Below are 103,641 nucleotides of genomic sequence, written 5' to 3'. Positions count from 1 at the left end.
TCTGATCCTCCTAGACCAATTCAAACTTTAACTCCTCACACCTCATTACCCCTAGAAAATCTCATTTCCGCAACTGGTCACATTCGAATGTGGGATCATCAAAAACTATCCTCTTTCATCCCGGAAACAGAGCATGCCACAGTCCAAAACATACATTTATCTCAAATTAAAAACAAAGATGAACTTATTTGGAATTATTCTCAATCAGGTGAATACACTGTTAAAACAGGCTACTAGTTTCTCACACATTATCCGTTTGATCCTGGTGAAATAATACTACGACCTCATGGATCGATGGAGCTTAAAAACAAAATCTGGAAGTTGAATATTTTACCAAAGATCAAACATTTCCTCTGGCGCATTGTTACGAGAACTTTGCCTGTAACTACACGCTTACGCACAAAGCGTATGAATATCAGTCCTATATGCCCAAGATGCAACCAAACAGATGAAATAGATTACCATGCGTTATTCTCATGTACTTTTGCTATTATGGCATGGCGTTTGTCCAACACATCTCTACTAAATATCAATCAATTACCAGCTACTATAGAGGAGATCATCTCTGGAATCATAACTCTATCATCTCAAACAACAAATAATTTTGATTCTCTACTACCTTTTTCACTTTTATGGCGCATTTGGAAGGCAAGAAACAATGTCTTTTTCAATAACTACCGCGAAAGTGCAAGCAAGACAGTTCTAATGGCAAAATCAGAAACAAATGAATGGATTAAAACTGTACAACCGAAAGAGCCACAACATAACAATATCACAACTGCAAACACATGGACACCACCGATACAGCCGTTTATTAAATGCAACTTTGACGCAGGATACAATGATGCGACAAAACAAGGAACATGCAGTTGGATATTCAGGAATCATCAAGGAGAACCGTTGGTTTGGGGTGCATCAAGACTATCTTATGTAGGATCAGCTCTAGAAGCAAAGACAAAAAGCTTACTTATATCCCTACAACAAGCTTGGATCAGAGGTTATCAATCAATAGTCTTTGAAGGAGATTGTGCAGTGTTAATAAATCTTGTAAATGATCAAAAGTCCAATGCTTCAATACAAAATCTTTTGAAAGATATTACTGTGTGGTCTTTACGATTACGACAAACTGCTTTTCAATTTGCAAAACGAGAATGTAATAGTGTAGCAAATGCATTAGCTAAGCATGGATGTATTGATAAAGTGTATTATGTTAATTCGATAGTAAAGCCAATTTGGTTATTGGAAGCTTTATGTAAAGACATTTGCTAAATTAATAAAATTTACTTTTGAGGTAAAAAAAAAACCTCAAATAAGTCTGATTTAAAAATGTATAGGAATACCTTTTAAAAATTTAATTTGACATTAGTCTTTTTTTTTTGGACAAAGTCATGACATTAGTCTTTTTTTTTTTTTTTTGGACAAAGACATGACATTAGTCTAAGATCTAGATATTGAATGATTAAGTTCAGTTAATCATTATTTTAAATTAATCTATCTTAACATAATATCCAAATTAGAAATAGAAGGTTATGTATGTTTATAGACAAAACAGTGCACTAAACAGAGATGAAATGAACTATACTTTTAAGTAAACGATTAAGGAAATAGGCTTTCCCTTGACTGATCATTCGCAATGAAACTTGTTTGAGAAGAGTGGATTGGCCGATTACAAAGGTGAAGAGTGGATGTTGTATTGAAACTTTAATTTCACCTTTTATATTGAGTATGGCGGATGCATGCCCATTTGAGATCAAAGGCAAATATCTAATAAGAACCAACTCTCATTGCAAAAAAAACGGTGAGCTAGCTCTGCCACGCCGAGAAACACAACCACTATGTACAAGAGTAACTCTCATATATAAAGGAAAAAACACCCCTATAATTATTTTTTTAATCTTCAAATTCGATATTTCGACCGGATTAAGAAACACAGAATAACATGAAAACATTAACGAAAAAATAACCAAACAATATGATACATAAAATACAGAAACAAAGACAAAGTAATGAAAATGATATATGACACATTTCAAACGATAATGTATCTTACAAAAAAAAGAAGCAACATAATAAAATAGATGAGAAACTCATCCACTATGTTTTTATCTTGTTTAATCCATTACTTGTGACATAGGGATGACGTCATAGCATCTTTCTGATGATGAACGCTTGTCTCGCTCATAGATAGAAATATGACCGAACGGAAGACCAATAAAAGAAAGACGCCTGAGAGAGTGGGTCCAACCCGATACTATATCGTGTATGAATTTGCAAGATGGAGTAGGCGTTCACATTTCTTAAATAGAGACACAATGTAAATGTAGCAAATGGACAAGGTTGTAGAAGATGATTTCTTTCTTCGCATAATGGGACACGTCTTTTGGAAACAAGTGTACGCCTTCATCACTGAAACCATGTAAGCTATCCTCTTGAGAAATCCATCAATAGAGCCATGAATTTATGTAGATTATTGAATGCCTTGTCATTTTTGGTTTGTTAAGTAGATGTTTTAAGTGATTTTTTTGGGAAATCTCTTTTTTCTGGACACTCATAAGAGAGTGCCTAATTTAGTAGCATCCGCCCTGAGTAAATGAATATGTTTTCGATGATTGGAGTGGGTTCGAGATGACAATACCGCGTTTACTGTTTTGTTTGTAGGCATATAATCAAGGAATATCGCCGGTCTAGCACACTTTTATTAAAAACTATATATTTATCATTTAACACACTTTCTACTATTTAGATACTTTTTATATGTTTATTAACTATGATATTCTCTAACTATAACTTTATTAACAACAATGCCATCAAACAAGAAATCTCTCTCTCTAATTTTATTGATTTTATTGATTTTCTTTTTTAATTGGGTCGTCACTATATTCCAACCTGTACTTATCCCGTTCTCAGCATTCCAACCCAAACTTTCCAACTCTGCATAAAACAACACAAACTTTATATATTATTTACATAACGACATGTACTTTTAAAATTAGTAATAATCATACATCTCCAATCAAGACAAAGATTTACGATTAGTAAACCTGATTAAACTACTAAATCGCGTTTATTGTTCCACGTTTGACTTCACCGCGGCTTGATTCGATTAAAGCTAGCTACACGACGTCATTTAGTTAACACAAACAAAGATGACGATGACAACTTTAATTGTGTATGAGAGTAAAAATTAGGGTTCTACGAATTTTGAAGAATAGAGATGTCGATGACAACATTGATTGTATATGAGAGTGATCCAGATGATCTTGATTACAATGTAAGTGATAATCATGATGGTCTCGAAGAAGTCTCTGTCGAAGAGAATGAATGTGATGGAGATATGAGCCGGGATGATGGAGACAATGAGGATAATGACGTCGAGAGCGGAGATGGTGAAGCCATGAATGGTAGTGTTGAGTCTAGAGACGACAAAGATAATGACAGCGATGAGGCGGGAGATGACGACAAAGATGGTGAAGCCATGGATGTGGTAAAGCAAAGAAAGGTAAAACGAAAGAGAGACGAGTCTAAAGATGAAGAAGACAACGAGGAAAAAAGGGAGAAGAAGGCGAAGAAGAAGAAGAAAACAAAGGATGAAGATGAAGAAGACATAGTTGAAAGGTTTGATTTTGAAATAAAGGAATCTGTAGCAAATTGGTTTGATGAATTTAGGATTAATCGGAATACCATCCCTGAGAGTTCAGATGAAGAGGAAGATCTTGTAATTATTAGAGATAGGAAAATTAGGATGGAAACTAATGATAAGTTAGCTATTGGAAGAACATTATTTACTGGATTTGAGTTCAAAGAGGCTATGTTAGATCATGCTTTGAGGTCGAGAGAAAACATTAAACAAGAAAGATGGGGGAAGGACAAAATCAGGTTTAGTTGTGCTCAAGATAAGGAGTGTGAGTGGAAAGTCTACTGCACATTTGATAAGACTCGACAATTGTGGGTTTTGAAGAGTCCTATGATTGGAAAGCTTTTCATGGATAAACTGAGGATGCAACCTAAGTACATGCCTCTTGATATTCAAAGGCACATTAAGGAGCAATGGAACATACTGAGTTATATAGGACAAGTGTAGAGAGGAAGACTTTTAGCTCTAAAGTGGCTGCAAGAAGAATATGCTCACCTTAGAGGATATGCGGCTGAGATCATAGATTCAAATCCAGGATCCACTGCCATAGTTGATACAATCCCTAATGCTGATGGTGAAGTCATTAAAGATGTTTTTAACCGTTTTTATGTGTGTCTTGGAGAAATGAAAAAAGGTTTCTACTATTGTCGGCCTATCATTGGGATTGATGGAACTTTCTTGAAACAAGCCGTGAAAGGTTGCCTATTAACTGCTATTGCTCATGATGCTAACAATCAGATATATCCAATTGCATGGGCAGCTGTACAAACTGAAAATGCTGATAAATGGATGTGGTTTCTGAAACTACTCAAGGCTGATTTGGATCTAAAGGATGGGAAGGATTATGTCATCATATTAGATCGTTCTAAAGTAAGTGTTTTTTTTAGTTTAATTGTTTAAGCTGTCTTGTATCATTGTTGTTTGCTTATGTTTATTTTCTGTAATTATGTAGGGAATCATAAGTTCTGTTAAGAGTGAGTTGCCAAATGCTGAGCACAGAATGTGTGTGAAACATATGGTGGATAACTTGAAGACTAGGTATGGTAATAAGGACTTGCTTAAAGAACGTGTGTGGCACTTAGCTTGGAGTTACAGCCATGCACAGTTTCAAGTGAACAAGCTTAGAGTTTATGATTTGTCGTTGGATGATGATGTGATGAAGGAGGATCCAAAGAGTTGGTCAAGAGATTATTATAGGACTGGTAGTAGTTGTGAGGATGTCGACAACAATGCAACATAGTCTTTTAACTCCACAATTGTTAAGGCAAGAGCAAATGCATTAGTTCCAATGTTGGAAACTATAAGAAGGCAAGCAATGAGAAGGATTACAAAGAGAAATCTGAAAATAACAAAACCTCCATATCCAAACAACTACATTTTGATAACCAAAACTCCATATCCAAATCTTCCTGGGAGAAAGAAGGGACAGAAAAATAATTATGATAGGATTAAAGGGAAGAATGAGTCACCCAAAAAGAAGAAGAAGAAGGAACCAAAAAAGCAGAACGGAAACAGGGATGGAAAAGAAGATGGGATAGTTAAACTGGGAAGGCAAGGAAGAATCATGCATTGTAGTAAGTGTGGTGAAGCTGGACACAATTCAGCTGGATGTGTTAAATTTCAAAGAAAAAAAGAGTAAGAAGAGTGTGACAAGTAAGAACCGTGTGACAAGTAAGAACAGTGTGACAAGTAAGAAGAGTCAGACAAGTACCAAGAGTAAGATAAATAAGAAGAGTAAGAAGAGTAAAAAACTTGATGAGGCTGGTCCTTCTACATTTCAAGCACCAAAGACAGTCACACTCTCACAAGGACCAGAAACACTAACACAAGGAAGCATTATCTAGGCTGTCATGGGGCAGATTTAGGAATTAAGAATAAATGGTTATGAGATGTAGTTTCAGGTTTTTGTTTGGTTTTGGAGTTGTGTTGCAGGTTTTTTGTTTGGTTTTGGGGGTCGTGTTGCAGGTTTTTGTTTGGTTTTAGGGGTTGTGTTGCATGTTTCTGTTTGGTTTTGGAAGTTGTTGCAGGTTTTTGTTTGGTTTTGGGCGTTGTGTTGCACTTTTTTGTTTTTTTTTTGGAGTTGTTGCAGGTTTTTGTTTGGCTTTGGGGATTTTGTTGCAGGTTTTTTTTTTTCAATTGATAACAGTTTCAGATTTATGTTGCAGTTTTGGATTTACGTTTAGTTGGATGGATGTTATTTTGCAGTTTTATGGTTAATTACAGTTTTAGATTTATGTTCACAGTTTTATGCCAATTAACACACACTTCTCTCTTATAAACTACTCAAGTTGATTACATACGTACAAAACAAAATCACATAATCCAAACACCAAAAAACATAACACCACATGGTGATAGCACAAATTATTTGGCAACACGATAGAGATGTTTGAAAAAACATAACACTCTTTCATGCAACAAGGAAGAATGCTCAGCTTCCCTCAACATCTCTTTAAAGAAATTCAAGCAATACCAGAAGGAGCTTCTCGATTAGCTGAACCGCATAACACTGAAGAGTAGCTCATGATTTCAGAATTTGAGATGTCGATTCTGGGAGAACCCTAAATCCCCAAATCGTTTTTTTTTTATGTTTAGAGTCTCTAAATGACGTTTTATTGCTAGCTTTTATCGAGTCAAACCACGATGAAGTCAAACGTGGAACAGTAAACACAATTATATGGTTTAATCGGGTTTATTAATCGTAAATCTTTGTTTCCAGTAGAGGTGTATGATTATTAATGTTTCAAAAAATACATGTTGTTATGTAAGAATATATAAAGTTTGTGTTGTTTTATGAAGAGTTGGAAAGTTTGGGTAGGAATGCTGAGAATGGGATAAGTACGGGTTGGAATATAGCGTTTGAAAACAAAAAAAGAAACTCTCTTGGTAATTTAGAGGGTTTGATACTGTGGAGACAAGAAGAAGAACATGACTCTTTTCGGTAATTTAGAGGGTTTGATATTATTTATCTTACCTCATTTCTTTGATATATGTTTTAATAAAACTTGAGTGGTGGATCTGATTTAATAATATAGATTTCTTAGCCACATTTATATCTTTTTAACTTTGCATTTTTAAATATTTATCATCCATAAAATCAAATTCATATGCTTATATGTTTATGGTTATTTAGTTTTATGTTCAATATATATAATGTCATCCATGAAATGATATCATACAAATCATGAACATGTGGACAGGTTTAGGTGGACATTTCTAGTTAACACTTGCTTAGAGAGTTTCTTGAATAAAATCTTTCTCTTAAGCTCAAAAGATTGAGGTGCCATATTCCAAGTGTTTCTAGCACAAAAACCAACGATTCAATCTCCAAATCTTTCTTTAACAGTTAAGAACAATATCAATGAATTTGAAGATTTATAAAAAATGTGATACAAGACGTAAAAATTTGGCTAATTTAGAGTTCAAGGTTTACAGTTTTAGGGACTATGGTCTACTTTGTCATCTAAAAGTTTGAGGTTATTTCATGTGTTCTAGTAAAAGATCTTCAAATTATAGTTTAGGATTTAAGGTTTAAGTGTAATGCTTAGGGCTTAGAAGTTTAAGATTATGATATAATGAACGGTTTCATGCTTTGGTTTTTATTGGCTATGATGAGGTTAAAAATGTTTGATAATTAACCATGAATTCTTCACCAAACCAGAAATAGTTTTTAGTGGACGTGTATAACTCATCGTCCATGTGGACTTCATTTAATGAACATTAAGGATTAAAATTGTTTGATAGTAAATTATGACTATTATATCCACAAGTTTTGATTAACTAGGTAGGCCATGTTGCCTGTCGCTAGATCCAGTGACAGTGACCAGCGACTAGCGATAGTATATGTTGTTCGTTTGTTTGTCGCTAGCGACTGTCGCTGAGTTGTTCGTTTGTCTGTCACTGCGACTAATTACAATAAATATATTTTTAAAATTAATAAAACTTAATTTTTGATAATTTATATTTTTATTTTTGAAAATAAATTACATATATGAATGAAAATAAATTAAAAACATATTTACATATTTTTAAATAATTAATCTGATTTTTTTAATTTATTCATTTAATATTGTTAAATTTAATTTGTTTATAAATGATTTTTTAGAATTATTTAAATATATGCAAATTAATTTGTTATTTTATTTAGTAAAATTTAGTTTTATTTTAATAACTATATGTAGTTATATTTTTATTTAATTAACTTTAATTTTGATTATATTTAATTTATCAATTTTTATTTTTATTTTTATATTTTTGGTCGCTATGTTGTTCGTTTGCCTATCGTTGGATCAAGCGACTAGTTTCAGTGACGAATCGCTGATGATCGCTGAAAATTTTAACGACTGAAAATTACGGTTGTTTATCGCTGACGAAATTCGCTGAACTAGCGACAGACAAACGAACAAGTTTCTGACGCTGGTTTTTGTCGTTGGCGACAGACAAACGAATAGGCCCGTATTCATATATTTTTCTATGATCATCCAAAAGTAAGTATTCATCTATGCATGTTAAACATCCACATAATAGCGAAAAATTATTTAAACCTAGTTTTTGATAGATATGAACGAGTAGTTTTGTTATGTGTTTATGGTTTTATGAATAAACGTGGATTGGTTATGTATGCATGGTAGTATGAATGAACAGACTAGCTAGTATATATTAATGTCATGCTAGTTATATGAACAAGTGGATTTATCCGCTTAAGGCAGTTGACCACATAGATTCAACTATTTAGATAATTGACCACATGAATGAGTATTTCTAAGATGTTACATTAGACACACAATAAAAACTTGGATGAGATCTCATGCAGCATTAGAATATAGACTACATGATGTTTGATTAATTAGACATTCATTTTTTAAAATGATCATCAAGAAGTATCCATCTACCCAGTTTGAATATCTACGTAGTAGTGAACAAATATGCAATGATAAATAGAATTTTGTGGTATAATTATTCATCTTAAATATAGTAAAATGGATTTTAAACTGTAGAATAATTATAATGCATTATATATAAAAAGTTGACAATATATGTATGAATAAATAAATAAAGTGATTACAAATATCAAAAGAGAGAAAAATAAAAAGAGTTAGAAAAAAAGGAGAGAGAGATGTAAAAAATTAAACTAAAAAAAAAAAAAAAGAGAATTGAGTAACCTGAAACGTGGGGAGGAGGAGATGAGACTATTAAGTATGTTATTGGTGGCAAAAAGAGTTAAAAAATAAGTGAACAGTGGAAATAGAGGTAAAAAATGTGCTATGGTCAAGAAGTGTGCCAAAATGAATAAAGTTTTATAAAAGTTGTGTCTTCATATAATCAACCCCAACATTTATGATATCATTGATAATTATGAGTAATTTATGATTTGTTCAAACCTAAAAAATATTAGGACATAGTAATTATTAATTATTGTTTGATAAAATTAATAAAAATACATATTGGAATAGGGGTCTTTGACTGAAACAAAACATTGTTTTAAAATTGTTTCTAAAAAGTAAATATATTTTTCTATAAATTGTTTCACCTACCTTTCCTTTCATAATTCATACGTCAATATGTCTTTTGTGGTTAGTGTCAACACTGCAAACCCACCACCAAAATTTTAAAAAATAACTGATGTAAAATCAGCTCCGCATTTAACGTCTCGTCGGACGCCATTTAAAATTACTGTGAAGTGTGTTAATGTTGGATCTGGAAATAGAGATCCAAACACTCTCAAGTGTTATCCAATTCAGGTAAATGGGGATCACATGTCGTTTATGCCACTCAAAAATCAGGTGATTCAACTTGGAGGAAAACAAGAGCTCGAGACTTCCCCGCGATCTGAATTGGACCAAGAAAAAAAATCTCAGACTCGGATGTCCATTTCTCAAATCAGCCCATTCAAGCGCAAAAAGAATTCAAACCAGACATTACAAGTATTTGAGACTAAACCGTTGAATTAATGGAAAATTAATGTAATAATTATCAATTAATTAAGAAATATTTTGGATAAGTATGAAAAGAGTAGAAATGTAAAAGTGAAAGTAAATCATTTATTGGAACTATTAAAATAAACATTCTTAGATTTTAGAGCAATAATCTTTTTTTTTTAAATTGTTTTCTTGATTTGAGGGTATTTGAATCAAGCCATGATGTTTCTCTAAGGATTTCCGTAGGTATACGGGAGGTTTTCTCCAAAATTTCCAATACATTTTGCTTATGTTGGGTGTTAATGGACATGTTTATCAATTTTGGAGGTTGATTGATGTTACAAGGATGAAAGGGTGTAACATCCGCGAACCAATTCATGGTTTTGGGATGGGTGTCCATCGACACCAAGTTGGGTGTCAGTTGACACCATAAATTTCTAGTTCAGTCAGTTTGTTTTCAATCGTTGAATTAGAGCGGTTTGGTTTAGGAAAAATCCTAAACCATGATATTTAAGGTTGGAAGTCGATTTAGGGCTTTGGTCAGTCACTTTTGTTGTTTCCAGAGAAAAGGAGATAAGGATAAAATTCCCCAATGAGTTCTTGTGAGTTTTGGAGTGTGGTCTATGTGCTGGGACTTTTAGCCAATGTTGCCTGTTTAGGCGGTCCTTCGGGATGTGTGGTCTTCGTCACGGTCTTTCGGGATGTGTGGTCTTAGAAACGGTCCATCAGGATGTCTGGGCTTGGTGACGATCCTTGTTTGGACAAGTATTTGGCCTTCGTGGCAGTCCTGTTTAGGAAATTTGTTTGGCCTTGGTGGCATTCTTGTTTAGGAAATTTATTTGGCCTTGGTGGCGGTCTGTTTAGACATTTGTTTGAGGTTGTAGCTGTCTTGTTTAAGACATTTGTTGGCCTTAGTGGCGGCCCTTGTGGTATTTTGATGACCATTTTGTGGTCATGAGGTATTCTAATGAAGGGATATTTTGGTTGATATGACATTTTGATGTTATGCGAGCAACATGAGGGAGATCTGGTTAGGAGATATGACTCAGATGTGTTCAGAATTGTTTGCTCTAAGGACAGTTGGTCCTGGACGACTCTTTGGAGAGCTTTAGTTCTCTTAGTACCGTCATATTTTGAGACTTTGTGGCTAGAGTGTATGATTGGTATATCGACTTTGGATAATGATCCGGGAGCGCGTTGTAGGGTGGCAACCCGAGAGACGAATATTAGACCTCCCTTTTATATATTATGGCATGCGGGCTTAGGCCTGATAATGAGCCAATATTATGGCATGCATGCTAAGGCCTGATGAAGAGGTACTAAAAACTCAAGGTTGCGACTATGAGTAAGGAATGTCCAAAAATTGAGAACAAATAATGTCTAAAGCGTGATTATATCGCCTAAAGGTGACCTTTGTAGATCGGTCGGAAGAAGTGAAGGCCATAAATACGGTTGCACGGGAGTCCTTGGCTGATGGTTGCTAGAGATTCGAGGATAAATCTATGTTGGTAGGGGAGAATTATAACGCCCGCGAACCAAATTTTTTGGTTCGTGCATCGGTCAGCGCCAGGGCAGAACATCAATCGGTGCAATTGTACAGTTTGTACTCGAGTTAGTTCTATTTTTTACCAGTTTAGTTTGGTATGGTTGATGGAAACCTAGGGCTCGTGTATATAAGGAGAATTCAACGCAGCTACGGTTTGTTTAGCCGTTATCGTTCCCGAGAGAGAGGACAAAGAGAATTCCTGGAGAAAATGTTTTGTGAGCTTTCTGTAGCAATTTCTTGTGATTTTTGTCCGTGAGAGTGGAGATATGTGGCTAAGGACGCGGTGGGAAACTTGTTGTGGTGGGAAGCTTGATGTCATATATTTCTCGTCATTCAGAGTCAGATCCGCTTGTTTAAGAGGTGAGTGTGTGAACATGTCTATCTAGGTGATTAGATGTATGTTTTGTGTGATTTTGGTTATTAATTTCTTTTGTGCTTTTTTGTGAGTGTTTGGCGTTGTGCTTGTGGCCTTTAGAAGGCGGTTTTGGCATCACGGACCAGAGAGCAGTCAGAGGAGATTTGACTTGGAGACGCGCGACTACATTGGTCGATGCACGGTGTGCATCGATCGATGCAGCTAGGGATTTCACTGGAGACGTGCGAATATATCGGTCGATGCAGCTAGGGATTTCATGAAGATGTGAGATTTCATTGCAAATATGCACAGCGGAAACATACAAACAACATAACTATCTCCAACATATCATCAATACAAAAACATTACTAACCATTCTATCCAACAACCTAGTATATATATGAGCAAGGTTCCAACAACAAAACAAAAAATAACCATCAACACATTCGAGACCCTAGATCATCCTCCTCCTCATTGCCTTGATTCCGTGTCACAAACCTGCACCACAAAAAAACAATTGAGATGCGTTAGTATCATCGAAAATATCAGTAAGGCAATCCTCCCATCTACACGGCTATACACACAAGAGAAAAGACAAACACAAGCAATGCACAAAATCAAGCAATGCTGCGAATGACACTCCTCGTCGTCACGATTGTTTCTGAACCCTTGCATCGATCGATGCACTCCTTGCATAGATCGATGCAATGCCTTTGCATCGACCGATGCAACGCCTTTTCATCGACCGATGCAACGCCTTTTCATCGACCGATGCAACGCCTTTTCATCGACCGATGCAACGCCTTTTCATCGACCGATGCAACGCCTTTTCATCGACCGATGCACTCCTTTCATCGATTGACATAACCTCGCGTCTCTACCAAAATCATCCCCGAACGCGATCTCTCTCGACTTCTCTCGGCTTCAATCATCCCCGTAGCATTTGTGATGTCAAATCTGACCTCAACATGTCACAATCACCACGACAACCCAACAAAAACAAGCACACAAGCAATCAATCACTCAAATCACCCAAATTCACACAAAATACAGATCTAATCGCTTAGATAAGCCATGGTCCCACACTCACCTCTTAAACAAGAAGATTCTGGCACAACCACAACGAAAACACGTCGCAACATGCTTCTCTTAAGCCCCTTATTTCAGATCTCCACTCCCACGGATAGGTCCCTCTAGAAAGAGGCCGAGAAGGCTCACATAATGATTTTTTTAGAGATTTCTCTTTCTCTCAACTTTCAGAAACGACAAATAGCTAAAATCACACTCTATAGCGTCAAACCCCCTTTTAAAGGTGGGACCTAGGTTTTCCTCATTAAACTAGATCAAACCGGAGACATTAGAAATAACTAGCACGTGAACCAACTAAAAGCATCGATCGATGCCCTTCCTTGGCATCAATCGATGCTCGAACCAGAAATCCGGTTTGCGGGTGTTACACTCATAAACGTTGTTGGTGCGTTAATCACTCGAACTCATAATGTTTATACCTCTTCCTGAGAGATGTCTTCCTCACATTTGCTCATCTATCGTAATCTGATGATGACCCGACACCATATCAATCTTGGAGAACCAACTAAAACCTCTCAACTGATCCAAAAACTCATCAATCCTGAGAAGAGGGTACTTGTTCTTCATAGTAACCCAGTTTAGACACTGGTAATCAATGTACAAGCAGAAACTCTCGTAATTCTTCTTAATGTACAACACTAGCGCTTCCCACGGTTAGACGCTAGAACGAATGAATTCCTTGCTCAATAAATCTTCCAGCTTTGTCTTTAGCTCTACCATCTCTGCTGGTGCATCTTGTAGGGTGCCTTAGAAAAAGGTGGCTTCCCTGGTTCTAACTTAAACGTGAAGGGATCATACCGAGATGGTGGTAACCCATGTAACGATTGAAATACATCCTCAAACTCCCGAACCACAGGGATCTCAGCTGACCTACATACTCCAGCATAGAAATATTAGCCGGATAAGCCTCACGGTCCTTCTTGATCATCTTGTCTGCCTGCACAACCGAGATAACCAGACTCCCTGAAGTCGGTCTCCCTCCCTGATAAACCAACCGCTTCCCCCTGGGGCGCTCAAACACAAATTTACCCCGTTGACAATCTAGATGTACTCTACACAGATGCAACCAATTCGTACCTAGTATAACATCATACAACTGCATTGGAATGATAATTAGATCTGCCGACATCAACTCCCCAGCCACCTGAATATCCACACCTCTCGCTTGTCCATGGACCATGATCAACCTGCCTCCAACAACCTTGATGGCCTTGAACCGCTCATTGGGATCTCCACTAATGTTGTTGCTCTTAGTACATTTCGGGGTAATGAAGCAATGAATTGCTTCAAAATCAAACAACACGTGGGACAAAATTCCTCCCACCAATAAGGTCCATACACAAACATTATGCGGTAAGAATCCTAACGTTCATCACCAGCAACCATAATATCCAAAATTGACATAAACCACAAAGCCAAAGTTAGAAATTATACATGTGATCGCGTTGGCACTAGTTCCTCATGTTTCCATGATCAAGTACACACGCGGTGCCGCTAATAATGGAACACCGTTTGAACAACCTACTGCACTCCTAACTGCACCACCATCACAATCATCGCGTGTCTTGCCTCTCTACAGTGGTAACACACCCAAGTTATCTACAGAGATGTACTCTATATTGATGCAACCAATTCATACTTTGTGCTCCAAGCTACCACACCCAAAGCATTCCGCACCGCTGGAACCTGTCCTCTCCATGGTATCAAACTTCCGCCTTAACATGCGATGAACAATAAAACCAAAAATTGACTGAGACCTTAATCAATCAACATTAAAGCTAAGAACGGTTTTAAAGATAATCAACCGTACAAAGACCGTAATCTAAACTAAAAGCTCTAAATTCTAATGTTAATCAATGAGTATATTTCCAACTAGAGTGAACAATGAAGATATAAGAAGATTCAAGAAAACGAAGAAGGTACATGTGATTATCTCCTTAATGATTTAGATGAAGGAGACGATGCCAAATCGATATAGGGTTTATACCATGAGCAATTGGGGTTAAACTAAATCAATTTTGTAAACAGGAAGTGGAACTGGCAAAGCATGTCGATACTAGAGTGTGAAGAAAGATAATTTCGAGCTAATGACTACACATGTGCTTATATATGATGGGATATTTTCGGATTTTTTTGGGTATCAAATAATACCCTAACCTAACTGATCCTCAAGCTAACTTGGCAGTTGTTTGTTGTGAGGGACTCCTTGTGGGAACTTTGGCTGCAAAAGAACAAGAAGCAGAGCTCCGGGACATTGATATCCATGCTCAAGTTGCGCCATATCACAGGTAACTTTAAAGGAAAACTTGCGAAATGGTCAACAAATTAGTTTCTGGTTTGATCAGTGGACTCCGTTTGGACAGGTAACTGACTTCATGGGCGCATCTGGTCCAACTCAAACTGGTATTCCTCTCCATGGGCAATTTGTCTTACCAGCCTCTAACTCAGGGTGAGCCCTCATACCAATAAAATCGCCCCAAGCAGAGTTTCTTCAAATATACCTCACATATGTTCTCTCCCCTTCATTATCCGCGACCCCAGACACTTACTCCTGGCGGATTGGTACAGAGGACCTAGAGAAATTCTCCACCACCAAGATTTGGGAAGTATTAAGGCCTCCGGCAACCTCGCCCATATGGACAGCTCAGGTTTGGCTCAAAGGAGGAATACCTCAGCATGCCTTCCTGTTTTGGCTAATGCATCAGAATAGACTCTCCACAAGATCAAGATTTGTCTGATGGGGATTTCATATTTACCCCAGTTGCTGTATATGTCGTCTCGTCTAGGAAACTCGTGAACATTTATTTCTGAGATGCGATATCAGTCAAGTGCTATGGACAAAACTCACTCACCGCCTCGGGTATAGACTATTCACTTTCTACACCAGGGAAGCTTTCTCGGCTTGGTTGGATCTCAAGGACAACACTGCACCAAAATGCCTTAGAAGACTGGCTGCCCAAGCCACTCACTATGCCATTTGGTTGGAGCGGATCAACATATATCACAACAATGTCTCCATCGATGCCCCTTGCCTTTTCAAGAGACTAGACAGATAAATTTGAGACGCCATCTTGGCAAACCAGAAGAGACGAAAGTTCAGGGATCTTCTACTTGTTTGGTTGAAATATGATTAGGCTACCTACTCATGTACTATCAACGATCCCTCCTTTCCTGTTTTTATTTTTTTGAGCAGGGAACGAGAACTGTATTACGCATCTGTAACTTCAACAAACATTATGTTTAATGAGATTCACATATTTTGAAGAAAAAAAAACTGACTATCCGATCTACATAGAACCTAACCATTTGAGTATTATAGAGTATCTGTATCCGAACTGAACCGCTTATTTCTGGATGGATTCGGTTTTCTTCTTCCCAAAAGATATAGAATACCCGAACGGATTTTATACCCAAACCCGAAGATATATCTACTATATGATGTTATAACATTTGAGACCTAGGATCATGACCTTGGTCCTTGGAAAAACATTTTTTATATGTATTGATTCTGCTTATTTTATTAACTAATCTTGATATGTGAATAGAAAACGAAATAAGTGCACATCTCATATCTCTGCTCACAAATACCTCTTGTTCAGATCCAGCTTCAAATTGTTTGCGTGATTTCATCTACCAGGAGAGACAGTTCCCAAAGGCCAATAGACTGATAAAGCTCACCATAAACCTGTCAATGAGAAGACATGTAAACCTTTTATTTTTCACACTCACATGCAGAAATAGAGAGCCTTAATAATTTTTAACTGACTTGAGGAGCAAGAGAAGCATCAAAGCATCATATAAACGACACAAAGCATCAAATCTGTTAATGATTTCAAAAGGATCCTTCGATCAAATTATTAGCTACACCTTTTAAGAATATAATAAGTTTAATAGGTCCATGCCAAGATTAGTGGAATTTTTTTTTTTTAAGATACACTCTTCACCTAATCTCTCATCATTATTCATCGGTCAACACTTTCTCAAATTTTAATCGAAAAAAATGGAAGCAGTAAGGGCGATAAAGCCATTGATAAGAGTAGCTGCTCTGTCGGGTTCTCTCCGGAAGTACTCTTTTTCAACTGGTCTCCTCCGCGCCGGTATATATATATTTTCGTTAATTGTTCATCAATTTTTAAGGTTTTTGTTTTGCTAAACTTTGTACTGTTCTTTTTTTGCAGCAATCGATCTGACAAAAGAATCGGTTCCGGGAATAGAAATTGAGTATATAGACATATCTTTGTTACCGTTGCTTAACACCGATCTTGAAATCGATGGTACTTATCCTCCGGTTATTGAATCCTTCCGACAGAAGATTCTTGAAGCTGATAGTATCTTGTTTGCTTGTCCTGAGTACAACTACTCTGTCTCAGGTACTTTAAAAAAGATTCTTCTTATGCAAAGTTCTTTAATGAGTTTTACTTTAAGGTTTGGTCTTAGAGGTTTCTTGATTTGTTACAAAAAAATATATTCTTGATTAGGATTTGATTTATATACTCAACTGGAGTTTAAGATATATATGTTACTGTAACTATGCTTCATTTTTGTCATAGTCATATATGCAATTTATGTTCAAGTTGAAAGATCTTATGGTATAAATCCAAACTTAATAGATTTGGTTCTTATAGTCAAACTTTAAGTCAAACTCTTTCTATATGTTGACTCGATCGTTAGTCGTTTATTTACCTGTCTTGTGTTTATGTACCAGCTCCACTTAAGAACGCTCTTGACTGGGCTTCAAGAGCACCTAATGTTTGGGCTAACAAACCCGCTGCCGTTATAAGCACTGGTGGAGACTGTGGTGGAGGAAGATCCCAATACCATCTTCGACAAATCGGAGTATTCCTTGATCTTCATTTCATCAACAAACCTGAGTTTACTCTCAATGCGTTTCAGCCGCCTCAGAAGTTCGACGAAGAAGGAAACCTGGTCGATGAGGCGGCTAAGGAGAGGTTGAAACAAGTCCTTGTCTCATTACAAGCATTTACACTTCGACTTCAAGGCAAGTAAAAGTTCAGTGGGCCAAAAATTTTATCATGTGTGAGATTGGTCGTGTGATGAAATGATAATGCCAATTGTTGTAATAATTAACCGTGTGTTGAAGTTTTCGTATAACACTTTTCCAATTCTCATTAATAAGTGTACTATATGTATATGTTTCTGAGTTACTCCAACAAGTTATATTGTGAGTTATGTGGAATAATAGTAAATACTAATATTCTATACCACTAGGTTATCATGCAAAAATATAGTTTTATGTAATTACATCTATGAGAATATTTGAGATTATATGTCAAATTCTCATATTTGAATTATAAAGCATATTTTAAGTTGTAACTATAATTATATCAAATAAGCTATATGATATCCCATCAACATATTAAATAAGCTATAATTAATAATGATACAATAATTTATTAGATACTAACGTAAAATCATACTTTCGGGAATTTAGTTCATTTATTCATCAGAACGAAGTTAATTTTAACATGTTCATTATACGGGATCCGAACATATCCCACCAAGTAATCCATCACATAATTTTTTTATAGGTTTAGATATTTATAACATTTTAAGTTTTTCAAACTTTAAAAATTATTATATTTGATATAATCAAACGGTTCAATTAAAAAATAAATTAAACCGAATGTAAATTTTAAAAATTTGAAGCTTATTAAACTAAACTACAGCTCATTCTGTTTGGGATTTATTTGGTTTTATTTATAATATGATTATGAACCATTGTCTAAAATTATATTCGATGAGGGACTTTAAACACATTTTTTCAATTAATTGAGTACTCTATCCATTTTTAAAAAAATGGAATCACCACGTATAGAGAAAAACTCTCAAACTTTATTAAGTTTATGTATTATATGACGACTCAAAGCAATTAAGATTATATTCAAATAAAAATAATAGAAAAATAATAATTGTATATCTTGGTTAACAAAATCTTCTAGATATCCATACTATTAATTGTAGAATATTCAAAGAATATTTTGATTTCTAACTAAAATTTAAATATTTTAATTGTTTTTGGTTATATGGATGATATGGAATAAATAGTAAGCGTTGTTTGGATACATGAATATAAGTATTTCTATATTCCATAATTATCTTTAATGAGATTCATAATTTGTTATTTAAAAAATGACATTTCATATAATTATTTACAAAACAAAGGTTACTCTTTGACTTGTACTTCAAAAATACTACTAGTATAGATTAAAACTGAAATTTTTTGAGATATATGAAGATGGAGAATGAGAAATGATTATTTATAGAATGAAAGTGAGGAGAGAATATATATATATGACTAAGTGAATAGAAATTAATTAAAAGATTAGGCTTCGACTAAGTCATTGTATTTAAAAACATTTTAGATTGTGTAATACAAGTAAATATAATTAATTTTAAAAATTATTTAAAAAAAAAATCGAATAGAAAGAGTTGGAATTATGTGTTTCAAAAAGAGGAATGCCTCAAAATTCCACTAATTTTTTTTTTTTTTTTTGCAAAAATACCACTCTTTAGTTTTCCAAAAATATCACAAAAGTTTTTTTTTCAAAAATTCCTTAAACACAAAAAAATATATATTTTTAAGGGTGTAGAATTTTTTGAGGTTTGGGTTGATAAATTTAGTTTTAGGGTATCAGTTTTTAGGAGGTAGAGTTTAGTATTTAGGATTTAGAAATTACTCCCTCCGTTTCATAATACATGATGTTTTAGAGGTTTTTGCTTGTTTCATAATATAAGATGTTTTCAATTTTCGAGGCAACTTTTAGACTACTTTTATATTTTCTTATTATTTATTTTATGTAGTTTTGTTTTTGATTGGATAAATTTTTTAAAAGTAAACATTTCTTATTATGCGTGTTTTGGCTAAAACATCTTATATTTTGAAACGGATGGAGTAACTTTTAGTATTAAAACTTTAAATCAGTTTTGTAGTAATTTTGGAAAAACATGTATTTTAGTGGTATTTTTGGAACAAAAAAAACTTTAAGTGTGTGTTTTTAGTGGTATTTACGAGAATGAACTTTTCCAAAATGTTATTTTAGATTTTTTATTTATTTCTACATTCAAATCTTAAATAGTGTTTTTGTGCAAAAGTTTTCAGAACAAAAAGATTTGTTTTTTAAATTTTAATATTTGCAATGTCATTACTCATTAATCATGCCAGTTACACTTGTTTTTTTGTGTGTGCCTTCCTCCACCTAGTTTCTCTTATCCTTCTGCTTCACCGGTCAACTTTTCAAACTCTCTAATCGGAGAAAATGGAGGCAACAACATCGATTAAGCCAAGAATCAGAGTCGCTGCTCTCTCCGGTTCTCTCCGTAAAACCTCTTTCCACACTGGTCTCCTCCGCGCCGGTACATTCCCTTTTTTCCTAACTTTTGCAAATTTTTGTGGTTCCGTTTGTTACTTATTGCTAACTCTTCTTTGGATTTCTTGCAGCGATTGATTTGACGAAAGAATCAGTTCCGGGAATGGAGATTGAGTGTATAGACATATCTCCGTTACCGTTGATTAACACCGATCTTGAAATCAACGGTACTTATCCTCCGGTTGTTGAAGCTTTCCGGCAAAAGATTCTTGAAGCTGATAGTATCTTGTTTGCTTCTCCTGAATACAATTTCTCTGTTTCAGGTACTCGAAAAAAGGTTCTTTTTATGCAACTTTCTTTAGTGTTTTTGTCTTTAAGAGGTTTCTTTAGTGGTTTGGTCTTAATCTTCTTTCGTGATGAGATGTCTGAAGGATTAGAATTGTGTTTTATCAAGTAGTATCACTTTGGATAAGATATCCTAGTCATATGCAACGAATGCTCCACTCGAAAGACCCTTGCCAGTTCTGTTTCTTGGATTTTTACACTCTTTGACTGTTGTTGGCTTGTGAAATATTGCTTTTTGTGGAGAGTTATGACGATTTTTGTTTTTATAATAATCCCTATATATTTTTCGATATGATGCGATTTGTGCTTGTATAACTGATGGTACCATACCAGCGTTGGCTCAAATTGAAATACCCTTTTAACGTTTTGATTTTGTGGCATGTTGTAACATTTCTTACGTAGAAGTTCCGAATTTATCGATTTTATGCAACCTATGTTTCTGTGAACCATGTCTACTTTTTCTTGGTGTTGAGTAATGTGACATTACTCTTTGCATGTTCTTGTGGACTTGTGAATTTTGGGTTTTCTGGGAAGTTGTGATATATATATTGATTTGATATAAGCTCTGTTTCTGTGAACCTTGTAGAATTTTGCTTAATGTTGAGGAATGTGACAGGACTTATATCAGTTGTATGATTCAAAAACTCTTTCGACATGCTGACTCAACCTTTTTTTTTCTTTTTTGTTGGTTTACCTTACTTGTTGTTAATATACCAGCTCCACTTAAGAATGCACTTGACTGGGCTTCAAGAGCACCTAATGTTTGGGCTGACAAACCCGCAGCCATTATAAGCACCGGTGGAAGTTCTGGTGGAGGAAGAGCGCAATATCATCTTCGACAAATCGGAGTATTCCTTGATCTTCATTTCATCAACAAACCCGAGTTTACTCTCAATGCGTTTCAGCCACCTCAGAAATTCGACGGAGAAGGAAACCTGGTCGATGAAGCGGCTAAGGAGAAGTTGAAACAAGTCCTTGTCTCGTTACAAGCATTCACATTTCGACTTCAAGGTAAAATAAGTTAAGTGGGTCAAATATTTGACATTTGTGAGTTCGGTCGTGTCATGAAAATTACCCCAATTGTTGTGATAATAATTAGTGTGCTTCACTTATCGTATAACCCTTTCCATCTCTCATCAATAATTATACATGATACATATGTATGTTTATGAGTTTATCCAACAAAATCAACCAGATAGTGTGTGATTATTATAACTAAATGTAATTAAATTAACTTGTAAAAATTGATATTCTATAAGATTAGATTCTCATGATTTATATATTTTTTTTTATTGTAAATACATCTTCTATATAGTATTTGAGATTATATGGATCATTTGAATTGATGAAAAGCATACATTACGATGTAATTTATTAAAATTGCACATCAACAATTTAAGTAAGCTATAAGATATAATAATTTGTTAATAAGAAAGGAAAATCGTATTTTGTTAGAAATTCCAACTTTTTAATATTATAGATCCAAAATCCATGTTTTGAATATTAATTTCAGAAAAAATGTCCAATGAAATTTTAGTTTTGTGGTAAATTTTGAGTGTTTCTTACCTTCTTCCATAATTTTAATTAGCTTTGTTTTTTGTTTTGAAGATTTCTTTGAATATGTAATTTATACATATTTAGTCTTTGAAATTATTTTTGGCTGATATATAATTTATGCGTATTTGGTCTTTGAAATTATATTTGGTCGATAGGTAATTTATATGTATTTGAATTTGATATTTAAAATTCTGGTCGGTATGTAATTATACGAATGTGGTACTTAAAATTATAGTTTTACACAAAAATAAATTAAACAAAAATTATAAACAATAGTTTGAATCCGATAAAAGAAGAATATAACAAAGAAAAAGTAATTAATGTTTGGGAAAAATCTCGAGCAAAGTACGATATTTTTTATTTTCAATAGTTTGGTCGAATTTTCATAATTCCAGAAATTAGTACTTCCTTTTTTTTAAAAAAAAAAAAAAGTGTCCAACGTGAGAGTCCCCCGGAATAATAATGCTTGGGATTGTCATTAATCATGTCATTTGAGAATATAATAAAGTTTTAAAGGTCCAAACCAAAATTAGTGGGATCTCGTCCTTCACCTAACCCTCTCTCATTCTTGTTCATCGGTCAAAACACTTTCTCAAACTCTCTCTAATCGGAGAAAATAAATGGAAGCAGTAACGGCGATAAAGCCACTAATCAGAGTCGCTGCTCTCTCCGGTTCTCTCCGTAAAACCTCTTTCAACACTGGTCTCCTCCGCGCTGGTATATTTTCGTAACTTTTGCAGTTTTTGAATATGACAACACTGGTTTCGTTTTTGAATATAACTTTTGTTTTTCTTTATGTGTGTTTCTTGCAGCGATTGATTTGACGAAAGAATCGGTTCCGGGGATGCAAATTGAGTATGTAGACATATCTCCGTTACCGTTGATTAACACCGATCTTGAAGTCAACGGTACTTATCCTCCGGTGGTTGAAGCTTTCCGGCAGAAGATTCTTGAAGCTGATAGTATCTTGTTTGCTTCTCCTGAATACAATTTCTCTGTTTCAGGTACTCTAAAAAAGGTTCCTTTAATTCAGATATTGGTCTTAGAGAGTTCTTGATTTGTTTCAAGAAGATATGTTCTTTGTCTTGTTTTGTTGTGAGATGTCGTAAGGATTAGGATTTTGGTTTATCATATTATCATCGATTTGGATTTGATTACGATGTGTTACTGTTACTATGGTCCATCTTTGTCTTAGTCATATGCAACAACACTCTTTGACTGTTGTTGTTGCCTTGTGAAATTTTTATTTTGTGAGAAGTTGTAACATTTCTGTGAACTGTGTAGACGACTTTTACTTAGTCTTCAGGAATGTGACACGACTCATAATTTGCCTGTTGTTGACTTGTGAATTTTTTTCGAATTATTAGGAAATTGTAACATTACTTTAAGTCAATTCCAAATTTAACCGATGCAAGCTCTGCTATTGTGATAGTTGTATGCTTTTGCTTAGTGTTGAGGATTGTGACATTACTCTTTGACTGTTATTGGCTTGTAAAGTTTCAAATCTTGTGGGAAGTTGTGACATTTCTTATGTTAATATAACAGCTCCACTTAAGAATGCTCTTGACTGGGCTTCGAGAGCACCTAATGTTTGGGCTGACAAACCCGCTGCCATTATAAGCACCGGTGGAGGTTTTGGTGGAGGAAGATCGCAGTATCATCTACGACAAATCGGAGTATTCCTTGACCTTCATTTCATCAACAAACCTGAGTTTACTCTCAATGCGTTTCAGCCGCCTCAGAAGTTCGACGAAGAAGGAAACCTGGTCGATGAAGCGGCTAAGGAGAGGTTGAAACTAGTCCTTGTCTCGTTACAAGCATTTACACTTCGACTTCAAGGTAAGTAAGTCAAGTGGGTCAAATCTCTGATCATTTGTGTTGAATGGAAAATAAATGACAATTGTTGTGATATTAAACAGTGTGTTTCACTTACCGTATAGTACTTCTCAATAATATTTGTATACAAAAACGAGTGATGATATTTTAACATCGACCATCATTGTCTTTTTTTTTTTTTTTTTTTACTTTGAGCCGCCTGCTGTCTGCATATGCAAGAAGTTTTTGAAATTTAGCGATTTCGAACGACTTGGAGTGATATAAAACGACTTTTTGGTTGGTTTGAAACGCTAAGCTCTAAACATCAAGGACCATTGTATTGAAATTTTGTCAAGAGATCTTTTATTTATTAGAAATGACACGGGTTACCTTCTAGTTCGCTTTCGCTTTCCCTTTCAGGAGGGTGTCCTTGATCAAATATCGATCCTGACCAATGAGGATCATCTGTCGGAACATGCACAGTCGGCTCTACTATATGTAAACACTGTAGCCAAAAAAAATTGAACATGCAACATGGTGGATCAGAATGGTTTACATGAGAGTCCATTTTCCAAAAAGCAATGTCATTAAGCATTCTCTTAGTGGGTCTATCCCCTGCTGGAAAATATATATATATATATATATATATATATATATATATATATCAATGGAACTAATCAGATACCGATTAAAGAGTGTTTGGCTTGAACGGCTTTATTTTTTTTTTATTTTTTTTTTTTAAAAAGACTTCACCTATGGGATGGGAATGAAGTAGATTCTCGATTTCCACGTCTTGTTACGCAAAAATTCACCCCAGCCCCCAGGTGGACTTGTGAATGGAAAAAACTCACAACTTCAAAGTACATTTGGGTACGGAAAATTATTTCATGGAAATAGAGATTCACAAATTCAAAATTTTAGTGGACAAGAAAACATAATAATAAGGTTGAGGATCGCTTATCAAAAGAACCGTTGATGCCTCCCTCTTACAAGCTTTGTAACTTATTTCTATGCTCCTTCTTTCATTGTAAATATATCCTCTCTATGAAGATAGCTTATCCAATTAATCAATGCTGTTTAAAAGAAAACGAATAAACCAATTATAAGAATATGTATTTCCATAGCTACGGAATAGTTTCTAATCTATAAACAACCCTACTCTATAACACAATTATTTTTTGACAAAGAAATTAATATTCACAGTAAAGTAGTAGCTATCTATCATTTACCAAAACAAAATAAAGAATGAGTACGTGTCAATTTATAAATAATGATGTCCATCCATAAAAATCAAAATTTTGTCTTCTTTTGCATTACATGTCTTAAAATTAAATCCATTATTTTCGTAAACAAACAACCATCAAGTGCACACTAAAAAAAAAAACACTAAAACCTGTCAATTCTTAATTCAAATAAATTATCTCCAACTATATATATTTTACATCAAAACCTCCGCCCAAATTATAAAGGAACAAAAATATATACACGACACAGCATTTGCGTTATGAACATGATCAAAACATAATAATATAAGATGTGTTTATTAAAAAATTACCCATCTACATCTTTTGTATATATAAACTATGAGATATTTCTTTTATTTTTATTAGATACGAATATGTAAAAGACAAAAAAAAAAAAAAAACACTAGTTTGATCTCCGGAAAGATCCAAAAGTAAAAAAAGATCAGAACGGTGGGAAAGCTTTGCCGTAACGATGATTAATGTTAGAGAAAAGTCCAACAAGATCTTGCTTGTACGGCAAATATGATTTTCTCTTGTCTTCTTCTTTCATCGCTTTATTCCTCAGATAAAACTTCTCATGTGCTGATGATACCGTAACTACCTTCTCCTTCTTCCTCTTCGTAGATTCGTCCTCTACTGGATTCAAGAATTTAAGCGACTGTTTACCATCGCTTTTACTTCTCTTGAGAAGGTCTCTCAAACGCCACCGTTTCGTTGACCATGACGATGTAGAAGACGAGCCTGTAGATTTGCTTTTTCTGCATCCTCCGCTTGGTGACATCTCCGCGGTGGATCTCGCTGGTGTCCACGGACAATAGATCTCTCTTGGGATCTCGTCGAACTCGTCTTCATCTTCTTCGACGTCGGAGGAAGAGGATGAATACGTTTCTTGCTGCGGTGGTTGCTCGTTGCTGCGTTCACGGAGGAAGAGATCCTTCAACGGAACTATAACGGCCGCTTTCTCCTCCGGGGATGTTTCGCCGGAGATTAGATTCTGGTTGAAAACAGGGAAAACGAGTCCTCCGCCGTCGGGAGAAGACGTCCCCGCCGCCATGGAAAACTCGAATTCTTCGTCTGATTTCTCTCTGTAACAAACTCGTTCGGCGATCTCCGCGAGTCGATCGCCGGAATAAGTACTGAAGCTAGGTGAAAACGACGCCGTGTAAGGACTAGAATCATCGTATGTCTCCATTGGAATCGGATTGTACAGTTGACAAATGAAAAGAGCGTGAGAAAGAAGAGGAAAGAGAGAGAGGTTTTTGAGTTTGCTTTAATGGAGTTTTGTTTTTTTTTTTTTTTTTGTAAATTGTGTAAATTAGCCGTATATATAGGAGGAAGTGGTTGGGGGCACATGGAAATGGCAATTTCAGTAAATAATTGACTGGAAGTGTTTTTTTTTTTTTTTAATGTTGTGACTCATTTGTGTTAAAGAAGAAGAGAGATGATGGAAGAAGAAGCATAACGTGGAGTTTCTAGAAGCGAATCCCGCTACTTGATCCAGAAGTTTTGGTGTATATGAGATTTTTTTTTTTTTTATGTTTCTTTAATGTATTTTCAAATCAGTTTTGACAATGATATATTTCAGCCAACTAATGTTGGTTACATACAATTTATTATAATATCTGGACCCATATTTAGTACTTAAAATAATGAGCGAAAGTTTTACATAAAAGCAATAGATTATTGTGTACAGGGCCTAGGTTTAAAACCGAAAAAACTAGGCATGCACGTTCAGATATCGGATCAGATTCTGTTTGGATTTTTCGGATTTCTGATTTTTTGAATATTGACTCTAACATCTATTCGGGTATTTATAAAATTTGGTTCGGTTTCGGTTCGGATAATTCAGATTTCGGATCGGTTCGGATATGATTGTAGATAACCAAAATTAAACCAAAAGTTATTGGACAATATTTTATTCGAATACTTTTTAATCTTGTTGCACCCAAATAACCATACAAATGGAGTATTAAAACAAACAAAAAATATAAATTAAGTAAATGACAAGGTTCTCATAGAACCATATAAATACATAAAAGATATGAGGCATATTTATCGGAATATCATACTATTTCTTATATGTTTGGTTATATTTGGATATCTATTGGATATTGGTTTGGATTGCATAATATTCGATATCCAAAATAATGAAAACCAAGAATCGATGGGTTATTTCTTTAATATCGGTTCGGTTTTAATCCGCTTACTTCGGTTTGAATACGGTTCGGATTTTCGAATTTGGATTTTATGCCCAGGCCTAGAAAAAACTGATTCCAATCTATTTTGTCTGAACCTAACCGAAAACCAAAATTTATTAAATTTGACAAAATTTTAGTTTTCCAGAAAGCTAAACCGTATCCAATTCAAATTCAATAATACCTATCTGAACCAGATGGTCATAAAACCTGAACATATATTAAACTTTCATACCAAATTACCAAAATACGACAAATTTTGTATAGAAATTGATCCGTTAACCGAATGCCCATATGTGTAAAAGAGTGCTCGAAACATGCTAATCAATCTATTTTCCGTTTTATTTAATGATATGTTTGTTCTATTTCATTTAATGATTTCAGGTTTCATTTGGTGTTTATTAAATTAGTATCTTATCATTTATTATTGGCTAAATTATGTAAAATACAAAATAAATAATTGGCAGAATCCATTTGGTAATTTAATTTTGTAAAATGACAGAATCCATTTGGTAATTTAATTTTGTAAAATGACAGAATCCGTTGATTAGTTGGCAGAAAATGATATGTGTTTCATTCAGATAAAACTGTAATATAAAGTAAAAATTGGGGTAATTTTTAATTACAGCATGTGCATATATGAGAAAGAAAAATAAGTACGTGTCAAAAATCCTTTGCAAGTAAAAGATGCAGACTTTTTAGCTAAAAGACTATTTTCAAAAAGACCGTCACCGTTGTACATATATAGATATAGATATTAATCATAATGTTTTATGGAATATTTCGTTTTCATAATAAACAGAGGACAAATATATATAAGATGCATACATCATCGATCACGTCTCATTAATTCAACAGCCATTTTTAAGTAACATTTTCAATGTTTTATATGATTAATTTGTTGAAATCTTCATATTCTTGTGTGATGCAAAGTTGAATTGTAGTCCAAGCACTCTAAATATAAAGGAAAAATGCATACGCAATTGCTGACAAATGCAATAGAACGAACTCATGGCTGATGCGTTGATTCTAATATTTTTGTTTCATTTTTGTTATAATAATGTATTGTAATCTTAGCTTCTCGAAAACGAACGTTCGAATTCTAATCATTTCATTTTTCTAACCCACCACAATAATATATCATTGATAGAGCAATAAATACGATAATGTTATAAGAATTTTTTTTTCTCACATGGGCACATGTATACGTACAATCTGTTTATACGTACAATAATACTTCTAGAAGTCGTAATCACATTTCTTGACGAAGTCTTGTGAGCGAAGTAAAAGAGACTTGCAAATCGCTATCAAAATCAAATCAACAATTTTTTTAACATTATTTCCTTCCACCTTTAAAACCAAATCGTCACATTATCCGGATTCAGTGTTATACAATTCTATATTGTTTGATTAAATATTGTTTTGCGTAGTTGTATAAAAACTAAAATGTTATTAAACATACCACGCATTAAGAAAACGTTGACCGAGGAAACAGTATCTCTAGAACTTGTGAGTTGTCATAGTATATATGAAAAATAATAACCAAATTGATCATTGAAAACTAGATTCACACCATGATATGATTTAACAAGTTGAACAAAAATACTTGGTTCACAAACCAATTATATTGCCTTCATGCACAATTAACAAACTCGTGCTTGAGCATGCATTAAGTATTTTAATTAACTGATCAAAACATTTATTTGCATTGCCTTTATTATACAGCCTCTGATATGTATCATACTAATTAAGGTGTTGCAAGATTAACTCATTAATTAACACATTACATGCGAATAACACACTTCTTCAAATCAAGCACCTACACCTTATAGCTCTTAATTTATTTTCTGGAAACCAAAAAATACATGAACAAATTTTAAATTGTCGAACTTTTTTTATATACTAAGCAAAAATAATTAGATTGATAGCATCGGAACAACCATAATTTCATTGTGAAAGTATCCAACCATAATAGATTGTTAAAATAAATTATTTCTGAATTAACATGTATTAATTTACAATAAATAAGAATATATAAAATGGAACCTATTGAATAGTCCAACTTTATCCAAAAAAGTATAACTAGAACCTTTTCTTTTTTTGTTAAATAACTATACTTATATAAAACAGTTATATTCTAGATAAATCGCATTGAACTTCTTAAAAATAGCTAACAAATTAAACACACTCTCAAATAAAGTAGTCACACTACGATCTATATTTACAAAATCAGGAATAACAACGAACCTAAGTTGCGTAAAATATGAATCAATTCCAAGAATCTCTTCTCGACAAATTTGCCCTAAGATGATGCAAGGTAAACTCAACTTGCACCGGAAGCTCGTCAGGAACCGCACTTGGAGCAGTCTCTGTCCGTTCTGTTCTCCTCTGTTCAACTATAATATCGTGGTACATTGGTCTGAACTTAATCTGAAACGCCCTGTAAGTGAAATACGGCAAGAGAGCAGAGCCAGCAGATCGGACTCGGTGCTGAAGTCTCGACGAAGACCTTATACGCGGTTGTGGAAAACGTTGGAGGAAGAGAACCGTAGATGACAAGAAACAGATACCAAACCCCAATGCTACCCCATATGAAGCAATGTTGGATCCAAGTGAAGTAGTTTATCGAAATCGCCATTTGGCAATTCACAGTCCAAACCACGGAAGAGTACATTGTGACTCCAAGAACCGAGTAATCAACAACTTGGCCATCCTTCCGAAAAGCTTGAGCTGCCATTGTGTTGATTGTGAGGAAGAAAATGATCATTGAGCTTTTGATCCCATTCAACATCCAACCAAGGATCCGTTCCCAGTTGAATAATATATTTTGTACTCCTTCTTGATACAACAACGGATACTGCGGCAAAAATAGAAACGTAATGTGACTGTTTCTACAATCGCTATCGAGAGAGAAAGAGAACTTTTACCTTGAGACAAAGACGAGCAGAGACATCTTGATCAAAGACTCCAAGGGCGATGACGGGAAGTGAAGTGAAGAAGACGTTGAAGCAAGACATGTACCAATCATTATAAGCTGGTTTGCCAGAGAAAGAAGCATAAGCTTCGTACCAAAACAGCGTGAACCCGAATGTGAGATTCTTGTAGAAGAAGTAACATATCTGAATATCACAAGAAAAAACAACAAGAAATAAGAACAAAGATTCTTTATAATTCTTTGCAACGAGTTGAGTTTTTAAAGCTTGTAACCATCAATGCGATTCGTCTATAACACCAATGGCCGTGAACAAGCAACAAACGTTCAAGAAACCGAAACTGAGCAATCGCAAAATCACTAGCCATCACTGCCTGTAACAAGAAAACTTCATGGCTTTAATAACCATTACATAGTAAAAAGAAGAAGCTAAGTAAATTAGTAGTACCTGCATTCCTTCAGCACCACTTATACCAACACCAATATCAGCTTCTTGAAGCATTCCAACATCATTAGCACCATCTCCAATGGCAAGTGTTGTTCTACCTGTCCCGTTCTTTACCAATCTTGTAACCTAACATTCATATATTTTCTATGCCTCTCAATCAGATTACTTCAATATGTGAAAAAAAACAGAACGAGAAGTGGTAAAGCGAATCTTACGAGAGCCTTTTGTTTAGGTGAAGACCGACAACATATAACAGAGTTACATCGAATCGCAAGTTCTAAGAACTCTTTCTCAAGCTTTGTGTCTAATGCAAAAGTTAATGACTTTCCATCAATCACTAAACCAAATATTTCCGAGTTTTCTTTAGCTGAATCATCGGTTGCTGCAGCAGTTTGTAACATTCCTTCTCGTAACTGTTTCTTAATACTTTGAAATGAAGCCTAGTAACAAACAAAAGTAACAATACACATACCATTAACATATAACTTCAACTAAACAGTAGATGCAAGAAAAACAAACTACCTTTGCAACAGCCTCTTTGTCTCCTTGTTTTTCCAAGGCTTCAATGTCAGATGAATCTAGAGTTATCGAAATCTTTTTCATGCCTTCTCTTAAGAGACTACAAGCATATCTGTCAATAACAACACAACTTAGTACATTGAATTTTCACAAGAGAATACAATATTAGAAGTCTGTAAATACCCAATATTTATTGCGGTCTCTGTCTTATCGCCGGTTAAAACCCATATCTTGACTCCAGCCTGAGATAACTTTGCAATACAATCTGGAACCTGTTAACAAGAATGCCAAAAAAACAAATGATATGCTATAGTAGCAGAAACTGAAACAATTAATCAATGTCATTTTCTTATACTAACCCCTTTCTGCAGTTTGTCTTCAACTGCGGTAGAGCCAAGAAGAATCAAATCCTTCTCAATCTTATCAGCAGCTGCATCAATCAAAGCATCTCTATCTTCAGTAACCAAAGTTTTGGCATTCACAAACTCCTCTTCCCAGATATTATACTCTTCTTCATCGATTTCTCTGTATGTAATCACCAATGTTCTTAGACCTGCTTCTGCATACTTCTTGATGTGTTCCTTTGTCTCTCTCTCATTTTTCCGTCCGTGTTTTGCAAGTCTTTCAAACATTACACTGAACACATGACAAATCAAAATAAAAGTACACATCTAGTGACTCATATAATATTTTCAAGACTAGCTTTGTCCAAATTAATAAGTTCTGACAAAAGGGAGAAACTAGTAAACCTGTCTGCGCCTTTTGAAAGCAACAACAACCGGTCTTCCGGATTCCGAACGATTACAGACATTCTTTTCCTTGAACTGCTGAACTCTAGAACATGAAGAAGCTCATATACTCTGTGAACATTTAACAAAAAAATGTGATAAATTCATTGACAACAGAGATGTTGTATTCTCATGTTAGAGAGATCAAGAACTGTGATATACCTGTCAACTTTTTCACCAGTCATATGGTCTATTTCATGCAAGGAGATATTAGTTTGAGACCTTGAAAAGAACTCAAATCCAAGCTCTCGAGAAGCTATCACAAAAGCCGCTTCATCAGGAGACTCAGCTTCATATGTAATCTCTCCAGTATCACTGTTCACATCAGGAATAGCAGTGTGGCAAATCGCCAAAACCCTAAAAAACTTCTGGATGAGTTCTGCATGCGGTTGAGTAATCCATTCCCCATCAACTATTCTCTCATCCCAGAAGTTAAAACCTTTAACAGACTTTTTCGAACTCGTTTTCTTCTCCTTAATGGATAAAGAATCATCATCACCAACTTCTTCTTGAGGCATAAGACCTTTTTGCTTTCTCAAGGCCATTTCTACTTCCGTCATACCACGTCCATAAGCAGTTCCAGCAATCGAACATTTCACAAACTCCATTGAATTACAAGTCAGAGTACCTGTTTTGTCCGAGAGAATTGTATCGACTTGACCAAGTTCTTCATTTAGATTAGACGTTCTTGCACGAGCAGGCCTGTCTGTTTCCTCATGGTACATTTCTTGATCTTGGTTTATAAAAATACTTTGTAACACCTTCACAACCTCTATTGACACATACAAAGATATCGGTATTAAGTAACCATACAGCATCAGAGCAGTCAAGAAATGAAAGAAAGCAGCAGCAACAGCTTTCTTGGGATCATAGAAAACAGTAGTCTGATCAGGTCTTAGATACCATCTTCTTAGCTTCCCATTATCACTCACACCTCTTCTCGTTGCTATCCCAAAGAACACAGATCCAGTAAACGCTATCACAATCAAGATACTGAAGAGGATGTAAATGATCTTGTCCATTTTTTTCTCAATCTTACTCCTCTTGGAAGGAGGATCAGTAGCATTCTGCATCACTTTAGTATCATGACCCGTGAAAACAACCACGCCGTGGACGTAATCTGTATTCTTCAGCTTTGAATCCCTCAAGAGTATCTGCTGAGGTGATAAAGGATATTGCTTTCCTTCAAAGTCAAGTGTTCCTACAAAGGAATAAAGATGCTCATTAGGATCTTCACATTTGATCACAGCTCTGAAGTTCTTGATTGAGTCTTCATCTGATGTGACCTCCAACGCGTGCCTTAGCTTCAGATTAGTCTCTCCATCAAGATTCATGGTTTCAACATAACAAATCCCATCTTCATAGCTAGATGAAAGAAGAAGAAGATCAGCTGGAAAGTATTCATCTTTATGAACCTTCACAAGATCGCCAACTCTGAGATTTTTCCACTTCGTTTCGCTAAATGTTCTGTTTTTACCGTAAACTTCAACCTTTCTATTGTTAGCTTCAACATCCTAATAAACAAGAACACATTTAAAAAAAAAAAAAAAAACTTCAAAACACAGAGGGATCATAATCTCAAGAACATCAAAGAAAAAAAAAAGACATACTTGTTTCTTTCTCCTCAAATCTTCAACACCTTCTTTAACCATAGTCGCACCGATCACAAACAAGAGGGGTGCAAGAACGCTAGGAGCGGTAAAAGGAGCCAAAGGGCTAAAAGAAACGAAAGCAACAACGAGGAAATATATATTCGCAACTCTTCTAAACTGCTCAAACAGAGACTTTGGGATGAAATTAGCAGCGGTGTACTTTGTGGTTGATACATAATTGCCTTTGTAATTAAGCTGAAGAGCCTCAGGGTGATCAGGATCATTACAGAACACAACTCTTGAGTAACCTCTTGAACCAATCTGAGAATGATCTTCTCTAGAGGAAGGCTTAAAACACTTGAAAGAATACAATTTACTCAGTTCCATCCCTTTTCTCCTCTCTCCAGCCATAGATCAAGAAACTTTTGCACAAAACTTCAAGAACAATCAAGAAGATCACAAAGCCATAAATGTAGTAGCTGAAGAGTGAAGAGAGCCAGCTAGAATCAAAATAGTGTGGATAAGGAAATCTAGAAGCTACACTTAACAGTAACTAATAATTCCAGAAAACCAAGAAAAAAAACAATTTATTAGTATATTTAAAAGATCCCTTACTTGGTCCAATTGTGTTCCCAAGATCTATTTCTTGCAGAGAAGACAGAGGAAAAAAAGAGTAAAATAAAGCAAAGAATGTGTTCTTGCTGTGAGCACTACTCAACTTTGCCTCTTTTGTAAGTAAATGACGAGAAGCAATGTCAAAAAAAATATTTTTTTTAATTTCACTTTTTAAAGTTTTCAACATTTTCTCATCCGTATTTATCTTTTTTTTTTTTTTTTTTTACCTTGTGTAACTTTTTTCTCCTCTGTTGTGTTTTGTCTTAACCGTACGGAGTTTAGTGAAGAGCTTATGACAGTTGTCGGTCTTACACGAGTCCAACGTGAACATTGCGACACGTGCAGTAGTAGCGTATTAATTATTGTGAAGAAAATGTAACTGTTATTGGATGTTGATTAGAGTCGCACCGTTTCCTAGCTATTTTATTTACATTTTTTTTTTTTTTGGACAAACAAGACTTTCATTCTCTTAAAACTTTATAAGAGGGAAATTCATACAATTGAAAGCTAAGAAAATACAAAGCAAATAAAGATAGTGTTGAAGTATCTATTAAAAAGTATACATAAAATTTGTGTATTTTATACTTCAACACTATTTGTATGAATTAAAGAAGGTACAATTAAATTTGTGGAACTAAGAGCATTTTTGCTGATTGATTTATTTAATTTGTAAAACATGTCCTTATCACAAATTCGGTTTGGTCCATCCTTTACGAGAAAAGCACAAAAATACAAATAGTATAGATGAAATGTAATATTGCTCACGTAAGTTACAATTAGAGTAACAAAAGTAATTCTCAAATAAATAAAAGTAAAAATGTTTGATTCATGGAATGTGTTTATGTAACACGGATTCTCAGATCCGGGGGATACGTCTCAGATATGATTTGGGATCACTGGTTTCCATGTTTGGATTCGGGTGGGGGTTGTGATATTCAGATCTTTTGGTTTTTTTTGCCTTCGTGTGGATTTTTGGAAAGTTTGGGATTGGATGGAGGGTACGGAGGATCAGGATCCGATGGGATTGCGATTGTCTGTTTTTGGAAGCTTGAGGTATGGTTTTTTATTCGGAAGGATCGGATCGCAATTGAGTGATTTGGGTTTTTTTTCGGTGTCTCTTTTGTTTTCTCGGCAAAGTTCACTGTTGTCACCATGTCTCAAAGTAGCTTTTTGGGGAAAGTTAAGTTTTGGATTAGGGTGACTGATGTGCCTATCCAGTTCTGGGCAGTGCCTACGTTCAGAGACATTGGGTCAGCGTTGGGAGTTGTTGAGGAAGTGGATATTGATAGAGGGAGAGTCCAAGTCACCATTGATGGTCTTAAACCACACTGCTTCGAGACAGATATTGAGTTCTTCAATGGTGAGATCACAATCGTTAAGTTGCATTATGAGCGGTTGTATGGCTGGTGCACCTTCTGTTTTAGTTTGTGCCATGAGGAGGCCGTTTGTCCAATGGTGAAACGTGAACCGGTTCATGGTGGTAGAGTGGGTTCTACGGCGGAACAAGATCAGGGACAGGCGCTAAGTTACAAAGGAGCGGTCCTGGCTGACTCAAAGAGGGGTGTTGGTTATAGTAGAGGGGGTCACAAGGGAGCAAGTTATGGTGGTTCTAAGGCTCGTGTGGAGGCTTCTTCTGGATCTTTCTCACGAAACAAGGGAGTCACAGGCTCAGGGTCCTCTCAGGAAATGCGTCAGGAAGGGCGTGGGGGTCACGGTTCTGCGAGGGGTAAAGGGCGACAACGTGGTGACATTGCTGTAGTCCCACCTCCGGAGGCTGTAAGTCATCCTGCTGTACAACATACACAACAGAAGGTGGTCAAGAAAGCTCTCTTTCAAGAAGGGGGAGTTGCTGTGGGTCTTATGGAGTCTTCTGTAGAGGAGGATAATGTTGCTGAGGAGGGGCAAATACTGCCTTCTCCACTTGTGGAAGGCGGGGTGAGTCCAAAGATATCGAACTCATGTCCTGATGTTCAGGTTCCTGTGGATGTCTCGGTCATTCATGTATCGGAGACCAGCATGCAGGAAAAGGATCGGGTTGCAGTTTTGGCGGCTCAACACATTGGGGAGCAAGAGTCTGGGCTTGCGAAGCAAGGTGAGGGTTCTTCTGTTCCTGCAGTCGACTTTGTTGAGCGAACTCTTGCTAGGGAGCAGGGGATTTTGCCATCGGCTTTGCTGGGAGCGAAGGATCCTCCGAGTGGGGAGGTTTGTTCATTGGATTTGGTCGGGAGTGTCATGGGTTCTGAGAAGACCATGGAGATAGATGCGTCTGCGGACCAGGCTGTCACCGGTGAAGGTGCAGATAGGGAGGGGGATATGGACCAGGATATGAGCGATGCATCAGGGGAGGACATGGGTGGTGTGGAGGTTGAGGGTCATTCGGAGGATACCAACAAGGCTGTCACCGGCGACAAAGGACGAAAGGGCAAAGGTATGATGCTGAGAGGCGTATGTGCCAAAAAAAGGAACGCCCAGATGCTGCTATCTCCGCGGAAAAGGCCTCCACAAGGGTCTGCTTCAGGAGCGAGTGGTCAGGCCTCAAAAGCCCAGGAAGGGGGGAAGGGAGGCCCAGGTGGGGGAAAGCCACCCAAAGCAAATATGCTAAATGAATATTCTAAGTTGGAATTGCCAAGGTCTGGGTAATAAAGCTACCATAGGACATCTCAGGGATCTTTGGTATCAACATAAACCAGATTTTTTATTTCTCATGAAGGCAAAACAGTCTTTTTCTTTTTTAGAATAATTTGTAGGCTATTTTGACTATAATAATTTAAAAACAGTGGAACCAATTAGTTGTAGTGGAGGGTTGGCTCTTTTTTATAATAAAGATATTTTTAATGTTTGAGATTTTAATGGAGTTTAATCGGTTGATCGATGTGGCAGCGGTTTATAAGGGTCGGATAATTAACATAATCTTTGTATATGGTGATCCGGTTCCTAAGAATCGGGATTTGGTATGGGAAAGGTTGCTAAGGATTAATTCTACTCGGTCCTCTCCTTGGCTCATTATTGGTGATCTCAACGAAATAACAGAGAACCACGAAAAACGAGGGGGTCGGATGCGTCCCGCCTCCTCATTTCTCTCCTTTAATGGTATGATTCGGGATTGTGGATTCTTAGAGTTTCCCTATTTGGGAGATTGCCTCTCTTGGTGTGGTTGGCGGGATAAGAAACCTATACGGTGCCAGTTAGACAGGGCTTTAGGCAAAGAGGATTGGCATGATTTATTTCCCGATACAGTTACGGAATACTTGCCTAGGATCGCCTCTGATCATATGCTTTTGGTGGGAAGTTTTGGGGTCAAAAGACCGAGACGACGTCAGAATTTTACTTTCGACAGACGTTGGGTTGGTAAGGAGGGTTAAATGGAGGCAATCTCCTCAGGGTGGAGTGGTGTACATGGTCAGGTCACATCTGGTTTTGTGGGTAAGGTGGTTAACTGCCGGAGGGCGATCTCTCGCTGGCGCAAATTACAAGCTCCGAACGGTAGGGTTCTAATTGAGGATCTTAAGAGGCAAATAGAGGTGGCTCAGAATGATGATGCTATCCCTCCGGAGGTTATCTCAGATCTTCATGCTCGTATGAGGGAGGCGTATAGGGATGAAGAGATACATTGGTACTCGAAAAGTAGTAATCGGTGGATGCGGGTGGGGGATAGGAATACTAAGTACTTTCACGCCCAAACCAAACAGAGACGGGCACGCAATCGGATTGTTGGTCTATTTGACAAGCATGATATTTGGTGTACGGAAGAGGCTGCTGTTCGAGATACGGTTGTGGTATATTTTGAAGAGCTATTCTTGTCGATAAACCCAGCTGGTTTTGAAGAGGCTTTACGTGAGGTTAACACGGTTATCACGGAGGCAGATAATACAAGGTTAACGGCCCCTGCTAGGGTTGGGCATTCGGATAACCCGTTCGTGTTCGGGTATTACCCATTCGGGTTCGGGTAAACGGGTTTAGAAAAATAGAACCCATTGGGTATTTTTAGATATATGGATTCGGTTCGGTTTGGGTACTATCGGGTTCAGGGCGGTTTGGGTTACAAATTTTAGAACCCGATTAGTATCCGAACTACCGGGTACCCGAAAAAATAGAATTAAATTTAAATAAATTTAGTTAAATTTTGACTTACATAACAAAATATTTTAGATATTTTGATTATTTTTGATATTTAGGTATAAAACTAAATGAAATATTCAAAATTATAATCATAATTTTGGGGTAATTGCATTATATTAATAATAAATATTATAAATATGTTTATATGTTCGGGTTTAATGGGTACCCAAACGGGTACCAGGTATTACCCGACCCTAACCGAACCCACGGGTATTAGAAAATAGAATCCAATAGGGTTTTATAGGCAAACCCGTACCCAACCCGAACCCGATTTTTCGGGTCGGGTTCCGGATTGGGTATTCGGGTACGGTTTTTATGCTCAGGCCTAGCCCCTGCTACTGAGGCGGAGGAAAGGAAGGCTTTATTTATGATGCACCCGGATAAAGCTCCAGGTCCGGATGGGATGTCTGCTCTGTTTTTCCAGAAGGCATGGAGTGTGGTTAAGGATGACTTGGTGTCTTTGGTGAATCAGTTTTTTGAGGATAATAGTTTCGATAAAAATTTAAATCAGACACATATTTGTCTTATCCCCAAGGTGGCTAAACCGACCAGGATGGCGGAATTGCGTCCTATAAGTCTGTGTAATGTGGGATATAAGGTTTTGTCCAAAGTCTTGTGTAACCGGCTAAAGACAATTTTACCTGGTCTGATCTCGGAGACTCAGTCTGCCTTTGTTCCGGGTCGCTTGATCTCGCACAATATTCGGATTGTCCAGGAGATGTTTCATGGTCTGCGGACCAATTAGTCTTGCAAAGGGAAGTTTATGGCAATTAAGACAAACATGAGTAAAGCATATGGTAGGGTTGAGTAGGGTTTTGTTGCGGCATTGCTCCGACAGATGGGCTTTGCGGAGAAATGGATATCGTGGGTAATGTTTTGCATCTCTTCGGTAGAGTATATGGTTCTTATTGATGGTCAAACCAATGGTCAGATAGTCCCAGAGAGGTCTACGCCAGGGTGATCCGCTTTCTCCTTATTTGTTTATTCTATGTACGGAAGTTCTGATTGCAAATATTCGGAAGGCGGAGGCGGATAAGCGGTTAACGGGTATCAAAGTGGCTAATAAATGTCCTCATATCACACACTTGTTGTTTGCAGATGATAGTCTATTCTTCTGTAAAGTGGATAAGGATCAGTGTGGTGTTGTTTTAGATATTCTAAAGCAGTATGAGGCTGTTTCGGATCAGCAAATCAATTTTTCTAAATCATCTATTCAGTTTGGTCATACGGTGGAAGAATCGGCTAAGAGGGAGATGCAGGGGGTCCTAGGGATAACCTCATTAGGCGGGATGGGATCGTATTTAGGGATCCCTGAGAGTTTGGGGGGGGGGGGTCTAAGACGAAGGTTTTCTCTTTTGTCCGAGATCGACTACAGAGTCGGACTACTGGTTGGGCGGCAAAGTTGCTGTCCAGAGGGGGAAAGGAGGTGATGGTTAAATCTGTTGCAACTGTTGTGCCTAGTTTTGTGATGGCTTGTTTTTGGTTACCAAAAACAATCACTTCAAAACTTACCAGTGCGGTGGCCAACTTTTGGTGGAACTCTAATGGTCAGAATGGGGGTATGCATTGGTTGGCTTGGGATAAGCTTTGCAGCAGCAAGAAATTGGGAGGGCTGGGTTTCAGAAATGTGGATGATTTTAATACGGCTTTATTGGCTAAACAATTATGGCGGCTGATTGAGTTTCCGGATTCATTGTTTGCCAGGATGTTTGAAAGTAGGTATTACCGGAATTCCAATCCTATGGAACCAATACGTTCCTACTCCCCTTCATATGGGTGGAGGAGTATTACATCTGCTCGATCTTTGGTAAATAAACGGCTTATTAAAAGGGTTGGCTCGAGTGACTCCATATCTATATGGACAGATCCCTGGGTCCCAGCTCAATCCCCAAGACCAGCTTTATCAAAAGGGTCTTTTATGGACCCGAATCTTTGGTTGACTCATTTTATAGATCCTCAGACGCGTACTTGGTGTCGGGATCGGCTATTGGAAAATTTTGATCTGGAGGATGTTGCGTTGATAGAGGCTATCCCGTTGAGTACCTGCCCGCGGGCAGATTACTTTGGGTGGCATTTTACAAAGTCTGGTAAATACACGGTCAAATCCGGATATGATACAGTGCGTATTGGTGCTCCTAACGCCTTCCAGGCTTTCGGGTCTGATCCAGATATTACTTCCCTGCTTGTAGGGGTTTGGCAAATTCGGTGTCCGCCAAAGCTTAAACACTTTATGTGGCAAGTTTTGACAGGCTGTATTTCGGTTTCGGAAATTTGAAAAGGCGGGGAATTGTTTGTGATCTTGGTTGTCCGAGATGTGGGGCTGAGGAGGAAACTATTAATCACGCAATCTTTGTATGTCCACCAGCACATCAGGTTTGGGCTTTAGCCCATGTCCCTGTTGGGCCTCAACTTTTCCCGACGGATTCTGTATTCACTAATGTAGATCATTTACTAGGGCCTACGAATCCGGGTTCACAGGTTGTGAATTTTCCGTGACTCATGTGGTATATTTGGAAAGCACGGAATGCTAAGGTATTTGAGAACCAAGTGGAACGACCGGATGTGGTTGTGCGTCTGGCGGAAGGGGAAGCGACCTCCTGGCTACATGCACAGGAGGAAGTGTTGGAGGAGGAGTTTTATCCCTCTCCGCTGGTCCAATCTTCTAAACCCCAGGGCCGTAGTTCTCCTCTTCCTTCGATTTATTCCGGTTATAGATGTTTTGTTGATGGCTCTTGGAAAGAGACTGATAGGTTTGCAGGTGCAGGATGGTGTTGTACTTCTCTGCAGAGCGCGTCCCCGTTACTAGGAGCTACCAACTATCGCCGTAGTCTGTCTCTGCTACACGCTGAAGTTGAAGCTTTTCTTTGGGCCATGCTATGTATGATTGGCCATGGCTTCCGGGATGTAGTTTTCTTTACGGACTGTTCTGATTTGGTGAACATGGTGTCTTCTCCCCACGAATGGCCGGCCTTCGCGATGTACTTAGATGATATCAAGCTTGACAGGGAGGAGTTTTCTTCTTTTTCTTTAGCTTATGTTTCTCGTAATTAAAATGTTAAGGCGGACTCCTTGGCACGCCAAGCGCGCACAAGTCCGCATCATGTTCTGTTTGTAAACGATTTTCCACAAAATTGGCTCGTTTGAACTGATTTTCTTTTGTTGACAAAAAAAAAAAAAAAACTTGTGCATCTATAGTTACAAACCTATCCTAATCTATAGTTACAAACCTATCATAATAAACCTATCCTAATCTATAGTTACAAACGTTGCATCGTTTGTAAAATTCTAACACATGCTTTGTATATTCTGAAAGAACAAAAAAAATACTAGATGAAACAAATTATAATGAAAGAATTAAAGGATACTTACCAACTAATTACGGTGCACATAGGCAGTATAGCATTAGTGTGAAAATTTATTTGTGTTGGATAATTCCAAGACTTGGAGACTAAGTGATCTCTTCCTAGAAGATGTTAGAAGAGATAGAAAATAGGAAATATAAATAAGGTCTAAATATTAGAAGTTTTGTAATTTTTCCTTTTCCATATAGATTTAGGGGTTGCTAAGATCTATATAAATAAGAGGTCATGGAGAGATGTTCCATAAGACCTAAGAGAGAAAGAGATTTAGTTTTGAGAAGTTTCTAAATCAATAAAGAAGAGTTGTTCTTTAATCTTTCAAGTTCATAGTTCTTTTGATTTGAATTGGTATCAGAGCTTGTGCAGAAGACTGTGGTTAAAGAAGCCTTGTTCTCAAGCATGGGAGACAGCAATCCACCACAACGATTCAAAGACCTTGGGTCACCTTCGATCCAGTGTCCGATGTTAACATCGACAAACTACACAGTTTGGTCGATGCGTATGAAGATCACGCTACGGGTCAGCGAAGTATGGGACACAATAGAACCAGGCTCCGCCGATGTGAAGATGAACGATGTGGCGATTGCTCTGTTGTTCCAGTCGATTCCAGAGACGTTGATTTTGCAGATTAGAGAGCAAAATTTAGCGAAGAACCTATGGGAAGCTATCAAGTCTCGTCACCAGGGAGCAAACCGGGTGAAAGAAGCAAGACTTCAAACTCTAAAAGCAGAGTTAGATCGGGTAACGATGGGATATTCAGAGTTGGTAGATGAGTATGCAGGGAAGATGTCAGGACTCGCTGCTCAATCAGCCTCCCTAGGAGAAGCAATCAATGAAAAAAACTTGTGAAAAAGTTTTTATCGGGACTTCCAAGAGAAAATTTTATTTATATCGTAGCATCTCTTGAACAAGTCCTCAACTTAAACACAACAACCTTCGAAGATATAGTAGGAAGGATAAAAGCTTATGAAGAACGAGTTGGGAAGGAGACCTTGAGTGAAGATCAAGGTAAACTCATGTTCTCAAACACCAATTACCGTGGAGAGTACGGTGGATTTCGAGGGGGAGCAAGAGGCAAAGGCGGGTACCGGAAGAGGAAGTTTTGGTAGAGGCAGAGGACGAGGCCGAGGACGAGGCCGAGGTACATTTAACGGTCAAAATCAAGGAGGAGAAATCTCAGAGAAGGATCAAAAGAAGAAAGATCTTACAAAAGTCGTATGTTGGAGGTGTAACAAGTCGGGTCACTATGCTTCAAGATGCCCCGATAAGCCTCTGCAACACCATGAAATAAACCTAAACGAGACTCAAGAAGTTGAAGCCCTGTACGTTCATGAAGTGGTGTTCTTGAACGAAGATAAAGTGTTTCCTGATAACTACGATACTAACACCGCAAGTGTTTGGTATCTCGACAACGGCGCAAGCAACCATATGACGGGAAACAAAGAGTTTTCCTCAAGTTTAGATGAAAACATCAAGGGGCGAGTAAAGTTTGGTGATGGGTCGTATGTAAACATTATCGGGAAAGGTTCAATTGTCTTTGTGACCAAGTCGGGTGAAAGAAGAGCTCTCAAAGAAATATATTACATACCGGATTTAAAACATAACATCATCAGCCTTGGACAAGCAACAAAGAATGGTTGTGAAGTAAAGATGAAGGGAAATACGTTGACCTTAAGTGATTCGTACGGACGACTACTAGTTCAAGTTATAAGGTCGCCAAACCGCCTCTACAAAACGCCATTGGAGATCAGCTTTCAGAAGTGTCTCTCAATTCAAGAAGAAGAAGCTACATGGACATGGCATGCGAGGCTAGGTCACATCAGTGTTGGAGTCATGAACAATATGGTGAGAAAAGATATGGTCGTAGGAATGCCACAAGTATTACGTGAGATGAACGTATGTGATGCATGTCTAGCCGGGAAGCAAACCCGACACACGTTCCCAATCAAAGCAACTTACCGTGCAACACAAGTGTTAGAGTTGGTTCAAGGAGATCTGTGCGGACCAATATCACCACCAACACTAGCAAACAACCGGTACGTGTTTGTTTTAATAGATGACTTCTCGAGATATATGTGGACAATGTTGTTAAAGGAGAAGAGTGAAGCGTTCGATCGGTTCAAAAGGTTTAAAGAATTTGTGGAGAAACAGACCGACAAGGACATTAAAACCTTTCGCACCGATAGAGGAGGAGAGTTCACTTCTACTGACTTCAATCGATTTTGCGAAGAGAATGGAGTTTCTAGGCACTTAACCGCACCATATACGCCACAACAAAATTGTGTGGTTGAGAGAAGGAATCGCACATTAATGGAGATGACCAGAAGCTTACTTAAAGCAATGAAGGTTTCGAATGATATGTGGGGAGAAGCCGTACGTTGTTCAACGTATCTTATCAACCGAGTTCCAACAAAGGCATTACAAGGTCAAACACCGTATGAGAGCTTATGGTCCAAGAAATCCAATATCGAGCACTTAAGGGTTTTTGGATGTGTAGCTCACGTCAAGATCACCGGACCACATTTAAAGAAGCTAGATGATCGGTCAAGAAGTGTGATCAATCTCGGAATAGAACCGGGTTCTAAGGCATATCGTCTATATGATCCACTCACAAGGAAGATAACGGTTAGTAGAGATGTAGTATTTGACGAGAAAAAAGCTTGGGACTGGTCTCCTCAAAATGAAACTGATGAAGCACCAGGAATGTTCAAGCTTTCTCATGGCGGATTCATAGAAAATGGAGATGGACAGGGGAATGATGAAAACAATGACTATCATGATCCAGATCAAGATCCTATGAACCAAGAGGAGGAGAAGCAGAGCAGGGTGACAATGGCGTGAATCATGGAGCTGAAAATCAACAAGTAACAATGAGATAAGGTCGTGTCATACGACGACCAGCTTATCTTAATGACTATGTGTTACTTGCAGATCAAGAAAGTGGAAGACTGCTTCTTACGATTGACGGAGAACCAGAAAACTTTCTTGAAGCAGAATATCAAAAGGAGTGGATTGACGCAATGAAAGCTGAGCTAGATTCGATTGTAAGAAACGAGACATGGGAGCTCGTAGATAAACCGATTGGTGTTAAACCCATAGGACTGACGCGATGCGACGGGGAAGGACGATTGTTTACAGAGATTTGGAGTGTTTCTCAGGGAAGAACTTGTGATTGACCTCATCACAAGGTAAAAAGTCTCTATCTTTTACGGGGATTAAATCTAAAGACTTGTAAATGATAAAAATCCAAACAAAATTTTTAAAATTGTTTAGAAATCCTCAAATAAAAACACATTAATCTACCATATCTCTATATATTATTCTACAAAACAAAACAAAAATCTAATATTTATTATCTGATAACAAATGCAAAAAATAAACACATTTTTAAGTTAGAAACTATATATAAAACATAAGAACAAATGCAAAAAATAAACACATTTTTAAGTTAGAAACTATATATAAAACATAAGAAGAAGAAAAAAACATTGTTTCGTGTTATAGCATACGTCCAAATAAAATGATTAATTAATACACAATATTGAGTAATTGGAAATTTAGAAACCAAATAAAAATTATTATTCAAAATGCAAAAACTAAAAAATTCTCCCGCGGTACAAACGTCGTTAGAACTAGAGAAAACCATGTTTGACCCACAAACGACATTGACATCAACTCCAATACCCAATAAACATTCCTTGTTCCAAAGAAATCACAATCATGACTTGTTCAAAGAAAACCAAACTGGGACAACGATGTAATAATTCGCAAAATTTTCAAAGCCAACGTCCAGAGTCAATACATTTTTGGAGTCTATCAATCCTCCGTATAGGTCCTTGATCTTTCTCTCCACGACACTAATGGATTCTTCCTTTTTACTAACAATTGTTGTTGCTGCAATAGGCTTCCTCGTGCTTTATGGAAATTTCATATTCTATCAAGATAACAAAGATCTTGATTTGTCTTCTCCGTTAAGTCTTTCATCACCTCCATCTTCTTTGTCTCGCAATTGGATCCATGATGTTTTCCCGAGCTTCCATGGAGAAGATGTCCGCAAAGAATTTCTAAGTCACAATTTCTGGTTACCATTCAAGCAACTGGTTAGTCTTTTTCTTCAATTTAAGGGCATACAAATGTTATAAGAAAAGGTCAATATGTGGATTCTATGTGGAATCATGATCACCCCAACTAAAGCCTAATTGGGAATGAGTGGACTGACCATATGTTTCTTATAAACTATTGTTGGTCCATTATGATCCTGATACTTTTCCAAATTAAATGATTCTTTGGTTTATATATTCTGGACTGATTGTTTTGTTTTCTGCCTCAGTTAGATCGACTTGTTCGGGTTTACTTAGCTCTAGTACAATGTGAGGAAGCATGAGTATATTAATTTGTTTACCCAACTCAAAACCAATTCATAATGAATAAAGTGGTTAATGGCTCTTATATTCCAAACTTTCTAAATCATTATAACGACCAAACTTTTTCAACATTTACGTTGAGATTATATACATTCATATTAATTATAAGATGGTATTATTCTTGATTAATGCGACACTGTTCCTACATAAATTTCTAACATTTTGTATGTTTAAGAAAACTAGGCCTGGGCATTCGGTTAACCATTCGGTTTCGGTTCGGTTGTATTCGGTTTCGGTTATTTTGGATATAGTAATATAGTAACCATTTGGATATTTTTGAAATTTCGGTTCGGTTCGGTTCGGTTTCTTTCGGTTCGGTTTCGGTTTGGTTATTTAAATAAATAACCATAACTAACATAAATTATATTAACATTAACCAAATAAACCAAATATAACCAAAACTAACCGAATATAACCAAAATTAACCAAATATACAATAACAAAAATACAAAAAAGGGAAAAATATGGATTCAATTTTACAAAATAGTATTTAACTTTGTAAATTCAAAATAATAACATTTACATATATTGATTATTTAAAATATTTAATTGTTTTAAATCTAGAAATAATTTATATTTTAAGTTTATTTTATAGTTTTGCATAATATTAAGTATATAATATTTGATATCTTCTAGGTTTTCGGATATTTCGGTTAACCATTTAATTGTCGGTTCGGTTCGGTTCGGTTTCGGTTAGTTTGGATATAGATTTTTACTAACCATTCGGGTATTTGAAAAATTTCGGTTCGGTTCGGTTTGGTTTTTTTCGGTTCGGTTTCGGTCGGTTATTTGGTTATCGGTTATTTTGCCCAGCCCTAAAGAAAACAGTATTAAGGCAAAGAAAAACACTTTTTGCATGTCAAACATGTTATTTTTGACCATTGCTTGATGCGCTGCATGCATTGATATATCCAGGAATACAGAAGCAGCCATGATCGAGAATATAGCCACTGATGTTTCAAGGAAACTGACTCTTTCCATGAGATCAATTGGTGTCAACGACTTAGTTGGGATGAGAGCTCATATGGAAAAGACGAGTCAGTTGTTAAGCCTAGATTTGGATGAAGTGAGGATAATAGGGATTTGGGGTCTTCCCGGGATTGGTAAAAGCACAATTACAAGATTTCTGTTTGACCACCAACTCTCTAACGAATTCCAGGTGAGTGTCTATGTCAAGAATATCAAACCGCTTTATACAAGACCCAGTGCGGAGTTTATGTCTCTACTAACATATCATAATGATAACGAAGTTCTAAATATAGAAGCTGAACGAGAGGTTGAAACTCAAGAAAGTGCTTGTCGTTATTGATAGCATTGACAGGTTGGTAGACTTGGATGATATACTGAAGGAAACTGAGTGATTTGGTCCTGGAAGCCGGGTTATCCTGGCAGTGCAAGATAGAAAACTTTTGGACGAACATAGGATCAGTTATACTTATAAGTGGCTTTGCCATCAGATCATGAAGACTAAAGATTATGGGTTCCCACTTCCGGGGAATGACCAAGGAGGAGTGTGGATTTGATAATATTGAATTATTTTGAAAATGAAGTCAAATCACTTAACAAAAGGTGTGCTAGTGGGTGGTATACTTGAATATTTTACCACTGACGCAATGAACTGAGCAATGATGGATATATACACATCCATCATTGCATTATTGCTAGTACGTTACATTTTTTTTTCCACTAGTGTCATGAACGAGAACATTCAGATAAAGTTACAGCAACCGCCCACTTCCTCAAAAGTAGTTATCAGTTATCACCCCAAATAAATTGATTCAACATTGACCAAACAGTGAGGTACTCCTCTAGGAACCTCCATTCATCAAAAGTAGATGTTCCAACAAGGATGACACTTTCTTAGGCTCTATATGGTCCGCCAACTCTACCAATTCCATCATTGTAAATACCTAATTTGATTGAGCTGGTAGAGGGAACACCGTATTTGTTATACATTCAAAGATTAAGTGTAATACTACTTCCTACAGTAACATCCTTTCTCACCAGAAAACATAATTGTAAAAATGGATTTACGATACAAACTTTAGAAAACCAAACAAAGAAAGAAAGAAAAACTAGAAGAGGGTGGTGGGTACTCATATTCTATGGGTGTAATGTGAGTCTATCAGGCCATTATGGCTTTCAGTACGAGGAATTACTTTTACAATCATCGCAACCAACCCCAATTTAGATCCAACTTGTCTTCTACAAAACCAAACGTATCAAAGAAAATCAAATAACTTGTAACGGACGGCTCAGAGTATTGCATAATGTGCTCAAAGAAGAGGAACTCTTCTCATACAAGAGGTGTCAGAAATTAAGCATTAATCATCCTCGCCACAACCATTACCACCAAATCCAGTAACAACTACCGCAAACAAGTTACAACAAGTCTAAACATCATTGCATTATTGCTCTAATGAATATAAATCTTGAAGAACAAAACACATTCTTAATTCCATAACCTACCACAGAAACATAATCACTAAAACATATTACTAACCAAACTAACAGATTCAATAGATACATAAACAAAAACCAAATTGAAAAAAAAAACGGATTTTGAAGAAAAGGGTTGAGTGCTCATATTCTATGGGTGTAATGTGAGTCTATCAAGCCAATGGCTTTCAGTACGAGGAATTACTTTTACAATCACTGCACTCAAATACCCAATTCAGATCCAATAAAAACAAAAACAAAAAACACAAATTTGGTGGGATGGCTCAGAGTATTGCATAATATGCTCATAGAAGAGGCTATCAAACTCTTCTCATACAAGAGGTGTCAGAAATTTAAGCATTGATCATCCTCGCCATACACCAACCAAACACTTACTAGAGTAAAAACCATTTAAAGAGACCTTAAAACCCTAAAACTAATGAGAGAGAGCAAAAATAACGAAGCGGCGCAGAGATGTTCATATGAATTAGGTTAGTGGGTGATGTTGAAGAAGACGAACCTTGTACGGTATTTATAGATGGATAATTAATGGGCCTATTCAATAGAAAGCCCTCAAAGTGTTACTAGGTAACCCTCGGAGTCTATTAGCGGGTTCACTACTTCTTAGGTTTAAAAATTCTTGAGTCTTAACTATTCCGCCGGCAAAAAAACTCAGCAATTTTAGAGAAAGACTCAGATCAGAGGCCCATTGGGCCTATAAAATAACCAAATGATTTAAGGGAATGTAATTTTTCACTTTTTCTCTCCAGTTGTTCTTTCTTGCATATGTAAAATAGTCTCAGGCTTTCGGAACTTTCTGTCTCCTAAAAGCTAAAAAAGTCTTCTTCAATCAAACTAAAAAACACAGATCCTAATTTAAGACGGACGAACAATAATCAACTTGGTTACCTTGCCAAGCAAGTTTCTTGATTCATCTTCAAGCTTCATCTTCACTTCTTCTGTAATCATTCCCTCTGATTGATCCAGCAATGATCTTATCTCTTCAAGCTTCTCTTTCAAACACTCGATTTCCATTACACCCTTTCTTGTTTCGGTTTCTGTCTTCTCATTAGTGCTTTCAGGCGATGATGAAGCAGAAGATGGATACTTGAGCTTGAATGTAACGGTGGAAGTAGCAGCAAATGGGCATTTCTCTAATGTCTTGTAATAAGCCGCTTCTCCATCAGATACATTCGAGAATGCAATGACTGCGCTAGAGTTATTGTCGAATGTATAGCTTCTCCCCATGTCCAAAGCTCCAAATGTTTTGTACGTTTTGATCAAATAATCTTTTGAAGGCAGAGTAGAACCAAGATCAGTCTTAATAAATAGCTCAACACCTGAAAATTGCTTCTCATTCGGTTCATCTCTCGTTTGCTCTTTCTCATCCATTACTTCAGGATGATCCTCTCCATCTGAAAGGTTCCTCTTGTGAATCTTGTTATAATTGGTAGAGATGTCAATTGGTCTCTAAAACCATGGGCTGTCCAGTCCAAATTAATTTGTACTGGTTTTGGTCATTACCAAATTTAAAATGGTTAAATGGGTCTAAAACAAATTTAGTCCATTGATATATGGTCCAAATTAGTTTGGACGTGGGCTGTCCAATAACCCTAAAAAATTAGGGTTTTTACAATTTGGGAGAAACTTTTTTTTCTTCATTTGTTGCTTCTCTCTTTCTCTCTCAGCCTCTCAGGCGATAATCGATTCTAAGTTTCTCTCTCAGGCGATAATCGATTTCAAATCATCATTCATCTCGTCAATCGTCATCAAGCATCTCCTCTGCAGCTCTGCTTCTCGTGATCTGAAGCTTGAAGCTTCAATCAGATCTAAAGCTCTACTTTACGAACTTTTGAAAAGGTAAATTTTGTGGGTTTACTCTAATTCGTAATTAATGATGAATTTATAAGTTTAATCTTAAGAATAAGTATTAGATGAGTTTATGTATAATCTGAACCCCATGGACAATCCAATTGGTCATGATCCTATTTGATTTGGACATATTTGGACATAGTTTTATTTGGGCTTAAACCATGAATGTCCAAAAAACGGAGGTGTCCAATTGGACATGGTCAACCCAATTGACATCCCTAATAATTGGTCCCATGATGATATGTAAAGCTTCGGTAAATGGACACGAACTCCCTCACCATGTCACACGAGCTATTGTAGTCTTCTGGATATTTTGTACTGAGAGCCACTCTTCGAATTAGATCCAGCATTTCCTCTGCTGTAGCTCCCAGTTTCACAATATCAACGGCTTTTTCAGGCGTCACTCGATCTGCTGATTCTAATTTGCTCTTCCTCGCTCTGCAACTAAAGTCTGTCATGTACTCAGGCGAAAGATACTTGCGTTTCTTCCTCTCTCTTTTACCTGTCTGCACTAAAGTCTCGCCATTGTCATTGTTCCTTTCAACACTTGACGAAACATCAATCCTGAGCCTTTTGCTGAGTGAAGCCAATGGAGTTGCTAAATTAACATCAGTTTCGATACCTGAACCATCATCTTTCTTCTCACTTTCTTCTAAATGGTTAGAGTCATTTGACTCTACTCTTTTCTCAATCTCCTCATCATCATTACTATCAACAACACTCTTTTTGCTCTTTCTCTTCCTCGACGACAAACTCTTCCTATTGCTAAGTTCTTCCTCAGCGTTTTCAACCTTCGAAACTTCACTCAGTCTTCTCCACCGCCGGGTAGTAGAACCAGTGGTTGCTACATCACCACATTTCCTATTTTTCTTAACAAACCCTGAACACTTTCTCGAAGATCTCAGCTGGAAAGACTCATCCTCCTCTTTGTCTTCAAGTCCTATGATATATTGATGTTCAACATACTTAGCTAAATCAAATCTTCCTTTACACCGATAATACGCTGATATTTTCCTCTTCAAAACCTCAAACTCTAACAAATCACTATAACTAACCGTCTTCGCTAGGCCTTTAACATCATCAAGAACAACGCCAGGTTTTTCAAGAATCAAAGAGGACACAATCTCTCTTCTAACATCAGGCACAACAACACCATCCTTAACTCCAGGATTCACAGCTACAGAACTAACCAGAGCCGCCGCCTCATCACAAACCAAAAACTGCTCAACATGTTCACCAATCTCTCTTACAGCTTCTTCCACAGCACTGAGAAAGCCTCTAGAACCACTCATCTTCGAAAACTCGTTGAAATTCTCGAGAAATGGTTTCAACTCCAATGGATTGCACCAACTAAAGCTCCCATCTCCAAAATAAGCCACAAGTAATTTTCCCTTTTGCATTGTCTTCAAAGCCAAGTCTGAAGCATGTGAAGAATCATAAATCTGACCTGGCCACCATCGTTGACCATTGACTCCTTCACCCCACACAAAATCTCCCACATGGAACCCGTTCTCTATTTCTTCAAAATTATCTCTCAAAGACGAAACCTCACTCATCACATAATCTTCGATTCGTTCAGAGTCGTCGTCGTTAACGTCCTCCATCTTAACATCATCTTCCTCCTTCAATTGCTTATCAGAATCACCACCTCGTTCTCGGTTTTCAGAAACCCTAGAACCAGCCGTTAGCATATTCCCTATCGAACCAGAAGATTATCTTCTCTAATCTCTAGACATTCAGACAGCAACAATGATTAGAAAACCCCAAACATAAAACCTACGACCAGACCAATTGAAAAGTAGGGTTTTTTTAATATCTTCACGAGAAAAAACACGTTAAAGTTTACACCTTTTCGAAGAATTAAGAAAAACAAAATCACCTGAGAAGAAGAAGCAGCGAATCTAGAAAACAACACCTTCTTCCTCGTTTCCTGCGGCGTAAAGTTTTCGTTTTTTTTTTTTTTTTTTGTCCTCTCAAGAAAAATAAATAAAGGTTTAGACTTTTATGTGATTAATTAAGGCTTTTGATTTGGTTATGTACTTTTTTTCTGATTATCATCTAAAATTCGTTTTCGATTTTCGTTTATCATACGTTTATTAGTTAACAACATGTTAAACTCATGTTTTATATCATCATCAAGTCATCTCTCTTCATTTGTTTTTCTCGATCCGAATTTTCCGATTAGATTTTTCAGGATTAAAATATCAAAATTTCATGCCAAAACCATATCCCTCAAACTCTCTGTTCTGTCTTATTTTGAGCTAAGCATTTCAACAAACACGTGATGTGCATCAAAACGAAGCACTTGTGGGAAACATAAACCGTTAAAGGGAAACCAAATTGATTCAAAGTACAACAATTCAAAAAGCAAACTATACTAAACAACACAAAAAAAAAAAGACTCATAAATTCCGAAAAATCACATTTTTATCGATTTTTAAAAAGCCTTAAGCTTTAAGCAATGGAGACTTTAGCACCAGCTTCTTCCAGAGTCTTCTTAGCTTCTTCAGCTTCATCTTTAGTCGCTCCTTCTTTAAACTTCTTGGGCAACCCTTCGATAAGCTCCTTAGCTTCCTTCAACGCCAAGCTAGTCAAAGCCCTCACAGCTTTAATCACTGCGATACGCGAGCTACTCGGAACCTCGTTGATAATCACATCGAACTCGGTTTGCTCCTCCACAACAGCCGCTGCACCACCGTCTGCCGGAGCTGCAACAGCCGCTGCAGCAGGAGCTAAGGAGAGTGGAGAGACGCCGAACTTGTCTTGGAGATAGTCGACGAGGATGCGAGCTTCTTCGAGGGTTAGGGATGAGATTTCGGATCCGATTTTCTCGATTTTCTCCGGAGCTTCGACGGCGGAGATGGGACGGAGGTTGATTGCACGGTGGGTTGAAGCACCTCCGAGGCGAAATGGGAACTCGATTGCGGTGGTTTTGGAAGGGAAGTGATGGGTGGAAGCGGAAGTGAGATAAGATGAGGAACGGATTGAGGAAGCGATTGAGAGGGTCGTCGACGCCATTGTTTCACTCTCTTCTTCTTCTTCCTCTTGACTCTTTTGGGATTTGTTTTGCGTGTCTCGTTCTCTGTGTGTGTGTTTGTAAGAAGATGAGGATAAAAAAAAACAAAAGGATAAGGGGTATTATGGTCATTTAATGTAATGCGTATGTTTTGCTTATCATGTGCGTGAATACGATTGAGAAGTTAAAATAAAATAAAAAGACAGGGGCGTTCCGAGAATCGAACTCGGGACCTCTCGCACCCAAAGCGAGAATCATACCACTAGACCAAACGCCCTTGTTGCTTAAAATGATACGTATGTTTACTTTTCTTATAGTCAAACATTATGTAAAACCTAAGCAAAACCAGTTACGAGAAGCCATATTGGTTAAAATTACATTAATTTCTGAAAGGTAAGTAAATAATTTCATGCTAGAAAAAGGTACTTAAACGGATTTAGCACCTTGTGATCCACTTTGGTTTTCACATTCAGAGTTTTAGGAGTGGCCAAATGCAAACACTATCGTAGAATCTAGTAGAGACACTACCATTACCCATAAATATACCTAACACCAAAACATGAAAGTCTATTAAACACCAAAATAATTTTATGAAAGTCTATTAAGAAAAAAAGAAAAAACACTTCATGTTTTAAAAACTGTTTAAACTTAAACAATGGAAATCTTGGTGCAAGCTTCTTCCGAGCTTGTTTCTTGGCTTCTTCTGCTTCATCTTGTCACGCCTTCCTTAAACTTCTTCGGAAAACCTTCTGTGATGAGCTCTTTCGATTCCATCAACGACAAAGCTAGTCATAGCCCTAACGGCTTTGATACACCGCCAGTGTTAAGGGGAGGAGGGAAATACGCAGCAGCAGGCGCTGAAAAGAGTATTAAAACACCGAACTTGTCTTTGACGTAGCCGACAAGGATGCTGGCTTCTTCGAGGGTTAGAGACGAGATCTCGGATGGAGATAGATTGCACGGTGCTTTTCTTTGGAGCTTTTACTGCAGATATAGGATGGAGGTAGATTGCACGGTGGCTGAGCGTGGAAGATGAAGAAGAAGAAACACCAAAGCCAAACGGAAGTTGTATTGCGATGGGTCGAGAAGGGAAGTGATGTTCCGCATCAAGACCGGAAGAACAAGAGGAGGAAGGGATTGTGGTCGAGATGGAAAGAGTCGTAGCTGCCATTTATTAGCTCTTTGGTTTCTTCTTCTTTACAGATTTTTCTTATGTATTTGCGTTTCCTAGACTGCACGAGAGAAGAAGATGAGGAAGATAAACAAGATAAAACCCTTATATTTTTTTATTAGGACGATACAAACCCTAAGTTTATTTATGCCTGAACTTTGGTTGATAGGTTTTAAATAATTTCTACTTTCTAAAGTCACGATTTGTTTCCTTGTCTAAAGTTAGGTCTGTGTAAGAGAAGGCAACGAAGTTAGATGTGAGAATTTTATATTCTTTGGAAAGTCGTTTGACAAATGGTTTAGAGCCCTCATAGGGACAAGTTGTTGTGTGGCTCTCAAGCATAACTTCGCTCCTTCTTTCTCTGTTTCAGTCATATCTTAACAAATTCAGTTCTATACCTAAGCTCCATTTGTAGTAAACGGCCCGGATATTAACATAGGTTAAACAACAATGATAAAATGTTGGTCCCGATTGGTAAATGGTAATATCGTTTCAATAAGGCCGTAAAAGGTTTTTTAACGGCTGTGGAAAAAGGCAGTTGGTAACAAGCGTGTAGTTAAAAGTGGAAAAGTAAACCCCTCTCAAAGAAAACAGCGGTTAGAAGAACTTCTTTCCAAAATGTACTAATCTTGATTTCAGCATCTAGATGTGATGAGGAAATTAGCCCGAGTTTGATTTCGTGTTCATCCCAACTTCGATAAAAATTTCGATTTCCGAAGAGATAGTTTTCATGGATTTTTAGTTTGCTGCTGAAGAATCTATTTTCATGAATAATCTGTTTCTTTTTTACTGTTTTCCATGATTAGAACAAGAATCTACACCTATGTAGTATTACACATGGCAAAACACAAACAAATCACTTTTAATAAGTCTACAGATCCTATCTCAGTGAACTTATACTGCAACTATGTTTGTGCTAATGGGTCAATCACAAACTATAGCTAGGGATGTCAACTGGGCTTAGAGACTATGGGTGAATCATGTCCAAATTAAATTGGACCGGTTATGGTTATGACCAAATTTAAAGCGGTCAAATGGACACAAAACCAATTTAACCCGCTAATAAATGGTTCAAACTCATCTGGATATGGATTGTCCAATAATCCTTCAAAATTAGGGATTCCAAAATTTGAGAGAATTTTTTTTTTTTGTTTTCCTCATTTTTATCCTTCAAGACTAGAGAATAAAGACCATGTGCAACTTTCATGAACAAAACTTCAATTTATAAGTTTTATATGAATTTATGAGTGCTATATATATGAATTTTTGAGTATTATAATTTATTTTTAAGTTTTTAGCTTAATTGAGTTCATGTATTATCTGGAGATTCTGGACCCCATGAACAGTCCAATTGGTCATGATCTTATTTGGTTTCCACTTATTTGGACATAGTTTTCTATTTGGGCTTTGACCATAAATATCCATAAAATGGATGTGTCCATTTGGACTTGGACAGCCCAATTGACATCCCTAACTATAGCTACCGTTTCATTGTTAAACAACTAAATATGTCCCCTAACTTCGTATGTGAATGAATCATCTTATCCTCTGCTAGGCATTTCAACAAACATCTTATGTGCAGCTACTGTGAATCTACGCAACAACGGCTAAATCAGCATATGGGTAGCCAAATTTACTCAAATTACAACAATTTCTTAAAGCTGAATCAACAATTCCAAAAGCAAACTATACTAAACAACATCAAAAGATCCCGAAATTTCCAGAAAAGAGAACAACTTTTTATAAAAAAAAAAAACCTTAAGCAATGGAGACTTTAGCACCAGCTTCTTCAAGAGTCTTCTTAGCTTCTTCAGCCTCATCCTTAGTCGCTCCTTCTTTAAACTTCTTGGGCAACCCTTCGATAAGCTCCTTAGCTTCCTTCAACGCCAAGCTAGTCAAAGCCCTCACAGCTTTAATCACTGAGATACGCGAGCTACTCGGAACCTCGTTGATAATCACATCGAACTCGGTTTGCTCCTCCACAACAGCCGCTGCACCACCGTCTGCCGGAGCTGCAACAGCCGCTGCAGCAGGAGCTAAGGAGAGTGGAGAGACGCCGAACTTGTCCTGAAGGTAATCGACGAGAATGCGAGCTTCTTCGAGGGTTAAGGATGAGATTTCGGATCCGATTTTCTCGATTTTCTCCGGAGCTTCGACGGCGGCGATGGGACGGAGGTGAGTTGCACGGTGAGTGAGCATGGAAGATGAAGCACCACCGAAGCGGGAGGGGAATTCGAATGCGGTGGTTCGGGAAGGGAAGTGATTAGCGGAAGCGAGTGTTGGGTAAGATGAAGAACGGATTGAGCTTGCGATTGAGAGAGTCGTCGACGCCATTGTTTCACTCTTTTGGCTTCTTCGGATTTGAGTTTCGCTCTCTGTGTGAGTGGTTTGATTCGATTGTAGGAGGAAGATGAAAAGATGAGGGACAGAAAAATAAAAGATAAGGGGTAATTTGGGAAAATAAATTAAGGCGCAGGCTTGCTATTATGCGCGGATAGTCATAGATGAGGTTGTCCGAGTTCATCTTTTGACGGTAATACCCTTGACATTGAGAAGTTAAAAGAAAAAAAGACAGGGGCGTTCCGAGAATCGAACTCGGGACCTCTCGCACCCAAAGCGAGAATCATACCACTAGACCAAACGCCCTGATTGATATAATCACATTTACTCTCTTTTTAAACATATCCACTACTAATTATGTCATTAATCACAAGCTTATCAACGCTTTATTATATTCCTAAACAATAAAAAGTACCAAAGGGGTTCAAAGACTTTTGAATCGAAGTTGTAGTGGAAAACATTTATGCATTAAAAAGAAGCATATAATAATCGTATACCAACGTTGTGTAATCACATCGAGTAGTTTGGACTCTCTCCCTTCTATATTTTTTTCCCACCAATGCTACAAACAACAAACAAGTTCCATTTCCAATGAATCCAACACCCCGCATTTCAAAATCACTTGAAGAGGGGTGGGTTCTCACCATCTACGGCGTCTCCTCCCATACCAAAACGCAAACGCAGCTACAGATGCAGCCACAACGACTCCAGTAGCAGCGTGCCATACGTACAAAGGCTTCTTCATCATCACCACGCTTGAAGATTGCCTCACCATCTCCGAGCTCTTAATATCTTTAACTTCAGGAACTTTATGCTGACTCACTACGGTCTGAGCAAACCCGAGTCCTTCTTTTTCCAATTCTTCCGAATCAATTGTCACAGCTGGTTTCAATTGTGTCGCCTTTGAGATGATTTCATATTCTTCTTTAGTCCCTCCTTCAAGAAAAGATCCAACAAGGTGACCCTTTTTAACCCAATACGCTCCAAACGATTTCCCGTCTTCATAATCTCCAAAGTGCACAACTTCACCTGTAGGGTCTCCATAGAATTGCCATGAGAAGGCGAAGACCCTTGAGTAGAAGAACGGCAAATAGTCAAATTCTCCAGTCTTGACTGGATCCATGATGGCTGAAACTGCGTGTCGCGCTGATTTCCTAGCTGAGTCCACGTGCTCAAGCCTCCTCATTTCGCCAAATAGTTTCACTGGAAATGTAGCTACATCGCCTATTGCATACACTGAGCTGTCACTAGACTGCATTTTGCTGTTTACTTTTATCCCTCCTTTCTCTATTGTTAACTGTCCTTCAAACAAGCTTGTGTTTGGTCGTATCCCGATTCCAACCACAACCAAATCTGCTGGTAATTGGTTCCCATCTTTGAGATTGACCGCAGTGACCTGTAAAATAAAAACCAGAAAAGCTCGTATCAATAAACAAACAAACTGAACAGAACAAGTCTCTTTCATAGTTTCATCATTGGACCAAGAGTATCCATTGTTCACCTGATTCTTCCCATCTTTAGTTCTATAGCTGAAGAAGGAAAGATTACCTTTCCATTCGAGTCAAACTCAAATGATGTTAAAACCGTTCCTTTTATGAATTTCACGCCTTTAGCTCTGTAGTAGTCTTCATACAAACTTGCAATCTTGGGCGTAAAGAGACGTGCCACTGTCATAAGAAACTAAAAAGGTCAAGCCAAATACACAAACTTTCTCTCTTACACGTAAGTTGAGTAATAATCAAGAGTACATACTGCAGTGAGCCTCTGGGAAAACCATCGTCACATTGATTTTGTTGATCACTAAAGATGCAGCACACTCCATGCCAATGTAGCCACCACCGATAACAACAGCATTCCCGTTGGAGCTTGATTGAATCACAGTGGCAAGCCTGTTTGCATCGGCCAGATCTCGTAAGTAACAAACATTTTCAGCATCTGAGCCTTCCACCCCAAATTCTTCGAGCTTCAACGCCTACTTGCACAAGCCACATATGATAAAAATAAGGCCATGACTTTAGCATTTCAATGTTCAAAGTATTAAAATAACATTAATTCCTTCAACAGTGTTCAGGAGTGAGCTGATTTGCCCATATCATCTAATTGACATTCCACAATTACAAAATCATTGTCTTCAGTTATTAATGATAAGAAATCACAGATTAATAAATCCCAAAGGACAATAACATTTACAAAACATAAATATTATTGTGCAATCCATACCCGGGCACCAGTTGCAATGATCAAGAATTTGTAACTTATAGTCTCCCCAGTGCTAGATAAAAGAGTCTTCCTCCTCACATCAACTGACTTAACACGAGTTCCAAGGACCAATTCAATTCCTGAGAAAAGTATTTTAAAAAATTATCAGAAAGAATCCTGTAGTGTGTAGTCATAGCCCAAGTAAATTAGTACTTTCTCAAAAAAAAAAAAATGTGTAGAAGTAATTACCATGATCCTTGTACCATTTCGGGGTGAGCTTCTCATCATTAGCACCAACACAAGTGTGGAAAGAAGGAAGCCGTGCAGGAGCTGCAGATAAGGTCATGAGTAACCCTTACAAAGCCTAATGAGTAAACTTTAACCAAATTCCCTTATATTCATCTTAGGTTTCCCTAACTCAAAATGCAGAAACCGCACTCTACCAGGTTTTCTCTTACCTTCTGGCAGCAGAAAACCTTTGCTTAAAGCTGGCCTCTCATACGGTGCAACCTAGAAAACAAACAAAAAAAAAAGCAAATACCAAAGCTTATTTTCTACAGGGGGCGAAACAAACATAGAACCCACAAACCAACACTTCATAACAAAACAAGCATGAGTGAAAAGACATGAATCACAAACCAGAAAATAGTGAGTCAAAGGGTTGTTTGGAACTGATACGTAAACCACACAAATTACTGTCCTTCAAGGCTAGACGCTACCAATGTATTGATTCTTGCAAAGCTACTCTACAAGTAGTGTAACTCTTACCAAATACCCCAATTATATCACATCCATATACAGCTAAGCACAAATTGCACATAATATCAAAAAATCTTGATCTTTAACAAAATTTCAAAGTAAACACGCATAAGTAAGATTTGATTGAAACTGATCAGGTTTGTTTCTTGAGCTTCTGATACTTCAATTAACAAAGTATAATACCTAACCACCAAAACCCAAAGCTTCAATCAACACCAAGAATTCCAAAAACTAGTGACATAGTTATACAAAACATCAGAGTCACTTAAAAAAAGAAAATTTCAAAATCTTCATGTGAGAAAAAAACTGATAAATTCAGAGCCGATACAGGACTTTAAAACAAAAAGGATGATTTCGCAATCGAAACAAGAAAAAAATTGAAAATCTATAAATGAGATTAAAGAGATAGAATTGGGTTGCTTACGGGTTCTTCGGAAATGATGCAGAGTTCGCCATCGGAGACACCTCTACGCGTGAATTCGAGAGCTGCATAGCCAGCAGCAACACCTCCACCGAGAATTACATACACGAACGCTCTCCCCATGTTTTTTTCCTTATCACTTCCCCGAGAAAATCCTAAACATACATGACGATGGTTTTGTATATTTTTGTTTTTAATTTTCCGAGAAAATAATTTTTTTTTTTTTTATTAGGAACAGAAGAAAATAGAAAATTCTGTTATCTATGGATTTTTTAGTGAATGATATTCGACGATTTGGTATTGGTCATTTTACAATTGTACCCTTCTTTTGACTTCTTTAATAATCCAACGGTGAAGATTAAGTTAAAGGAGGATCAGGACCGTTTAATTTGTGGACCCAGCTTAACTCTTTGCTTGCACGACTGGCTTGACCCAGGCCCGCCCTTCACCGATTCTAACGAAACATTTGTATTGGTTCTCAAAATTTTGAAGTCCATTTTGGAGATTTTTTAAAAAACTAATAAGGCCTCAAAACTCCCTAATTTTATAAAAAAGCCTTCTAATTTGAAAAATGTCCAATAATAGATTTTCAAAAAAGCTAAAATTAGTTAAAAGATCATAATTTAAAAATATCCTATAATTAATAAAATAGGTTTTAAAATCAGAAAAAGTCTCTATAATTAGCAAAAAATACCAAAATTTTAGAAGTTAATACATAAATTTTTTGACAGCCCCATATAATTAGCAAAACAAATATCAGCTTTTAGTATTTTATTATTTAAAAAAAAAGATAATCCTAATATTTTTTTTTTTCTGTTTTGGGCCTCAGATTTCACCGGACCGACACTGAGTGAGGCAAAGGCTTGGTCAGAGGTTTAGGGTGAGGAGGAGTTTTTTCCAGTTAGCCTACGACCTGTTCCTTGATCGGGGGTGGGGGCGGCTCAGCTCTTTTCTGCCTTCACAGGTTTCCGTTGTTTTGTTGATGGCTTGTGGAAGGACTCAGATATGTTTACAGTTTACTGGTGCGGGTTGGGTATATCGGTCGTCTCAGGGGACCTCCTCATTTATGACACCTCCAATTTTTGCCGTAGCCTATCCCCATTGCATGTTGAAGTCGAAGCTCTTGTTTGGGCTATGCGATGCATGATAGGTCACGATTTCTTGAACGTGGCTTTCTATACAGATTGTTAAAATTTGGTGAAAATGATGTCTTCTCCCTTCGACTGGCCAGCCTTCTCAGCATATCTCAAAAACATCAAGGTGGACAAGGCAGAATTTTCGACCTTCTATTTGACCTTGATTTCTAGGAAGGATAATGTGCTTGCGAATAGTTTGGCACGACAAGTTCGTATCCAACTGCATGTTATTACTTTTGTAAACGATTCTCTTTCTCATTGGCTCTCATAAGCTAATTTTTTTTTATTGTAAAAAAAAAATTGATTGGTGTAAAAAAAAAATTGATTGGTGTGAGTCAAAAAAATTAGTTTGTAAATTACACTGTATTTTTATTTGTTAGTTATAAATTATATATTGTAAGCCTAGAAAAAGTTAAATCTCAACCTAGTTGGCATAAATGTTATTAGTTAAATGATTAGCGAGTTATGAGAAGATTTTTTTTTACAATTTTTTTATAGAAGTTTTATTCAACAAAATCGTGTTATTCTATATAGTTGATATTAACTATAAATTGATTGTTGTTGGAAAAAGTTCAAAAGTATGTTAAGTAAGACGTCAATTGCCGACAAATACGACGTTTAGACATCTAAAACAACTTCGATATAGTGATTTTATCTTCTAACGGTTTAGTTTGTTTTGTCTGCAATATTTATTCAAATTTGTCTTAAAATATAGTGATTTGTTTTTTTGTTAAAGGGTTTTCTTAAATAAATAAAATATTAAGTTTACAGGATAGAACTATATTACAAACAAAGAAATAAGAACGAAGGCTAGCATGAGCTAGAAGGATGGAAGGTTTAAAACAAACAAAGTCTGAAAAGAGGAAAAAGCAATCAGAGCCTCATGTTTGTTATGAAACTTAACTGATCCAACATTGAAAAAGTGAGATCCCTCGCTTCAAACCCAATTGCATCAATGAACTACACTTGTTATTCATGGTGGAAATGATGCTTGTTGCTACTGAAATTGGAGAGACCGAAAGACCTTCATGAAATTGTCGATTTCTCTCTCTCCACAGTTCATAGATTGTAGCCTGCCAACCTTGAAAGAGAGCAAGTTTTGTATGTTTTGATGCTGAAACTGTTGGCATCCAAAGAAGAATCTGATCCCAAAGAAGCGGAGGGGATGATAACTTAAGTCTTTGTGTTATCAATCTCCATACTTCAGCAGAATAAGCACATTCAAAAACATATGATTTCGAGATTCATGAGCCAAACCACAAAGAAGACAGTCTAACTCAATATCAACTCCCCAAGTAGACAAACGATCAAGAGTATGGTTGCGATTAAGTATAAATAGCCATGACTTTATAGCATGCTTTGGGATGACAGATTTGTGCCACACAAGAGGGGTCCAAGGTTTTACGTGATTCGAAAACCTAACAGCATTCCACACAGCTTTAGAAGAAAAAGATTGTACCATACCGTCTAATACCCAAACCGGAGTATCATTTGCTGATGATAAAGTAAAGGTAGAGATAAAAGAGTGGAGAAAAACCTGTCTCTCTGATCTGGCATTAGGAAGAGACCATCCATTCTCATTTCTTAATTCAGCCACAGTTGAAAACAAAAGGATCCCTAAGTGATTAGGGCCATCTGAACCAAGAAAATGGTAAAGAGATCCAAAATGAGTCCATGGATCCCAACAGAAAAATGTAGAATTACCATTTCCAATATGGATGCTAAAAAATTTAAGAGCTTTGAAACGCAGCTTAAGTAATCTTTTAAAATTCCATGAGTAAGAAGCATTCTTTTCATTGAGCGCCCGCAAAGGAAATTTAGAAAGATACTTACTTTTTATCTAGGCCACCCAAAAAGAACGAGCTCTAAAAAACAGCATCCAAAAAAGTTTCAAAACACAAGTTTCGTCCAACTACTAATGTGCCTCAAACCAAGACCACCTTCTAATTTAGGGAAACAAATGTTAAGCCAAGACACTTTTGCACCTGAGGGAGAGTCTACCTTTCCATGCCAAAGGAAGGAGCTGCAGAGACTATTAATCTTTCTAATAACCTGCTTAGGGAGGAAGAAAGCACTAGTCCAAAAACCTATAATTCTGGAGATAATTGTAGATAAGAGAGTTAACCTACCCGCCAAACTAAGAAACTTATGAGTCCAAGCGTTCAGCTTCTTTTGAATTTGAGATAGCAAAGGATCACAATCTTTAACTGAAAGCTTTTTGGAACAAAGAGGAAGACCCAAGTACCGGACTGGAAGAGTGGATGGAGTCAGATTGAAAAAATTCTTTAGCTGGTTCAAGCTATCCTCACTTACACCAAAGCAAAACAAGGAGGTCTTCTCAATGTTCATTTTCAATCCAGAGATTTCCTCAAATTTTGCGAGAACAAACATAACTCCTCTCAAAAAATGCTCATAACCCTCTAAGAAGATTAGTAAATCATCGACAAAACAAAGATGAGTAATCTGAAGATCCTCACACCCAGGGTGGTAAATGAAAGATCCTTCTACTACACTTTTATTCAACATTAAGGATAACACATTTATTACCAGAACAAATAGACTTGGCGATAAAGGATCCCATTGGCACATATCCATCCTTCCTGTAAAGAAACCAATTATTGGTTCTTTTCTTCTCATTTGTTTTTATTATTTAAATAGTTTTGGGATTATTAAATTAATTAATTAAGTGCCGATGATTTAATTATAGTTTTAATTAATTTTTCCATACCTTTAATAAATAAGTATATGGTTATAGTTTGTGACACAGTAGCTAAAGAATGTGGTGAATTGCAGTGTGGTTTCATTGTATTGTCTGAAGATTTTCACCATTTTCGAATTTTAATTCACTTGTGGTATATATTATGGAATTATATCCAACTTCTAGATGTTTCAGAATGTAAAGTAACTTTTTCGATTTTATTATATTAACTCGAACTGCGGATCAAGCCTACGAAAATAAAGTGATTTAATCTTCTAACGGTTTAGTTTGTTTTGTCCGCAACATCTATTCACATTCTTAAATTCTGAATAATAACAAATCAATTGTACGAAAGTGTTATTCAAAAAGTAATAAAATATTGAATAAATAAAACAATTATGCGCATTTAAACTATGTGAATTAAGAGATTTTTATTAGAGTTTTCAAGAATATATTAAAAAAAAGTGAGAAAATATTTTTATTTTAGAATTTTTGAGAAACTTTCAAGAGACTAACTTTCTACATGCCAATTTGGAATTGGTTTTGAATTGTAGAAAAATAAAATTTACATATAATAAAATAAAAAATTTCTTGCATATGCTCTTACAAGTAATAGTGCCTATACGTAATGATTTCATACCGAATGTGTAGTATTTAAATATTACATAAATTATTGTTTTACATCGTGATAACAATGACTATCAAGATAAGACGGTTACTGAGAGAACCCCAATAAAAGAAGCTTTATCATCTTTGTCCAACCGTTTCAAACTTTCAATTGTTCTTTGTCAATTTGACTTGTAGAGCGTTAAAAACCAGGAAAAAAAAATAGATATGACGAATTGTAGTTTGTCACGTGTATAGACCATGCGGTGGTTAGCGTATTGGGATGTGTGGTCGAGATGAGGATCATGTTCCGAACGAAGATAATATAATCCAAAACGTTACAAACGAATACTTCTATATTTTATGGCTAGTCAGAAAACGAAGTTTTTATAGCGAAAAACGTAGATGCATATCTCGGCCAAGTGGCTCATACGTTTCATAATCCTCCTTTCTTTATTGTAGAGTACACTAAATTATATAACTTTTGTTTCTGAATGGTAGGATACGTGAAGTAAACAAAAACCACATGATGTTCTTATTTTTTTATTTTATTCTTTTGTAGACTAAAAACATGTTGATGCAATATTTAGGTTTTGAATGGTATGGTATATTATGATAATATGCTTAGGAACAGAGGCAAAGAAACTCAAATAGATAATCTGGTTCATGAACAGTGGACGAATGGATATGGGCCTGGCCTACCTTTTGGGCTCTTTCACCAAATACATATGGGCCTTCTCTTACATGCAAGCCATATCGTGTGATGTCTCCTTCGTTTAAGGTATATACTAGGCTATTAACAAGTGGACGACGTTCTAACATTGTTAACCTTGGGTTAACATAGCATATATCATTTGATTGGATTAGGTGCGAACCAAAAATCTTCAGACTGAGTTTTGAACCCTAGCTTTCAAATCGAAAACGCTCTTTAATCACGAAAATTTGATATTGTACGTATTAATCGATCAAATGACTTATTGCTCTTTATCGAAAGAGTTGTTACTTTTCAAATCGACCCTTCACGTTCAACATCAGAGAGAGTTCCGCGTGGAATGCATGATTTGCACCGATAGAGTTAGTCGATCTAAACCAAAAACAACGTTGAACAAACCGGAACCAAGTGATTGACTGAAATTGAATTGGAATAATTAGCCTGGTGAAACCGTATTCACATATAATTATTTTCTTTTGTGTATCCGTTACTACACATCGGTTTATTTCTAGGATCGGAGTGCTGAACATCACTTAGAGAAAAGTGTTGAGAAAAACCGAACTCATAATAGTATCAACCAATTAACTAGTGATATGATAATTAGTTACAAACGTAGCTATAGCTACTTTAGTAACTCCATCGATAATGGTCAAAATCGTCTTAGATAGATGTGAGCCGACTTCAACATTAACTGAAAAAAGATTACAATGTCAAACTCATTGAGACGGGAAGAAAATGTATTTTGCTATATATAGAAAGTACAGCTAAGGCATAAGGCTAGAACAATGCACAAGCAAACACACAAATATAGAGAAGATAAAAAAAAAACCCAATTCTTCCACGTTTATCTATATCGTAAATTTATATATAAACCACTTGTATATATATATATATGTTCGTGATGACCGACCCGCCATGTGATTTTTCCTTTATTATTCACATGGGAAGTCGACAATTCCCACATGACAAAAACGTTGGCCTAATCATATATATGAACATGTGGCCCAATTCCATATCTATATATTTCGAATTCATAAATTTACAGTTGAGAATATAGAATCTAGAATAAGCATAATTCGAGTTTTCTCACTTTCTGATGTTCTATAAGAAATATAATGTGGCATAAATAGTTGCTTGTTAAAATAATAAACATAATTTTAATATTATTAGGAATCTTAGATATAAATCTAGAAAACATATATAGTTGCGCGTTATTAATAATAAATAGTTGAAACATACTACATTTTATTCCTATTCTAGCCAATGCATAGAGAAGAGTAAGTGGAGTTTGGATTTATCCTTTACACATGCTTCATTCGGACAAAATATGTCGTTTGCCTAAAGACTAAAGTTAAGAAGTTGGGTAAAGCTTTTAATGCTTTTGCCGTCTCGTTCTATAGTGCTTAACACTTCCAAACCTAACATCATGTCCCAATTATTCTAACCGATTCATACATAGTAATAAATAAGATGTACACATTTCTACGAGTTTATATCATCTGTAGACTATAGTCGACTCTTTTTGGCTTTATCATTATCAACATGTATGGAAATCTATATAATTGCGGCTCACAATTAGCTAGCCTTTGCGTCCGTACCTCATTGAATCTTATTCTTTTCATGTTAAATGTTTTTGGTTTCGAAGTATGGATAGAATAATGAATGAACAATTATGTAAACTTTTATTCATTTATTAATGATAAGTTGATATTTTCGGTTTTAAAGGTTGTGGTTATGATTCGTGGAGTTAGGCTCGCGTCGGGTTCTACATGTTGAATGGCGATGCCCAAAAATGGATAAAAATTGTTGAATAAGGGCAACGTGAACTGTACCAAAAATTATCTATTTTTAGCCTCGATGTATGATACGTGTCTTTTTGTGATTGGTAACATTAGGTTCTGTATGTTTCATGATGAGTACGTCATCATGTGATATGGTACACACATCGATCCACATATTTATAGGCTATATACATGCCTAACTCCCATGTTTATGTGTGTACATATATATATGGATGAACGTTGAAGAGTTGCTTCTCGTATTCATCATACGCGTAAAATGATTGCTCTGTTTTAACGTTATTTGTTTTGACGTCTTGCTCTGTTTTTACATTCCAAAACAAAGCAAAACAAATGATTTAACTTATATGAATGTTTTAACTATAATTTTATATGTGATTATATATCAATTGGTTACTGGATAATTGTACTGATTGAGTATGACAGGAGATATGCGGATAAAGGCTTTTATCTTTAATAGATTTACCGCATATGTTATGGTTGTCAAATTAAAAGAAAAATGACCTTTTGATAGTACATTAATAAGTAAAAAGAAAAATCCATACGACGAGATTGGTGCAATCATTTGCACTGCATTCAGTATCACATAAACTTAAGATTACACCTTTTACAGAAATAAACTATTCATAACTGATCATTATATGTTAATTTGTTGCTTTATGAAAATTGATGTTTCGTTCGTTTTTTTTTTTTTTTTTTTTTTGTTGAAAATAATGTTTCGTTAGTTTCTGTGTATATATATAACTTGATATTACCAAACCCACTTTTTGTATAACTTTAATGTTTTGTGCTATGAGGATTAATTAGAGATTTTTGTATGTTTTTAATATAGGTATGTGAAAACTTCTAAACAAGGAAGTAAATAACAAACCTTATTTATGAGTTATTAATCATACGTAAAAACGAATTGATGTTCTGCGGATATCTATATAAATATTTTAATAACGTAAAAATATCCGGAAAAAATATATGACCCCTTCAACAACTTTATTTATGTATAACATGGGTTCATTAAAGATCCAAACTATGTATCAAGGATTCAGATAAATAACATTATATATTTTAATTATATCCCCAAACCTCGAAAACGAGGCAAAAACATATACATGTCACGTACTAATAATAGTACTCCTAAAAATCATATATAAATACTCAATTAATATTCCATGTTGTGTCCACCGGATCAACCAATCAATATCCATTCAGTAAATGCATTGATGACCAAATATCATCCATACCCCAATAGTTTTCACCGCTTTGATCATCAACCGTCATCGGTATCGGATAATCCACTGTTGCCGTGGCCGCTGTCGAATAGTTACCGTAGTTGAACTCCATATTGGTATGTTGATACGACGTTGGTGTAGGAGAATAAGTCTCCATCGGTTGATCTTGTGTACAAAAGACATTATGGCTCGACGTGCTAGCAGCTTGGTCGTTGATCTCTGAGCTATGATGAGACCCAACGGACGATGTTGTTGTTGCATCCGCTTGCTTGATGTACTTTTGGATTCTTGTCCTCCAGAAATTTTTGATCTCGTTGTCGGTTCTTCCTGGAAGGTGTTTGGCGATTTTCGACCACCTAATCATACATTTAAGAACTAATTGATTAGTGGCATCATTATTTACTATTATTATGACGCGATAATGATTGGTGTGGGGTAAGAGAGATTTAAGTATATGAATGCAGAGGACCAATGTAAGTACGTCTAGATGAAGCCAAAACATTAAGGTTTACGTCTATTTCAGTTGTGTTTGTCACGAGGCTTTTTAGGTTTGTACTATTGCTACATGTACAATGTTTGGATCTTTTTCATTTTCTTGATTTTTTGACTTTTTTTTGTTTTTGTTTTTTTTTTGCTGATAAACCTAAAAAAAAAACGTCAATAAACTGTAATTCTAGGATTAACACGAAAAAAGCTAGAGGTCACTAAAATTTTGAAGGTTTAAAAAATAAAATAACTCCAAAGTTAAATAAAATAAGGGTTACGAAAATGAGTATTATTTTGGCTCTTCCCGTGATAAATTTTTGACCTTAAACCTAAGAATCAAATCTGTAACTAGTTAATTACAGATAAAATGAAACTATATTCACACTACCTTGAAAAGAAAAAAATATACCATTTAATTTGTTGAATTAGAGAATCATGTACCTTGTATAGTGGTGCATATATTCCAGCTCTATACATATAAACAAATAAAATAGAAATCGAATAAAGTATACAGGCATGGGAAAATCACTTGAATAAATTTGAAACACTTTATTCGTAAAAACATAAAAATATAAGATTTTGGGAAAAATATGTTAGAGCTATGAAGTTTGGGTGAGAAATATAGGCACGAGTTTTATATGTTGTTTTTGATAAAACGCACGAGGTTTAATGTTAGTGGCTACAAAAATTCCAACACGTGCAAACAAAAAGAAAAAAACTCTTAGCGAGCAACGTCTCTGAACAAAATTGAAAATTCGATCAAAGCTTATCACAAAGGTAATAAACGCTTTTTTGCTTTAGTCACCAAATGTCTTGCTTTATTGTCTTTTCAAAGATCTACGTGGCATATAGCTACAAGAGTATATAAAACGATTCAAAGTTGATGTTCTCAAGTAAATTATACTAACCTGTTTCCCCACTTAGCATGAAGTTCCATGATGATAAGTTGCTCCTCTGGCGTGATGTTTCCCCGTCGTACGTCGGGGCGGAGATAGTTTAGCCATCGGAGCCGGCAACTTTTTCCGGTGCGTTTTAGACCTATACATTCGTACACATAGCATCATTAATCATTATAGATCTCTTTTGATTATTTTACATAATTTATTCTATCACTAGGCCATCACTAAAGCATATATATATATATATATATATATATATCATCCACATACAAAAACGGTTTTTAGATTGATTCTTCAACAAAGAATGATTATAATAGATCATACATATTATACGATGTCAAAAAAAGTAGAGCATATAAATGTTATGAAAATATGGTTTATTTTTGTGTATATACATATATTTATTCATGTAAAAACAAAAAGAAATTAATGAACATAGTAAAAAGTATATTTTTATGTAAATTAAAATCTATCTTTGCATGTTATGAAGAAACCCTAGCTAGTTTGTAATTATAAACTATTTGTGACTAGATTTGATCTTAAAAGGAAACTAAACGAACTACCTGCAGATTTGGCAAGAGAGTTCCAAACACCATCGCCGTGGTTGGCGATATAGTTGATGAGAATAAGATCTTCTTCCATCGTCCATGGTCCTTTTCTTACCTCTGCTTCTGCTGAGGATCCTGGACCTCCACTACTTCCTCCTTTTTTTTCCATTTTGTTATTCTTTATTTAATTTGATTCTATATATACAAGATCGAATTTTAATTTTATATATATATATATATATATATTTTATAGATAGAGAGAGAGAGAGAGGAATATAAAAGGAGTACGTGAGAGAGTAAGAGAGAAGGTTGTGGTGAGTTGATATTGAAGGTTGTGGAAGGTGAGCTACTGCTTTTATAGAGACTAAATTCACCGCGTGATTAGCAACCTTTAATTAATCTCATTTCTTAATTAATTATGTATTACCTTAATCTTAGAGTGTTAATTAATTAATCATAATTATTATTTCGTTAGGGTTTGTTTTCATTCTACTATACTAATAACCACATGGGGACTATGTATTTGTATCTTTTAAACCTAACCATCTATAATAACATGGTTTCATCCATCCATGTCCATATGTATATAAGTATTAATTAGACTGAAGAGTCTTTGATGCATTAATGCATGGATGATGCACGCATACATGCATGTGCTCCCGTATAGTTTCACATACATAGCTACTTGATTTGTATGTATTATTATTCTCGTACCAACTCATGGCGTTATTAGACTTAACCATGGATGATAGATGAAATTAATTTCAAGAGTATTAGTATACATATATTGAAATTTACATAAAAATTTAAAATCTGTACAGAGGAGGCCTTCTTGGGCTTTCTACCATGAGATGATCAGATATTTTTCTCCCAAACAAAAAGACAAAAGGAGGTCGAGTAACTAAAAAAATATATCTTGTCCAAGCTAGTAAATGCTTAGGTAGATTATACAGTTGTTTTACTTCCATGCTGATTTCCCAAACACGTTAACGCGCTAAGTACATGTTACATTTTATTATAAATTGAAATCAATATATTAACTTTGTTAGAATGAAGTTTACTGACCATCATCATCAGGTTAGTTTTGATTAGCAGTCGATTTATCAACGCTACTTACATAGTTGGCACATATTTTATTCTTCAGTTTTGCATTCCAACATGATATTACCAAATATTACGAAGACAATTAGTACGTAAGCCAAATGATTTAGTGGTATCGCTATTGGACCGAACGTGGATATCGTTTTTGGCACTTATCTTTAACACACAATTCGCATAACTTGAGTTAAAAAAATAATAATAATAATATCAAAAAAATTCAATTTATGTTTAGAGTTCTCTAATTTTATTTTGTAGTGGTTTGGTTTGACTATTTGACTAAGAAAAAGTATTAAACCAGTTATGCTGAATTAGTGAATTAAGTGTAAAGCTTGATTCTTGAATCGGTTTATAAATTTTGGTTTAGCTCGGATTGCATACCGGTTGAAAGGATCCTAGTACGTAATAAACTCAATCTGTACACAGTCAACATCTAGATTATCCTATACATTCACATCATCGTTGACCATAAAAAGATTTGACGGTATAACCCGGTAATGTAGAATAACTTCGCTATATATGTACTTCAACAATTCGATTGATCGTTACTATATGCTTTTGTAGGGCATCTCTCATAAAGAAATCAATAAAAAGTACATTAATTTATATCTTTAAGAAAATTGCGACTCTAATTAACTGAATTAAATATAGATAACTTGAACTTATACTCTATTTCTATTCGTTTAAAAATTAAATTAAGGACATGGAAAAGAAAGTACAAAGATGGAGACACACAACGATCTTGACACTCTAAAAGTTAACTTCACTCTAATCCCTAACCAAATTAAAATCCACTTATCATAAAGTGAAAAGTGACTAATTCCTAACAAAACATTAATAATATAGCCCTTTACATCCAGATACAAATTTATGACCCTTCACACTTCAATGATCAAATAGTACTTGATTTTGTTGCCTCATCCATTGTCTATCTCTCTTTTTTTTTTTTTTTTTCCTAGGCGCGATAACATGCTTTTATTTTGATCAAAAACAAAAGTCGTGATTAGATGGACTTTGACGTAACCAATTTATATATACCAAGAGTTTTTTTCTTCTTTAAATAACAGTTTGCAACCTCGTTGCATGCCAATATACATGATCAATGGTCATCTAATCAAAATCTTTGATTAACTCAATGTAATTAAAAAATAATTATAAACAAAATTTCGAACATTTTACTTATTTAATCATGTAAACTTTTCCATAAAATAATTTTGTAAAGTACAGACGCAAAATAAACAAATACACTAACCTTTATTAAGCAAATAATTTTGATTAAGAGATGCTTAATTAGGTTTTGGGTATTTGAAAAGGAAAAAATACACTAACCTTTATCAAAAATAAGTGAGTTTAGAAATATAATTCCCGCGTAACTTTAATATTTTATTTTAAATAGGAATTAAAACATTTATTGTATTTTAGTAACTTACTTTAATTCAAATGGACTAACATACATAGGCAAATGTGCGTTAGATACAAACGAAAATATTGAGTTACCCATTTGATTTGGGTACGAGTTGAATATGTTGTCTGGGTACCCCCAAGTCCATGCTGGTACGTATCATCAGACCCGTAACACCCAACCCTATTTTGAAACACCCAACCCTATTTTGAAACATATATAATTTTGTGAGGTTAATAAGTAATAACACTATTATTACATATTACGATAGATTTTAACCCGCGGTACACCGCGGACATATAATTTTTATTATAATTTATATTTTATATTATATTTATTTGTTAAATATTAGTTTTTTTGTAAATAAAATAATAACTAAATTTTCCGATTGTTGTGCGGCTAAATATTTATATTGTTTTTAATCCGAAACACACTGACCATTTGTTTATTATATTTAGTTTGTTTTGTTTAATTTTTGATATTCTATTTTGATTTTTAATTATCATAATAAAAAATAAGGGATTTAAATACATAATAGTAATTTATACGCTGTGATTAAGTCACATTTTTCCTAATGATTTAATTATTTTATACAATCTTAGTTAAATTAACTTGATTTTATGTCAAATATTCTAATATACTTCAAACACAAATTTAATAATATTTTATTAATTCCAACATGTCCTCTTTATAACTCATCTACTATATAAATACATTATATAGTATTTTAGAATTTTTTTAATTTTACATATTCGTAATAATTAAAATTTTTAAAGAAGTTTATATATGTTAATTATGATATTTAAATAAATATCAATTGAAGTTTTTCTTAAATTAAGAATCAAATTTCATAGGTTTAGAAAACAAAATGGGAATCAAATTGTTGTTTTCTTTGTTTGCGAATGATTCAGATATTTTCAAAACACAATAGAATATGTTGTTAAATGTGATAGTTTCTATTTCCATATTGATTAATGTTATTTTTTAGTTGGAATGAAAAATGTAAAATATTTAGGAAATAAAATCTAGAGTAATGTTAGTTATGGAAATTTTTATGAGTTAATGTTGTAAATAAATTTTTAAATAAACAAAACTAAAAAGGCATAATACAAAATGTAATTAAAAAATGTTAATGTAGATTATCGTAACAATAATTAAATAAATATTATATTTTAAATGTACAAAAAAGGACTATGAGTGGTTGCAAACCTACTCGTTAAAGCAAAGTTAAATAGTTTCCATATTTGAAAGGGCACTTGATTTGGCGTATCATACAAAAGTTTAAGTACACTTAAGCCATTTTTAAGAAACCCCATTATTTGTGGCTGCGATTTAATTAAAAGTGGAAACAACTCTTTACTTTAATTACTTCCCTCTTAAGCGCGCGTTACATGCAATTCCTTAATGTCAACTCTCAAAACAAATCAGTCTTTTATTTTTCTTGTTACACAAAAATCCATATCACTGTTAAGTTAATAGAAACAAGAAAAGAGAAAACGTACAGAACTTGAATTCGTAACGCTTAATGTTGTTGTAATTATTTAATCATAAAGAAACTTTGAATAGTTGGGATTCACAAGTTTTTATTGGGAAAAGAAATGAAAATGGTTTCTCGTACACATTTAAGGAAAAGAGTCGGTGATGGGATACGCGTTAAGAGACGCGTGGAGAAGAGGAATCTTAGAAGAAACATAAACTGAAAACGTGGACTCCTCTCATCTTCACGATAAGCAAATGTTTAAAAAAGGTAAAAGCGTCTTGCTTTTAGGTTATGTAATGTCATGGAAGATTTGATGGAAAAGCTCTAAGTGGGAAAAAACAAAGCTTATGGGGTTTTAATGGTAGTGTCAAGGGGCTTAAGCTTCGTTTATATGAGTGGCTATAAGAGTGACAAGCTAAGGATCATCGATTAAAGATATGTGTGGGGACCTTGAAAGAAGGAACAACACACGCATGTGAGTGTGTATGTGAGATTCCAACAATCTAAATTACGTGTGTAATTTTAAAGAAAAACAATTAATTCAAAATAATATTTTTTTTTTTTCAATTTACATTCTTTACCACTTAACTTTTATAGATATTATTTATGATAAAACATAGGAAGAAATAGCTAAAGATTTCTATATACTTATTTAAGCAATATTATTAAAGTTTAATTCTACTAGCATATTATAAAACACTATGACATTTTATTTAATTTAATTATTAACAAAAAAATAAATTAGTTTATAAAATAAGAAAATAATATTTTCAAAATTATTTAATAAAATTAATTAACAGATTTTATTTATTGATTCAGAAATTTTTGGAAACAATATAATAAACTATTTAGAACAATTATAAAATTTAATCAAATTTATAAAATTATTAAATATTTGCATATCTACATCGTTTAATAATGACAAAAACATTTTAAAACTAAGATATAACATTGCTTATATTTTAAATATAAAATATTATATCTAATTTATTAAACTGTATATAGATGCAATGATAATTTGTTAGAATCTAAGAAATCAAAAATGTTAGATTTTATTCAATAATATATACAACTAAAAAAATAAAAACTTAAATCGAGATTTCTAAACACGACCGCTTCAACACGAGTTTTGTTTTATTTTATAGATTTTACCATATTTATATAACTCACAGATTTGAACATTGTAACATATACCGGGTTAAAATCAAAGTATGAAAGTAAGTAAATTAAATCTAAAAAATTATAAAATCTATAGAGTAAATCAAATAAATCTTTTACTATTATTTTACAACAAACAAACACAATAAAATTTATGCAAACATTTCCCGTGCTGACTATCTATTACCATTCTATAGATATCCTTTTTTACATAATTACATTGTACTCCCTCTGTTTCAAAATATATGATGTTTTAGTTAAAACACGCATATTAAGAAATAGTTACTTTTACAAAGTTTAACCAATCATAAACAAAACTGCATAATATAAAATATAAAATTAATCAAAAAGTTGCATTGAAAATTGTAAACATCCTATATTATGAAACAAAAATACTTCTCTAACCATCCTATATTATGAAACAGAGGGAGTATAATATTAATTTTTAGAATTTTATTTTTTAGATTTAGATTCTCTATTTTACATTTAAAATATAGTTTTAGGAGATAGAGTTTTGTATTTGGAGTTTAGGATTTAGAATTTAATCATATTATACATAGAAAAGAGTATTATTGAAAATGGAAAATAAAAGAGGGTATTTTGCAAAAATGTATTGAAAAATGATATTTTTGCAAATGCCTCAAACATATATTGCTAGGCTAATTATTACACGTAAAAAAGATGAAAAAGATGAAAAAAAGATGAGTTAAATCAATTATTTATTTTTACTTGTTTTTTTTTTTAACACTGGATTCATAAAATGGCCAAAAAGTTGCAAAACAAAGAAGAATCAAAGAGATAACACATCAAAAAGAAAACCAAAGTTTTGAAGAAAAGAGCCATCCATAATAGGCAAGATCTCAACCTCCATCACGTTTGTCACGGTCAATCAAGTTGTGTAACCATGCCGGACCACCCAAAGCCAAATAAGAGTTGAATCGTCCATCCCGTGTCACACTTGAAGCAATATCCCTAGCCAAAGCATTGGCTTTCGGTGAGGAGAGCTTAAAGGAAACCTCCCCATCACCCGTACTACTTCAGTGATCCTTGACACCTCAGAACGATACTTTGGCCAATCACTACAGGAATTAAGGGTATTAATAGCATTACATTATAGCGTTTTTTATTTTTATGCTATAATTGAGTATAGAGAAACTATAGATAGCATTTGCCAAAAGGTAAACGCTATGGTAGGTTGTGCGCGAAAAATTATTTTAGAGTGGCGCTTAGTGTTGGTTCTATTATAGCATAGGTAAACTTAAAACGTTATTGTAGGTTAACCCGGGAACCAAATTTGTCATTGGCTCCAAAATTGGAAGAAAAAGACAAAAAAACATGAGTTAAAAAAAGAAAAAAAAAGGTTTTCTAATTAGGTTTTTCTTTTCTCGATCTCGTCTCTATTCTCTCGTCTCCCTTCATCTCTGAAAGTCGAAATCTGAAACACCATAGATCCCAATTAGCTTGATTCTTCCACTATCGATCCCTCTAAGTCTAATCCCTCTCATATCGATCGCCGAATTTGATTCATAAGGTAAAAAATATGTATGGGTTTTCATTTTTGTAAAAGATTTAGTTTTTATTTCGTGTTGGGTTTGCTTTGTTTCAGTTGTTTCTGAAGTAATTGGGTTTTGGATTGATGTTTGTATGATTGGAATCGATTTCTTCTTATGTGAGTTTGGTGTTCGACTTTCAATCTGTGTTTTTGCTCTGCGTTTAGATTCTGTATGAAGCTAATTTGGTATAAAAAGAATTAGAATTGACTCAGTTTTGTATGATTGTTGTTGAGAGGCCAAAGACTCTAGTAAATAGAACCAACCAGTTTTGTCTGATTGTTGTTGATGATATTTTGTTGACTTGTAATTGTGAATTGTAGTTGGATTTGCGGATCTGTAGTTGCGGCTTTGTAGCTGTTCAGTACAAGAATTACAAGGTATTTACGGCTTTGTAGCTGTTCAATTAAAGATGAGTTGTGTTGTAATGATTCTGATAATCCATGTCGTTTTTTTGTTTGCAGATTCTTGATTCATAATCTTCAAACTTTTTGTCCGTTCCTACATTGTTCTTTGACTTGTGTAAGATATTATTTCTCTACCTTTTTGTTATACATTTTGTGTCTGATGTGAGTGTCTGATCATTAAAGTTATTATGATAATGTATGTATAAATTGGTGGTGGACATTGGGTCACATTGGTCTAATATGGAAAAGGCATGGGCTTGGCTTCCAAGGTATGCATCTCTCTGTTATTTTCATAGATGGTTTCATTTATAGTGATTCTGAACTTTGGTTTTTTTTCTTAAATTATTATCTTAGGAATAGCCTTGAGTATGAGATTGGAGCAAAAAATTTTGTGTATGTAGCATCAAGTAGTATTGATAATCCTGCAGAGATTCTCTGTCCATGTGTCGATTGTCGGAATGTTTGCCATCAGCTGCTAGATACTGTAGTGGATCATATTGTGATGAGAGGTATGGATTTGAAGTACAAGAGGAATCATGTTGGTTTAATCATGGGGACAGGAGAGAGAGAACATCTGGAGATGTTCTAACTTCAGAGGAAGAGGCTTATGACTTGATAAGGACAGCTTATTTTGAGTCTGAAGTTGGTGATGAACATCCATCTGAGGCGTATACTACAGAAGAAGCAGAGTTTAGGGAAAAGTTAGAGGATGCTGAAACTGCACTATACTCAACTTGTCACAAGTATAACAAGGTTTCTGCAATAAAGGTTCTTTACAACATCAAAGTGAAGATTGGGATGTCAGAGAACTTCTTTGATCAGCTATTGACGACTTATTGTTAGAAAAAATCTGATAATGTGGGAGCTCAATCTGGTGTAAGTCATGTTAGTGGAGGAGTTAGGTGTCAGCTGCTAGATTGGATTGCAGATGAAGATATCGTTATCGGTGAAGGAGAATTCTGCTCTTTTGATCCACTATACAAGATTGGTCGCATTCCACTTGGTCCTAATGCTGCAACTGTTATTGTGAAATCTGTAATACACACAAGCTCACAGTTGTGGAGGCCTACACAAAACATTGTCACACTTGGGGAAGCTGTGGGACTCAAAATTCCATGGCAAGGTGATAAGGTGATTTTGGATGAAGACATCTCAACAAGTCCGAACATAACTTCTCGTTCCAAGGTAATCTTCATAGTTTATTTACTTTCTTATCACAACTAGGAATCAAAATTTTAGTTTCTAATATATTTGAATCACTATTAGGATACCATATCAGCTGAGTCACTTCAAAGATGCAAACTTTTTGATTGGAATTCTGATGATGGTGAATGTATTGCTGAGGGTGTTTTGTGATCCACTGATCCGAAACAAATGATAAACAACATTCCTATTGGTATGAATGCTTGCATTGTGAAAATTGATCTTGTTCTGAGGGATGCGTCTTATCTGTGGAGACCAACATCTGAACTCCATGTGATGGCTGATGCACATTATAGAGAAATCCAATGGCCACTTACTAAGATAAAACGCATCAGTTGGAATGCAGAGGTGCCTTCAGTCAGAAGCTCGCCTGGGGTAAGTATTGATGTTGCTAAGATGTGTATTACATTTTAATGATGAATTTCTGATGATTGTGTTATGATTGTGTTATTGATGTGGTAGAATGCAAGTTCAAACTCTGGTTCCAGCAAAGGGAAAAACAAGTAGTGCTTCCTGTTGGATTGCAAAAATTCTGAAAAGACAGTTGCAGAGAGTCGAGTGTGTTCAACTGATCCTGCAGAGACAGTCCATAACAGACCCTTAGGACCAAATGCTTGCAAGGTCTGGGTTGATGTTTCAATGATTGATAATGCTAAAGTGTGGAGGCCAAATTCAGAAGTGTAATTCATCGCAGATGCACAAGGCACAACTGTTGCTTGGCCTAATGACAAGATAGTCTATCTTTGAAATTCTTAAGTACTGATGCAGGGAGCATCTAGAAGCTTTCCTCTTTACTCTGCTTCCTTTTTTCCTCTGTTTTAACATATCAGTTTTTACATTATAATTATGTATTACTTCCTTTGCTGTTTAGTTAAGTTTCTTCTTTTCTAAGTTAGAATAGGCTTTGTATTCTCTATATAAGAGAATGACCTATTACGATGTAAGACACCTTATTATTGAATTATGATCAAGAGCTTTTAAACTCTAAACTTCCTTGTTACGGCAGAACTTGCGAGTTCTCAACGCATCAAGAGGACATTGTTCTTGGGAATTCTTTGACTAAACAAGGACTTTGTATTATCGTAGCTACTGCTACACCAGTTGGTATCAGATCAATTAAAGCTCGATCCGACATTGCGTATCACCTTCTCGATGGCGCCACGCAAAAACATCACCATGGAAGATCAACAAGAAGAGTTCCGACAAACCTTGAAGACTTTTACGGCGGGTTTACAAGCGGCTCTGCAACAAGCAGTCACAAACGCGTTGACGACGGTGTTACAACAGCAGCAACAACAGAACCAGAACCGTCATCCAAGGGAGGAGAATGTTTATGACTCTGATGACGAAATCGTCGACAATGTGTTTGCAGCCCCAATCGGCCAAGACCATAATCAACAAATTCTTCTTCACCGCAACAACAACCCACACCAGTACCTCTTTAGTTGCTCGTTGGGAATCCGGAATCAAGCTCGATATTCCAGAATTTTCAGGGAGTCTTAAGGCAGAAGAATTTCTTGATTGGCTTAACATGGTGGAAGAAGTTTTGGACTTTAAAAAAGTCCCCTATGATGTTTGTGTCTCTCTAGTTGCAACATGGTTCAAGAGCAGGGCCATGGCATGGTGGACTCAGCTCAAAAAATCTCGACGCTGCTCAGGAAAATCAAAAATTGATTCATGGGAAAAATTTAAAAAACATATGCGTAGAAGTTTTCTTCCTTACAACTATGAGCGCACATTGTATACAAAGCTGTAGAATTTGCGTCAAGGGTCACACACTGTGGATGAGTATGCTACAGATTTTTTTGAGATGGTTGCTCGCACTACGTTACTTGAAAGAGAGGACCAACTCGTTTCTAGGTTTATTGGGGATTTACGAACACAACTTCAAATACCGTTGCAATAGTTTAATCCCACTACAGTATCTGAGGCTCATCAACGTGCTTTGGGTATGGAGATTAAATTTCGTCACACTTGGGGATCCAGTAGCTCACGAACTCATTTTCAAGCTCCGCCTACAGGGGAAACTAGTTCCAGCCCACATACGGAATCTGTTTCCACACGTGCTAGTGTTTCTAAAATAGGAGCTCCTGCTGATTCCATTGCCGCTTCAAGACAACCCCGAACCAGTGCTTTGCGTTGTTATACTTGTGGGGAGAATGGTCATCGTCAAACTGCTTGCCCCAACCAGACTCATCGCGGGTTGCTTACACAGGAGACAACAATCACCGACGAGCCTCACTATGATGATTACCTTTCTGATTCTAACCAAGATAATGATGCTGATGTTATTGGCGGTGACATAGGCCAAAGTTCTCAAATATTAGTTCTCCGTCGAAGTAGTCTGATGCCACGGTCTACAAAAGAATCTTGGCTTCATACTTCTCTGTTTCGTTCAACCTGTACAGTCAACGGTAAAATTTGTAAGCTTATCATCGACTCTGGAAGCTGCACAAACGCTATCTCTGACGAAGCTATTCGCAAACTGGGGATACACTCATCCGCTCATCCTTTCCCTTACCAACTTGTGTGGCTCAATAACAAAATAGATATCCGTGTTTCCCAGCAAGCATTGGTCTCTTTCATCATTGGTTCTTACAAGGACTCTGTTCATTGTGATGTGGTGTCAATGGATGCTTGCCATTTATTGTTAGGGCGACCATGGCAATATGACCGTGACGCCAACCATGGTGGCAAAGACAACACTTATCATTTTTTGTTTGGCGGACGTACGATTACACTACTCCCTTCCAAGGAAGTAGCTGAGACATCTATACCGTCAGTTTCTCCTGCTGCGTCTAAACTGTTGCAGTCGTTATTGATTCTTCCTAAATCAGATTTTGAGCACCAAGTAAGGCAATCAGATATGATTTTCGCATTAGTGACAACACCGGCTGGAGATAGCTCTTCTACTTTTGTTCCAACAGCTTTTCAAGAACTTTTACAGAACTTTCAAGATGTTTTTCCCGAGACTTTACCTGTAGAGCTGCCACCGTTACGCGATATTCAACATCGCATTGATCTTGTCCCTAACGCTGTTTTGCCAAACCGACCTCATTATCGAATGAGTCCCCAAGAACATGATGAGCTACGCCGCCAGGTCAAGGAATTATTAGTCAAAGGTCATGTTCTTGCATTACTTATTCCAAAGAAAGATGGGTCTTGGAGAATGTGTGTTGATAGTCGCATAATCAACAAAATTACAGTACGTTATCGTTTTCCTATCCCTCGTTTAGATGATCTGTTGGATCAAATTGGTCATGCTTCCATATTCACTAAATTGGATCTCAAGAGTGGTTATCATCAAATTCGAATTCGTCCTGGTAACGAATGGAATACCGCATTCAAAACGAGAGAAGGTCTATTTGAGTGGATGGTCATGCCATTTGGTCTCTCAAACGCACCATGTACTTTTATGCGGGTGATGAATCAAGCTCTTCGACCCTTTATTGGGAAGTTTGTTGTCGTCTATTTTGATGACATATTGATTTTTAGTGCTGATTTACAAAGCCATTTACAACATTTGGAATATGTGCTTCTTGTGTTACGAAGTGAAAAACTTTTTGCAGCACGACAAAAGTGTGTTTTTGGCGCTGTCCAAGTGTTGTTTCTCGGCTACATTGTCTCCTCAAGAGGGTTGGAGGTTGATCCTAGTAAGGGTGAAGCAATAAAGACTTGGCCAACGCCAAAGTCGATTAGTGATATGCGAAATTTCCATGGCCTTGCCTCCTTTTACCGGCATTTTGTTCCTCACTTCAGTAATATTACCGCACCTCTCACAGATTGTATGAAGAAGTCGTCATTTGTTTGGACAATGGGAGCTAATGTGGCGTTCAAGAAAATTAAGGAAAAGCTTATATCGGGTTATATTTTAGCTCTTCCAAATTTTTCTGTGGTATTTGAGTTACATTGTGACGCTTGCAAGATGGGAATTGGTGCAGTCCTCAGCCAACAAGGCCGTCCAATTGCGTTCTTTAGCGAAAAAATTGCAGGCTCCAGAGCTCGATATAGCACCTATGACGTTAAGATTTACGCTATTGTGCAAGCTATTAAACATTGGAGACATTATCTTTTTCATCAAGAGTTTATTCTCTACACCGATCATGACGCTTTGATACACTTAGGTAGCCAAGACAAGATTTCGGCTCGACATGCTTCGTGGATAGCCTTCTTACAACAATTCACGTTTGTTATCAAACACCAGTCGGGACGGACGAACAAAGTTGTCGATGCTTTGAGTAGACGCCATGCTCTTCTTGCAACATTGCATGTTTCAGTCCCTGGGTTTGCTGCCTTCGCGGATCTGTATCCACAAGATCCTTTCTTTGGGCGCATATGGGCAGAGTTAGAAGTTGGAGTGCATACTAATTATACGGTGCAAGAAAGATTTCTGTTTCGAGATCGACGACTCTGTATTCCTGAGTAAAGCTTACGACTTAGCGTAATCAAAGAGCTCCATGGCGAAGGTCATGTGGGGAGAGATCGAACACTCCAATTGGTGGCTGACTTTTATTTCTGGCCTTCCTTGCGTCGTGATGTTGCTCGATTCGTCGAACGTTGTGTGGTTTGTCAAAAATCTAAAGGTCATGCTTCTAACAGTGGGTTGTACTTGCCTCTTCCAGTTCCTACTCAACCTTGGACAGATATAAGCATGGATTTTGTCTTAGGCTTACCACGAACACAACGCGGAAATGATTCTATTTTTGTTATTGTTGATCGATTTTCCAAGATGGCGCATTTCATTTAGTGTAAGAAGACAACATATGCAATTCAAGTAGCTATGTTGTTTTTTCGAGAGATTTATCGCCTTCATGGGCTACCTTGTTCTATTGTTTCAGACAAAGATTCTCGGTTTCTTAGTCATTTTTGGCGTTTGCTTCGCACCGACCTTGATATGAGCTCGGCTTATCACCCTCAATCTGATGGGCAAACCGAGGTCACAAACCGTTCGTTAGGAGATATGCTTCGTTGTCTTGTTGGAGACAACATCAAGGCATGGGATGTGGTATTATGTAAGGCTGAGTTCGCTCATAACCTCGCAGTTAATAGGAGTACACGCTTCAGTCCATTTCGTGTGGTGTATGGCATTGTCCCCCGTGGACCTGTGGATCTTGGTGTCACACCAGATATTACTCGTGATCATGGTCAAGCTGTGGAGTTTGTTATTGATTTATCTTACATACATTCTCAGGTCCATGAAAATTTGCAGGTTTCGCCCGCCAAATACAAAGCTGATGCTGATCGTCATCGACGTGATGTCCAATTTCGTGTTGGTGATCTTGTTTGGGCAGTGCTGACTCGAGATCGTTTTGCTCCTCGTGATTACAATAAACTTAAGGCTCGCAAGATAGGACCATTGGAAGTACTTGAAAAGATAAATGCAAATGCTTATCGCGTGCGTCTTCCCCAAGGTGTGCGTTGCTTCGACGTGTTTAACGTGAAACACCTTGTTCCTGATTTTTCACAAGATGAACCTGAAGATTCGAGGGCGAATCTTCTTCTACCTCGGGTGACTGATGCAGGGAGCATCTAGAAGCTTTCCTCTTTACTCTGCTTCCTTTTTTTCTCTGTTTTAACATATCAGTTTTTACATTATAATTATATATTACTTCCTTTTCTGTTTAGTTAAGTTTCTTATTTTCTAAGTTAGAACGACCTATTACGATGTAAGACACCTTATTATTGAATTATGATCAAGAGCTTTTAAACTCTAAACTTCCTTGTTACGGCAGAACTTGCGAGTTCTCAACGCATCAAGAGGACATTGTTCTTGGGAATTCTTTGACTAAACAAGGACTTTGTATTATCGTAGCTACTGCTACACCAAATACTAAGTTTTTTTTTCCTTTATGTCGAACAATTTGTTGTTTTATGTGTCGAACACTTTCTTTTATTACATGTACTTGACTTTGTTTTCTCATGTTAATTATATGTTATCTCTTGGCAAAAAATATATTAAACACATACTTAAAACATTTTAATTGGAAAAAATTGAATTAATTATTTTTAGGCATGTACTTTAGGTTTCAAGTTAAATAATTTTAAAGATTTTTTAAATGATTTTCGAATTTTGTAAAAGAAAAGTTAAAAAAAGGAAATATAAACAAATATAACCAAATATCTCAAAGACATAAATATTTAATTATAATATTAATAATTACAAAAATAATAACAAAGTTATAATTTTAAAGAGTTTAGGATATAGAGTTTAGGGTATGAAATGCATGGTTTAGGTTTTTGGATTATATTTGTTTGAAATAGTAATAATATTAATTATAACAAATAATAACATAAATAAAATTCATTTATAAAAATAATTTAGGGCAATTTCTATTACAGGAAATTGCCTGTTAAGTGTGTTTCTATTACAGGCAATTTCTCATTCAGTAGCAGGCGCTAAATCGTCACATGTCGTTTAGCCAATGGTGCAGCAATTATTAAAAACGGTAATAATAAATTATATAGTTAATACTTTGTTCACCTCTCTCTCACGATGGCGTTGGGCTTCGTAGGTTTCTGATCGGGTTATGTTCTTTGGTTTATGGCGGTGGATATCGACTCGAGATTCTCCTTTGTAGGTTCTAATTTTAAGTGTTAGTTTGTTTTGGATTTGAGATGGATTCCTTTGGATTTCGGGTTTCCTTTTTTGGAGAATTGGTCTTTTTCACTAGATCTTTCTCTTGATTTGCGGTTGGGTGTAATGGGGGAAGGTCTCGATCTGAAGGTTCAATCGGATCCAGGTGCTTTCGTCTTTGATTATGGCCCTGTTTGTTCGAGATTAATTTGGATTAATTGGTGTAGATTGGATTTGATAACGGGAATTCTGATTCTGGGTAATGGGGATCTACAGGTTCCCCTAGTTTCATTCTTTGGATTGCTAGCGACTTAAGTTGGGATTGCAGATCGGGTTTTTCTGCTTGGTGTGATCGTTTGGTAAGGATTCGGGATCCGTATGTGATTGTGGAGTTAAGGGCCGATTTGTTCCTGTCTCACGGGGTTGTGTATAAATTCATTCACCCGACCATTATCAAGATCATGGGATTTGTTCCGTTTGGTTCTCATATCCGTTTGTTGTTGTTTCTTTATGTTGGATGTATTTGTGGTTGTATTACCTCAGACTTAGTAGAACCTTGCTTGCTCTTTTTTTGGCTCGGGGGAATTGTTTCTCCTTTGTTCCCACTTGTTTTGCGTTTCGGCTTTTATGTTGCTGTTAGTTTTCTCCCGTGTTTGGCTTATATTGGTTGGAAGTATGACTTTCTCAATAGTCTTAGGTTGAAAATTATTTTATTATTTAATCAGGAGGGAAAGGGTGCCGTAATAGGTTGTTCCACTCCTATTTCTAATTTAAGAATGGCTTATTGGTTGCATATTTGCAAATCGGATAAGTTATGGGAATGTATCAAGGAAAGATTTGGGATTTTGCCTCTTTTCGAGAAAGACAACTTTTGGTTCTCTAGTGGCGATGGCGATGGAAAAGGCCTTTCTAGGGTTTTGACCCCGACAATGAAATGGTTTGTCTTTGTGGTGGTTTACTGGTTAATCATTGGCCGGAGTGTCTTATTTTTGGGGTTGTGCATCAGATTATTGAAACTGTTGGAAGCTAGCGTTAACTCATCGATTCATGGAGTGGAGAAGGCGGGTTTAGTGGCGAGCAACCACTACAATCGAGAGTCTATAAATGAATATCTTGAGTTGGAATTGCCAAGGGCTTGGTAATAAGGCCTCTATAGGGAATCTTAGGGATCTTTGGAATAAACATAGGCCAAATTTTTTATTTCTTATGGAAACCAAACAATCTTTTTCTTTTTTGGAAAAATTTGTAGGCCATTTTGGCTATAATAATTTGACAACAGTGGAACCTGTTGGTTGTAGTGGTGGTTTGGCTTTATTTTATAATAAATATGTTTTTAATGTTTCAATTCTAATGGAGACAAATAGATTAATTGATGTTGAAGCACGTTTTAAGGGGCGTGTTATTCATTTGACTTTTGTCTATGGTGATCCTGTTCCCAATAACCGAGCCTTGGTTTGGGAACGGTTGACAAGGATAAGTACTACTCGGTCTACATCTTGGTTTATAATTGGGGATTATAATGAATTAACTGGTAATCATGAAAAACGTCGAGGGAGGTTACGCCCCGCTTCTTCCTTTCTTGATTTTAACAGCATGATTCGGGATTGTGGTTTTCTGGAATTCCCATATCTAGGTGATTGTCTCTCCTGGAGGGGTTGGCGAAATAAGAAGTCTATCCGGTGTCGATTGGATAAGGCTTTAGGTAATGAAGATTTGCATGATTTATTCCCGGACACGGTGACTGAATATTTGCCGATGATCGCATCTGATCATATGCCTCTCGTGACTAGCGTAGGATCGAAGAGGCCGCGGGGAAGGCGGATTTTTATGTTTGATCGTTGTTGGATTGGTAAGACGGGTTTAATGGAGGCGATCTCGTCTGGTTGGGCTGCTGACCGGGATCACAGATCACCAAGGTTCGCGGAAAAAATCGTGAATTGTAGGCGGGCGATCTCTCGTTGGCATAAAACGCATGCCCTATATGGTAGGGTTTTGATTGAGGATCTAAAACGGCAGCTGGAGGTGGCTCAGGCTGACGATACGTCTTCTCCGGAGTTAATTTCGGACTTACATTCCTAGTTGCGCGAGGCATACCAGGATGAGGAAATTCATTGGTATCAAAAGAGTAGGAATTGTTGGATGCGGGTGGGGGATAAAAATACAAAGTATTTTCAGGCACAAACTAAGCAACGCCGGGCTTGTAATCGGATTTTTGGGTTTTATAATAAGCATGAGGTTTGGTTTACGGATGATGCAGATATTTGTGATACGGCTGTCTCGTATTTGGAGGAACTGTTCACTATAATTAATCCTGATAATTTTGAGGAAGTATTACGTGAGGTCAACACGCTAATTTCAGAAGCGGATAATGAACAGTTAACAGCCCTGGCTACAGAAGCAGAGGTGAGACGGGCTTTATTTATGATGCACCCGGATAAAGCTCCAGGGCCGGATGGGATGACTGCTTTGTTCTTTCAGAAGGCATGGATGATTGTTAAAGCGGACCTTGTTTCTATGGTCAATCAGTTTCTTGATGAGGGTGTTTTTGATAAGAGTTTAAATCGAACGCACCTCTGTCTTATCCCTAAGGTGGCTAAAACGACACGGATGAAAGAGTTGCGTCCTATTAGCTTGTGTAATGTGGGGTACAAGATACTCTCAAAAGTCTTGTGTCAACGCCTTAAGGTGATTTTACCTGGTCTAATTTCGGAGACACAATCGGCCTTTGTTTTGAGTTGTTTGATCTCGGACAATATATTGATTACTCAGGAGATGTTTCACGGGTTGCGGACGAATAAGTCTTGTAGAGGAAAGTTTATGGCAATTAAGACGGATATGAGTAAGGCGTATGATAGAGTTGAGTGGGGTTTCTTAGAGGCTTTACTACGAAAAATGGGTTTTGCGGAACGATGGATTTCCTGGCTTATGTTTTGTGTTTCTTCGGTGGAGTATAGGGTTCTTCTCAATGGTCAACCAAATGGTTTGATCGTTCCGGAAAGGGGATTGAGATAGGGCGATCCGCTGTCACCATACTTATTTATTTTATGTACGGAGGTCCTTATTGCAAATATTCGGAAGGCGGAGGCCGATAAGCGGATTACGGGTATTACGGTGGCAAAAAAGTGTCCGCCAATCACCCACTTGTTATTTGCGGATGACAGTCTGTTTTTCTGTAAGGTTGATAAGGAAAAATGTGGGGTGGATTTGGATATTCTAAAACAGTATGAGGCGGTCTCGGGGCAGCAAATTAATTTTGCAAAATCTTCGGTTCAGTTTGGTCACACGGTAGATGATATGGCAAAGACGGAAATTCAGGGGGTCCTAGGAATAACCAATTTCGGTATCGACTAATTTGCGTCGTCGAGGATTGAGTTGTGATGTCGTTTGTACACGGTGCGAGATGGAGGAGGAGGATATAAATCATGCCATCTTTCTATGCCCGCCGGCCCGACAAGCCTGGGCTTTAGCTCATGTACCAGTGGGGCCGCAACTCTTTCCGACGAACTCTGTATATGCTAATGTTGATCATTTTCTAGATCCCATAGGTCCGGGTTCACAGGTTCAGGTTTTTCCTTGGATGATGTGGTATATTTGGAAAGCTTGAAACGCCCGTGTTTTTGAAAACCAGGCTGAACGCCTTGATGAGGTTGTCCGGGTGGCGGAGGGTGAGGCTTTGTCCTTGCAGGAGGCTCAGGTAGATGTCAAGGGGGAGGAGTTTCCCTCCACTACTACGGGTCTAACACCTGGGTATAGAAGGGGTTTATCTCTTCCTACAATTTTTATGGGACAGAGATGTTATGTTGACGGCTCTTGGAAAGCGACAGATGTTTTTGCCAGTGCAGGATGGTGCTGTATTTCATCAGAAGGATCGCCCCCAATGCTTGGAGCGACAAATTTCCGGCGAAGTTTATCTCCGTTACATGCAGAAGTTGAATCCTTCATCTGGGCGATGCGATGTATGATTAGACATGACTTCCGGGATGTGGCTTTTCTTACCGACTTGGTGAAGATGGTATTTTTCCCAACTGATTGGCCAGCTTTTGCAACATATTTAGACGACATTCGGATCGACAGGGAGGAGTTTTCTTCTTTCTCTTTGATTTATGTTTCTCGTAATGCTAATGTACAAGCGGATTCTTTAGCAAGCCAAGCGCGTGTGTCTCTGCATCATGTTTTGTTTGTAGACAATTTATCCTAATTGGCTCGTCTGAGCTGATTTTTTTGTTTAAAAAAAAAAAAAAAAAAAAAGTTAGGGTTTAGGGTTTAGTGTTTTAAATAGTAGCTAATATTAATGATATAAAGTATACTATTATAACATAAATGAATTCTATCATTTTATTAATTATAACATCATTAATGTGTTTCAACAATATGATTTACACAATAAGAAGATTAGTGTACATGTATTCTAAGTCAATCATATGTGTTACCTTCAAATTTCTAAAAACGTTGCAAAATATTCGTCAATATAACCCATAAACATATTAATTCGTCAATATATAATTTTTAAAAAATTATATAAATAGTAAAAACACATTTTAATGCCTATAAACAAAATAAGCCATTCATAATGTTTCACTCGGATTGCTGATGTGGCGAGATCTCAGCCATTCATCGGATCTAATACATGATCAATTTACTCAATCCAATCAATAAGTAATACTCGGATACATGACCTGGCGAAATCTCATCCTTTCATCGCCCAACCAAAGGCTTGTTTAATGAAATCTCATCCGTTCATCGCCTCTACATTCCCTTCATCCTATCATCTCCTCGACATCGACTGAGAACAAAATTAAATTATTGGCTGATTCAGAAAAAAAATTCTCGCATCCATATCTTCTTCAAACATAAAATTCATTGCCATCTCCGACTCGAATCTGAGAGAACCAAAGAAGAAGACGAAGAAGAAGAATGGTCTGTCGAAGACTATAATTTACATGCGTTCTTATAACCAAAAATTGACAGAACACTGTTAAATTTATTTGTTGTGTTTTGGTCTCTCGGTGGTGTTTACGCTTTCTCACCTTCTCTTCCTGCTTCTCCCTTTTTCCTCATATCTCGCTTTATCGATTCTTAAATTGATTAATACTGTTATTGTTTCAGGTAATAGAAGATCTGCGATTAACTAATCAGGCCCCAGAGCGACCGTAGAATCACTGTTAAGGTATTCACTTTTTCCTCACTTGATTTCACTGTTTGGATTTTGGAAGATCAATCTCTTGGTCGCTGAGTCGTATTTGGAATCCAGATTTGTTGAGTTTATGATTTTGCCTATTGCTTCAGCTAGCCACGAATTTCAGAGTAATTTTGTATTGAATTTATGATTTTGCCTATTGCTGCACAATTCATGGTTTTGTGTATAGATTGTTTCTGGGTTGACTTCGTTTACAATGGAAGTGGGGGAAAACTATAATGGAAGTGGAAAGGTGTAGAGGCTCTGGTTTACAAATTTGCTAAAGAGGCTCACGTTTTGTATCGAAGCTTTTTATGGGCTGAAACAATGATGAGATCCATGGGCCAATATTTTCTTAGTAGTAAAGAAACAAATTTATTCTATTTTCTTTATTTTATTTTTTGTAAAGAAACAAATTTTATATATTTTCTTATTTTATTTTTTTTGTAAAAAATTGAGTATAAAAAATACGTATAAAAAGGCTCCTTTGTACAATACATCATTTGTATAAAATTTAATAGTACAAAATACTGTATACACCTTCCTACCAAAAAATAATAATACTGTATACACCTTTTAATACGTATAAAAATTTACGAATTTATACTTCTATATTAACGCTATCTATACAAAATTATACGTATTTTATACTTTCATACAAATGCTATCTATATAAAACTATACGTAAAAAAATGCTATCTATAACCATATATTAACTGCTATTGTAATTCATAATAGAATAATTAACTATATATATAGCAAACAACATCCGCTATTATAAACTTAACTATTGCATAAACAAAACCGCCATGTATTAAAAAGATACTATAGCGTGAGAAAAAACCGCTATATAAAGTGTCAGACCTATTATAACGGGCGGAGAAACAGCGTTTACAATAACGCTATAGTAGCTTTAGATAGCGGTTTTTGGACGCTACAAATACCTTCATTTCCTGTAGTGAATCCTGCGGTGATTAAAGAACTGTTACAGCCACTTTACAATCAGTCCAAATCTCACAGCTGGGAACATTGAGGTCACACAAGCTTTGTAAACAGCAGCCAATACCATTCAACTTTGCAAATATCCTGTTGGTTCGGGGCAAAAAAACCTCCCTCGCATGATAAAGGACGTCTCCATTATGATTGCGTAACATCCATGCTCCACCACAGAAGTAAGAGTCATTCAACCAGGAGGAATGAACATTACATTTTAAAATGCCTAGCCTCGGTTTAAGCCATCTTGGAGACTCCTTTACCCTTATACGATCCACCATAGTAATTGCCTTAGTTGTGAGTCGTTGCTGTTTAAGCCATTCCTCTAAATCTGCTAATGCTGCTGCAATAAGTATGTGTGGATCGTGGACCGTCTGAGTAAACACTGTAGAATTCCGTGCTTTCCATATACCCCATAGTAACCACGGAACAGCTTGGCGATACTGCTCCGGGATCCCACCTTGGTCCATTAACGACAACATATAGTCTAAATTTACCAAGATTGAAACAGAGAAACCTTGTGGGGGCACTGGGAACGGAACTAAATGCCATACTCTATCTGCCAACGAGCAACCAAACAACACATGAGAGATCGTTTCCTCCTCCACCTGACATATCTGACAAACCGGATTGATCTGAAGGCCATGTCGACGCATACATTCAACCACCGCTAAGGCTCCTCACAAAGCTGTCCAAAGAAACATGTGAATCTTAGGTTCAGTTTTGATAGACCACACGCGTTGTTTGATCTTATTTAACTCTACCTCAGCCTTAGAGAGTGGCTCAATCTTCTATGCCTCATGTGTAAGTAACCAATTTCCACTTTGCACCGAATATCTACCATTCTGCGTAAACGCCCATATATATATATCCTGCAAATTCTGTGCTGGTGGGAATGATCGGATAAGAGTAACATCTCCTGAGGGAAACAGTTCCTGCAACATCTGAATATCCCAAGAACAATTCGGCGTTATCAAGGATGAGACCATTAAGTTAAGATCAATAGTAAGTTCCTTGTTACAAGGTCTCCTCGGGAAGTCCTCAAGTACCCATTTATCAAGCCAGACTCTCGTATCCTTTCCATCTCAACCTGACATCATAAGGCCCCGTTCCAGTAACTCCCGGCCAAACAATATGCTCCTCCACGCATATGAAAGACGATAGCCAATTTTCGCATCCAGAAACGATGTGTCAGAAAAATATTTGGCTTTAAACACCCTAGCAAGAAGCGTGTCAGGACAGTCCAATAACCTCCATGCTTGTTTTGCAAGTAATGCTTGGTTAAATCTACCAATCTCTTTAAAACCAAGCCCACCTCTTTGCTTAGATTGACAAAGCTTCTCCCATGCAACCCAGTGCATCTTGTTCTTATCCTCGCAACTATTCCACCAGAACTGGGCCATCGCGCTTGTGATTCGCTTGCACTGATCCTTTGTTAGTCGGAAACAAGGCATGGCATAGACTGGAAGGGCCATTGTTACCACTTTAATAAGTACCTCTTTACCACCCAGAGAAAGAGTCTTCTCATACCAACACTCAAACGAGATTTTAAGCGGTCAGTAATGTAATTCAGAAGATCTCTCTTAGAGCCACTAAAGCATTCTGGTAGTCCCAGGTAAGTGCCAGCTCCACCCTCTTGTTCAATACCAGTAAGTAGTCTTAGTAAGTGTCGCATATAGGGATCAACCCTCTTCCCAAATGTGATCGAAGACTTTTGGAAGTTAATCACCTGCCCTGACGCATCTCCATACAACTTTAAGAGCATCTTTAGTGGGGGATTCTCTAACAGTTCCTCTTACTTTTTGGGCCAAAAAATAAATAAAAACCCCAATATTGGGTCCACTAAACGGAGAAACGATGCGCGGGGAAGGAATTTGAGCAACGCATTAGTAACCCGATTTGGTCTGTTTTGATAGGTTATTGAATAAATATAAAACAAAACAAAAAATTTCCAATCCTATATCTCTTTCCTCTCTCGATCAAAAGGCGAATCAATTCCCGATTTGATTCCTTCTTCGACTCCATTTCTTCAGCCTAGTCAACTCCAGTTCTGTTTCAGATTACACCTTAGATTTCCTGCTCGATCAAAGAGTCCGGATCAAATGGAGTGGATGAACCGCCTTGGTCTCGGTTGTTTCACGCGAATCAGAGCAAAAGGGAGCTGAAGACAGAGATTGCCAATGGCGGCGAAGATTTTTTCAATGCGACTGTTATGGAATCTGCTCAAAAGCCGGATCATATGGTGGTCATGGGTAACAGAATTGTTGGCAGGTAAAACATAATCAAAGAGCTTTTAGAACGAATAGAGTTTGGTTTAAGACTTTTTGCTTAAATCTTGTGTTGGATGATGGGATCGTTTTCTATATCTCACATTGATACCATGATGCTCTAACCGATGAACTACTGTTTCTGGATTAAAAAGTTTGAATTTTAGTGGGATCCAATGCTGAATTGTGATTTACTGTTGATTCTTCAATGTGGAGTCTACCTGTACATTGACTACCATTTCAGTGTTTCAAATCTAGTTATGTTGTCAGACTGTAATTTTGATGTAAAATATTTGTAGTGTATTGTAGTTTTGATGTGAAATTTCAATTCTTCTCTGTTTTGATAAACAACAGTTAGTTTTGATAAAATATTCTGTTTTAGTGTGACTAAATGGATCATTTGCAGGTTCTGATTTTTCAAGAATTGCAGGTTATGGTTTAAAATACAAGTTCTGGTTTTTGGTTTTTAAAATGCAGGTTCTGGTTTTGGTTCTTAAAATGCATGTTCTGGTTTTAATATTTTGGTTGTAGATGAGCTCAGAACCAACTTCAACACTGGCAGAACAAAGAGCTACGAATGGAGAATTTCTCAGCTTTAAAACATTTTCAAGATGCTTGGCGAAAAGGAGAAATGCGTCACAGAAGCTTTGTATCAAGATCTTTCCAAGCCTGAGTTTGAAACTTTTCTAGCTGAGCTTTTTTCATTTCCTTTCAATGTCTCTTTCCTTGTCTACATTCTAGTTTTCCATTGTTGAATCACTTTCAAGAGTATGTGTCAAGTTTAAATTCAAAACACTTGTACACAAAATTAATAATGATTGAGCAACCCTCTTTGAGTTCTCTAGTGGAGATATGATTTTGCTAAAGTTCTCCTAGGATTGCTTTAATTAATTTAGTATTAATTATATGATTGTTTAATTTGTGAGTAACTTATGAGGGTTTCTCCACTAATGATGGTCTAAGCAGTTCAGAAATTCAGAACACTCCGGCAGAGAGGCTTGGCATAGAAACTAACTATCATCAACAAATAACAGATGTTGGATTGATGGACAAGCAGAGGTAAGTTTCATCCTTGTTACCCTTCCATCCACTTCTGCCTTGTTCATAATATGTACCAGAGCTTCTGCACAGAGAATAAACAAGAAGGGTGATAGAGGATCACCCTGTCTCAGTCCTCTCTCAGGCTTGATATAACCATAAGGTGCACCATTAAGGAGAACTGAATAGGAGACAGAGCCGACGCAGCTCAGCACCCACTGAACCCACTTGACACTAAAACCAAGTCGTATAAGCAGTTCTTCCAAGAAACTTCACTCCACACGGTCATAGGCCTTAGACATGTCTGTCTTAATGGCCATGAAGTCTTCATCACAGTTAGGATTTGTCCGGAGTGCATGTATCATTTCATGAGCAAGCAAGATATTATCATATATCAATCAGCCATAAACAAAGGCTCCTTGAGTATCCGATACAATAGTAGGTAGGAACACCTTGAGACGATTACAAAGCACCTTAGAGACAATTTTATACAAAACAAAACACAAGCTTATCGGACGCAGGTCAGTCATCTTCGTAGGATTAGGTTTCTTAGGGATTAAGAAAATTTGTGTGAAGTTCCACTCTGCAGATAAAGCTCCAGCAGAGAGAAAATCCTGCACCTCTTCAATCACTTGAGGACCAACCGTATCCCAGTACATCTGATAGAAGTGGCCTGACATGCCATCCGCTCCTGGTGTACTGTCATCTCTAATACTAAAAACTGTAGTCTTGATTTCATCACCTGTCACCGGTCGTGTTAGAGCATTATTCATCTGCTCATTACTCTTGGTAACATACCATCCAAAGCTTCTGTAATATTGGTCGGATTAGAGGTAGCAAAAAGTGTCCAGAAGTAATCCACTGCAATATCTCCTTTCGATCACTCTGTAAACTGTGCAACCCCGTCCCGATCCAATAATGAAAGAATCTTGTTCTGAACTTTCCTCCTTTGGACACTCCCATGAAAGAACCTAGTGTTCCGGTCTCCTTCACGTACCCATTTATCTTTATTAATCTGCTTCCAGTACAATTCTTCCTCTCTGAAAGCTTCAGCTAGATCCCAACGAAGGGTCTGCATTAACGAGAGGTCTGGGTGCAACTTGGTTCCTTCTGCATCCAGCTGACTCTACAGCCAGGTGATACGTTCTTTAGAGTTCTGGTTAGTATCCTTTTTCCACTTTGAGATCACTCGTCGACAATCTGCAATCCTACTCATTAGGGATGTCTGACCCGTCATGTCTCCATGCGACCAACCCATTTTAACAATGTTAGCAAAATCCGGCTTCGCTACCCAACGTTTATTGAAAAGGAACCGACCTCCCTTAGACATGTTTTCATTCACAAACCGCACCAAGATTGGACGATGATCAGATTCGATGCGCTCCAAATACTCAGTTTGTGCTCGTGGAAACAAGTGAAACCAAGCAGTATTCCCCAAAGCTCTGTCCAAGCAACACTGTATCCACATTTTATGCCGTTCTCCAGCCCAAGAGAACTTATTACCAGTACTAGGTACCTCCCGTAGACGACAATCATCAATCATTCTTCGAAAAGGAAAGAATGAAGATTCCGCCCGTGCTGTTCCGCCTAGTTTTCTGTTTTATCTTTGATTTCATTCAGATCCCCCAAAACTAACCAGGGATCATCTCTTGTAGTGCTAATGCTTGTTAAAGTATCCCACACTGCTTGACGATGTTGAGGAGCTGGGTCTCCATAGACACAAGAGACGAAAAACTCAAGTGTACCAAGCTTCACCTTGACATCAATAACACGCTGATCCGAGCTAATGATCTCCACCTCATAAGCTGCTTTCCAAAATAACGCGAGACCTCCACTAAAGCCATTTGGATCCACCATGTGTGAATAATCATATCCCAAGGATCGTTGAACGTTACTTACATACGGCCTGGAGTTTTTGGTCTCCAGGAGGAACAGGAAGTCCGGGAAATGCTGCCGTCGCATGTCCCGCAATGTTGGAATTGTCAAGTCTCCCCCAAACCTTGACAATTCCAGTTCATGAAACTCAATACTGCTGCGGCGGTTCCCCATTTGGAACCACCTTTTGAATATCTCGTTTAACCATTTTAACAGAGTCCACATTCCTATCCGCATCTTTTCTCTTTGTTGCCACTCCCTCCTCTGTCTCAGTAGTAGCAACCAGGTGAGTAATGTTTTTTCCTTCTTGTGCTTTTTGAGCTTTGCGCTTCCATTGACTTGGTCGTCTCCTTTTATTAGGTTGTTTCACATTAGTCCCGGTAGAACCAGTCGTAAAACTAGTTCGTAACCCCGTAGGACCAACAAGGGAAGCAGGAGCTGAAGCACATGACGTAGCTTCGGAGTTATCATTATAGGACAACCGTTGTAGAGCACTTTCAGATCTTCCAATAGGTTCAAAATGTTCTGACGTCGGAGCTGTGGCTGAGCTTGCACTTTCAAAGTTAAACACCAAACCCTTAGCCCTGTTCACGTCTGTAGTAATCACAGGAGGAGCTTCTAGCTGTAAACACATTCTTTGACCCTCAGTGTCCCCTGTCAAATCCCTGACTGACTTTCGAACTCTCTCAATATGTATCTGCTTCAGTTTTGGGTCAGCCACAGAAAGATACTGACGCATCTCATCAAGCACTTCTTTAGCAATTTTTGGTTTACCTGAAACAACATCAATTCCAACATCCTCATCATTTAGTACCCCAAAAAGAGGATCATCCTTACTGATTCTTGGTAATAAACGTTGAGGAACAATTGGTGCTGGTTTGACACCTCCCGTAGCAACTGGTTGCCGGTTTGAGGGGTTTAGAGGACAACGTTTCCTGTTATGTGTGAGCATGTGACATTGATAGCAACGTCTCCTAATTCTCTCATATTCGATCCCAATCCTAATGAGCTCACCAGATGGAAGTTGCAACTCGCGAAAGTTTTTTAAAGGTTTGGTCACATCAAACAGGATGCGAACCCTGACATAGCCCTTACTTTGTGGCTTCAAAGGATCAAAAGCCACATGAATAACCTGCCCGATGTGTCTTGCAATCTCTTTAATTGTTTCCGCTGTATTGTAATTCACCGGAATGTTGCGAAGCCTGATCCAGATTGGTAGGATCTTCAAGTAATCAGCTGGAGGTTTCTCCACCCACCTCTCCAAAGTAACACTCCAATCATTAAACGTCCATGCTCCCGCATCAAGCACCATAGCGAGTTCATTCTCAGAATCAAAAATAAACTGGAATTCATCATTCAGTAAGGCTATCCCTCTGACCCGATCATAAACTCTCTAGAGCTTTGGCATCTCATGAATTAGTTTAGACATCTTCTCGTTCTCCGGACATAGGAGACGACCAATGATGCTACATTCATTACGAACACACGAACTGAACGGAGGTAGGTTCTGCAACATGACCGGTGCGTCATCTACTAAGGACATCTCCTGCAACGCTTTGTCTAAAACATACTCCATATTAAGCAACGCAAATACTCTGAATTAAAACTCAGTCGCAAAAGCACGGCTATAATAGATGACGGCGATCAAAACCTATGAACTAGGTTAAAATATTCAAAAATATTTGAAAAGATCTCGCCAAGATTGTATCTAACAGCCTAAATCTTTCCAAAATCTGACGAAATAACAAGATATTCCGGATGAATCTACCCTTTTCCACTAGAGTAAAGACCCTCTAGTTGAAAAAGAGAGATCTTATTTTTACTTGGTTATGATCTCATTTTTTTATAAAACTTATGCGTATCAGATCTCGAACACACATAATTAACACATTAGTCCGTTATGAAATATGATTGAGTCACTTTACTTAACTAGTGATATACAAGAAAAAAATATTCCGTTGAAATAGTTAAAATAACATTATTTCAAAAAGATGTGACAGATTCTAAAATAATTTTATTTTAATAGAAAATGTGGAGAAAATTTTTATATCAAATATTTAAGAAGAACTTTGAATATTATATAACATACATGAATTTCATACATATGCTTTGTGGAAAACTTGATAAGTATAAAACACTATTTTTTTTGGTGCTCATCTAAAAACATCTCGTCTAAGTCTAATTAACCAATTTCCACCGGATTGTTCCATCACATTAAAATTTTCAAAACATTAATATTTCAACTACATCGATTTTATACTCTGGGTGATTATATTACAACTATCTTTCTCAGGTTTGGAGAGAGAGTGTAATGGAAGTCGACATCTAAAATGTGTAAACAAAGGTGTGACTTTCTCAGGTTTGGAGAGAGAGTGTAATGGAAGTCGACATCTAAAATGTGTAAACAAAGGTGAGACTTTGCGATGTAATGTACTATATACTTTGTGTAGCTAACCATTATTTTTGTATGTAATAACAATATAATTAACAGAGAGCTGATGATTAAGTTTGTGGTGTGTTGACACAATTGTTTATATTTAAACATAAAATTCATTCTTTTCTAGTGTCGTAAACGAAGTTCTGCCTATTTGTTTTCTTGTTTAGGATTTGGTAACTCTTTCATTTTTTGGGCAAATTTTAATAATTATGTAGTTATTTATAGTGTTCATATTTTTATAAATAAACAAATGATTTGGTTTAAAATAAAAAATAAAGCCTGTCTTGTAAAGTTATCTTTTGTGTATTCATATATATTGATATAACTAGATTTTAACCCGCAGTACACCGCGGATATATAATTTTTATTATTATTTATATTTTATGTTGTATTTGTTTGTTTAATATGAGATGTTTTGTAAATAGAAGAATAACTAAATTTTCCGGCCGTTTGTACGGCTAAATGTTTATATTAATTTTTAAGCCCGCAATACACTTCATGACAATTTGTTTGTTATATTTAGTTTGTTTTGATTTTTAATATTATAACAAAAATAAAGAATTTAAATACATAATAAGTAATTTATACGCTGTGATTAAGTCACATTTTACCTTATAATTTAATTATTTTACACAATCTTAGTTAAATCAACTTGATTTTATATGTCAAATATTCTAATATTAATAGTGTTGACAAATAATAAATGAGGATTTAACCCGTGTTAGCACAAATTTAATGATATTTATTAATTTCAACATGTCATGTTTATAACATATATACTATATAACCACATTATATAGTTTCTTTTTAATTTACATACTCTTAATATTTTAAAATTTTATTAAGTTTATATATATTAATTATAATATTTAAATAAATGTAAATCGAAATTGTTCTTACGTTAATAATAAAAGCTCACAAATTTTAGAAAACAAAATGAGAATATTAATATATATTAATTATAATACCTGGTGTGTTTGCTGAACATATTAATACCTTTCTATAATTATTTTGATAATTTTTGGTTTAATGGATGTATTACACGCCGATAAACCCATCATAAACTTCAGCAAACACACCCGGATTTAACCTCTACAAACACCCACTTATGTAAATTTTTTGTAACCGCGCGCAACTGAATCAGTGTGGCCCTTATCCTTTTCAATTTTAACACCTCCACTAATGTCTTGTATTAACAACAAAATGTATAATTTAAAACTACAGTAAATGAAATAATAATCTTTTTTTTAAACAAAGAAATGAAATAATAATCTATACTACACTATTTCCATAAAATCTATGAAGCTTTTTTTCTAGTTGGTAATGAAATAATATATCATTAATCTATGCAAAAAAAAAAAAAAAACTATCACCACAATATAAATACAACGATGGTAATATTTGATTGACAACATGTTGTGGTTCGACTATATTATATTCGAAGATATCATTGAACTTTTACAAAATCCATTAAGAATATAATAAAACCTTAAAACTGAAAATAGCCCAAACTTGGAGGAGATGAAACGATTCAGCAGTCGAGGATGTCTTATTTTAAGTGAAGAAAAAGTTATTCCGTCTGACGAAGAAGCTACATTCCATGAAGGTATAACAAATAAAAAAGGTTGCATCAATAAAATGAATACAATCACGTGAATATATATAATGTTATTAATAGTCTATTGTCCAAGACCAATATTTTCTCATATTTCTTAGCTCATGCCCTTGTTGAAGATATAAATCTTCAGATCTCAGTGGTAATAAGATGGTCTTCTTATTCTTACATATGCTAAATTTGATTTTTACATTCCTTTGAAGTTAGAAAATGTCGTTTTATGCTGTAACCGAAAAAAAAAACAGATCAATATGATGATTAGGTGTTATGAAATATATATATATATATATCTATATTTTGGTTAATGGTGTTATGAAATATACTAAAGTATGTAGTATAATCTTTACTTGCTCGTCAGCCAAGTTAGCCAACCATGTCGAGAGTCTCTACAAACCTCATAGTGTATTGTTACCATGTATGCATGATCGTGACTGGAACATGCCAAGCAGTTTTTAGTACGGTTTTACATCTCTATGGTACCCAAAAGATGTATCCGTTGTAGAAAAGATGAAATGTATCACTTAGATTTTGTAAATTGTAGCAGTTGCTTGATAGAATATAGTTATTCATAGAGCAATAACTTGTCTATCTCTGATGGGGATGGTGCAAATGATGCATCCATATCTCTCACTTATAGTTTATGTATTTTTTTGTCGCTTTAGGTGATGGTGTTATGAGTTGTATTGATGCTAGTATTTATAGCTTGTCTATGCGTAGCGATAAGGTTAATGAGCAAGTAGGTAAAATCTGTGTAGATTTAACAATTTAGGAAGTTTGATTAGCATTTTGGTTAGAATTTTATTGAATATATATATGACCTCCAAATATGAGTTTCTGAGTTAAGGTTTTGCGATTTTCAAATGAAGTAAAATCTCAAGAGGATATTATTTTTTTTTAGTTAAGGATTTAATCTATTAATGCTATTTTGGTGGATTGCTGAGATTTATACGATTGAAAGAATAAAAGGAAATCGATATTGGAGGTAAGATATTCTTGTTTCTATTAACGATTAATTATATATATATATATATATTTTTTTTTCTTTGTTTACTAAAACATTCAATTCTTTTAAAGTGAAAATGGCAACAAATGGAGAGAATGAATATATGGATGTTATTTTTTGGTCATGGAAGGTTAATTAATTGATTTGATCCAATTATATATGTATGATTTTTTTTCCAAATTCAGCTTAATTAATTTATTTATTTATCAAAATTTTAGGAATTAAGTACAAATAAAAGGGTAGAACCCAAAATGTACTTTAGAAATGCATATATAGATTATAACATAACAAATAAAAAAGTAAAACCCAAAACGTACTTCTACAAACATGCAATATAATTTAAATTATAGCCGGCCAAATATATATATAAAAAAAACACTTACAGTTTTTATATATATATATTAAAAATAACATTAAATAGAACACCATATTACATAGTTTTTTAAATTTTTTGTTAATAATGTAAAATATGAGAAACCTATGGGTACATCCTGGTATATATGGAAAAGATAAAAAGTAACAACATGCCATTTTTATAGCAAATTTTAAGCAAAACAAAAATCTCCTTTATGTACAAGTGTACATCATGCAAATACCTACAATATTTTTATCTATGGTGAATGCATAAACCACATGTGCTTTTTGTCTGATTTCTTATTGAAACTTGTATGTTTTAAATTCACTTATAAATTACCAATTATCTTTTCATTTTTAATTTTAGTTTAGTTTATTAAATTAGGTAGAGTCATTTTCGTAATTTAAAATTAAATGCATATATTTTATATAACTTTAATAATTTTTTTTATCTATATATAGTTTATTCATGATATTCAATAAATATCATTTCAAGTAATTTTATATACTAAGATTTTTACAACCCAAACAATAAACTAACAACAAATTAATATGCACAGCGGAAAACAAACCAAACCAACACTAATTTAATATAAATAAAATAACATTCATAACCATTCTATCCAACAACTTACCATAACTCTATCTAAGGTTCCAACATCAATAACATAACCATAACACAATAACCAAGACCAACAACACATAACCGAGACCCTAGATCATCCTTCTGCTCATCGCAATGATTCCACGATCACACTTTGCTTTTACCTACACCACAACACATATGAGATGCATAAGTATTTTATAAACACTCAGTGAGACAATCCTCCCATCTACTGGGCTATGCACACAAGCAATTGAGATATCTCTAACCCTCAAACAACAATCAATATCCAAACAACTAACCATGACAACTGCACCGACCGACACCAACCTATGCATCAACCGACACAACCTTGCATCGACTGACACTAGCACTGCATCGAACGACGCATGCTCGACATTGCATGAAATCCCTAATTGCATTGATCAACACCTCCTTATGGCATCGGCCGATGCTCCTAGGTCAAACCGCGCTGTCCTCGCATTGCATTGACCGACGCACAAGGTGCATCGAACGATGCACATGCCGAGCACCGTTCTTCCTCAAAGCTCCTCGGCGGATCTCCGTTCTTAAACCACCAAAACACGATCCAAAGCTAAAAGGAAGCTTTCCAAAGCCTCAAGTGACACATAAACACTCTAACAAGCCAAGGAATCAACCACATAACACATAAACAAGAAACATCAGAGAATCTCAAGCTTAGATAAGCCATGATCATGCACTCACCTTTGCCAAGAAGATTTTGACCCTCAAACAAGCAGATTTACACTCGTAGCAAGCTACTAAAACTATCCCAACTACAGATCTCCACAACAACAACCACAAATCTTTCAAAACTCTCAAGAACACTAAAGAACTTCTTTCTCTCTTTATTTTTCTCCAAAAACGGAAAAACTCGGTCAACCCTCGAGTTCCCACTTTTATACTCGATCCCAGGGTTTTCATAACCCCAAAACGCAACATTTAACTTACTCGTTTCTCGACCAAATTAACCTTGCATCGATCGATACCACACTTGCATCGATCAATACACATCCCAAACCGGGATTCCAGTTCACAAATGTTACATACCTCAACTTCCAACCGCATATCCTTTGGTCACAAGCTATATAAAGTACATAGCAGACCCCATAACTCTGCCAAAGGTGCTGAACATCTCCTATTATTCAATGCAAAACCTCCACACCACATGCCATCCTCATTTCGTAGAACACCCCCCGCAGTAGCCAGTCTTGGATCCCCATGAGACGCCCCATCT

General features: G+C 36.2%; 14 protein-coding genes, 1 long non-coding RNA gene, 6 other non-coding genes and 5 pseudogenes across 25 annotated transcripts; 10 read left to right on the top strand and 16 right to left on the bottom strand.

Moving 5' to 3' along the window:
• The first annotated feature begins 2,329 nt into the window (after nucleotides 1-2,329).
• On the top strand, nucleotides 2,330-5,828 carry LOC147942285 (uncharacterized). The gene is made up of 2 exons (XM_087454068.1): nucleotides 2,330-4,504; nucleotides 4,587-5,828. The coding sequence occupies exon 1, from the start codon at nucleotides 3,215-3,217 to the stop codon at nucleotides 4,079-4,081; it is 867 nt and encodes a 288-aa protein (XP_087310194.1). The 5' UTR covers nucleotides 2,330-3,214; the 3' UTR covers nucleotides 4,082-4,504; nucleotides 4,587-5,828.
• A 10,447-nt stretch (nucleotides 5,829-16,275) lies between these two features.
• Nucleotides 16,276-17,767, top strand: LOC104790444 (NADPH:quinone oxidoreductase-like). The gene is made up of 3 exons (XM_010516198.3): nucleotides 16,276-16,639; nucleotides 16,721-16,912; nucleotides 17,248-17,767. The coding sequence occupies exons 1-3, from the start codon at nucleotides 16,543-16,545 to the stop codon at nucleotides 17,547-17,549; spliced, it is 591 nt and encodes a 196-aa protein (XP_010514500.1). The 5' UTR covers nucleotides 16,276-16,542; the 3' UTR covers nucleotides 17,550-17,767.
• A 1,464-nt stretch (nucleotides 17,768-19,231) lies between these two features.
• On the top strand, nucleotides 19,232-21,489 carry LOC147942284 (NADPH:quinone oxidoreductase-like). Its single transcript, XM_087455910.1, has 3 exons — nucleotides 19,232-19,916; nucleotides 20,002-20,193; nucleotides 20,933-21,489. The coding sequence occupies exons 1-3, from the start codon at nucleotides 19,820-19,822 to the stop codon at nucleotides 21,238-21,240; spliced, it is 597 nt and encodes a 198-aa protein (XP_087312036.1). The 5' UTR covers nucleotides 19,232-19,819; the 3' UTR covers nucleotides 21,241-21,489.
• Nucleotides 21,490-22,196: 707 nt separating this feature from the next.
• Nucleotides 22,197-23,778, top strand: LOC104790443 (NADPH:quinone oxidoreductase). The gene is made up of 3 exons (XM_010516197.3): nucleotides 22,197-22,489; nucleotides 22,585-22,776; nucleotides 23,318-23,778. The coding sequence occupies exons 1-3, from the start codon at nucleotides 22,393-22,395 to the stop codon at nucleotides 23,617-23,619; spliced, it is 591 nt and encodes a 196-aa protein (XP_010514499.2). The 5' UTR covers nucleotides 22,197-22,392; the 3' UTR covers nucleotides 23,620-23,778.
• A 1,330-nt stretch (nucleotides 23,779-25,108) lies between these two features.
• On the bottom strand, nucleotides 25,109-26,444 carry LOC104790442 (uncharacterized). The gene has a single exon (XM_010516196.3). The coding sequence runs from the start codon at nucleotides 26,021-26,023 to the stop codon at nucleotides 25,274-25,276; it is 750 nt and encodes a 249-aa protein (XP_010514498.1). The 5' UTR covers nucleotides 26,024-26,444; the 3' UTR covers nucleotides 25,109-25,273.
• A 2,717-nt stretch (nucleotides 26,445-29,161) lies between these two features.
• LOC104790441 (putative phospholipid-transporting ATPase 8) lies at nucleotides 29,162-34,042 on the bottom strand (annotated as a pseudogene). Its single transcript, XR_015560397.1, has 11 exons — nucleotides 33,324-34,042; nucleotides 31,876-33,227; nucleotides 31,675-31,785; nucleotides 31,285-31,561; nucleotides 31,109-31,197; nucleotides 30,929-31,037; nucleotides 30,622-30,846; nucleotides 30,407-30,532; nucleotides 30,234-30,332; nucleotides 29,954-30,145; nucleotides 29,162-29,883 (listed from the first exon to the last, which is right to left on the bottom strand). The product of XR_015560397.1 is annotated as a putative phospholipid-transporting ATPase 8 (transcript).
• A 2,727-nt stretch (nucleotides 34,043-36,769) lies between these two features.
• LOC147942283 (uncharacterized) lies at nucleotides 36,770-37,282 on the top strand. Its single transcript, XM_087456002.1, has one exon. It carries the CDS (start codon nucleotides 36,770-36,772, stop codon nucleotides 37,280-37,282), a length of 513 nt encoding a protein of 170 aa, XP_087312128.1.
• LOC147942282 (uncharacterized) lies at nucleotides 37,283-40,535 on the top strand. The gene is made up of 5 exons (XM_087456001.1): nucleotides 37,283-37,754; nucleotides 38,363-38,767; nucleotides 39,138-39,301; nucleotides 39,415-40,235; nucleotides 40,319-40,535. Exons 1-5 carry the CDS (start codon nucleotides 37,283-37,285, stop codon nucleotides 40,533-40,535), a joined length of 2,079 nt encoding a protein of 692 aa, XP_087312127.1.
• A 7,378-nt stretch (nucleotides 40,536-47,913) lies between these two features.
• On the bottom strand, nucleotides 47,914-48,002 carry LOC147942281 (small nucleolar RNA snoR8a). The gene has a single exon (XR_015560625.1). It is a non-coding gene; the product is annotated as a small nucleolar RNA snoR8a (small nucleolar RNA).
• A 72-nt stretch (nucleotides 48,003-48,074) lies between these two features.
• Nucleotides 48,075-48,161, bottom strand: LOC147942280 (small nucleolar RNA snoR1). Its single transcript, XR_015560608.1, has one exon. It is a non-coding gene; the product is annotated as a small nucleolar RNA snoR1 (small nucleolar RNA).
• Nucleotides 48,162-48,399: 238 nt separating this feature from the next.
• LOC147942279 (small nucleolar RNA snoR8a) lies at nucleotides 48,400-48,487 on the bottom strand. The gene has a single exon (XR_015560624.1). It is a non-coding gene; the product is annotated as a small nucleolar RNA snoR8a (small nucleolar RNA).
• A 55-nt stretch (nucleotides 48,488-48,542) lies between these two features.
• Nucleotides 48,543-48,636, bottom strand: LOC147942278 (small nucleolar RNA snoR1). Its single transcript, XR_015560607.1, has one exon. It is a non-coding gene; the product is annotated as a small nucleolar RNA snoR1 (small nucleolar RNA).
• A 475-nt stretch (nucleotides 48,637-49,111) lies between these two features.
• On the bottom strand, nucleotides 49,112-52,108 carry LOC104698706 (Tudor/PWWP/MBT superfamily protein). 2 transcript variants are annotated; one of them, XM_087455909.1, is made up of 2 exons: nucleotides 50,359-51,841; nucleotides 49,112-49,696 (listed from the first exon to the last, which is right to left on the bottom strand). In XM_087455909.1, the coding sequence occupies exons 1-2, from the start codon at nucleotides 51,822-51,824 to the stop codon at nucleotides 49,138-49,140; spliced, it is 2,025 nt and encodes a 674-aa protein (XP_087312035.1). In that variant the 5' UTR covers nucleotides 51,825-51,841; the 3' UTR covers nucleotides 49,112-49,137. The 2 variants fall into 2 exon arrangements, with proteins under 2 accessions (XP_087312035.1, XP_087312034.1); XM_087455908.1 differs by lacking the exon at nucleotides 49,112-49,696 and adding an exon at nucleotides 52,013-52,108 and having other exon boundaries at nucleotides 50,141-51,861.
• Nucleotides 52,109-52,438: 330 nt separating this feature from the next.
• Nucleotides 52,439-53,344, bottom strand: LOC104790439 (large ribosomal subunit protein bL12cx). The gene has a single exon (XM_010516192.3). It carries the CDS (start codon nucleotides 53,149-53,151, stop codon nucleotides 52,588-52,590), a length of 564 nt encoding a protein of 187 aa, XP_010514494.1. The 5' UTR covers nucleotides 53,152-53,344; the 3' UTR covers nucleotides 52,439-52,587.
• A 10-nt stretch (nucleotides 53,345-53,354) lies between these two features.
• TRNAP-UGG (transfer RNA proline (anticodon UGG)) lies at nucleotides 53,355-53,426 on the bottom strand. Its single transcript has one exon. It is a non-coding gene; the product is annotated as a tRNA-Pro (tRNA).
• A 431-nt stretch (nucleotides 53,427-53,857) lies between these two features.
• Nucleotides 53,858-54,320, bottom strand: LOC147942277 (large ribosomal subunit protein bL12cy pseudogene; annotated as a pseudogene).
• Nucleotides 54,321-55,940: 1,620 nt separating this feature from the next.
• On the bottom strand, nucleotides 55,941-56,928 carry LOC104790437 (large ribosomal subunit protein bL12cz pseudogene; annotated as a pseudogene). Its single transcript, XR_015560396.1, has one exon. The product of XR_015560396.1 is annotated as a large ribosomal subunit protein bL12cz pseudogene (transcript).
• Nucleotides 56,895-56,966, bottom strand: TRNAP-UGG (transfer RNA proline (anticodon UGG)). Its single transcript has one exon. It is a non-coding gene; the product is annotated as a tRNA-Pro (tRNA).
• Nucleotides 56,967-57,108: 142 nt separating this feature from the next.
• On the bottom strand, nucleotides 57,109-60,534 carry MDAR4 (monodehydroascorbate reductase 4). Its single transcript, XM_010516189.2, has 7 exons — nucleotides 60,043-60,534; nucleotides 59,318-59,369; nucleotides 59,109-59,189; nucleotides 58,881-58,999; nucleotides 58,413-58,632; nucleotides 58,209-58,327; nucleotides 57,109-58,056 (listed from the first exon to the last, which is right to left on the bottom strand). Exons 1-7 carry the CDS (start codon nucleotides 60,160-60,162, stop codon nucleotides 57,301-57,303), a joined length of 1,467 nt encoding a protein of 488 aa, XP_010514491.1. The 5' UTR covers nucleotides 60,163-60,534; the 3' UTR covers nucleotides 57,109-57,300.
• A 7,647-nt stretch (nucleotides 60,535-68,181) lies between these two features.
• Nucleotides 68,182-68,580, bottom strand: LOC104790434 (transcription factor MYB21 pseudogene; annotated as a pseudogene).
• A 959-nt stretch (nucleotides 68,581-69,539) lies between these two features.
• LOC147942276 (uncharacterized) lies at nucleotides 69,540-70,378 on the top strand. The gene is given in 2 exon segments (XM_087455907.1): nucleotides 69,540-69,727; nucleotides 70,171-70,378. Coding segments are annotated over 2 exon segments (147 nt in total). The 5' UTR covers nucleotides 69,540-69,627; the 3' UTR covers nucleotides 70,218-70,378.
• A 6,300-nt stretch (nucleotides 70,379-76,678) lies between these two features.
• On the top strand, nucleotides 76,679-77,431 carry LOC147942275 (uncharacterized). Its single transcript, XR_015560278.1, has 3 exons — nucleotides 76,679-76,818; nucleotides 77,161-77,217; nucleotides 77,302-77,431. It is a non-coding gene; the product is annotated as an uncharacterized LOC147942275 (long non-coding RNA).
• An 859-nt stretch (nucleotides 77,432-78,290) lies between these two features.
• LOC109133410 (uncharacterized) lies at nucleotides 78,291-79,335 on the top strand (annotated as a pseudogene). The gene is made up of 3 exons (XR_002038516.2): nucleotides 78,291-78,429; nucleotides 78,511-78,822; nucleotides 78,910-79,335. The product of XR_002038516.2 is annotated as an uncharacterized LOC109133410 (transcript).
• Nucleotides 79,336-88,421: 9,086 nt separating this feature from the next.
• Nucleotides 88,422-89,219, top strand: LOC147942274 (uncharacterized). Its single transcript, XM_087456000.1, has 2 exons — nucleotides 88,422-88,586; nucleotides 88,650-89,219. Exons 1-2 carry the CDS (start codon nucleotides 88,422-88,424, stop codon nucleotides 89,217-89,219), a joined length of 735 nt encoding a protein of 244 aa, XP_087312126.1.
• Nucleotides 89,220-91,171: 1,952 nt separating this feature from the next.
• On the bottom strand, nucleotides 91,172-92,665 carry LOC147942273 (uncharacterized). Its single transcript, XM_087455999.1, has 2 exons — nucleotides 92,281-92,665; nucleotides 91,172-91,749 (listed from the first exon to the last, which is right to left on the bottom strand). Exons 1-2 carry the CDS (start codon nucleotides 92,663-92,665, stop codon nucleotides 91,172-91,174), a joined length of 963 nt encoding a protein of 320 aa, XP_087312125.1.
• A 3,853-nt stretch (nucleotides 92,666-96,518) lies between these two features.
• Nucleotides 96,519-97,682, bottom strand: LOC147942272 (uncharacterized). Its single transcript, XM_087455998.1, has one exon. The coding sequence runs from the start codon at nucleotides 97,680-97,682 to the stop codon at nucleotides 96,519-96,521; it is 1,164 nt and encodes a 387-aa protein (XP_087312124.1).
• Between the last annotated feature and the right edge of the window lie 5,959 nt (nucleotides 97,683-103,641).

Source organism: Camelina sativa, chromosome 6, assembly GCF_030686135.1.
Source record: "Camelina sativa cultivar CO46 ecotype springtype chromosome 6, ASM3068613v1".
Classification (NCBI taxonomy): Eukaryota; Viridiplantae; Streptophyta; class Magnoliopsida; order Brassicales; family Brassicaceae; genus Camelina; species Camelina sativa.
This window is presented reverse-complemented; position numbering and strand designations above follow the sequence as displayed.

What these genes read in the sequence shown, in the direction of transcription:
- LOC147942285 (XM_087454068.1), top strand. Translation starts at nt 3,215, where the DNA reads ATGTCGATGACAACATTGATTGTATATGAGAGTGATCCAGATGATCTT.
- LOC104790444 (XM_010516198.3), top strand. Translation starts at nt 16,543, where the DNA reads ATGGAAGCAGTAAGGGCGATAAAGCCATTGATAAGAGTAGCTGCTCTG. An exon ending in AACTGGTCTCCTCCGCGCCG is followed by an intron (nt 16,640 to 16,720) that starts GTATATATATAT and finishes CTTTTTTTGCAG; the next exon opens with CAATCGATCTGACAAAAGAA. An exon ending in GTACAACTACTCTGTCTCAG is followed by an intron (nt 16,913 to 17,247) that starts GTACTTTAAAAA and finishes TTTATGTACCAG; the next exon opens with CTCCACTTAAGAACGCTCTT.
- LOC147942284 (XM_087455910.1), top strand. Translation starts at nt 19,820, where the DNA reads ATGGAGGCAACAACATCGATTAAGCCAAGAATCAGAGTCGCTGCTCTC. An exon ending in CACTGGTCTCCTCCGCGCCG is followed by an intron (nt 19,917 to 20,001) that starts GTACATTCCCTT and finishes GATTTCTTGCAG; the next exon opens with CGATTGATTTGACGAAAGAA. An exon ending in ATACAATTTCTCTGTTTCAG is followed by an intron (nt 20,194 to 20,932) that starts GTACTCGAAAAA and finishes TTAATATACCAG; the next exon opens with CTCCACTTAAGAATGCACTT.
- LOC104790443 (XM_010516197.3), top strand. Translation starts at nt 22,393, where the DNA reads ATGGAAGCAGTAACGGCGATAAAGCCACTAATCAGAGTCGCTGCTCTC. An exon ending in CACTGGTCTCCTCCGCGCTG is followed by an intron (nt 22,490 to 22,584) that starts GTATATTTTCGT and finishes TGTTTCTTGCAG; the next exon opens with CGATTGATTTGACGAAAGAA. An exon ending in ATACAATTTCTCTGTTTCAG is followed by an intron (nt 22,777 to 23,317) that starts GTACTCTAAAAA and finishes TTAATATAACAG; the next exon opens with CTCCACTTAAGAATGCTCTT.
- LOC104790442 (XM_010516196.3), bottom strand. Translation starts at nt 26,023, where the DNA reads ATGGAGACATACGATGATTCTAGTCCTTACACGGCGTCGTTTTCACCT.
- LOC147942283 (XM_087456002.1), top strand. Translation starts at nt 36,770, where the DNA reads ATGGAGTTTAATCGGTTGATCGATGTGGCAGCGGTTTATAAGGGTCGG.
- LOC147942282 (XM_087456001.1), top strand. Translation starts at nt 37,283, where the DNA reads ATGGAGGCAATCTCCTCAGGGTGGAGTGGTGTACATGGTCAGGTCACA. An exon ending in TGGTTTTGAAGAGGCTTTAC is followed by an intron (nt 37,755 to 38,362) that starts GTGAGGTTAACA and finishes TTTTATGCTCAG; the next exon opens with GCCTAGCCCCTGCTACTGAG. An exon ending in TCCCTGCTTGTAGGGGTTTG is followed by an intron (nt 40,236 to 40,318) that starts GCAAATTCGGTG and finishes AAATTTGAAAAG; the next exon opens with GCGGGGAATTGTTTGTGATC.
- LOC104698706 (XM_087455909.1), bottom strand. Translation starts at nt 51,824, where the DNA reads ATGCTAACGGCTGGTTCTAGGGTTTCTGAAAACCGAGAACGAGGTGGT. An exon ending in ACATATCATCATGGGACCAA is followed by an intron (nt 49,697 to 50,358) that starts TTATTAGGGATG and finishes TTATAACAAGAT; the next exon opens with TCACAAGAGGAACCTTTCAG.
- LOC104790439 (XM_010516192.3), bottom strand. Translation starts at nt 53,151, where the DNA reads ATGGCGTCGACGACCCTCTCAATCGCTTCCTCAATCCGTTCCTCATCT.
- MDAR4 (XM_010516189.2), bottom strand. Translation starts at nt 60,162, where the DNA reads ATGGGGAGAGCGTTCGTGTATGTAATTCTCGGTGGAGGTGTTGCTGCT. An exon ending in GCATCATTTCCGAAGAACCC is followed by an intron (nt 59,370 to 60,042) that starts GTAAGCAACCCA and finishes TTTGTTTTCTAG; the next exon opens with GTTGCACCGTATGAGAGGCC. An exon ending in TTTCCCAGAGGCTCACTGCA is followed by an intron (nt 58,328 to 58,412) that starts GTATGTACTCTT and finishes TTCTTATGACAG; the next exon opens with TGGCACGTCTCTTTACGCCC.
- LOC147942274 (XM_087456000.1), top strand. Translation starts at nt 88,422, where the DNA reads ATGGAGGAGGAGGATATAAATCATGCCATCTTTCTATGCCCGCCGGCC. An exon ending in GTCCGGGTTCACAGGTTCAG is followed by an intron (nt 88,587 to 88,649) that starts GTTTTTCCTTGG and finishes TTTGAAAACCAG; the next exon opens with GCTGAACGCCTTGATGAGGT.
- LOC147942273 (XM_087455999.1), bottom strand. Translation starts at nt 92,665, where the DNA reads ATGGCCCTTCCAGTCTATGCCATGCCTTGTTTCCGACTAACAAAGGAT. An exon ending in ACGGGGCCTTATGATGTCAG is followed by an intron (nt 91,750 to 92,280) that starts GTTGAGATGGAA and finishes GCTCGTTGGCAG; the next exon opens with ATAGAGTATGGCATTTAGTT.
- LOC147942272 (XM_087455998.1), bottom strand. Translation starts at nt 97,682, where the DNA reads ATGGTGCTTGATGCGGGAGCATGGACGTTTAATGATTGGAGTGTTACT.